At 36.2% G+C, this 144,179-nt stretch overlaps 3 protein-coding genes and 1 long non-coding RNA gene across 6 annotated transcripts; all 4 read right to left on the bottom strand.

Moving 5' to 3' along the window:
• Window positions 1-4,016: 4,016 nt before the first annotated feature.
• Window positions 4,017-6,535, bottom strand: LOC149836915 (L-type lectin-domain containing receptor kinase VII.1-like). Its single transcript, XM_090007181.1, has one exon. The coding sequence runs from the start codon at window positions 6,323-6,325 to the stop codon at window positions 4,229-4,231; it is 2,097 nt and encodes a 698-aa protein (XP_089863307.1). The 5' UTR covers window positions 6,326-6,535; the 3' UTR covers window positions 4,017-4,228.
• Window positions 6,536-24,504: 17,969 nt separating this feature from the next.
• On the bottom strand, window positions 24,505-48,569 carry LOC149836914 (putative serine/threonine-protein kinase At1g54610). 3 transcript variants are annotated; one of them, XM_090005657.1, is made up of 10 exons: window positions 48,201-48,537; window positions 47,799-47,973; window positions 47,006-47,716; window positions 44,116-44,400; window positions 43,703-44,020; window positions 35,937-36,164; window positions 35,328-35,428; window positions 26,081-26,192; window positions 25,300-25,776; window positions 24,505-24,916 (listed from the first exon to the last, which is right to left on the bottom strand). In XM_090005657.1, exons 3-10 carry the CDS (start codon window positions 47,435-47,437, stop codon window positions 24,755-24,757), a joined length of 2,115 nt encoding a protein of 704 aa, XP_089861783.1. In that variant the 5' UTR covers window positions 47,438-47,716; window positions 47,799-47,973; window positions 48,201-48,537; the 3' UTR covers window positions 24,505-24,754. The 3 variants fall into 3 exon arrangements, with proteins under 3 accessions (XP_089861783.1, XP_089861785.1, XP_089861784.1); XM_090005659.1 differs by lacking the exon at window positions 47,799-47,973 and having other exon boundaries at window positions 48,201-48,569; XM_090005658.1 differs by lacking the exon at window positions 48,201-48,537 and having other exon boundaries at window positions 47,892-47,929.
• A 24,149-nt stretch (window positions 48,570-72,718) lies between these two features.
• On the bottom strand, window positions 72,719-74,053 carry LOC149836913 (uncharacterized). The gene is made up of 3 exons (XR_016431872.1): window positions 73,940-74,053; window positions 73,277-73,324; window positions 72,719-73,088 (listed from the first exon to the last, which is right to left on the bottom strand). It is a non-coding gene; the product is annotated as an uncharacterized LOC149836913 (long non-coding RNA).
• A 17,691-nt stretch (window positions 74,054-91,744) lies between these two features.
• On the bottom strand, window positions 91,745-130,367 carry LOC149836912 (vesicle-fusing ATPase-like). Its single transcript, XM_090005660.1, has 21 exons — window positions 129,987-130,367; window positions 127,878-127,973; window positions 127,664-127,745; window positions 127,404-127,454; window positions 125,168-125,338; window positions 124,864-125,018; window positions 124,426-124,534; window positions 123,307-123,406; window positions 123,150-123,205; window positions 122,156-122,221; window positions 121,995-122,077; window positions 121,136-121,269; window positions 100,606-100,816; window positions 95,333-95,464; window positions 95,198-95,258; window positions 95,036-95,095; window positions 94,594-94,652; window positions 94,399-94,486; window positions 93,625-93,747; window positions 92,948-93,013; window positions 91,745-92,293 (listed from the first exon to the last, which is right to left on the bottom strand). Exons 1-21 carry the CDS (start codon window positions 130,175-130,177, stop codon window positions 92,141-92,143), a joined length of 2,247 nt encoding a protein of 748 aa, XP_089861786.1. The 5' UTR covers window positions 130,178-130,367; the 3' UTR covers window positions 91,745-92,140.
• Between the last annotated feature and the right edge of the window lie 13,812 nt (window positions 130,368-144,179).

Here is a 144,179-nt window from a genome sequence, read left to right as displayed (position 1 = left end):
TGGAGCTTCCGGTGACGGCTGAGACGATCTTAGATGCTTCCACAGAGTTGTGGGTGGAGCTTCCTTTCTGCAACAAAGAGAGAGAGGTGTGGGCTTCCACAGAGGGAAAAGAGAGCAGAACTCCTCAACCAGAACTTGTCGCCCGCCCTCCACCTCCGCCATCTCCTCCTCCATCGCCTCCTCCACCCCGAGCTTCAACGCCAGAAGCCCACCGCCCTCTGCCTCCTCCATCTCCTCCTCAGTCAAAACTCATCGCCGCTTCTCCGCCTCGCCCTTACCCTCATCCGAAGATGGTGATGTACTTATAACGCTGTCACACATGGATTGCCAATGTGGCAACCAATATGAATTTTCGACTACAAATTAGCGATGGATTTTGAGACAAATTTTTTTTTTGCTAATCTGTCGCTAATTAGCGACGAATGTTGAGATAAAAAATTTATGTCGCTAATTCTGTAACTAATTTCAAATTTAGCGACGACTAGTTTTCCCTAGTTAATTCATCGCAAATTTACGACGGTAATAATCTATCATAAATTTTCATCGCTAATTAACATTTTTCTTGTAGTGGTAAGAGAAGTTTGCAAGGTATCTTTGCGAAGGCCATACTATATTTGCGAAGCTTCGCAAGATTTCAGTTAAAGGAGGTCTGCATGACATACAAGCAAATTTCAAGATTGCTGAAAATGGATGGGGCAAACTCGTTGAGCTAGAACCTTTCATTTAGAGAAGGTTCACATAAGAGTTGTGAACCTCAGGAGATGTGCATGTTTTGATATGTGAATCTCCTTTGTTGTGATGAAAGTCAGTCAATTTTACAAATTTGTTTATGTGAATTCATGAGGTTCGCGAAATGATCACGTGAATCTCTTTTTTATTGAAAGGTTGTGAACTTCCTACAATGTACCTATATATCGTGTGAACCTCAACAAGTTCGTATATGTGAAGGGCAAGTTCTAAAATTCAAGAATCAGAGATTTTGGATATGCGATAGATTTTATCAAATTGGTAGGCATTTCAGGATGCACACTATTTTTGCAAGGGTAGTAAGATCATTTTTCATATATTTTATTGAACAGCTCGTAGCATGGTCCTTAATTACAATGTAGATTTGAACATCTTTACATTTGACCTTCTTAGGACAAAGGCTGATTTTAGTAGCATTGAAAAACATTGAAATTTGATTATTTTTGTCCTATTAGGGTGTATTTGATTGTTTGTCCAAGATTGGATAGAACAATAGAACAAAATAGACAGAACATGTAACAACTACACTTCATTCAAAGTTTGTTTCGACTCAAATAGGAAATCATGTTTTTTTATATAAAATTTTTAAATATAGAAAGCCCTAATCAAATCAAACCCTAAATCGAAAAGCCTTAATTAGAAAACCCTAATTCAAACCCTAAATCGAAAGGCCCTAATTCATAACCCTAAATTAAAAAACCCTAATTTGAAACCCTAATTCAAAACCTAAATGGAAAATCTCTAATTTAAACCTTAATTTGAAAATCCCAAATTCGAAACCCTAATTGAAAAAACCCTAATTCAAACACTAATGAGAGAGAGAGAGAGAAGTCGCCTTCCTCGAAGCCTTTGCTGGGAGTGGTTGGGGGTTAGGTGGAGAAGAGGTGGGGGAGAACTGAGGAGTGTCAGGTCCCCTTCCTTTTTTTTGCAGTTCTCCCTGTCCCGTTCTAATTGTAACGAGGGGGTGGAATGCTAAAACAACATTCTTGGACGCAGCAGAAGTGCAATCAAACACCTCCTTAAGGTAATAGGTTAACAGTTTACACCCCCACCTAAGAAAACCAGTTTGCTCTTGAAAAGGATGCTCAAGGGGAAGGTGCTTCCTAGTGGTGTTGGGATCCGGTGCAATCACATTGCACAAATGCAATGTTCCGCTGCACTTAATCACGATCCATCTCATGTTGGGCACCACTCTCATAGGCTGTACAGCCGAAGATGGTGGGTGATCAAATGCGCTGGCACATTGACTTTGTGCAATGTGATTGCACCTGATCCTGCCTAGGTAGGTGCCAACCCATTTGGGCAGTACCACCGCATATTTCACATAGAAATGTTTGATTCACTCTTCTTATGAAAAAGGTCTTGTTTCCTATGAAAGAGGATCTCATTAATAGGAAAAGGACATGAAACAAACCACCCCTTACCTTTTTTGTTTCACGGGAGCATGAGCTGAGTTGGCAGATTTTTTCATACCTCCCCCCAAAGAAAGCATTCTTGTGAAAAAGCTGAGCTGGCAGATTTTCTAAAAATTATTAAATGAAGAATAATGCTTGATCCATCTAGAGTTTTGATGAATGTTTTGATTCTTTCTCTCTAAAGATTCCATAATGGTTTCTCTCTCTCATGCAGTCATATTGTAGACACCCACACCTAGGTCTGGAAAATGAGACGAGCAGCTCGCCGTTTGGCTCGGCTCAGAAATTGAGCTCGACGAACTAAGCTACGAGACAACTCATTTAGGTAAACAATCCAAGCACGGTTGTATAGGCTCATTTTACATATTATATACCTATATATTTTATACATATATTATATATATTATGTGTTTTATACATTTATTATATAATTACTATATGTATTTTATATATTATCAAGCTTAAAAAACACTTAAAAATAACTTTAAAAAAAAAATGAGCCGGCTTGTGATTGGCTCACCAAGCTTGGGCTCATGACGAGCTGAGCTCAAGCTGGGGTGTTACCTTAATGAGCCCAGCCTGAACAGCCCAAGCTCGACACATTTGGCTCGTTTACCAGCCCTACCTACACCCACACCCTAGTGAAAAGCCCACAAGGTTCCTTATAGACTACATCACGAGTTTATAAATATTTAAAATAGAATATAAGGACATGATATTTTTAAATTTTTAATAAATAATTGGTTTGGTATTTTAATATATAAACCATATTTTTATTGAAATATAAAAAATATTTTTAAAATATTTAAATATTAAAATAATGTCTATGCATGTCATGGTATATCCAATTCATCTCCCTAAACACGGTCAGTGGCATGTCACTGGGAGATAGATAGGTCGTCGGACATTCCCGCATTATGTTTTTAAGGCCCGACTCGGGGTTCACCAGGCCTAAGCCTGGCCCAACATCGCTCTATCAGCTGGTCAAACTGGCCCTGACCCATTAACAACCCTGCTAACCTGGTCAAGAGTAGGTGCGGGCCAAATCGGATTAGCTTGGTCCATGTCTTTTCTTTTTAAAGATGGGTTTATGTTGGAGAGTACTGCCTGTGGCATATCCCATTTGGCTGTGCTTGATGCAGGAATTTGGCCCTCAGGCTCTATGAACGTCGTTCATCTTGAAATTGAAAGACACCCATCAGAAGGTAAGGACTGCTCTTTTTGAGCTATTCATTTCAAACCCCTTCTATGCCGTTCATCCGGAGCGTGAATAACATCGGAAAAAGGTGGGGCCCATCAAGAGATGGGCATCCTACCCATGACGATTTGGATGCCTTAATCTTGAGATTAAGGGACCCTTCATAGGTAATGAGAGTGAAGAAGAAAATGGGAGATGAGGTTGGAGTTGTCAACTACATACACCCTTGTGATGTATGATGCAGTTGAAAATAGCCCATCTTTACCCCGCTCTCACTACCATTCTCATCTCCCAAAACAGGGTTTCCAAACACTTGTCAGGATTGGTGGTATTGATTAAACTCTCATTATATATATATATATATAATCTTCCCTCCCATCTGGGGCTCTCAAAAAAATTACAGAAAGACATCGTTTTTTTCCTCTACATGTCCTCATTAGCTTAGGGAACAATTTTTTGTCTCAACTTTTCCCATTATTCATTTCACTCAAGATTTTAACTTTATTGTGCATCAGAAGTTTTTGACCTCAAGAAGCCTAAACCATCAAATCTTCAACGATATTCAAATGGGAAATCATATTGTATGGGATGTTGATGTAATATATGTTTGACATTTTCTCTTAATATAATGCAAAGATCAATAGTGACATCAAATGGCTCCAACAAATTCTTCACATTTATTAACAAAAAAATGACAATTAAATTTAATAAAAATGTCCCACAAAATTACACATCGAAATGTACATGTAGATCCACACTAAGGATGTTGGATCCTCAAAAAAAAAATGGCATCATTAAATTTTTTTTTTTTAAATGTCTTACACAAACATACACATCCTAATGTACATGCACACCCAGACTAAGGTCATCACCTACCCTCTACAATGACATCGGACTCAGATAGTTCAACTGAGATCGAAGTTGAACCTCGGACTTGGTCATATGTGGGGTGAGCATATACTTCACCTTTTGAATACTCGAACCAACTTGCAGTCGACCTAAGGTTAGGAAATAAGCTTAGTTCCTCGCTCTCTCCTCCACGCTCTTCATCACCCACATCTCCTTCTAGGACCCTCATAACTTGCCTCATTGTAGGCCGTGTTAGCGGGTTCTCGCATGTGCATAGTAAACCTAGCCGCAAGACCTTGTCAGCTTCTTCCCGGTCAATGTTCTCATGTGCACCCTCCAGCCTAGGGTCCAATGCACTTAGAATCTCCCCCTTATCCACTAGCCCCAAAAGCCACTCCACAAGGCCGGGTTTCCCCTCCTCAACGGGCCGCCTCCCGCATGCAACTTCTAGTACCAACATCCCAAACCCATAGACATCGGTCTTTACCGATGCCTTGCCAGTCTTGACCACCTCTGGTGCCATGTACCCGACCGTTCCAACAACGTGTGTGGTGTGTGCCAATTGACCATGTTCATAGAGCCTGGCCAGCCCAAAGTCCCCAAGCCTACCATTCATATCCCCATCCAACATCACATTGCTAGCCTTGATGTCCCTATGCAACACCTTGTTCTCCCAACCCTCATGTAGGTACAACACCCCATAGCCCACATCCCTCAAGATCTTCACCCTAGTCCCCCACCCCAAAACCCCATGGCTACTACCCCCTCCAAATATCCAATCATCCAAGCTCCCGTTCTTCATAAAATCATACACCAACATTAACTCCTTGTCCTTCTTACACCAGCCCCTCAACCCAACCAAACTCCTATGCTTCAACCTCCCAACACTACAAATCTCAGATAGAAAGCCCCTCGTCCCTTCATTACACTCATGATTGATGCATTTGACAACAATCTCAACTCCCACTTTGGGCAACACTCCTTTGTAGACCCTTCCATTCCCTCCATCATTCAACAAGTTCTCATCATTGAATCCCTTGGTTGCACTCTTGAGGTCATCATAAGGGACTCTATGGGGCCAAAACTCCAACTCCCATGATGCGTCCTCCCAGTCCTTCTTGGCTTTTCTTTTTAGGTACATATGTCTAGCTGTAAGGGACACAATTACAAGTATTGCGACCAATGCCGTGGCGACAGTTGCCGATATTCCCCCAATCGCTTTTGATGACAGCTTTTTTCGCATCATTTTCGGCACGAATGAGGGCAACCCACCTGTCACGATTCGGTTGCCGATCGAAAAATCTGAATTACTGAACCCCCACGCCAGAATCCGGTGGCTCTCAACCAACTTGCCGACGGAGGCCGAGAACCCCACGAACATTCTGTCTTCGAAGACGCCCGAGAGATTCAGCGGAGTCGAGATCAACGGCCGACGAGGCCTCCTCTCCCCGGCCGGAGCCATGGAGACGTTGATTCGCCCGTCTTCGCCACCGGAAAAATCGATCCAAGCTTGGTAGTTCGCGCCGCTATTGAGCTTGAGCGGCGCGAAGGCGGTCGATTTGCCCGGCCAGTAGCCGGCCGACTCAGCGGCGATGGAGGTGAGGGAGTTCACGTCGACGCCGACGTGGTTGTTGTCGGGGTCGTCGAACTCGGCGTTCATGAAGACGTCGAATTCGACGGCGAGGATGTGGTTGTCCGGCCGGCCGTTAGAGGACCAATTGAAGAGGCCGAGGTTCTGCGAGGCGCTCGCCGACCGGATCTCGGCCACCGGGGAGAAGAAGAGGGCGAGGCCGTGGCCGGGGTTGAAGCCGGGGAGGGTGGAGATGGCGAAGATGAAGGAGGTCGAGAATGGGAGGATGGACTTGTTGGAGGTCATGGTTTGGATGGGGGAAGGGTAGAGGGCGTGGCCCATGGAGAAAACCGAGTCGTTGGTGAGCTTGAGCACGCCGGATTCCAGAACAACATCTCCGGAGAAAGAGAGATCCGAAGATCTGAAGCCGTTGAAGAGGAAATCGACGGCTGAAATCGGCCGGAAGATGGTCAGCAGCACGAGCAGGGCGGCCAGAAGGGCGGGGTGTCTTACTCCCACTCCCACCACCACCATTGGATGGATCATGGATGCTTCCTGTGATGGCAAGAGTTGGATTCCGAGGAGCTTTATCTTGGACTGAGTTGTTGAAAAGCGACCTGATGTTTTTCCTAATAACAGCTATGCCACTCTATGGTTCTCTGGATAAAGGATGCTTGTGAAAATGTAGAAGCTATGCCAAAAACATGGTCCATATTTTTTAAAATGTTGTGATTTTGTGCGATATTCCAAAAGTTGATATCTAATACCACCAAAATATGATATTTTTAGAATAACGAGTATTTTTTTAAAATATCACATTTTTTAGTGTGATATTAACACGATAAAAACACTTTGTATTTATATTTTTTTTGTGTATAGTGCTGGTTTTTCAATATTTTATAAAAAAAAATCAAAATTCTGAAAAATATCGTGATTTCTTTTTCCTGCACTGAGTTTTGTGGGATGGATGGTCAAGACTTGGTTTGAACCCAATTAAGGTTTTTACCCACTTAAAGCATTCTAAGGTCTCTTGTTCACATCTACCTATGACAAGGCACAGCCTCATACCTGGCCTACATCTGCAAATTTTTCTAGTTAAAATGGGGTTGGATACGGATCAGATATGGGCAAACTGGTTCTGAACTTAATTGGGGCATGGATCGTATTTCTCCATTCACGATAAGTCTATTAGATCCTGTAAGCTAGTGAGGGTCTATATGTATTAGAATTTGTGTCATTGTTCTTGGTTCATCTACTAGGTCCCTGCTAATCTCTCTGGCGCAACTCAACCAAGTTATTGGATCTTGCTCTATAACTGATCAAAAATTAGAAAAAAATGGACCTCCACTGCACCTAGTGGATCAGATAGGTTTATTGGGTCTGGTCAGTATCCCTCCATTGCTAGGTGAATCAGACCTTATCTGGATAACATTCCCTAAATCTTACAATCAAATCGACAGACACCGAGCCACACCAAATCAAATTTTTGTGGGTTGTGTGTATGTGTGTGTTTTTGGCAAGGTCAAACAAAAACCCTCCATCAGTGACTGCACATTGGCAGGCCTCTGATTGGCAAAACCTCGAGGTTGGTGTGTGTGTTGGGATGTTGCAAGTTTGAATCCCAATGGTGTCGTTCTATAACTGGTTGGGGTCTGCCTAACCCCAGCTTGCCCTTTCAAAAAAAAAAAAACCTCGAGGTTCCCCTATCCATAGGTAGGGATGGCAGTGGACCCGGGGAAAGCCCCCCCGCCTCGCCCTGTTTGGATCGGGGATGAAGGGTATGAAACGGGGATGGAGGCAGGGATGAAGGTTAAAATCCATCGGGGATGGAGGCGGGGATGGACTTACACTTTCCCCCGCCCTGCGCCATCTCGATTAAAAAAATTACTAACTTACTAAGTTACTAACCCTAAATCGTGTGCAACAACAGACAACCCTCTCTCTCTCCACCATCGGTGACCATCATCGTCGATGTTATGGTGAGATTTTCATAATTCTCGCGATGTTTGTCACTATGCTTGTGGGTCGTAATCTTTAGTTTAAAGAAATGATAGAATCATCGCTTTTCTGTGAGTTTGAAGATAATGATGCGATTATGTCCACTCATTTGATCATTAACGAAGGTTTTAGCCATTTGATCCTTTGTTGGAAGCATTCTCTTCAAACAAAAAAAAAATCCTTGGAAACTTCCACAGGGTTGGGGCACTTTTGTAGTTTATCTATCAAGAAGGGTCAACTTGAAATTACAAAGTCAGATTCCGTGTGAACACAAAATTCATAAAAAGCGGGCGGCTGCCAAATCGTGGTCGACGAGAAAAACAGTGTTTTTCATTGTCCCACTTGACATGGGTTGGATACCTGACTGGTCCAAATTCGTTTACTTGGATTAGGTGGAGTAGGTAGCATGCTGCTCATATTCAGATTTGGATTTGGTATAATAGAGTTTTACACCTGAATCATGATCCGAGTACGATTACATACAAAAGGTATATATAATTGGCTATTTAATAGTCACATCTGGGTTGGTTAGTGGTTTTTCCCATCGGAACCAAAGTCCGGCTCCGAGTCCCATTATCCAATGTCCGATTAAGTAGGAGTCAGTAATGCCTGAATCTGACCCATTTAAACCCTAGATGCACACACACTGCATAATCATTGGTGGATACTATGACCCATTTAAACCCTAAATGCACACATCCAGTATGTATTAGCCAAATGGATCATACTTGTGTCACTGGATCATACTTCAAATTAGCATTAAGTTGGATTACCCATTATACCAAACCCAATCTAGAGCTGAGTTGGATGTGGACGTGGATGTGGACCTTGATCTGAAGCCAGTTGGATCTCAATCCATCCAAGTTACAGATTTGTCATTTATTATAGCTTTATTGTTTTTCAATTCACAAAGATACCTTCTTGAAAAAAAGGAAAAAACAATTCGTATAGTAGCAGTAAGTCAAACGGCGCAGCTTAAACCCTAAAAACAGGGTTGTTGGAAGGGTTGGTGGGTCGGGTCAGCAGGTTGGCGGGTCAGCATAGCTCAACATGAACCAGACCCGTTTATTAAACGGGTCGGCTGTGGCAAACATGAACCCGACCCATTTATTAAATGGGTAGCCTGACACAACACGGGTTAACCGTTTAATAAATGGGTCGGGTAGGGTAAATGGGTTGGCGGGCAGGTTGGGGGGTCGGGTAAACAGGTTGGCGGGCGGGTTGGCGGGTCAGGTTCGGGTAAACGGGTTGACGGGCGGGTCAAGGTCAGGTAAACGGGTTGGCGAGCGGGGTGACAGGTCAGGTTCGGGTAAACGGGTTGACCTGCCCGCCTAACCCGTTTATTAAACGGGTTGGTGGGTTGGCATACTCCTAACACGAACCCGACCTGTTTAATAAACGGGTTAGGCGGGTCAACCCATTTATGACAGGAACCCGTTTAAGCCAAACCCGAACCCGGTTAAGAAGCTGGTTAGCGGGTCGTGTCAGATTTTGCCAACCCTAGTTATTGGAAGGCAACACAAGAGCCATGCTGTTGAGTAAATCTTTTTTTTTTTTGAGGATATTTTTTTTAAGGAAGGTGCTGTTGAATAAATCCACATACTACAGCATCTTACACGGCCAAATCATCACCCCCTTATGCTATGACCCAAATAACATTCTAGAACTCTTGTTAAGGGTGTCAATGGGTCGGGTTTGGTTCGGACTCAGGTAGAACCAAACCCAAAACCTCATTTGAGATTATGGTACCAGGTCTGGACTCGGGTCCAATTGGACCCACATAACAAAACCCATACCCAGATTTTATAAGAAATTTTTTTATAGGCAAGCTGGGGTTAGGCAGACCCCTACCAGTTATACAAGGATACCATTGGGATTCGAACTTGCAACGTCCTAACACAAGGTGATGTGCACTAGCTGCTCCTACCAGACAAGCGGATCCTATAAGGATTTCATGAACCGGACCTAAACCATAATTGGTAAAATAATATTTTTTGTATTTTTACATTGAAAAATTGCAGATCTTAATCAAAACTCAGGTCGAGGGTCTGGTATGAAATTTCACAAACCATACCTGACTCCATATATTAATTGTTCCCTTTTAGTCCAACCCGGATTCTAATCCAGCCTTCTTATTTATTACCAACCTTAACCCTATAGGATTTGGTACGGGTCGGGTCTGGGTCAAACCCTATCCATAATCCATTGATACCCCTAACTCTTGGTGACCAAAAAAGGGCAAAAAAAAAAAACCATCAAGAGAGACATCGTAAAGTTGAGAACATCTGATCGTGATTAGATGTAAGTATGAGACGTTAGAGCCAAGGGGTTTGGCATAGTGGGATGGGCCTAGGCGGTTTGACGGGCAGTCTTGGTTCAAATCCCATGGGCGTCACCCCCCACGTAAGTTGAAGCTTGGCGACTCCCTAGGGTTGAGGGGGGTAAGCCAGCCCTCAGACTTTTACGCTGACAGGACAGTGAACGTAAGTACAACAGGCTGAGCCAGTGCAGCGGGATCTCTGGACCTGAAGCGGTTTCTCCAAGTAAAAAAAAGCATGCAACGTTAAATCATAAATATTTTGAAGAATAGGACAAGAGAACATTTTTTTTTTATTTCTAACTGATTATTTTTTTATTTTAATATATAGAATTTTTCTTGTTAAACTATTATTGAAAACTATTAAAGACTTATTTAAGATAATAAAATATTAATCATTCGGAATGTGTCACATGGCATGTCCAGGTGGCAATTAATCTTGTATCAAGCTATTAAACAATTTGTGATTGGCCAAGGTAAAGCAATGGCAGTTAATCCTGTATCAAGCTATTAAACATGTTTAAACAGGTTTTAATAGAATTTCAAAATCAACAATCCAAATTTCTTATAAATACATAAGCCTAAAAATTACATTTTTTGTCAGAAAAACATGATCCAAGTGTTGATTCCTAGCAAATGACCCATGTCAAGGTCAGATTTGTAAAAAAAAAAAAAGCCCTAAGTGCCATGCTAACCATGCCCTTTTTCTAAGTTTGTGTTATAAAATGCCACAAATGCTTTCCCTTGTCAACCGAAGCTATTTTCCTGTTGGCTTCAGTCTAGCAGCAGGATACTACTTCCTTTAACTTAATGCCTTAAGCCAACTCACCTGTACAAGTGTAGTCATCTTGTGGGCTATTTACTTATTATTTAAAATAGGCAATATATATATATATATATATATATATATATATATATATATATATATATATATATATATATATATATATATATATATATATATATATATATATATATGGCTTCACATAAAATGCAGCGGCGCTGCATCATGCATCGCCCACACAGCCACCCATCTTGGCATTTCTCGGGTCGCGGTCTCCATCTCGAGAAATGTTGAGATGGATGGCTGTCAGTGTCGCTGCATAAAAATGCCCTACATATATATGATCTATCCAAATTCTAACATGGTGTGAGCCATTAGAAAGTGCTCTTGTTGGGTTTGGATAAGCATAGGCCTGCCAGGACCCTTCCCAACTTTTTAAGCTTCCCCTAAGTTTATGATAACCTAAAAAAAAATGCCAACCAACAAACGCTGTGGCAAAGAGCCTAACACTCAACCTTTACTAAAATCTAAACTTGTTTGACTCTGACAACACACGTTAGTACAGTCATGCCCCCACATGCATATTTGTTAATACGCTTGTAGGGAATAGGACTTATTTAACTGAATAATTGCATCCTAACAAGCCCTCAAAAATACCAAGGTCGTGCTTTGCAGTAATGGATCTGAATGTACTAATGGGTGTTGTCAGGAACGCCAAAGCATTCTCTCTCTCTAAATATATATATATATATATATATATATATATATATATATATATATATACAAATGAACATATTAGGCCTCATTTATCATTCCACACACTAAGGGGTCTCTCTCTCTCTCTATATATATATATATATGAACATATTAGGCCGCATTTATCATTCCGCCTTATTTTGCTCTATAAATTTTAAGTGTTTTATGATAGATCTGAACTATTAGATGTGTTTAGCATGATCGATTTAGTGGGAATAACTCTTGGATCATATTGTTTTTTGATGAAAAAACATGATTTTATGCGTCAAAAAAAACTCTTAACTTCATAGCCATTGATTTTGGATCATTGAAAAAACCTAGATACTGGTTAGATAAATTAAAAGCTGATTCCCACTAAACAAAACCTATAGATCACATCTACCGTGTTGGACATGAGAAAAAAATACTTAAAACTACGATTTTTGAAAGAGCTAACGAGACTTAACGAAAAAGGAGGCCTAAGGATTGCATCCTCCCCTCTTTGATGGGAGATGAAACTCCGGGATTTTCCCATGGTGGTCAACTAAGCAACACCCAAATTAAAGCCATTGAAAAGGATGCAATTAGGAGCAGTGCTAAATGTTACTGTTTTATGAAAATTGGTCTCCTTGTGCACACAATAGTCGCATGGTTGCACGGGGTCAGTGCACGTGAGTGATACGTTGAATAGTAACTGGTGAGGATCTGCCTAACCCTAGCTTGCTTTTCTTTAAAAAAAAACAAAAAGGTAAATGGTTGCTTGGTGAACACTAGAACTTGCAAAAGTGGATGGATCTTTTGTGTTATATAGTCAAAGAGGAAGTGCTTTATCTTTTATTATTAATTATTAAAGGAAGTACAGTGGTAAGCTTAATTCACAATTGCCTTATGGAGGCTTGATAGCTATGGGGAAATCCTTTGTGAGGGGATCAGGTGTTGGCTTCGAGTATGACCGCCATTAAGAGTTGAGCATGCGTCTGCGGGCTCCGGTGGCCTACCCTATGAGGAATTCGGTCAAGTAGTCACCAACTCTGATGAGGGTGGTCATGGCAGAGGGGAGACGAGGTTTCGAAAACAGTAACAGGTAGACCACTCTGAGTTGCATTGGTCAGAGAGAGAGAGAGAGAACAACCATGATGGAGAGATTTCAACGGGTTCCTAGAAGCCTAGATCAAGTGTGTGTTTGGTGAGGGTGATGACAATAGTGGTGCAAAAGGATAGAAGCACATAACTTATAATGACATTGATGTTGAGAATGATGTTGGCAGCCTAGATCAACGATCCACAACACCAAAAAGGGAGATTGGGAGGGCCATGTTGGAGGGTACCTTCATGGCCTTATTGGAAGCACATTGGAACCACTCATACATGAGGAATGGGGTGGATGCTGAGGGAGCTCACGCCTGAGAAGGTAGTGAGGGCAACGATCGATGGCGGTGGTGTTATCCATATTCTTCAATGTTGATCATCAAATAAATTTCAACAAGTAAAATCTTGAAGAATTTTATAGCTGTGAAAAGAAGACATGCATGAAAAATTTTCAATCAAATCGCTGGAATAAAATGGACCAATTTTCAACCCTTAAATCTCAATAACAAGGAATGATGATGCAAATACATAAAAAAAGATATGAAAAAAACAAACAAAAGAACGGATCTTGTTTCTTCTATAAGGTATCATCATGTCCTTTCAAGCATCTGAATTGGGACTTATGGACTTCAGCTTTGGCCATACATGGTCTCATTAAAGGAGTATCCAATGTACATGGCAACTCCAATTCCAAAAACTGCATCACCTCATCTTATGTAATATTTGTGTTCAAACTATTGTGTCAGCTCTACTCATATAAGTTGCTTTTCTTTCAAATTGAAATATGTATGATTGAAGCCTAGGTGCGCAAAATAAACCACATGCCGGCATACATCTTAAAGCTTTTCTTCAAACAATGGCTTTTGAAAAAATATTTTAAGAATCAAATTTTAGTAACATATGGATAAACATGCAATTGCATAAAAGCTATTCAAAACATGTTTAAGCAGAACATGGGGAAGAGAACTCATTGTTATATGCATCATGTCTAAATATGCTGCAACTAAATTTTTTGAAAACACTCATGTTTGAGAACAAAAAATATAATTACTGCACCTTTCAACAGGAATTGCAGGTTCTGGATGAGATTAACTATAAATTGCAGTAATCACAGTAAAATGTATAGGTTGCTCTTACAGTGACCAAAACTGAAAGTTCTCCCTTCTGTGAAACATGATTAGAGTATGACAAAGTTCCGTACTTGGTCCCATCAAGCAAATTTTCAAAAATGTCCCACTCTCAAAATTGCATTGCGCCAGGTATCCCTGATAAGAAGAAAAATACAAGCTTTAGGCCAACTAAACCTTACCTTGATGATACCAAAATTTAATTATAAGAATAACAAATACATTTGTAAACTAAAATAAATAACCAAATATATTAAAAAAAGACGATACATCATAGAGCATTTTTGAATGGCTAAACTATAATGCATTATATTAAGTGCACAAAAGATGTACCTCAAACAAAAAGGCATTGACTTTTAGATCCTTTACAATTAGTTTGATTGTGCATCTGAAAATCTAGCCTCATCCTCGACAATCACTACCATAAAAAATGCAACAAAGTGAAAGGTCGTCTTAAGAGATAAGCAAGAACAACTAAAGCATGTAATGTTAACTCTAAGGATAAATAACATTTATACAAAAATTATTTCAGTAAATAGATTACTCATGCAGTTTATTTTAGGGTAATTTCATTTGTGATGACCAGAACCCTTGCAATTTTTGCATGCTCTTGGTGCTTTGTCGAATGCAATCTTAGATGATAAATTCCTGATATATAGAAACAAAAAGAATTAAAAATTAGTTATTAAAAATCAGTGAGACTTGTGGTGGTCGCAGAATGCTTATAAAAGAAACCCTTGCAATTTTAACGTGGTTCGGTGAACTATCACCTACATCCACAGTACTCCACTCAACAATTTGGAGTTTTCCACTATTTAAAGATATTACATGATTATCGACTAATCTTAGTCGATCCTCTAGATTCTTCTCTTTGTTATATTTGATAATATTATCTTGATCTTCTTCACATCTAACCAAATTAGCCCTTCCTCTGATATTATTGAGATTGTCGATAGTCTTGGTCACCACAATATTGGCCTCACACGTGTCTCCTTTTGTGTGATTGATATTATCGATAATCTTGGTATTATCGATAATCTTGGTATTATCAATAATCTTGAATTTCATCGTATTGGTGTCACATTGGGCTCTATCATATCCATCTATTAGAGTTAGAATTTCAATCTTATCATGATCTTCATGTGGTAACTGCTTGGTAGAGTTCGAGTTTCAATCTTAGCGTGATCTTCATGGTAACCGCCTGGTAGAGTCTAAGTTCCTTGCTCAATCTTATCATGATCTTCATGGTGACCGCCTGGTAGAGTCCGAGTCCCATTAGCATGCTCAAACTTATCATGATTTTCACAATCTCTACTGTTAACAGTTTCCCTCAAACTAGTCGTGGGCAGAGCGGAGAAACCCAGTTTGACTCAAAGATCAAGAAAATGAGTGTGCGATAAGGGCTTAGTAAAAATGTCGGCAAGTTGTTTGGATGATGGCACATAACGAGTGATGAGAGTTCTCAAGGCAACTTTTTCCCGAATAAAATGATAGTCAATTTCAACATGTTTCATGCAAAAATGAAATGTGGGTTTTATGGTAGTTTGAAGTGCCAAAATATTATCACAAAAAAGGACAGGGGGTGATGAAGAAAGATTCCCAAGTCACGTAGTAGAAACGTGAGCCACATAAGTTCAGCAGTAGTGGATGCCATTGAGCCGTATTCAACTTTTAAACTGGATTTGGCAACAATAGGTTGCTTTTTGGCACTCTAGAAAATGCAATTGTTCCTGAGGAACGTGCAAAAGCTGAAGGTAGAGCGTCGGGTAATGGGACATCCAGCTCAATCGACATTTGAGAAGGCATACAAGGACATAGATGTATTAGAAAGCAATTGGATCCCTTGATCAATAGTGTTGTGAACAAAACGAAGAAAGCATTTCACCATCTGAAAATAAGTATTGGTTGGATTTTGCATGAACTGACTGACAAAGTTAACACTGAATGAGAGATCAGGTCGAGTGATAGTGAGGTTTTAGAGACCGCCAACCAGATTGCAATAAAATATAGCATCCTGAAAAGGCAAATCACCATCTGTAGTGCCAGTAGCATAGGTCACCATGGGTGTAGAGACAGGCTTGGTGCCAACCATTTTAGCCTTATCAAGAACTTCATAGACATAGCACTTCTGATTCAGGAATAAGCCCTTGGAGGACCTATGAACTTCAATGCCAAGAGAATAATGCAAGAATCTGAGATCTTTCGTAGCAAACTCTTTACTGACAGTGTGGATAAACTGTCTATGAAACTGAGGATCATTGTCGGTTAGAATAATATCATCAACATAGAGTAGAACAATAATTATCATAGATCCATTTTTACAGATAAATAAAGATGTATCAATAATGCTGGAGAAGAAACCAAGAAAGAGAAGAAATGTTCCAAACTGATCAAACCACGCCTGAGGAGCCTGCTTGAGTCCATACAAGGCTTTCTTTAGTTTGCAAACAAAATTTGGCCTTTGTGGGTCTTGAAACCCTGAAGGTTGTTTAAGGAACACAATTTTGTTCAAATGACCATGTAAAAATGCGTTCTTGACATCTAATTGACGAATATCCCAGTTATAGGCCAAGGCAAGGGAGAGAATAATACTTATGGTGGTAGGCTTGATTATAGGAAGGAAGGTTTTCAGGAAGTCGATATCGGGGATTTGATCGAATCTCTTAGCAACATGATGAGCTTTTAGTCGTTCGACAGAGCCATCACTTTTGAGTTTGGTTTTATAAACCCATTTACACCGAATGATATGTATGTCAGGCTCCTTGGGCACAAGTTCTCATCTGTCATTGATATGAAGAGCACACATCTTCTCATGCATAGCATCACGCCACCCTTTATGGGCAAAAGCAACCTTAAGACTCTTTGGTTCAAGTGGCACAAAGAGAGCAATAAAATATTTTGGATTAGGCTTTACTATGTCGTCCCACATACGAGTGACCATATAATGGATTCGAGAATAAAAACTGACAGTGGTGCCTTTAACGATGTCCCTAATGACAGCAAACTGGCTAACGCTGGCAGGAGAAGAATTACAAGACTGTGAACCTTCAGAAGCGGCATTGACCAAGTTGTTGTGAGTGAGTTAACATTGCATAGTCGTGTCATGAGATGACTCACATGTGACGTTTCTTGGATCTTGTGGGTCATTAGACTTAATCAAGTTGGAGTTAGTTTGAGTGGACCATTCTTTCAGACTGATGAGTTCACTTTCGTGTTGGTTGGCAGAGAAGCGGAGGTCGAGTTTATGGTAAGGGAAGACATTTTCATCAAAAACAATATGTCTTGATGTATAAACATGCCCAGTGGAGGGTAAAGACATTGATAGCCTTTGTGATAATCACTATAGCCCAGAAAAATACATGATAGCATTTTTTTATCAAATTTATTTGTAGCATAGTTTCGAAGATATGAAAAATAGCAACACCCAAAGACTCTCAAGCTGGTATAATCCGGTTTCTTTCTAAACACCTTCTCATAAGGGGTTTTCATACATAAGTTGGGCGTAGCTAACTGATTTATGATCCATACTGCTATCTAAGCATGCACATGCCCAAGTCATTGATGCCAAACATCCCAACTTGAGTTTCTGAAACATGAAGAAAAGAAAACTTGCTCTTTGTCATCAACCTCGTTCCTTGAGTTGTTGAATCCATACAAGTCTCCTACTCTATTACCTATTGCCACTTGCCTACCTGTCCTCTTGCCCTTAACCACAAAACCATCGGATGATAATTCAAATAAACAGAGCATATCATAAGTTAATTGGCGTACCAAACTCCTCTTAATATCCAGAATGACCAAGACGTTGTTCAAGTGAAGTGAATGGTTGCCATTTTCAATTTTCGTGGACCCAATATGAGTGATATTTAATTTGGCACAATTTCCTACCATAATTTTTTCTAAACCATAATACTTGGAACAAGTTTCAAGGTTACCGGGATTGGCAGTAATGTGTACGGTGGCTCTCGTGTCAGGGAACCAATCTTGATATTGGCTATCAACAAGTTCATTGTTGCAAGAGCCTACAGAGTGTCTTCAGCTTGATAGGCATGATTAAAACGGTGCTAATAGTTGATGGCTTTGTGATTCATCTTGCCACATATTTGATACAAGACCCCTTTCTCTTTTCCTTGATTGCTTTTGACATTCGTTTGATTAACACCTTATTTGGTTTTATTTTGATTGAATCGACTATCGCCCTATCCAGCTTGGATAAAGCCAGGCTCTTTTGAGTTGAATTGTGGCTTTATGTTAGCATGATTTTTTTGATTGAAAAATTTTTGCCCAAAAAAGGCAAAGTGCTCATTTACACCTTTATGTACAATGTGCATAGTTTCACGCCCTTAGAGTAGGCCAACCACATCATCGTATGGTGGAATGGGCGGCTTTAGTATAGTTGTAACGAATGTATCATGCTCATGGCCAAGCCTATTAAGAAGCTAGAATACCATAGTTTCATCTTCCACAGGCTTGCCAATGGCCGCGAGTTCATCACAGATTTTTTTTAACCCATTAATATATTCATTCACCGAGTGGTTTTTTTTTTATATGACTGCAATTTTTGCATCAATAGGAATTCATGTTCCTTGGAGACGTGAGTAAAGGCCTTGATAAGGGTATTTCATAACTCGCTTGATTTTTGGTGGCCAACGACAAGACCCAGCACTTCTTCAGAGTGCTCGTGATCCATTCTCGCAGCAACCTGTCAAATTTTTTCTAGGCAATAAACTCTAGATTTGAAACACCATCTATGGTTTGAGCCAGGATAGGAGTTTCACCATCAACAAAGCCAATCATGTCTTGGCTTTCAATCAGACCAAGTAACTGTGTTTTCCACTACAGAAAATTTGAATGGTTGAGTTTGATTGTGACAAAATTTGTCACATTCAGGTTGAAGGGGTATGAGAATTTGATGGAGCATTCGGTGGATGTTGACGCCATAGAGAAGGATACTACAATCACCTAGTATGCTAGTCGCTTTGATACCATAAAAGAAAAGATGCACACCCAAATTTTAACAAGGTTTGGTGAACTATCACCTACATCCACAGTACTCCACTCAACAATTCACGTGTGGAGTTTTCCACTATTTAAAGATATTACATGGTTATCAACTAATCTTAGTCGATCATCTAGATTCTTCTCTTTGTTACATTTGATAACATCATTACATTTGATAATATTGTTTTGATCTTCATCACATCTAATTGAATTAGCCCTTCCTTTGATATTTTTGTGATTATCGATAGTCTTGGTCTCCACAATATTGGCCTTACACGTGTCTCCTTCTTTTGTGTGATTGAGATTATCGATAATCTTGGTATTATCGATAATCTTGGATTCCATTGTATTGGCATCACATTTGGCACTATCATAACCATCTACTAGAGTTAGAGTTCTAATATTATTGTGATCTTCATGGTAACCGCCTGGTAGAGTCTGAGTTACAATCTTATCGTGATCTTCATGGTAACCGCCTGGTAGAGTTCGAGTCCCATTAGCACGTTCAAGCTTATCGTGATCTTCACGATCTCTACTGATAACAGCTTAGACCAATATGCCCGAGCTTGGAGCTCACCACAAACCTGTTTTGGGAGTGCAGAGTTAAAGCCCCAATGGTATGGACCTGACTAGTTCTATAATTTTCCCTTTCATCATATATATTGCCATATCCATTTGTTGTTGAGTATGAGAACTTTGGGGTGTATTGCAAATTAAGGTTTTGAGAGTTTATCTCACATCTTGCTAGTGGATTTTTTGCTGCTCTTTCACCCGTGAACGTAGACTTGAGTGTCGATCCACGTAAATCTTGTGTCTTCTCTTGTTTTCTTCTTCTCTTTATCTTTTGGTTTGCTTCATGTTTGGTTGTGGTTTGCTTGCCATTCCAAGATCAAGGCAATTCAAAATGCTGGATCTCATATCAAGGATTTGAGATCCCTCAAACAAAGGAAGTGGAGGAGAGACATGCAGATTCTGTTTCTTCTCTTAAATCTGCAAAAGAAAAAGGAAAACACATTTCTTTGAGCAATTAAGCATGACCCACACGCTTGCTTTTAGGCTGCTCCTACCTTTCTCACCCATTACTACTAAGATAATCCATGCATTCAGCTCCATATGCAGCCAAAGTTCAACATGATTTATATATTTTCATATCGGCAATGCCTTTCGTGTAAAAAGTGGTTATATGATAAAGAGCACATCTGCCCTTCATGGACCTTGATTTTACATTATCTTCTCATACAAATTGGTCGGCCTTAATTGATCTTCGTATGCATGTTGTTGATCCTTTTCCACATTAATGATTGTTGCGTAGATAGTTTTCTTGTCCTTTATGTTAGAGAGAGAGATTTGAGAAGTCACCAAATGCAATTTTGTTTTAGGGGGCCTTTTGCCTCTCTGTCTAAGATTTTTTTTATGTTCTAAATACCATTGGGAAGGGCATGTATTGGGTTAATAAACCAGGGTATTGGTGTCCTGGTTGGGGTTAGGATACATCCGATGGAACTGAAGTGTATATGTGAGTTGTAGGGGCTTGTCCCCAGCTATTTTGTATCGAAAAAAAGTACTTAAAACTTTTTTTTGAAAGGCAAGCTGGGGTTAGACAGACCCCTACCAATTATATAACTATACCATAGGGTTTTGAGTCTTGACCCTGCAACTTCCCAACACAAGGTGACGTGCACCAGCTGCTCCTACCAGACAAGCGGAGCGCCCCCCACCCCCCCTGGCCCACATTGGTAAAAATAAACTTTATTTCAAGTAAAGAACACCAGTTTTAGCTATACTATTTTTTGTATGATGAAGGAACCTTCACCGAGAATAGGGTCACTTAATGGGCCTGCTTTTATGTGAGGTAAAACTCCGGGTTGAGGGCACGACCACCCAGCTTTACATGCCCCAACCATGTTAAAGCAACCGCGGCCTCATGTGCCAATGGGATTCGATCGTGGGTCTTCAGCATGACAAAGGACCGCGCTGACCGCATGGGTAACCACTACGGTAGTTGTTTTTGCCAAGGTTGTCAAACTAGGAAGCAGAAGCAGGAAGCGAAAGTGAGAAGTGATGCATTTTAAAATGTATAGGAGGCGAGAAACGAGAAATAAAAAAAGCAATATAAGAACTTAATGGGAATCAAAATAGAACACAAATCAAAACTAAAATAAAAGCGATTATTCTTAAATTTCATGATTTTTACTATAAAAATTAAATTTTTAACAAAATCTAAAAATGATGATTGTCAATTTAGAGAAAGCAAATGAAAGTGAGTAAAAAGCGTGAGAGAAAACACATAAAAAAGCATGAAAGGTAGATAGAAAATATATAAGAAAAATAGATGAAGCGTGTGAAAAGTATAAGAGAAGCATGAGAGAACGAGATTCCCATCAAGTTTTAGAAGTGAGTAGTATCTCGCTTTTGAAGAGAGTTTTCGAGAAGCGGGCTTCCCACTTATCTAAAAAGCTTATGGTAACTCTGGTTTTAGCTATACTTTTATATTACACTTTTTCAAAAAAATCCTAACCATTCATTTTCTACTTTGTTTTACTTGCTTCTTGTTATGCTTTCTAAAATTTCATGCGTCCAAGGATTTCATAAATGCTTCATGCTTCATGAATACTTAACTCCGGACGGTTTCACTTCAGACTTGGCAAATGCAACTTTGATTCTTGAGGTGGAGATGCCGGCAGCCGAGAGGCACTCAATAACATGCAATCCAAGATTTCCATTTCAACGTCATAAACCAGTCTTAAGGAAACCTGTCAAGAACAGAAGGTGATATAACTGCCCTATAAAACATCTAGTAGATTGCCAAACTCTTAAAAAAGTGAATAAGACCATGAATGGATTCACGAAGTCCTGATGAAACTGTGAACAATATGGTGGAAAGATCAGAATGATAACCACTTATCTAAAAAGTTTCAGAAGTGTTCTGTGTTGTGAGAAGTTTTTACCAAACAGGACAGGTGTCATGTTCATGCATTGGCGATTTATATTAATATTGTAATTTGTAAACTGTGTGATGAGGTGCTTAATGCATAAATATTTGTGCAATCATATTGCACTTTATCTTTTCACCACAAAAAGAGTAGCAATTCAGACAGTGGCCTCACAAAAAAATTGACTGTTTTTTTATTGAATTAGGGATTCAGATCCGAATCAGATCCATAACGGCCAAAAATTGCAAAACCTCCACCTTGTATCCGACCCATTTGCATCCCTAGACTGAATCAGACAGGTGTCATTCTAAGAGATGGGGTCGACAAGCAATCACATTGCACATGGATCCGTGATCCTCAAAAATAAGGGGATCCCTGATCCAGTGGACCCCTGCAACGATCTACACAAATTAACTGAGGATGTAGGTCCAATGGATGAAAAAATCAAGTCTGTCAAACTTTGATAGGGAGTTTTTTTTAAATAATGAAATTCAGTGACTTTTCTGCCATTGAAAAGCACGTTCTGTAATGGGAAACAGACATTCAGTTCACCATTTTGGACTTGATCCATGGTTTATACGGATTGGTTATATTTCAATTTACTATAGTTGTAGGATTTAACGTGTCTCCTTATCCAAGAATAATTTTGAAGGTTATCGAATTCAGGGTAGCATTATCCAACTATGAACTTCGTTCATTTGTAATACAAAACTTGATTTTATAGTTTTTTCTGTTTTTAACTAGATAGTAGAAGGATTCTAGCATAATCAGGAAAAAAAAAACTTCACCCAAAAAAAATGGGGGGCATCCACTAATCCAAAAAAAAAATCTGTATCTGAAAAAATGGATTTTGGGTTCAATGATTGATTAGATTTTTCTCTCCTGGCTTAGTAATCACTAACAAATCCCATTTAAGTGATAAGACATCATGAGAGTTTTGTTAAATTTAAGAACCATTCATGGTGCAAACTGCAAAGTATACCTGCAAAAAAAAATGCTCTAGGGGAAGATCCCAATATATTCCATGAATGAAAAAGAATTCATACTTGGAATTTCTATGGCATCGGGAAGAATTGCAGAATAAACTGAGAAGGAACAAAAGAGTGCTTAAGAAAATTTAAGATGCCAACTCAATGTTAACAAGAGTACTTGCTACAGATTTATGAATGCTTCTGCAAACATGCAGCCCTGATAAAGTGAAGCTATTTACAACAAACTAACCATCCATTGAAGGTCTCAATGACTTTGATGTTTACAACCTTTCAAAATACTGTTTTTCTCGATGACAGAGAAACCACTGGTATGGCTTAGACATGAGGTGCCATGTTGACAGTGTCCCTATTTTGGTTTTCAGTGTACAACTCCACACGTACTCTCTCCTGCCCAATGTTATCAGTATCGGTGTATATCAGCCTGTATCAGCTGATACGTGTCCCATTGGCAGAAAATCGATACGCTTCACCCCTGAATCCGCTATTTTTTAATAAATGTAAAAAAGATAGTTAAAAACATTTTTAAATATTATTTTAATGGCTTTAAAACGTGTCACGTTTTGATTGTTACGTAATATTTTTTTAATTATTTTTTGGCCCATTCAGAACGATTCACTTGAGTATCGGTATCCACCTGAAATGTTGGCCAAGCGATACAGGGCCAACAGCGATACTGACAACATTACTCCTGCCCACATATAGTTTTCCACTTGACTTCCACCTTATGGCAAGGACAGTACACCCCATGTATCAAACTCGTGACATCCTTCAACATGAACGCCTTAAGCCAATCAACCCAGTCAGGTATGCGGAGCAGTTGGAGACCACCTTTCAGAATATTGTCAATTCAGACATTTAAGAACAATCTGTTTGTTTATATACGCAAGTACTCGAACCAGCTATTTGAGGTACAAGTTTAATATATATTTTCAAACAAGCTTAAAGGGTCTCACTTATCTTGAATATGTACGGCTTATCCATTTAGATCTGAATATCCAAAATATCCACTTAATGAATTTTCATTCTCAAGCTAAAATCTTGGCCAGGATTACGTTATCAAATATTGGAAATTCATTCCCCCCTCTCGGGTATTTTAGAGAGAGAGGAGAGGGAGGTCACAACGATTTGCGTGGGGCCTGCATCGCCTTGCAGTAGGCCTCCTGCAAAATAGACATAGGCGATGTGTCATTTGAACGGCCCAACCATGTGCCTCTACTCTACGATTTTAACTCCCTTGAGAAAGACGCTTTTACGAAAGGGGTTTGGCCAAATTTATCCAAAATAACACTCACTGATACACATTGAAAAATGATGGAACCGTGCAGCCAGCTTGGCCATTACTCGTGTGTCTCTACAAATCTTTTTGAATTTGTGCCACGAAGCTCCAAGCGGGGAAATGGAGAAAACGTTACCTTGGGTAACAACTCATCTTGCTTCATGTCTACGAGTGGCGAAGTAAACGAACTTCCCCCTTCCCAGTCACACTTTTGGTCATTCCCTGGAACAGTAGCGCCATAGATTGCAAACTCCATGTTGTGGCCACCAGACGCAAACTATTCACCCGGCTTGGCATGCTTCTGCTACTCTATCAAGGGAATTTTCAGTCCAGAAAGAATAAACAAATCTCTCTCTCTCTCTCTCTCTCTCTCTCTCTCTCTCTCTCTCTCTCTCTCTCTCTCTCTCTCTCTCTCTCTTTCTCTGTGCCTATGTGGGCACATGGGCGCACACACACACACACACAAGTCGATACAAACAAATAAAAGGAAATATATTAGAAAGAACATATTCCTAGACCATTTTTAAACTTTGGCAATTGAAACTTCTGCAGTGAGCGCCTATACATCTCATTCTCACTCACTGCACTAGATTTTCAAATAGGCTGCAACTCCACAATTTTCTGCAGCTTCCTTCCGCCAAGCCAACTGCAACCTTTAGCAACACAGCAAGCTTCTTGCCTGAGGCCCATGACAATTCCAATAACAATATCTAAGAAGACCCATCAACCACCTGCAGGAATTCTTGTAATTTTGACCTTGTCAAGACGTGCGCGTCGTACAGCCTCCTGGACCTGTCGTTCATGGTCCTTGAGCACTTGATCGATGTTTCCAGATCGAACTAGTGGACCAGAGTAATGAATCTTGTTCCCCTTTGGTCCATATGCCTGAATTTCACTTCTTATTAGGATACCAGTCCAGTAAATGTGATACAAAATTTAGCATATCCGCAAAAGTAACAGCAGAAATTTCATAGACAAGGTAAATTTTGAAAATGAACCACCAACACCAGAAATGCAGTGTATACTGGCATATACTGGTCGATGTTGCCAGATTCAAGTTATGCCAGGTTGGATCTTGGATTGGCTGATTGAGCATCATACCCAATCAATATAGATCCAAGAGAGAAAGTTGGATCAGATCAGGCTTGTTCTACATCACTATATATCCAACTCCTTTTCCAGCACTAATTCATGTTACTTGAAGGATCAGCTTGAGAATTAAATAAACAAGAACTAACAATAATAAGTTTAAAGGGTAGGTCTCATACCAAGCTTTGGTCCCTTTGCACAGTCTTGGCATCTTTTCTCTGCTGAGTGCTCATTCGCCCTTGAAAATGCATTTGATCTTGATCTGCTCTTGAATGTGACGCCCTACTTCCTGCACTCAATGCCTCACCTCCTAGAAATGCATGCTCCTGAAGTGAAGCACTCGTTTCTTTATGGCCATCAGGCCTGGCAGTTCTTCCTGCAGCCACTAAGCTTGACAAGGAAGACAAATCTCTAGATATTGAATCCTTTGGAGTACCATCCTCATTCTTGTGCCTCTTTGTCCATGCAGAAGGATGTACTAGAGGACCAGAATGAGAAATTTTATCTCGAGGGTATCCCTGAAAACCAGAACTCGCTTCTGCAATGCCATGAACTTGTTGTTTGGGTGGATCAATTGGGAAACCAGAAGCAATGTCTTCCTGATGAATGTGAAACTTCTCACTTGTGCTTTTTGCATTAGACTGAACTTGTCTTTTCTGCCACAAACGAAAGCAACATGCTACTGTTAACAATGGATATAAATGTTTAGGCAGCTAAGCTCAGAGACTTTTTGCCCATCTTGGAGATTCACTAAAACCCATACAAATCAAGCTGACCCAATTGGTGTGAAGCAGGGATGAGCTATATGAATCACCAACCTAATTAGACTCCTAGGTCGAGTGTTTAACTGTGCATCCACAGCAACAGTAGCAACATCTTTTCCATAGTAAATTATTTCCAAGACTAGTAATGGACTAGGCTAAAGAAAACATAATAAAGAGTTCCTGGTTGGACTAATACCTGTAATGAAGTGGCTAATTCCGCATTTGCCTCAGGAGCTGGGATTGCTTTGGAATCCCTTGGTCCTTTTCTCGCAGAGTCATACCGCTGTCTACCACCAACCGACCTTTGTCTGTTACTCAAATTATATATCAATAATCATTAATCTGCACTGTTTTACCAATGCTTAGGTACAACAAAGCAGCTCAACCAAAACAAAAAAAGCTACAGTTCCAAATCTCTGATACCATTGCATATGCAGAGGTATTTCATAAGAACCAGAACAATTAAGTTTCAACAGTAAGTTAGGTGTCAAAAGCAACATACAGGGCACACAATTTATGTAGCAAGAAGTACGTGTAGCTTAGAAACCTTGGCACCATTACTGTGTTCAAACTTCAACCTAAACTTCATTGTTTTGTACGGTCTCAACACTTTTATAACACAAAAACACACTTTATTAGGTTAGGATGCAAAAAAAAATCCCACACAATTAATGAGATATAAGACCTCGATGCATATGGCATGTGACCTATGTCACACGGACTCGGCTAAGGAGGTGCCGCACCCGAGTCGACACGCCCCGACACGGGTGTGGACTCGGGTGTGGCTTCGGACTCGGCCCGGACTCGGTCAACGACGAGTCGGACTCGGTCAACAAGTCGAGGACGAGTCCGTCCACATTTTGGACTCGGTCAACTTTGACCGAGTCCAAAAATGTCCATTTCAATTTTTAAATTACGTTTTGGATCCGGGTCGACCCGACCCAGATCCAAATTTCTTTTGCAGTCAAACCCTAAAAGGAGTTTATCGAAAGGGGGAGGGGCGCCGGCGATCCAGACTCTGACGACGGTACGCACAGGCAGCCACCGTCTCCCCCTCCGTCAACACTCAACAGGTATGTCGATCGACCCTCCTGCACCCTCTGCTCGCAGAAGAGGGGCTCGGCTCCTCTCTGTGCCTCCTCGTTTCACTTATGTCAGGCAGGCCCCTCCCCCGTACCCTCTGCTCGCAGAAGAGGGGCTCGCCCCCCCTCCCTGCACCCTCTGCTCGCAGAAGAGGGGCTCGGCCCCTCCCTGTGCCTCTGATTCATAGCGGAGGGGCTCATCCCCTCCTCGTTTCCCTTTTATCACAGGGGTAAGAAGTAGGAGTGGGGGAAGGAGGGGGCTCGGCTGACAAGCCGAACCTTGCCACGCCGGACAGAAGGAAAACGAAGGGTCGAGCCCCTCTTCTGTGAATCGAAGGCAAAGGGAGGGGCTCAGCCCCTCTTCTGCGAGCAGAGGGTGCAGGGAGGGGGGGGCTCCCTGCACCCTCTACTCGCAGAAGAGGGGCTCAGCCCCTCCCTTTGCCTTCGATTCACAGCAGAGGGGCTCGACCCTTCGTTTTCCTTCTGTCCGGCGTGGCAAGGTTCGGCCTATCAGCCGAGGCCCCTCCTTCCCCCACTCCTTCTTACCCCTGCCAAACAAAAGGAAAATGAGGAGAGGCTCGGCCCCTCCTCGTTTCCCTTGCTGCCTTTGGCTTTTTGGCAAGGGCAAAGCCCCTGGCACGGTTAAGGTTCAACAGGGGCTTGCCCTGCCCCTCCTTTTTGCGTTAGATAGGGGGTAGGCCCCCTATCTAGAACCTGGTTTGCAGAGGAGGGCCTGGTTTGAACCTGATTTGCACAGAGAGAACGAACCTAGAGCTCCTATTACTATTATTTTGAAGTGTTTATTAACTTTATTTTATTTACTTATTTTCCTTTCAGTTTTCACTTTTCAGATATAATGGCGAGTTTTAGCGGTAGTGTCAATACATTTGGTTCAAGTTCTAACCCTGAATTAGAAGTTTCTCAACCACTTTGGAGGCTTGTGACAAAAGGGGTAAAAGCTAGTGGTGGTGGTGGGAATGTGCAGTTTCATTGTAATCTATGTAAGACTGTTTTCACAAGTTCTTATACGCGTGTGAAAGCACATCTTTTGCATATTCGTGGTCAAGGAATTAGGGCATGTTTTGGGGTTGACAAAGACATGTTAAAGCAATTAAAAAAAAAGAACAAGAGGAAGCTGAAAAGAAGAAAATTGCAGAGATGAGAAGCGATTCGATTAATTTGTTTTTTCCTACTGCTAGTGATATACAAGAAGAGCTTTTAAAGAAAAGAAAGATGGAAAGCAATAAAACAATACAAGCGTCATTCAAAAACATGGCAAGAGCAGAAATTGATAAAAAGATTGGTCGATTCTTTTACTCAAGCTCAATTCCTTTTAATGTAGCTAGAAGTCCATACTGGAAAGATATGATTACATCTTTGGCTAATTGCAATTTGAGTGGTTATATGTCTCCTAGTTCAGAAAAACTAAGAACAGTCATTCTTGCAGAGGAAAAAAATAGAATTGAAGACTTGTTAGAGACCCCAAAATTTGCATGGAAACTACATAGAGTGTTGATTGTTTCTGATGGGTGGACTGATATACAAAAGTGACCACTGATAAAATTTATTGCTTACTCACTTAATGGGTCAATCTTTTTGAAGATTGTTGATGCATCTGGAGAGTATAAAGATATTGAATATTTAAAGAGATTATTTGTCGAAGTGATAAAAGAAGTGGGTGAAGAAAGTGTGGTGCAAATCATTATTGACAATGCTCCAGTTTGCAGTCGTGCAGGAATGAATTTGGCAAGTGAAGATACATATTCACATATTTTTTGGACTCCTTGTGCAGCACACAGTTTAAATTTGGCACTTAAGAGTATATGCAATCCATCAAAAGATGATGCACATGCACATGAAATGTGCTTATGGATTGAAAAAATAGAGCATGATGTTCGAAATATTAGAAATTTTGTTGTAAATCATCATCATGCCCTTTCTATATTTAATAGACATTCTGATCTCAAGTTATTGAAAGTTGTTGAAACTCGTTTTGCTTATCTCATTGTTATGATAAAAAGAATTAAGCAACTCAAGAATGCATTGATGATGATGGTGGCTGATCAAGATTGGGATTTTTATCGTACTGAAGATGATGTCAAGGCTCAAGCTATCAAAAAATGCATCTGTGATGATTTTTTGTGGGATAAAATTACATATTTTGTTGAATTTACAGAGCCTATTTGGGAAATGTTGAGAGAAGTTGACAAAGATGTACCCATGCTTCATAGAATTTATGAAATGTGGGACAATATGATTGAAAAAGTTCAAAGTATCATTTTTAAACATGAAAAGAAAGATATTGCACTTGATGATTCAGAATTTTACAATCATGTACATTTAGTTTTAGTGAGAAGATAGGATAAAAGCAATACACCTTTGCATTGCATGGCACACTCTCTCAATCCAAAATACTATGCAAAAAATGGTTGACAGTAGGTGTTGGTCGTGTTTCTCCAAATGAAGATCCTGAGATATCAAAAAATAGAATGATATATTTGAGAAGACTTTTTAATGATCCTCACATGTTTAAGGTTGTAAATAGTGAGTTTGGCAAGTTTTCTACTGGGAGATTTGAGTTTGGCAAGGGACGAGGAAGATCCCCTTAATTGGTGGGCAACATATGGATCAGAGACACCAAATCTGCAACGTCTTGCAATGAAGTTGTTATCCCAACTTGCTACATCATCTTGTTGTGAAAGAAATCATCTTGTTGTGAAAGAAATTGGAGTAAATATGCTCAAATTCACAACATTAAAAGAAACAAACTCACTAGTAAAAGAGCAGAGGATTTGGTTTATGTTCACTCAAATCTACGATTAATTTCTCGTCGCACCAAAGAAGAGTATAGGTATTTTTTTTCTTTGTATTCAAATATATGTATTCAAAGTTTTAAGTTAGATACTAATATAGTCATTTTTTGATGCAGTTGTGGACCATCCAAGAATTGGGATGTAAAACCAGAATATTTTGACTTGGAGGGAGAACATAATTTACATACACTCAACATGGACTACCTCGATCCTGTTCTTCCCTCTAATTCAGACGATGAGGCAGATTTATGATAAGTTTTGTTGTTTATCACACTCACAAGCTTCTTTATGTGTTATATTTTGGTAAGTTTGTGTTGGTAAGAATTGCTTTTTTATTTTTGCTTTAAAATTTACAATATTTATGTGTTAATTTATTATTATATATATAATTATATATGTTTAAAATATATATATTTTTTAATATATATATATAGCCGAGTCCCCGTGTCCAAATTTTTTGAAATTGCGTCGCACCCGTGTCGCACCCGCACCCATGTGACAGAAAAACAGGGTTACCGGAAACTCCACATATATGTGGGAAACTCGTTTCCTGAGAAATCGTTTTCGAAACCGAAAACCTTGCGCTTCCGAAACCGTTTCCCATCAAATGAGAAACATGTTTCACAGCACATGGGAAACCTACTTACTTTATATAAGAAACTCATTTTCCTTATTTGGGAAACATGTTTATGTACATTTCTTACAAGTTTTCCTTAAATAAGGAATTTCCTTTTTCAATGAAAAGTTGAGATATATGTGTTATTCCAAAAATTTTATTACTTATTTTAGTTGTAATCAATGTAATCACATATTTTATAAAAAAAATATTAATTCTTACTATTTATCATAATATTAGTAAAAAGTAAAGTTTATGTAAACTTATATTCTTCATGTATATTGTCAGCATTTTCACTTTTTCTCCACACACACATCACGTTTCCCGTTTCACACGAACTTTAGAAAGCCTCTTTTCCCGTTTCCTGTTTCCGTTTCTCAACACATTTCTCGTTTTTGTTTCCCTTCCTAACAACCTTGCAGAAATAATAGGGTTAGATACACCCATGGAAGAAACAACTACGTTGCAAATTCAAATATCAAAATAGATTAAATAGGAGGAAAAGAACAGGAAAAAGAGAGACAAAACCTTGAATATACAAACATGAGGACAGTTTCCCTACTGCAACAGCAATAACACCATTAAACTGGTTTCAGATGGGATCCATTCTCCCGAACACCTTTTCTACAAACATATACACTTGCTTGGTAGGCATTGTCCATGGAGAAGTTTGAATGTACTTGTAAATGGATCATTTCTATTTATAATTGTTTTAAATATTAAAAATCATGCTTTGATTTTTTTATGCTTATATTTTAGAAATTATTATGAATAGAAATAATATGATTAGAAAAAAGAACCAGCAGTTCAAGGACCAGCAATGATCTATTATTTTTTCTGTTCTTTTAAATTTTCTGAGAGAGGGCTCCATGTTCTTGGAGATCCTCAGTGCCAAAGCTTGAACAGGTTTGGCTGAAAGGTTCAAAGAAGAGAGGGATCTCACACACACATGCATTCACACAAGAGCGCGCGCGCAAGCACGCACACACACACAAAAGAGAGAGGACATTCAAAGCTCAGTGCGAGGAATCAACAGTGAACCAGTTGAGGGTGGTTAAGGGGGCGACCAGCTAGAGGGAGAAGGGCACATTAGTGATTAATGTTTGCTGGAATATCTTGCACACGATGCAGCAGTTGAAGATCTTGCACAAAAATAGATGTAAGAAAGTTAGGTGGAAGCGGGTAAACTGGCATGGTGATCCAACTCATTGGCCCCATTAAATGTCGGAAAAATGATCGCATGGCAGGAAACCAGCACAAATAGGTCCCATAGGCCTTGTGGCAGGCAGTCAACTCCCAGCCATCTTGCACCAGGGGATGATGCAGTGCCCATACATGTAGAACGTGCATACTGAAGGCATTTGTGGCAAATGGGATCAGCAAGGATGCCAATGGATCTGGATGCACTCCCACCTATCAGTGGGTTGCCATGGTGGCCATGGTACAATGGTCAAGGATGTTGGCCTAGAGGGGTTAGGGCGGGCAGAGAAGGGGAAGGAGGGCCTGAAGGGTCATTGAAAGAGGCCATCGTAAAGGCCAGTAGGATCCCCAGGATTGAAGGAACAGGATTGTTAAGGTCGGAATGCAACAAAAGGAGGAAGCGGGAGGAGTTAAGAGGAAGAAGGGGTGACTTTCATGGACAGTAGGTGAGCAAGAGATCCCAAGCAGCAAATAATAATGAAGCTCACAATTTACATCCAAACATCGATTTTTATCTATAAATTAAAATGAAATTTTATTTACAGCATCTCTATTTCATTGTTTATAAATATTGAATAGGTATATATCCAAACAAGGCCTACATCAAGTGAATTTATATTGTATGGCATATAACAGATTACTTAAACCCTATATCACAGGGATTCGGCCAGACAGGTACCGCACCCGCGTCGACGCGACGCGATGCGGGTGCGGCACCCGGTGCGGTCAACCCGACCCTGGGTGCGGTCAACGCACCCAGGGTCATTCCGCACCCAGGGTCATTTTGATACATCTTTTTTATTTTTTATTTTTAATTTTGCCCTATGAAATGGTACAAGGGTGATTCTTTGGACAAATCAGAGGTGCCGGAAAAATGCAAAGGGTGTTTTGGAAGGGGTGTTGTTTTAGAGTTGATACCTGGGGATTTGAAGGCAATAGGAAAAGGTTGCAGAGTCCTTGTTGCAGTAGCTCCTGCTGCAACTGCACCACCGGGGACATCGTATAAATCACTCGACCTGCCCTCACTGTTATAAAAGGTGGGGCTGTTGTCACAACGGGAGAAGGGAGGCATCCTAAAGGGGAACGCATCGGTGCGAGACAGCTTTTGAGGCGCCGGACTAATACCTTCCCTCTCTTCACCGGAATCATTCACGGCCAAGGCTGCTGCTGCGCCTGCAAAGCTCCCTGCTGTGCCTGCACTACTACTGCCCCGGTCTCTGATGCGCAACCAATCTCCCCCTTTCATCCTTCGCTGCTTCCCATGCTTCCAACATTCGGCCTTTGGGACAAATTAGTAAAGCTAACGCTGCTGCCCCTTATTACTTCAAATCACATCACACTAACCCTTGACATGTCTCGAGTGTTGCACCCAACCAGGGTTGGGGACTCTAACCAAAGTTCCTTCACGTGATGCACTAACTAATTTCCCCCAACTAGTCTCACCTCCACTTCCAGAAGGAAAAAGCGCAAAACACAAAATCTCCAAATATCTTATTATATGTCATAAAGAAATCTAAAAATGTAAAGGTAGAAAAGATGGCTGGAGGCGGTACGGTCACGGAAATAGAGGTCAAAACTAATAAGATATTGACTGGTGATTTTAAAGCCCTAGTAATTACATCCTGACCAAGGAGATACAATGATATTCTACTTAAATTAAACTAATGGGGTCTTGGTTTGATCTTCTTTATAACCATTACAATAAAAAAAATGACGTGAGCACTTGATGTGGTGAAATGAGGTTTGTGGGTCAGAGGGGAAAGGGCGGGCAGCTAAGGTCAAGGCCGTGCCCGGCCAGTTAATTATTTTGCTAGAAAGTGACGTGAGCCTAGCTGGTGGTGGTATTGATTAGGCCTTGCCCGGAACAGAACGGCCTTGCCCAGGACCTGCATCGGGGGAACCCGGACCCTTTATATATATATATATATATATATATATATATTTATTTTTTTTTTTTTTTTTTTTTGCCGCACCCCCGCTTTTTGGAAGTGCCGAATCCCCGCACCCACGCCCGCTCCCGCACCCGCACCCATGTGACTTAGCTTAAACCCATTACAACAATATCATATTAGACGATACAAAAATAACACGCACTCAGGAGTTGATCATCTGATCTGAAGTTCAAAATTGTTAGGTGTTAATGTCAAATAGCAACAGTGCATCTTTGATACTAATATTCTATACCACCATCATTCAGCATACAAGGAAGAAACAACATTTTAGTATATACATTTTTGGATATAAGTTTCTATTGCAAGATGATGCTTCCCTAATAATGAACTCACTTTTATTAAGGGCATCTGTAGGATATCTCACTAGCTTTGGAAAATGTTTAGATTTTTTCGAAGTTGCAAATCATACATGAACCAAAGATCCTTGAAACCCCAACAGATGTGCAGGATCAAAGAATTGGTCATAGTTTTCCAATTACTGTTCTTGATCAATCATTATCGATTGTAAGATTGTGCATTCAAAGGAGTTCATATTTGTCTATTAGTTTGCATTCAGAATCCAGTGCCACAGTACAGCAATCGAAATATTGTCTTCTATATTATTCAAATTGCTCAATCTTTGTTTTCAAGCACTCTTTCAAGAGTCACCGCATGTGCGCACACACACATACACACACAAGCATGCATGCATGCACACGCATGCATGTGTGCCCGTGCGCACACACACAGGGGTTCTATAATTAGGGAAAATTTATGGAGATTCATGCAAAATCCATTTTGTTTCCTTACCTATGTTATACTAAGAACTGATGTTCATGGTTATACACATAAAAAGTTGTACTTTATGTATTTATAGAACTTTCCTTCATAGGAAACTCTTGAATATCGACTATATTATATAATACCCCATATTACAGTACATCACACTGACAATTTGTCCTCTGAAGGCCACATAACTAGCAAACATCCAAATCTTGCTATAAGCTAAGATAATGACAAGCAACCATATGCAACCTTGTGAACAAGACATTGAGCCACAAAGCATGTGACCTTAAGGGGTAGTAAAAGTCCAAGTGATAGCAGACAGGAGACATTTAAAGTACAAGGAGCAAGGGTACAGTGCCAGAAAAAGGAATTTACTTGTGCTACTCACATAAGAGTTCCAAATCCACATTGGAGAAAAACAATTTTATTGACATAATTCTAGCTATCGTCCTGCAATATTGTATGGGCATACAATCCTGAGGCATGATAAATCTCCAACAAAACATAAAAACTAGAGAAAGTCTGTGCCCAATAGATGGAAGACATGCATTCTCTTACAATGTAACTTAAGAGTTCATCCCACTGCTCCATTAATAGGATAGAAAATATTAAATCCAACATCTCTATAAGAAATATCATCGATAACAAATTCAAAATTCAACACTTTTTGCTAATTATTTTCATGTACATCATGTTTTTTTTTGTTTGTGCATTTCTTCTACCAACATATCTGTATGTTAACACAACTATCAACATAAAACTAAAAGGGAATCCCACTTAATTTGCATGTGATAAAAAGCTGAAGACAACATAAACAGCAGACCAAAAATATAATAAACTATAACCCTCCAGAACAGTAGTAAAGCAGAAAGGTGTCATGAATAAAGTTAAACATAATTCATATAAATCAACAGAAAATTTTAAGAACATAAGAAGTTATTTCTCATGGGGAAAAAACAAAATCAGATGCTGGTTCTTAAATGCAAATCATAAGCGGGCAAGAGGTTATATATACCGCCTAGCTTCTTCATCCCTTAATTTTGCATCAATCTCTTTGCTTGGTGGATATTTAGGTAAGCTTGAAGGATCACAAGCAAATGGCTTTGTAGTGAAGAACTGAAATGGAACACAATTATTTGAAAAGAAGTATAAGAAACATGATGTAGCAATAGATTTTAAATGCAGCCATTCTCAAACAGCAAAATAAATGAACTTTGAACCTTTGGACAAAGAAATCAAATGCTCCTAATCTGATGGCATGTGAAATTTACAAGCATCTGAAGTGCATAGACGAAGAGCTGTACAATGCAGGAATGAATATGTACCATGTAAAAATGTTTAGAAAATTTTTAGACAAGTATCACAATATGCCACATAAGTTATGCTCCATGCCACCAAACAGCTTCAGTCAATGACCAAAAAAAATCCCTCATCTAACTAAACACATATGATCTGCCTTAAAATATTTTGAAATATCTAGTAGCCAAGGTTGTGGTTTCATAACCCAAGTTGATGAAAATGTCAAAAAGGAAAGGAAGGGAAAAACATGACCCAGATAACTATTTGCAAAGGTCCAGGGGTGCAACATCTTATTTATCATAAACAAGCTTAAGGAACTTCATACCTCACTTTTCAAGGCTGAAGCTGCAGTTCCACGATCTGCAGGATCAATAGCAAGAAGGACATCCATGAGTGCAAGGGCAGAAGGGGGGAAGTCCTTAAATGTTTCCGCAACACAGCGCCTGTAAGGTTGTTGGGGCTTAAATATGGTTGCATGTGGTAGTTTTGATTTTCTCCAGTATTCTTCTGATGGTGAACCACAAAGCTTAAAAATTTTGTGCAATTGTTCCACCTAGACCAAAGAAACACTAATAATGACAATCATGGGATGTGAATGCCCAACAGGTCCATCTTAATTTTAGCAAGCAAATTAGTGTTTTCTAGTTTCAACAGAAAGGATGATACCAACTTCAACATGTACAGAACAAAAAAATATGATATATTGACATATGACAAGATAATTTAAAGTTAAATAAAAGAACAAAGCTGAAATGGCCCATCATATGCAACATAATGGATTTAAGAGAAAAACAGCATATGCTGACTATATGCCGGTTTGTTACAGACTGTATTGCCCTCACCACTATGCAAGCATGCAGCCTACACATAACCCTTAAAGATATTTTGATATCATGGGAGAAGCATAACCAAGGTTGTAAGTATTGTACCATAAACCGTATTAGTCAGGCCCAAAATAAGATACATATAGTATCATAAAAAATCATAAATTTTGAAAAAATAAAATAAAAAATCAGAAAAAAAATAGCAAGAATTCTGTAAAATCACCACAGGAAACAATGATGAAATGCACAAAATGCAACCATAAAATCACATATGAAGCATTTATGTCTCTATGAGCTGCAAAAGACATCATCAAACATCAACTATCTCACAAGAACAATGCAAAATATTAAATATCTTGCAATTAACAACATGACACAATACTCATACTTTCATATTACATAAACAAAAATATTATGGCAATAGTTGCACTCAATTTTCAATTGGTTTTCACCCATTGTCATGCTGGATTATTTGATGACATCTTTGTTGGAGGAGTGTGGAGGGTTGTCCCCCCGAGGCAGAAATTTTTTGGAGAATAGTTTTGTAATTATATTCATAATAAAGATTTTTTACCTTAACCCATTTTTTCAGTGAAAATGCACTTTTTACCTTAAACCAATTATTTTGGTGAAAAAACGGTGAAAATGCACTCTAAATTGACAAAATCAGCCCCCAAAACATTCTCATGGCTCATAGGGTGTGTGGGAAGATCTCCAGTATGTTCTATACGAATGAAGGTTTCGGCCCTTAAAAGCACTTTAAAACCCAAAAACATAAAAGCACGGTTTTGCCCATTTTTAAGTATGCAGACACCGCATTGTACAATACATGCAATACACCTACGATACACACCACATCAAGATACGGGTGTGTATTGTATCGATCTCTTGCATCGATACGATACGTGATATGGTACGATACGGACAACATTGCATACCAAATACAAATATGGCAACTGAAAGGGTCAAATCCAATAAGACAATACCATTAGAATGACAGAGATTGTAAAGAGGTGTGCCAATCCCTACACTGCTTATAAAAGCAATCAGAAAAAAATGCTGAGATTAATGTTTTAAATTCTCCAATTTATTTCCAACTCGGTTGAAATTTAAGTATAGAAAAGCAAAAGTAATGCATAAAAGCTGGTATCTCTGAAAGATTTCTCAATGTGGAGAAATATTAGATTGTAGCATAGTGGAAAAATGAAATATTAGTCACTTTCAATAAATATCTACCGGTTTTGTATATAAACTTGCATAGAAATTCACCTTCTGATCTGGTACTTATGGTTGAATCAGGATCTTGACACAAACTCAATTATGATCCATATGAACCACATCAAGTGAAGACAACATTTCATCATCCAAATGCATTAGGACTCAGGACCCAGCTGAAATTCAATATTTTCCAGCATGCTTGTATACTTCAATTTCTACTACCCATTGAAAATAGATTTTGCTTTGTTAACGTTACATACTCACTGAAACCTGAATCTTCCCAACACCCAAAATAACCCAGACCCTAACATTGCCAGATCGCTAGCGTTAGTACTAGGTGTTAAATTGTATCTTGTGTTAGTGTACACACACACACACACACACACACACACACACACACACACACACACACATATATATATATATATATATATATATATTATTTTTCCATCATGTAAACCCCCAGGGGTATTTCTGTCTTTTCTTCCTTTTACGCATATCCACACTAGTGCATATGCTTGTAACTTTCTTTTTTCCTTTTTCTTTTCCCTTGCTCTTTCCTTTCTTTTTCTATTCTTTTTTTCTTTTCTTTTTTGTTGACAAAGTCAACTTGGAGGGGGTCCAAACTAGACGTTGGACCCCTCCAACGGTTTAGATTTCTAACTGTTGGAGGGGCTCCAACGTCTAGTGGGAGCCCCTCCAAGGTTTTCTCTTCTTATAAATAGGGGTGACCCCCTTCTTAAATGGCATTCAATGCTTGGAGCATTGTTCTCCATTGTTCAATAAAATCCTTTATATTTTTGCATTTGTGTTATCTTTTTGTACCTTGAGTACATCTTGTTCTAAGTGTTCTTATGCCTTTGTGCATATTTCCCTTTGTGGTGGTTGTGCTTTCTATGCACATTATCTCTTTTGAGATATTTTCACATGGTATCAGAGCAAGGTTAAAGCTTGAAGATCGTGTTATTCCTCACATTTGCAAGTACCTCAAAAAGTGTGCCCTTGGTGTCTTGGTGAAAGGTGTGGGGGCTTCTCTTCCTTCAATATTTTGGAAGTTTTTTACGTCAATAAAGATTTGAAAGACCTTAGTGGTACGTATTTTTTCTTCACTCTTCTCTCTCTAATGGGTGAAAAAAAAGTCTCACTTTTCACTAGGGTTTAAATTAAATAGCTCTAACTACCATGTTTGAGCCGGGAATATGGAGGCCCACATTAAGGAAAAAGGTCTTTGGGGATACATCAAAGAAACTATTCCCGAACCCGAACCTAAGATCACCATTATTGAGAGGGGTGAAATCAAAGTTCTTGACAGTGAAGAGAGAGAAAAAGCCTTTGAAGAATACAACAAAAAACATGAAGAATGGGAGATGAAGAACTACAAAATTCTTTCATGGTTCTTTTCTTCCGTTGAAACAAAAATAAATGTCAATATTTTGAAGTTCAAAAAGGCCTTTCAAGTATGGGAGTATCTTGAAAGAATGTATACTTCAAGACTTGTCCCATAAATACTATCTATAAAAGAAGGCTTTAACCCTTCAACAAAGATAAATGTCCGTTAGAGAATATTTTGCCGAGTTATCCACTATTTGGGATGAACTTGCTCTCCAAGAACCTAAATGGAGTGGAGAGGCTATTGAATTGAGGGCCAAACAATTAGAAGAGGATCATTTCTTCAACTTCTTAAATGGGCTTAGACCCGAGTTCGAACAAACTAGATCCTCCCTCTTGTCTTCTTTCTCTTCTCCTCCGTTGGAAGATGTGCTTACCAAACTAAGTGGAGAAGAAACTAGATTGGGGATGAATAAAACCAATCTAAGTGTGTTGGCCGTTCCCTCTAAAGATGAGGATGAGGGTGTTTATGTCGTCTCAAGACCGGGGAATAATGTTAAAACTTATAAACCCCGTCATTTCAACAAAAAACAAAGAGGAAGAGAAAATGGTGGGCATTATGGAAGAAGAGATTATAGTAAAATCATATGTCACTTTTGCAAAGAACCGGGTCACATTAAACCGGTATGCCCTAAATGAAAAAAGGTGGTGGCTATGTCTACAACTTTTCAACCAACCAAGGAGGAATGACCATCAACTTCCAATAATGCTACTTTGTCTCTAAATCAAATCATGGAAGTTCTTCAACCTCTCCTCAAGGGATCCGTTTCCAGAGCCGCCATGACCACCTTCTCTCCTCCCGGTAAGACTCTTTGGCTCTTAGACTCAAGTGCATCCTTTCATACCCACTCCAAATGCTTTTGCACTTTCTAAATACTCAAAAAATTTGTCACCTTCTTTTGTCTCTAACGCGGATGGGGCTTATCTTGAAATAAAAGGAATTGGTGATTTTGAAAGACAAGGTTTTTTTATTCCTAAAGTTAGATTTATCCCAAAACTAAATTTAAATTTGTTTTCTGTCTCTCAACTTTCGAATCATGGGTGTAATATCAAATTCTCATCAAATAAATATTGGCTTACCTTTTGGACAAAGAACTATCTTTTCAACTAAGCCTTTTGAAATTATGCATTCGGATGTTTGGGAACCGGCACACGTAGTGTCTAAGGGAGGGTTTTCGTATTATGTCATTTATGTTGATGATTTATCAAGATATAGTTGGATATTCTTCCTCAAACATAAACATGAGGTTTTCTCTACTTTTAAGGTCTTTCATATGATGATACAAAATCAATTCAACAGTAAATTATAAATTTTTAGAACCGATTCTGGAGGAGAATATCTCTCAAATGATTTCAAAAGTTATATTGAAAATAATGAGATTGTTCATCAAAGGTCTTGCCCGAAAACACCTCAACAAAATGGGCTAGCTGAACGAAAGCATAGACACATAATAGAAACTACAAGGACTTTGCTAATTTCTCAAAAAATTCCAAAATGATTTTGGGTCGAAGTGGCTCTTGCATCGATTTACCTCATAAACCGACTTTCATCCAAAATTTTGAATCAAACATCTCCATATGAAACCTTGTATAAAAAAGAACTTGATTACAATAGATTAAGAATTTTAGGTTGTAAATGTTTTGTCCTCACTGACAAGAATGATAAACTAGCTCCTAAAGCTATTCTTTGTGTGTTTTTAGGATACTCCGAAACACAAAAAGGTTTTAGGTGTTATGATATTAAAAATGATAAACTATATGTCTCAAGAAACATAACCTTTTTAGAAAATATGAGTAATTTTGAAGAACACAAAACTCATGAAGATAATGTCGATTACTCTTTCTTGTTTGAACTATTATCTAAAAATGATGACTTTTTAACGATGATGAATTAAATAAGAATGAGAATATAAGTGAAAGTATTCCCCAACCTATCCAACATGAAGAAGAAGTGATTGTTGAACCAATTACCTATTCATGTAGAGATAAAAGTACTTTTAAAAGTGCGATAGAGAAATATAGTGACCCTAGTGAACCTTCCAACCACTCTCAAAGAACTGAAAGATCTAGGAAAAATCCCTCTAGATTTAAATCCTATGAGTCTTTTTCTCCAAAACATAGGGCATGCCTTAGTGTCATTCACTCATATCAAGAACCTAGAAATTTTGAAGAAGCTAAGGAAATGATAGAGTGGCGGGATGCCATGGACAATGAACTTAGAGCCCTCAACAAAGCCAAAACTTGGGTCTTTCAATATCTTCAAAAAGAAAAGAAAACAACAGGATGCAGATAGGTTTTTAAAGTCAAAACCAAGAGTAATGGCACTCTTGAAAGATATAAAACCCGCCTTGTTGCAAAAGGATATAGTCAAGAATACGGCATTGATTACGAAGAAACCTTTGCCCCTGTTGCACGGATGGTCACTGTAAGATGTTTGATCACCATTGCGTCTATTAAAAAATAGAATATTTACCAAATGAATGTTAAAAATGCTTTTTTAAATGGGGACCTTAATGAAGAAGTTTACATGAATGCTCCTCTTGGCATGATCGTGCCAAAAGGGAAAAGTTCTTCACTTGCAAAAAGCGCTCTATGGTTTAAAATAAGCTCCTAAGGCTTGGTATGATCGATTTAATGAAGAAATGGTTCAAGATGGTTTTACATCATGTTACACTGACACTGCTCTGTTTGTCAAAAAAGTCTGATGCAGGTATTGTGGTTTTACTGTTGTATGTTGATGATATGTTGATAACAAGTAGTGACATAAAGGACATCAAAAGTATTAAAAACACTTTAAAAGAAAGGTTTGAAATGTCAGACTTGGGATATATGACATACTTTCTTGGTATCGAGGTAGCCTACTCTCATAGAGGTTATTTTTTGTCTCAAACTAAACTTGCATGTGAGATTCTTGACAGATCAGATATTACTGATGATAAAATCTGTGAGACCCCTGAAATGGTGGGATAAAAAATAAAGATCGATGATGGATACTTTTGGAGGATCCCACTCTCTACCGGAAACTTGTGGGGTCCCTAATGTACCTTAGCAACACAAGGTCAGACATCTCACACGTCGTGCACACTGCAAGCCAATTTCAGCATGCTCCTACATCTGTCCATATGGGCGTCGTTCTACGCATTGTCAGATACATAAGGGAAACTTTAAACAAGGGAGTTTTTCTTTCCTCATCTTCTGAGTTAAATTTAATTGCATATACTGACTCTGATTGGGGAGGTGACCCAAATAATCGTCACTCCACTACAGGTTTCCGCATATTTTTAGGTGAATCCCTGATCTCATGGAGATGCAAGAAACAACAGAAGGTGTCTCTATCATCCACAAAAGCAGAATATCGAGTCATAGCCTCAATAACCATGGAAATTGTGTGGATTCATCAACTGTTACAAGACATGGGGATTCAAATCCAAGGACCCACAAAGTTATGTTGTGATAATAAGAGTACAATCTACATTGCTAAAAACCACACGTTTCATGAATGAACAAAGTATATTGAGATGGATTGCCACTACGTCAGAGAAGCATATTTGCAAAAAGTTATAGATCTTTCTTACGTCACCTCAGAATATCAGTCGGCAGACTTCTTCACCAAGAGCGCTTTGCTCACCAAGATTCAACTTTCTTCTCGGCAAACTCTCGGTTATTACGCCCTAAGTTTGAGGAAGGATGTTAAATTGTATCTTGTGTTAGTGTACACACACACACACATATATATATATATATATAAAGAGAGATAGATATACATATATGTATATGTATCTATCGTTATATATATATATATATATATTATTTTTCCATCATGTAAACCCCCCAAGGGTATTTCTGTCTTTTCTTCCTTTTACGCATATCCACACTAGTGCATATGCTTGTAACTTTCTTTTTTCCTTTTTCTTTTCCCTTTTTCTTTCCTTTCTTTTTCTATTCTTTTTTTTTCTTTTTTGTTGACTAAGTCAACTTGGAGGGGGTCCAAACTAGACATTGGACCCCTCCAACAGTTAGATTTCTAACCATTGGAGGGGCTCCAACGTCTAGTGGGAGCCCCTCCAAGGTTCTCTCTTCTTATAAATAGGGGTGACCCCCCTTCTTAAATGTCATTCAATACTTGGAGCATTGTTCTCCATTGTTCAATAAAATCCTTTGTATTTTTGCAGTTGTGTTCTCTATTTGTACCTTGAGTACATCTTGTTCTAAGTGTTCTTGTGCCTTTGTGCACATTTCCCCCCTTTGTGGTGGTTGTGCTTTCTATGCACATTATCTCTTTTGAGATATTTTCACACTAGGCCACCTGGATGACAGGGATATTTTGGTCATTTGCACCATATAGACATGACCTGACAATAATAATTATGTTTGTAAAAGTTAAGTAGGGTCATCCCTCCAAGTGGCATGTGTGAAATATTATTCAATGTAAATGGTTCATAATATCAGATAGGATAATACCACCAAAATCCAGCAGCAACACACTAGCAATCATATACATAAGTAGATTCAGAAAGTAGGGCTACAATTGAAAAAGTGGTACTGAGCTTTGTCTGCAAATTCACCAAAAAGTTCAAGACCACAAAACAATAATATGAGCCCCACCAAGACAAAACATTATATATCACAGCAAAATATTAGTCAATAGCGTGGATGATACCTCTGTCCGGCCAGGCATGATAGGTTTGCTTGCAAATAGTTCGGAAAGAATGCAACCAGTACTCCAAAGATCCACAGAAACACCATACTCTGTGGCTCCAAGCAGGAGCTCTGGAGGTCGATACCACAGAGTTACTACACGACTTGTTAATGGCTGTTTCTGACCAGGATAGAAAAAAGTTGCCAGGCCAAAATCAGCTATCTTCAAAATGCCATTATTGTCGATTAAAAGATTTGAACCTTTAATGTCTCGATGAAGAATCCCACGACTATGACAATGGTTGAGACCACGTAGCAGTTGCTGCATAAAACATTTGACCTGACAAAGCACATATATAGAACTGTTATTTTGCAATATATACAAGAAATATCATGAGGATACAAGAACCGAATTATTCTTTTTAATGTGGTTACCTGTGGTTCTGTGAATTTTACACCAGGATTGGATGCAAGGCCAGCAAGATCATGTTCCATATACTCGAACACGAGGTACAAGCTGCAGGACATTCGTGATGTTACTAGGCCCTCCAGTTTAATAACATTTGGATGGTCGAGCCTACGTAGGATGTGAATTTCCCTTGCCATAAACCGCACACTTTCAGGCTCCAAGTTATCAAATCTAACTTTCTTTAGAGCAACAATTTTTTCATTATCAAGATCACGTGCCCTGTAAACATTACTGTATGTTCCTTGGCCAATCTGCACAAGACAATAATCATTAAATAAAAGAATGTTAGAAGTGCAAATATCCATATTGATTACACTAGAAGAGGCAACTTGCCAAGTTTTTACTTGATCACAAAACCATTCAACATCTGACAAGAGACAGCAAAATAGTATGCTTCCTGAAGGGAATCAGTGCAAATCAAAACATGATTCTTCAGAGTTAGACTGCACAAATGAAGAAAGGCACAAGCATGAAAAGGACACTAAGCAAAGCAAAAAAGGAAAAACCAAGAATATGTGAATTAGTGGCTTCCAACATATTATTAAACCACAGGATAACCAATTCAGCATGTAGAAAGACATGGCCAACAACAATCTGATTCCAGAAATGAAAATGATCTGAATATAAATTTCAATATAATGTCAGAAAGGATGTGGATAAATCAGCATTTTATTAGTTCCCACCTTCCAAAAGCACATAAAGTAACTATTATCTAAAGCATCCATGATTCCAATTCCATTATCATGACCTCCTCCAGATAACAGCTATGTTACACAGACACTTCACTCACCAAGTGTATCCCGTGTCGACATGACACCCGGACACTTCACAGATACAATACCACACTTCATGGATATAATCAAACCAGTTTCACACACAGTCAACATTGTATCATTAACTTTATCTATTTTCTTTTATGACCTTATTTACTTATTTTTATCCTGTGAGTTCCGTTTCTTTTAAAATGTGTCATCAATTACATTACTTTTCAATTTCAACTTAGTTTCATTATTTGATGCTCCTAATTATAATGATTTAGAACTGTTATTTTATACACACTCACACACATAATACATCTATGTTTGTGTACAGCCACACCCCCGTGTCCTAATCTTTGAAAATTATTGTATCGTACTAAGCATATTTGCTTCCCTATCCATGTGACATAGGATAACAGAACTGTACCGAGTAGTGACTGGTGACAGACAAACACAACAAAATATCAAGATTTCCTCGAACCAAACTGATATTTACCAAGCACTGACAGAGATGAAGGTTGAATGAAAATTTTCAAGTTTGGTCGTTCAAAACCTACCAAATCAGCAAACCTAGCATAGCTTTCCGAAGACCCACACACATTTGAGATCTGTGATCAGTTTCTCTACAAAGAACTGCAAACCTCACCTTCAAAAATAGTGGGCACAAGTGGAACTGCCTACGCAATAGGATCAACCCATCCAAATGATATGACAAATACAGAAATGATAACCAACTGCTTAACATATTTGAAAAAAAAAAATATGCTGACAACTCATGTATTCTCCGTGCTTCAAAGGACTGCAAGTTTGCCAGATTCCAATTATTGGAGTTCTTTTTTGAGAGGAAGACGCTGGGAATTATTGGAGTTGAAATGTGCAATTCTTTTAAAACATAGTTTGTCAAGCTAAAACCATATTCCTGTATTGTCATCTACCCACCACTGAGTGTTTCTGTCACAGGATTTCAAAGAATTAACTTTGGGTCATTTATGCATATCCTTCATAACATCGGTACCAGAAACAAATAATCATTTGTCCTAAAGGCAAAAGTTAATCTAGCTGGCTGGCTACATCTATACTTGTACCTAAAGGAGAGAATCAATTGGCACTAAATGGTGTAGTCATAGACAATCTTGTATGTCATTTACAACACATTAATCTTGTCAATTGACATGCTCAATAAGTTAGTTGTAGTGTTTGTTATTTAAGTGTACAAAGTAAAGAGACACCCTCTTTTCCTTCCTTTTCTCATCGATCAAAAAATAATCAGTCTTTACACAGCGACAGAATTGGCAAAACCTCCCATGAGGGCATGATATGTTTGTCATAGAAAGTTGCATTTGACCTAATATGCAAGTGGTTCCCAATTTTGAGGATGACATCCCACGAAAAATCTGGGCTAAGAGGTTAGAGAGAACCTAAACCTGAAAACAACTGAGAAAAATCAGGTGTCATTTGTACAGATTAAAGAGGAAATTGTTCCAAACCAGCATAGATGAACCTTGCATAGGAACCCTTAGGTTTTCAGGTTATTAGATTATCACAATTTTGAGTTACTCAAGCCAAAGATAAAATAGGAAAACAAGACCCAACTATTGGTAATTAAATCTGATGCAAATATGGCTCATCTAAGAGTGAGGCAAATGGTGAAATAAGAAAAATCTTCTTTGAGCTCCAATAGTGAGATGATGACGATGATGATGATGACGATGTTGGTGATGCCACAGATGCTTCAAGCATTCAAAAGTACAACAGACAGTAAATTGATAATGGGACTCATATGAATCAAACATCCCTTCCATATATAATGAAAGTCATGCTGAATGAAATAAAACCATTTTTGCTCCAGATAATGATGTTGACATTGAAAACAAAGTTGATAGGAAAGCATCCAGCTTGAATCAGTAACTTATTTCCATTGTGAGCAAATAACCTGGTAAAATAATTATTGAAAGAACGATCAATCAAAGATGCAATTACAGAAATAGACATGGCAATACAAGTTGAAACTAGATAGAACAAGGTTAAATCAAAAGGATAAAGTGCTACACAGTATTCTGCAGTGATGACTAAAAAAACAGTAGAGAAAAAAACTCACTTTGTTTAGCTTCTCAAAAGAGTCAGCGCGACGTGGTATCCAACCCTTGATTGCTTCTCCAGCAACAGCTGCAAGCCAAGAAGGCCAACCAGCCGCCACCTGCTCCCCTTCTACATCCCTGGGTATACTTGTAGCCCGTGGATGAAGGTCAGTAACAGATACAGCAAGATGCGGCCCGTGCCTACCAGAATGATTAGTTCTTTCCCCTTTTCTTGTAGCATCTTCACTATTAGCTCGATGCATGCGGCCAACTTGCTTCTCTGTGAGCACAGCACCACCATTTGTTACAGTTGTACCATTGGTGACGACAGGTTCCTCTCTCCTAACAGGCACAACGGTTTGTCTGGCCAGCGACTGGCTTACTACTCTTTGTCTACGAGCCACATGATCTTCATGAATATCAGAAGACTTAAAACAGAAGCAGCCCATCATTTCTTCCAAGCCTATAAAACTAGAACAAGAACATCTGGTGTATGCACTGACATAATCAAATGTATATTATGCACTATATTCACCAACCACACTGAATACCCATTGCAGGAATAACCTCCTGGAAATGTTTACTTCCTCTCCACATTGCTACTGAGTATTTCCAGACCAACCCATTATTTATACCAAATTATCTGTCAATGCCAACACAGGGACTACAAATCGGCTACTTTTCTTCGCTTATCCTTAAGTAGATTTCCTCACTAAGCATTCATAAACCATCTGCCAAGTTGAACAGAGTTGTCAATTCCTCAATCTGATGTCTCGACTAAAACCAAATAAATCAACACAGTCACAATGTCACCTCCATATCAATTTGCCAGAAAGTAACAATAAACTGGTCTAATAGTGATATGCATGATCAAACACACAGATTACTAAAGAGACAAAACCATACAATACTGAACAAAACCAACAGCTAAACCACTCCGATCCTTCCTTCCAAACACCCCCGCCAAAACACGTCCTCACTCATTTCACTTCAAACACAACAAAAGAGAGAAGGAAACATCACGCATTAGCGAAAGAAAGAAAAATACTCACAGAGGGCCCGAACTCCCCTCAATCCAACATACATTCTCCCACAAAAACCCAAAATCCAAAGCAAAAACGCAAGAACAAAACTAGAAATGTCAGCACCCCATTCCTCCGCCGCAGATCACAAAACCACTGCACAAACCAAAAAAAAAAAGACAAAAAAGCGTACCTCCAAACTCCAGCGACCCAACTTCTCAACTCTCCGACGAACTCCTACACAGATCGAGCGAAACAACGCGAAAACTTTCAAGAAAACCGAAGCAAGAACCAGAGCACGCCGAAGCAAAACCCTAGGGACCGATTCCAAGGGCGATCGGGCTACTTCGAGCCGCTTTCCGGACACCGTCCTGCAGAATTCCGGCACGGATCTAGGTCGAAAACAAGATCTCGACTCCAAGAGAGAGATACATAGAGCAAGCGATCCGCCCTCTCTCTCCCATCGGTAAAGAAGAAGAACAGAAGCAGCAGAAGAAAATAAAAACGAGAGAAAGCGAAAGAGCGTTCTTTTTGTCTCCCCTTCTCTCTCTCTCTCTTCGGGGTTCCGCCTATTTATACGGCGCGTACTTTTATCCGATTCCTCCCGCATCATTGCCGTCGCGCTATTTCGGACGCCCGAGAAATTGACGTGACTAACCCTACGAAACTATTCTGTTGACGGTCATGCCATTGTCTTCCACGACAAGATTTCCTTTATCGATCGGTGGATTCGGGATTCGGGACTCGGGATTCGGGATGCGGGATGCGGGATGCGGGATTCGGGATTGGTTGTGTGTGTCTCTCCTCCTGGCATCCTAAATTTAGGAAAATGTACGGAGGCTGGAGAGTGATGGACAAATATGATTTTTTTTAAATAATCATATTGTACGGAGATTGATATGTTTTTTCGAAAACGCCTTTGCATTTATAAAATCCGCCTCATATTCAAAATTGTGAATGCCTAACTTTTTTAAAACCTTTTTACCTTTAGTACTAGCAAGCCTTCTAAAATTCCTACTATATATTGGTACATTGCTAGGATATCACAAACTCTTATTAAAAAGTAGATTCACACTATAATTTTGCAAACCTCACGAATTTCACGTAACAAAATTTATGAACATGACTAGTTTTTACTACATTTACATCTATAGTAAAACATTCACAAACTATCATAAGAAGCACCTTTAAGTAACTAATCTTTTCAAGGAGATTCACAAATTTGTAGTGACATTTGCATATATAATACAACATTCCTGACCAGCATGTGAAGCTCTTTTAGGTGATCGATCCTTCAAGAGTTCGGCAAATGTATGGTGACATTCACATATGCGTGTTGTGAACATCAATGATGTTCACACTATCATACGATTGTTGCAAATGTGGTACTACTTTCGCAAATGATGTATGACATTCGCATAGAATTTCTGTAAATTTTTGCTATGAATTTTTATATTCGCATGTTTGCTTATTTATATATAAGGACGTGGTTCTATTTTTTGGTTTTTTCATTTGTTTCTTGTTAAAACCCTAATCATTTTCCCTCTCCCCTTGCAGTGATTTTTGTGAAATCTTTTTGCAACATTGTGATGACTTCTCTGGTATCCTTAATAGTTGTAGTATCATTTTCATCGACTTCTCTAGTTAAGTTGAAAGGTGAGTTTCATATAAACAATATATATTTTATTTTAAAGATTTTCTTTATTTTGTAGATATGAGTATTTAATAGCCTCATAGTATTTGTGTTTGGTTATTGTTGTGGATGTTTTATGTATATTTTTATGTGTTATTTAAAATTTATCAGTAAATTTATTATGTTTAGGGTTATATATATATATATATATATATATATATATATATATATATATATGTGTGTGTGTGTGTGTGTGTGTGTGTGTATTGGTGTTATAGATGATGTATGTTTGTTTGTCCTTTATTTAATATTCAATAGTTTTGTTTTGACATAATAGGACTAGGGTTCACATAGTACAAACATTCAATTAGTGTGATGAGGTTGGGGTTGATTACGCATAAGCATTGAATAAGGGTTAGGGTTATTGTAAGTAGTTGGTTTTCAAAGTAGTTATAGGTTGTTTTATTAATTGAATAAATGAAGGATATATTGATGGGTTTTTTATCATATACTATTTTCATTAGATAAATAATATGTTGCGGTTGGTGTAGGCAGTTAACGATGGCCTTTGAAAGTATTAAAGCATGATATTGTAGCATTGATCACCTTACTTAGAGATCTATAGTGGTTTCTAAAAACAAAAGCTTTAAGGAATTTAAAGTTTTGATATCTTGTAAAACCATATATGTGAAAAAAGTTATTGGATATCTGGTATAGTTATTGTCCAAATGTAGATATCTAGAAAATATGGATAGATGTTTTGGATGATAATGTTGTAAAATTGATGTTATTTAATAGCGATGTTTACTTAATTACTCGTAAAGTCAAACAATAAGCCGGTAAACAAGAAGTTGATTATGAGAATGATGAGAATCTTATGGAGAATGTGCATCTACCTCATGCACCAAGTATTATGCTCAGTCCTTTGGCAAATAATAAACTATATAAAAAAATGGACAATATTGATGTTCTTAACATGCACACGGAGGGCATGTTGTTGTTTGAGCTAATTAGGGACATAAATGTTTGACATGCATGCAATGAAAAACTTTCACAAATAATTGATGTTATACACAATCAAAAGATCATTGCAGAAAATATGAAACTATGTCGACAAACCAATGTCAGTGATCTTCACTGCAGTAATTTGGATGACATCCGGCCTTTTAGGGTAGATGATATAACTAAGTACAAATTGTTAGATTTTATAATTTATGTTTAAGATGTAGGTGTGATAATGGATGTATTATTTTTATGGTTAATCTTGAAAATTAAAAATGCAAGAATATTAAATGCATGAAAGCAAATTAAGCAACAGATACAATAAATTTTGATTTAATTTATACATTTGAACAATCAATTAGTAGTAGCAGTGATCACATTGGCAATGAATTATTAGATGATGATGATAACTGGAGCATGTTGGCTAAGAATGACTCAAAAACAAGAAGAGATGACCAAGACATTGATGACATGCGACAAATAATGCCATACCAAAATGATACATAAATGATAATTGAGAAGTCGATCTTTTGGTATGTTATATAAGCTATACAAGCATTTTTTAGGCATTAAAAATATTTTATGTTTTTACACTAATAAGATGTAGTTGAATAAGTTCTCGTTTAATGGATACTTATACAGTGAAGAGCAATTGAAAAAGATTGAAGTGGAGGTATCTCAGTTGTATGATGAGTTGAGTAACGAAAAACTTAATGATTGGTAAGCTTTTCAGTGGTTAACAACAAGCTTATAAGTTAGAGACATTATTATCGACTAATAGTTTAATGGTCTCCAGCATTGGTTTAAATTTTTGAAAGATCATGTGATCATGAATAATTTTAAAGCAAAATTTGTGATGAGTTATAGTAACAAAGTTATTGTCATATGCATGAGAAAAAACTTGTAGACTATAGGTGATTGCCATTGAAAAATTCATTGCATAAAGGTGCACAAAAAAACATTCTTTCAAGTGAAGAAATATAAAATTGAGCATAGATGTGGTGGACCATTGGTCAACCTTTGAGTTAAAAGAGTATCTTCTAAGTAGATTTCAAATGTTATTTACAAACGCCTACACTATAACCCAAAGATGACTTCAAGAGAAATCATGAATGACATCAGTCACGAGAAAAATGTAGAGATTACTTACAAACAAGCATGACATGGATGAGAACGCATAAAGGAAGAACTATATGATTTATTTTAAGATTCCTTCAAGATGCTTCTTATCTATTTGGATCATTTGATGAAGGCAAATCAAGAAATGATCGGATACATTGACACCGATAATAAAGATTGATTTAAGTATTTGTTCTTATCCTTTCATCTATGCATTGATGGGTTTTTGAAAGGAAGTCTTCCAATTCTTATGATAGATAAAACATTCGTTAAAAAAAAATACATAGGCATATTGTTGTCGGTCCATAGTATTGATCACTATGGTAAGATATTTATGGTAGCATTTATAATTATATATAAGGAGTCAAACAATTCATGTGCATTATTTTTAAAGCATGTGAAGAAAGAATTTATACACTTTGATGACTATAAAGATAGAAGAGATTTGACAATTATCTCTAATAGACACACAGGGCTAAAGTATGGTATCCCTTATATATAGCATAAATGTCATCTTGGATATTTCACAAAACACTTGATGGATAACTTTGCTAAGAAATTTGGTTCACCACTCAGTGCATTTTGAGCTGCCACAAAACGATAGTGTAATTATTTTCTTCAAAAAAGCTGAAAGCAAGACTTAGTTTCTTACAATTATATTATCAATAATGTGAAACCGAAATATTAGGCTAACAATCACTTTTCAATAAAAAGATATGGGTGTTTAATATCTAATATAGCAGATAACTTCAATTCATGGATTCTCCTTATACGTGACAAGCTTCTAATTATTCTTTTTTAAATTCTTCAGCTCATGTTGATAAACCTTTTTAAGAAAAAAAATAATGGGCAAAAATTGTTAGGCGTTGTGATGTTTGAGGTAAAAGAAAATATAGAGACACTGAAGAGAAAAGCATAACAACTACGTGTGTAAGTAGTGCATTGCCACTGACATAAATATGAAGCTCGTGATTGATCTCATAGTTACAGTGTTGTTCTTAAGAAGCAATTAAAGAGTGGAAGATTAGTGAGATTTCATATGAACATGCAAACAAAGTCATCATATGCATTTTATATGAGGGCAAGCTACCAGAGAATTTTTGTGACAAGTTTTTCATAATTGAATTATATCAAGTTGTATATCATACATAACCATTCCTTTTAATGGTGGATAATGTTTGCCACGATGCACCACTAACACTTATTCTTGTCTATACACCAAAAGTGGCTCATAAACTAGGGTGACTTATGGTGAATAGATATAGAACAAAATACAAGAATATTAGATCATTTAAGTGCAGTGTATGTAATAAGGTTGGCCATAACATGTGAAAACATGCATAATAGTATGTTTGAGTACCTGTTTTTACAAAATATGTATTAATTTAAAGTTGTTTAATGAATTGTTTTTTTGTATTTATCTAGAATTTTTAATAAATTACTCTAATGTCTTATGTTTTCAATGTATATCTTAGGTATTTCGTAATGTATATATGTAAAGAGAAATGTTGTAGCAAAAAGGCAATCAAATCTTAATCCACATCCCCAAGTGAGGATCTAATTGTGATAAGATGTCTAATGAATAAAATAAGTTATGTGTATATACAACCAGTGGTACTTGCATGTATGTGTTTATATTCAATTTCAATTGGTCATGAAAATTGGTTGATGAGAACAAATAAGATATGCAACAACAAAAAAAACTGAAAGAGTATAATTTATGTGAAGACACTATGTTGAGAAATTACGTAAGTGTTAGGTTTGTACATTTGTTTGTATGTATACTTATTTAAATCTAAAATGAGTGCATCACATATTTTGATTATGTTGCATCTAAAAATATTCATAAAAAGACTTCAACAATACCACATTCAGGACATTCAAGCATAAACAAAATTGTTAAAGACCATTTACCTTACCTCATATTTCTCGATGAATCTCGAAAGTGATAGTCTTCATGTTTTTCTATAGACTAATAGAAACTAACTTTAATACATTAATTGTTCGTAATAAATGGTTGGCACAAAAATTATGTGAGATATGACTCTCTCTTTCTTGAAGACCTACAAATTGTTGTATCCTTTCTAGGAATGTGAAAAGGTATCCATTGGATAACTTTTGATACTTACATTTACGTTTACAATACATAAATTTTTATGTGCTTATGACCTCAACTCGATTTATATTGAAGATCTTAATTCCTATGCATTGAGGTAATCAACACTAAGTTCTTTGGGAAATGGATATGAATGCGAAAGAGTTCAGGTTGTACAATTTCACGAGGACTACAACTCATGTTATAATATCTATAATTTTTAAGGATTATTAATAAATAAAGAACTTATTTTTTATCTCTAAATTAAAAATGTGTTTCTAGTTTTTGAATTTCATTCATTGATATATTACATGTTCATTTGTTCATTTCTGGCCAATCAGGGCATAATTTGCATTTATAGAACTATTTTGAGCTATAAATTACTATTTATATATAAATATAATTTAAATATATTTTTTATGGAGTTTATAAATTATTTGAGTGTATTTGTATGTTATGTGGCTCTTAGTAATGTTTATAGGATAATTTACTATTTTTGGATAATCTTGGTATAATTGACATTTTTGGAGTTTTTGGCATCTGTGATTGCACACAAAGGGTTCATTGTATTGCTTGAGTAGCGGTCTTTGCAGACTTTGAAACCCCTCATTCTTTTAGGTTTTGATTCATTATTCTTCACATTATTAAGGTAAGATACCTTAATTGAACTTGTAGAGAGCATATTTATGCATTTATCTTGTAAGCATGATGTGTAGTGTTAAATTCTTAACTGAATTGTAAATATAAATTATGCGTACACACCACACATAGTTGTGGATATCTAGAGGTGCTATGGTTGCCTATATGTTTAACTAATTTGAGTGCAGAAAATACCAAAAATGTGATACTTACGCTAAGTATCAAAATGATTATAAATTAGTGTGTATTAAATGCAATGCAATGCAAAATGCAAAGCGAGTAAATGCTCATAGTAAGTACGTGGTGCAAATGCATCCCATAATAATTTATTTTATTGTAGGCAACACTTTCATGCTCATACATTTCACTTAGTTTTGGATATCTGGGACTCTTGTGAATACAGTTCGAAGATCATACTTGTCATGATTTTAGTTAGCGGAATATGGAATGTGTTTGTTGCATATATATCTGTATATGAGTTTGAATGCCCATGCACTTATGAATGCATAATATATACGTAATGTGCACCATCATACTTTGGATTGTGCACAATATGTTGTTTTGTGTGTTTATATGAATTTGATACATGATGTACATATAACTACTATTGATATGTATAAGTCATGTTCAATGTATACTCAGAATGTTATAAATTATTTTGAACTTGTATGTCTTATTTGCTTGATAAACATATATGTATGATGTATGCTGAGATGGTCAATAAGATTTTGATGTACTTTTCTTATAAAATTATATCTAAGGTGATATATTGATTCATGTGGTGAAAAATGTATATATATGACTTAAATCATGTATGCATAACTCAAACTATATAGAAGTTACGTATGTTGAGGTTTTGTTGCTTTGTATTATGAAATGTGCATGTTCACATATGCATGCATAGAACTCATATTTTGTTTATGCATGCTTCGTGGTTCAATCTACAAAATATAATGTTTCTTGTAGTGATGATATGATGCGTAGGATAATATGCTTCTGTATTATATGATTTAAATGCCACGTGATATGAAATTATGAATATATGCAATAAATGTTTAAGTTCAATAGTGAACTATGGTTCATGAAACATTATTGATTAAATGTATGATTTTATAATTTAAGTGTCATATGAAATGATGTATGATGTTATGCATATTGATTGTATACATGTTTGTGCCTATGTTGGTGGCTATCAACCTTGACAGTGGTCAATTGTATTTATGCATGTATCATAATAGTTTTCACTGGATATGGTACCTATTGAGAAACTATTTTCAAAGGATTCTCTATGAAGGTGTGCATGACCAGATCAAGTAATTCGGCTAGGGCGGTAAGTCTCTATGATGAAATGCATTATCTAAGAGCGGGTAACCCGCAAAGATAGTATATTCCTGTGAGGAAGTGCATTATCCAAGATCAAACAGACCATCCGTCTAGGGCTATAACTTCTTGTGAGGTTGTACATTTCCTAGATCAGGCGATTTGGCATAGATATTGTGAATATTTATATAATTAAATGAAATGTTATGATGAATTATAATGATCTTTTAAATTGATTGAGATACTCAGTTATGAATCTATAGATTTGACTTTTATATTATAGCATGATTATATACTGAACTCAAATATGAGAATCAGATCCTTATTGGTTTTAGGTCATGATATGAGGTTATGATTGTGACGCTTATGTTAACGTATAGGGGAATGACACATCATGCCTATAAACGACTAGTTTTGACTTATTAGGTAAATGATACATCATGTATATATAGTTTCATTGCAAATTATTGCATTATGATTGTCTGAGTAAATATATCACACCTATGTATCATGATTGGTGTCTATCATGAATATCTAATTAAATTACTTAGAAGGTATGCGCATGTGTTTCACGCTGGAATGATCAAATGTGATTTGACTTATTGTTTATAAGAATTATGAATGCATATGAAAATGATGCAATGATCTGAATGTATTAGATGCATATATATATATATATATATATATATATATATAAGATGACTTATATGACTTGAATGCATATAGATTATGCTTTATTATGTGAGTTAAGGTTGAATAGAATATTAGTGATGAAATGTTTTTAAATGTTTTATGTTCGAATGCTTGAAATGAATGACTCATAGGACGTTGTTCTCTTGTCTATCACTTGATGATTGATGAATAATATATCATGTCTTTACATTTAAATGCTTGATATGTTTTCTTTAAGTTTGAGTTTGGGTTGCTTTACCAGACTTTAGCGAGTTTGACCTCATTTTATGGGGGACAGGTAATGCGGGTAAAGTATAATGAGTAGTTGGAGCAAAGGATTGGTTGAGCTGCATCCTCGAGGGTCCACTCTTACCTTGCGATCCTGGTAGACATGATTTTTTCATTTTAACTACTTGATCATGTAGAGACTGAACTATTGTTCTTATACTCTGATTTGAAATTAAATTAAAATTCTTCATATTTCAGTCTTATATTATACGTGGTTTAAAATGTGTATATCCCGTACATTTTGATTTAATTGTTATATTTAGTATAACCCCGTTTAAAGTCATAACCATTTTTTAAAATCGTTTTTGCATTATAAGATCGGATTTACTTATACTTATCCAAAAAAAATTGATCTCAAATTTTTAATATTTAAACAATAATTAAGGTTAAAATTTTGGAGGCATTACACATGTAGTATGATAACATCACTTATTCAATAATATCTGTATTTTTCTCTCATACTTGGTAGGTTTAAAGTTGGGTTGCAGGTTTATTTTTTTGCAGACCGGTTTGACTGCGACACTTACACTAATTGGATGGTTTGTCCCATGGATGATATCCCCCAACAAAAAAAAAGAATAATTACTTGCATATACTTGTTAACTCAATTCATGCATGTATATATTCTTAAATTTGTATATGATTGTTACAAGTTTGATTATGGTATATTTGTCATATTGTACATGTAATACTTGGGTAGAGACACAACCATCAAAATTACTCAAATTCATATTTATATGTCATGTTTTGTTATATTTTTTGAATGTAAGTTGTAGTTAGTTATTTCTTAATAACCTTTTTTAAGATAATATAACAAACTACAAAAAGCATATGGTCAAATTTGATAACTTCGTGAGAAAGAAGAAGGAAAAAGAGGCCGCCCAAATGAAGACAAAAGAAGAGACAAAGAACAAAAAATGTACAAATGCCAAACGATAGGAGGAGATGAAAACATCAGACGATGATGTGTTGGATGACCTTGCTCAAGAAGCTAAGTTGTGAACAATTATGAGGCAACATTGTTGATTACTATTATGAATTTGACAACAATTTTACAAAATGATTCATTAATAAATATTTTGTTTTGCTTTTTGGGATGCAGATTTGACACATTGGATGTAAGTTTGATAGAATTTTAGATGTTTAATTTTAGTTCAGGTTGGATGTTCTGTAAATTACATATAGTTATGTTTTTCAAGATGATAGTAATAAGGTCATATTCCTTTTGCAAATATAGAAAATCCACATATTTACTTCGCAAACTAAGAAAATTCACAAATGCATGGGATAGTTTGCATGCGAAGCTCATAGGATAAATGGCATCCTTATATAATAGAGTACTTTCATAAATACATGATGCGAAAGTTGCAAACATGATAACCTTCACGAGTTAGGTGCATGCGGATCTCACTTAAGTATACAATAACTTCAGTTAAAAATTGATATCTAAAATAATGAAGTACATTCACATATAGATGACGTGAACATACTGACAATCACAAACCTTCATGAGGACAATGTGATGCACTTTTGCAAGTAGAAGTTGCAAACATGATGATCTTCACACATGAGGTGTCTGTAGATCTCACTTAAGTATACTGAAACTTCATTTAAAAGATGACATCTCTAAATATTAGTCTAAGTTCATAATATTTTATTATGGACTTCCCTACCCTCGCAACACAGACGTTTGCAAATAGTAACCAACTTCACAAAGATTCCCATCATGTTTGCATTTTTTTTGCAAACATCCTGAATGTCCTTATGTTCACAACTCTGGTGTGCGAATGTCCTCATGTTTACACATGATGTGATATATACATTCAAGTTGTAACATTCATACAAACAGAAAGTTTCTTATAACTTCACATAAGTTGTAACATTAATTCAAAATTTCAATTACAAAATTATAAATATTCAAATAACAAAAGTATTCACACAAGTATATACATTAAAATCTACATATATACATTCAAGCTTTTAACATTCAGACAAACAATTCGTACAAATAGAAAATATATTATAACTTCACATAAGTTGTATATTCATTCAAATTTATAAAAATATTAAAATTTACAAAAGTATTTGAAAACAAGTCATTGTTGTGGATGCGATAGGCACACTCTTAGATCATCAAGCTCATTATCCTTGTTAGTGAGTATGTCAACTTGAGTCTATATAATGGACACTTTTGCTTGAAATAAATTCTTTAGTATGCAAATTTCAACTCTTGCAAGAGCTAACATTGCATCCGCTCCACTTGCAGTTCTTTTGTGCTTTAGACTCTTTATCCCAAATTCCTTCTCCTCCTTAATGCCCTCTTTGCGGAGGGATTGCATACAAACTCTAGGTTGTCAACAACTATATTCTCATCTTTGAAGGCATAAACCATGGATAACAAGTCGATGTCCTTGTCGTCGTTGCGTTAGTCTTCAAGTTCAGTTTTGAACAATGGGGTAATCCTTGGTCTGATTATTCTCACAACCTAAGATATTTTTATTAATGGAGAGAGGGCAGTAGGGTAATAGATAAACATACTCAAACTATCAGACTACTCGGTTGGTCATTTGGCATTCAACTTCATTTATGTTGTACAACCACATCTCCTTCTTCCTTGTTTGTGTTTTCATAGGGGCACCACGTTATCTATAGAATGAACTTTCATTTATGGCTAGACATATATCGCATTAATTATAAAAATATAAAAAAATATTTCGAATATACTTACATGTGCCCTGGTCAGCTCGTTCAACTTTGCAGTGCAAATCATCCTTTCTATTTGAGGACCCAACACTTTTTTATTATTTTCCTCCTTTTCATAGTGTAACCGACTTCAACACATAAAAATTCAGGGTCACAATCATGCCTTAGAGTCCTTTAAATGAATATGTGCTCTTATATCCATACCTGTAATGATCAATATAAAGATTAATACACAATAGATTAAATTAACAATGTTAAATCATGTTTGAGTATAAATCAAAAGTTAAGGTAAAATGAATGGATAAATACTTCCAACAACACCAACATGCCAATGATGCTTTTTCTTTCATGGCACACATTATTCAAACTTGCATATAGATGTGTAAGTGAGTTGCTCCCTATGCATATTTATCAACACGAGTAAGTGAGTTGCTCCCTATGCATATTTATCAACACGATCTAGGTCTTGTACCAGTTGCATGTACTTTGCATAGATCGACTTTTCACCAGTGTCAATGAATATGCATGTGCCAAAAAAGTAGAACAAGAATGTTATCATCTCTTTGTCCATCCTAAAACTCCCCCTCCCTTCAACATATGATAACTTCTCATTCAATCACCTCGCCTTGATGAGGTCATAGTGTTTTCTCAACCAAGATAACTTCAGGCTTTTACCTTTGAACGTATTCTCCCTCACTTTCAAATAAAGATCACGCATGCGCTTAAAATCTCTCCATCGATGTGCACTCACAAGCTCTCCATGACACTTAAATTCAGTGATTCGTGTTATGTCTTCCAACATGATGGCCATCTCAATATTTTTGAACTGGAATGTATTGGTTACCGAATTCTAAAAATACACAACGAACTCTAAGAGACTGCGACCGATGTTCTATGGTGTGACTCTCAAGAATTTTAAAAAATGCAGCCGATCTAGCCAGTCCTTCATGTGCTCCGATAGTGATTTATTCACATATACTACCTATTTGGTTAAAAAAAATATCAACATCTACTTTCTTTTCTTTTTGGTTTTTTCTCTCTTTGGATTTGAAAATATTTATGACAAACCCATCCATTTATTTGAAACCAAGATTACAAAAATCCTATCAAAGGGGGCTCGATTTGTCGGATTGGAGTAGCTATTGCACGTCACCTTGTGTTGGAAAGTTGCAGGTTCAAAACCCAACGATATAGTTGTATAACTGGTAAGGGTCAGCCTAACCACAACTTGCCTTTAAAAATAAAATTTACGAAAATCCAATCAAACAAATTCAATTTTATTGGCTATATGAAACAAATCAAAACCAATTGACATCTCTAGCATGAGTTGTGTCTTTTTTAGCCTATGGCCCCGGCCTTTTACGTCTTGGATACTTTCTTTCTCTTTGACTCATTCTGCTCACAATGATGATAAGAGATAACACTCTTCTCTCTCTCTCTCTCTCTCTATATATATATATATATATATATATATATATATATATATATATTGTCAATACAAATGATTGTTACAAAGTTTAAGTGTCTTTGAGAAACTTGGTCCAATCCAATGGACACTTTAGCTTAGCAAACCCACGTCCAAAATTTAAGCTTTTGACTACTTTTGTTAACAATGGTGCCCCTAAAAAAGCAAGCTCAATTGTCAATGTAAATGATTGATGTTACAAGGTTTAGGCATCTTTGAGAAATTAGGTCCAATACCATGGACACTTTGCATTGTTCTTAGCTAAGCAAACTCACGTGTGTGACGTTTGTTGCATATGTGTGTCTTGTTATACCCCAATCTTCCACGGTCAACCCACTTAAAAAGGGCATTGCATAATAGTTCCCAAATTTATGAACTAATAAAGATGAAATCTTGGCCGTACGATCCTGCTTGGTTGTTTCCTAATTTATCCCTTACCAACCAGCTGACGCCTCTTCTTAACTAAGCAAAGAACTCCAAAAATATCTATACTTTTATAAACGAAGTTCATATCTACATTTGATAATAGTATTAATGATTGATTTTTCCTTGATCTGGCGATTGCCTTAGGAGAACAAGCATCATGTACAGCATATTGTGTGAACGTGGCCATCACAACTTTGGGAACTACAATTTTTCTAATTCTCAACCCTACTTTTGTGATATTCTTGGAAACTACCAAGCTAAGTCAAGAGGAGAAATTAAGAAATTACACCTATTAGTCTAGCAAAGGCTAACCTAAGTCAATGAGAGCATTTGTTGCCCAGCCAAAAAATCTCCCCCCTTTGAAAATATCAGGTGCAATATGATTGCACAAAACTTTGTGCATTTAAGCACTCGATCGCCGTCCATCAGATCTTGGGGATAGGGCCTATCAGGTGTAGGACCCAAGATCTGATGGGCGGCGATCGAGTGCTTAATGCACAAAGTTTTTGCACCTGATCCAGACACATGTTTGTAAGAAGGGTGGATCAGGTGCAATCACATTGCACACTTTGAGCACGTCACTTCACGTACGGCCCTCTATCTTTGAAGTAGGTGCGGCCCAACAGAAGATGGAGGGCAGATTAAGTGCAGCGAAACATAAAGTGTGCAATGTGATTGCACCTGATCTGCCATCCTTTCTTACAATCTAAAATTTCACAAATTGCCAAATTTACTAGCACCCAAAAAATCCTAGTTGCTACCAGGCACATCCTAGACATTAGGGACATTTGGCTTTATCTCACCATTGCTTGTTGTTGCCAATTGAAATCCAGGATTATCCAGGTTTTTGGTGATGCTATAGGTTTTACACTGCCATCTAAAATCACTATGACATTATTGATCTAAGTTTTTTCATTAAAACTTAGTCGAGCAGCAGCTCTATTGTCTTGGCAATAAGTTTATTTTTTATATATACAACGAGAAACCACCCCCAGGATCACAGACCTAGCCACGCTGATTCTGCCTGCCGTACTTACGATCACTATCTTGGCAGCGTTAAACTCTGTAGGCTTTACTCCTTGCCCAAAGAGAGTCGCGCTTCGGCTTGCTTGCTCAAGGATTGATGCCCATGAGATTTGAACCTAGACCGCCTGCCTAACGGCCCAGGCTGTCCTGGCAATAAGGATGTTTTAGATAATCGGGAAAACCCACCTCACAAGCTCACAGGTGTAAAAGCCTTAGGTCCCCCTCGCCCAGCAAGGAGTACAATGAGCTAGTAGTTAGGGATGTTGACAAGTTGGAAGATTACAAAACCTTTGAATGATGGTAGTTAGGGATGTTGACAAGTTGGATTTGGGTAATGGATGTAATTGGACCCTGAGCTGGATACATGTGAAAGCAACCTTTACCAAATGCAAACCCAATTAGCTACGGATATACATTTGCACTTAAACTTGTCTGGATATAGTTCCATTCAAAGTCATAATTGGAGTCTGTTTAGGATTTGAAAATAAATGTGAAAACCTTTTACTGAATCCAACTCAATTAACTAACAAGATGTGCAACATGAAATGGTTTCATCTCAATCAAGTACCTGATCCAAACCCACACCATTCACATCCCTATTGGTATATTACACTCTCTTGATCATACACATCTCCAAATTGCAAGTTCTTATCTAATACTAATAGATAAACCCTTTGAAACATGAAAGAACCCATTGACCAAGTATAAATCAAGGATACCATTTCATATCATAGTATTTATGACCATTTAAAATAAAAGTGTTGCCAAGCATGACAGTATTTGTCAAATTGATTAAAATTGTTGACTATTACATGATAATATATCATTTTGAGATCATTTTTTTTCTCTTCTTTTTTGGTAATGCATGAATTTATGATGCTGATTTGCTCTTGCTTGTGTGCCGCCTTCAATTTGCCTGTTGTTCAAGAGTACAATTTGCATGTTGTTTAATCTTGAAGATCCACGTGTACTCAATAATGTTGGTATGAGGTTTGGGTGGGACCCGACTCTAAGTATTATTTTTCAAGAGGGCATTGTCATAGCCTGACACCAATGGGATGACTTGTGGGCTTGTGTGAAGTATGTAGAAACTATCCAATACTCTCCACCCTAATCACTTTGAAGAGCTTTTATCCAAGTCTGAAATCTAGTTTCAACTTGCTTTTGAAAATTTTGAAATACAGGAAAGATAGAATTTCTTTCAATAAGAAACAACCATGTAAATCGAGAGAAAGCATCCAAAAAGTAACATAATAAAAATGTTCTCTAGTGCCAAGAATAGGGGTAGGTCACCACACGTCTGAATAAAGTAAATCAAGAGGTCCATCAACCATGTGTGTAGAAGGTTCAAAGGGTAATGTGTAACTTTTACCCATTTGACATGTTTCACACAAAGTACTAGAACTATTATACAGAAAAGGAAGACTATGCTTATTCAAAACTTGATGAATTATACGAAAAGATAGATGCTCCATCCACTTGTGCCACTGCTCAATAGATGCACGCTCTCCAACATATGCATTTGCCCTGAACCTCTTCTCCTGAGAGACATCCAACTTGTATAAGCAATGATGCTTTCTTCGTTTTGTGATCCATAACACAATATCGATCATGATCTAATTCAAAAAATGCATCATTGTCCTTAATAAATTTATGAACGTATAATAGATTGCGAGTAATAGTAGGAACATGAAGTATATCATTCAAAGCAAATTTAAAATTTATAGTACTGAGAATTATGTTACCAATATTTTTTATTTGCAGGTGAGAGCCATTACCGATTTTAACGTGATCATTGCCCTGGTAAGCTATCGGAAGAGAGAGGTTATTGAGGTCAGCGATCACATGATGTGTAGCTCATGAATTCGGAAACCATGCACCATCTTCTATGTGATTAATCATAGTTGCATTGTAGGCCTCAGGGGTGCTAGATTCTTTCTGGAATTTGAACACTTTGCATTAAAAAACATCATGTCCCTGCTTTCGACAAGCTTGGCAAGTGGTCCTACACGGGACCACTACAAGAAAATCGTGGATTAGCAACAGACTATATCCATCGCTAAGCCGTCGCTAAACTGTTTAGCAACGGATTAGCGATGGATAGAGGCCATTGCAAATTTTTTCTTGCTAATTAGCGAAAACACTTATCTGTCGTTAATTCTGTCACTAATTTACGACAGCTTAGCGACAGACATTATCCGTCGTTAATCTATTGCTAAATTTTTAAAAAAAAATTGATCCCTGTCGGGCAGTATTCCGACAGCAATAAGTCAGACTTATACCGTGCCCGACAGGCATTGCACAGAACGATCGCTCTGCCTTGTCGCCAGACTTGTATCGTCCTCCGTGAACTGGTGCTCTCCGACATCGTCGTCTTCCGTGAACCGGCATCGTCGTCCTCCGTGAACCGACGCCACCGTCCTCCGTGAACCAGTGCTCTCTGGTGTCAGCGTCCTCCGTGAACCGGTGTCGTCATCCTCCGTGAACCGGCATCGCCGTCCTTCGTGAACCGGCATGCTCTTCGGCGTCGCCGTCCTCCGTGAACTGGCATGCTCTCCGGCGTTGCCGTCCTTCATGAACCGGCGTCATCATCCTCCGTGAACCGTCATCGCCGTCCTCCGTGAACCGGCATCGTCATCCTCCGTGAACCGGCATCGCCGTCCTCCGTGAACCGGCGTCGTCATCCTCTATGAACCGGCATCGCCGTCCTCCGTGAACCGGTGTCGTCATTCTCCGTGAACCGGCATCGCCGTCCTCCGTGAACCAGCGTCGTCGTCCTCCGTGAACCGACGTCGCCGTCCTCCAGCGATCACTCTGCATCATCGCCGTCCACCATGAACTGACTTGCACAACGATCACTCTGCATCATCGAAGTCGGTTTAAATCGAGCACGGTCGATTTAAATTTCGAACGGGGAGAGAGGGAAAATTTCGCGCTCAGTTTAAATCGAAAATTAGCAAGGGATTTAGCAAGGGAATTTTTCCGTCGCTAATTAGCGATGGATTAGCGATGAAAAAATTCCCTCGCTAAAATGTTTTATTGTATTGAGAATTAGCGACGAAAAAATTATTGTCGTTAATCCGTCGCTAATTAGCGACAGATTAGCGATGAAACAACTTTCATCGCTAATCCGTCGCTACTTAGCGACATATTCATGAAGAAAGTTTTCTCTAGCTAATCTGTCGCAAATTTGTGACGGAAAAAATCCGTCACAAATTTCCGTCGCTAATTAACAGTTTTCTTGTAGTGGACGACAATGTAGCCTTGGTTGCCAGAAGCATGGTAGAGTAGAATTGGGCTGCCCAAGGTTTTTCTTATACCGGTTAGGGAAATGCCCCCCTCCTCTACCGCATGAGGGGTTAGGATGAGTCTAAGTGCCACGACCTCATTGTGGCTGACCTTGATTTGGTGGTTTGTAAGTCAAAGTAGGAGCAGATAGTTATGGCTCCTCAACTGCACGAAGTTGTGCTTTGTGAACCAGTAGCATGCACAAAAGATCTTCTAGTGTTATAGGATTGTCACTAGTGTTTAGAACGGTCCTTAAGGACCCATACTCACTCATAGGAAAACCCACTAGTATATGCATAGTAAGGTCCTCATTGAGAACATGTTTTCCAGCCATCCTAAATTGATGAGCTATGTTTTTTGCTTTATGAAAATAAGTAGTAATATTATCTTACCCTTTTTTTTAGATTGTGTAATCTGAGACTTTATTGCACTCTTGCTCTAGAATGAGTAGCATACATTTTTTTTAACATATTCCAAATACTATATGAGGTGTTTAATTCCACAAGAACATGATTCAACTAAGTAATAGTTGATCCATATATTCTCACTTAATGTATTCAGGATTTTTCTGGACCTCTTTTTCAGGCACACTCAAATATTCACCGGGGGACTAGATTTTGTTCCATCAACAAACCTCATAAGATTGTAACTTTTCAACAGGGGGTATGAATTGAGGTTCTCATAAAAGAAAATTGTCTGTAGAGAGTTTCACAGACAAAAAATGTCGTAGGAGCTGAAAGTAAGGAAAAAGGGTCACTCACACATGTTGCAATATTGTTGTTTTGTGTAGCCACACCTACACAGATGAGGTACACAAACGAACCAGGAAAAAAGCTTCAGTTGATCACGAGATCACTGGGGTTATGGAACCATGTTAAAGTAAAAATGTGCTTACACAAACACACGTGAGACATGATTAATGTGGTTAATTTGACCAGGTGTTGGTCTACGTCCACGAGAGAACCCAGTTTTCTCCCTTTATCTCTCTTCAATGTTTTTAAAAGACGAGAGGTTCCTTTAATAAACTAGAGATTACATTTGATTAAGAGACTGAGTCTCCTTAAGATAAGGATTGCAATTATCTCTAGAAGTTTTCCTGCTCCATTTGGTGTCGTCTCCATCATGTAGGAGTCTTGTAGCAGCACCAAAGTCCTTCTTTCATGGTTTTCTCAACTACTTGTTATCTATCCATTTGATGTATCTAGACTTCATTTGGAATGTCCACAACGGAGGAGATCGTGGGAGTCTTTGTGGAGGTAGGACTTGGTGTGAGTTAATTGCCTTTGGAGTCTTGGTAGCTGCCGATTCTTGATTAGAGTCTGGATTCGATGTCAGATTTGGATCTGATTTCACGTTAACATGTAGTTACCACCTCACCCTCTTGGTAACTAACTAAAATGAGTTATTGGAATTGGCAAACGTCATGCCAAATCCTACTTTTCCCTTATTTTCTAGTTTCCAAATAGTTTTGGAAATGAAGATTCCATACTTATCACTCCCGTGATCTCAGATGGTCACTTTCCAAACGGAGCCTACCACATATCTCACCAAAGACCTATGGACACGTGGACCAAGGTGAACTTGGTTTGACACCCATGCCAGATCTGACCTCCTATCGAATGGCCCATTTTAGTTCTAAAAATCCTAAACATGGGCAAAGGGGACAGTCCAACCAAAACCACCTAACGCTGAGATCCTCATATCTCAAATTGTAAGGGCCTTAAGTCCTTGGGTATGAGATCCAAGGGCTCATAAATGCACCTTTAAGGTCAAAGAATTTGCTAGGTCATTTAGGCTAAGTTTGAGAGCCTTGAATTGGAGGTTGTGATGTGGCTTCTGCCATGATCTCATAATTTCTTGCTGTTTGGGAGCAGTGTCATTGCTCAAACAATGCAATGGAACTAGTGTTATCCGACCCAACACCACATTTTAACACCTGTCACAAGATGATGATGTTGTTTTTGGCAACTCCATCTCTCAACATCAAACATTGGCAAAGTGATGGTTTGGCAACACACTGAAACCGTGTTTCCAAACATAGCATTACACTATGTTTGGGAGCCTTGAGTTGGAGGTCCATTGCTTTCAAAATTCCTCTATTGGGAGTAGTGCATTGCAGTTTTCTCAATACTCTTTCCTGTTTGAAAGCAATGTCGTTGGCCAAACACGCGGGTTGGCAACCCGCAATGCTACTCACAAGTCCCAACATGATGTTTTTGGCAACTCTATTCCCGATATCGCATTTAGCCAACACCATATTTTGGCAGCACTACGTTTTAGCAAAACTATATTTTGGCATGATCACATGGAAGCAATATTTTCATTCCAATATAAGCCTCTCAAATCCTACATCTCGCTTGGTTGCCCTTCATCGCTAAAGATGAGTGACCACCAAGCAAAAGTTCCCCCACCTAGATGGGTCCCACAGATCTTTTGGATGCCATCCGTTTTTTAGGTGAATGGCATCAGTAGTCCTGCCTCCCGGCCCATCCCAGCCCAGCCCAGATACCACATATATGAAATAGATTTTTATCCATTTTTTTAGCCCAGCCCTGACTGCAGCAAATAGTTTGATTTGTCCATATGAAATAGATTTTTATTAATAATTGTAGCCATTTTTTATTTTATCTCAAAAAAAAAACTGCTCTTGAGCACAGGTTTAAGTTCGACTTCAAAGGAGAAAATGGAGCACCTGATAATGCATCTTCACAAACCAAGAACTACAAGATGACCTTACAAAAGAGAAATTGAAACAAACAATGCATTGATTTTTATTCTATTAGATATACAGTGATACGTGAAAGTTTTTTTTTTTTTTTTGGCGACTGCAATGTAAAACTCCACAAGTATACCAACTGGGCCTCCACTTGTCGGATAGTAGCAGCTAGTGCACGTCACCTTATGTTGGGACTTTGCAAGTTCAAAACCCAATGGTACAGTTGTATAACTAGCAAGGGTCTGCCTAACCCTAGCTTGCCTTAAAAAAAAAAACCCACAAGTACTCTTCCTTTGCCCACCAGTAGTAGTTTTTCATTGGCTTCAGCCTTTTGGCAAGGGACATCCACCTTAACAACAAAATCAGACCCTCACATCAGGTTTTAAAAATACACCTACGTCCAAGATGGTTCACTCACACTCACTAAGGAGCACAGAATATATTCACTGTATAAATGAGCATACAAGATGAGATCAACCTGTATCAACAAATTGCCAAAGTAATCTGCTAAAAATCTGTTATATAACAGGAGAGATATTATCCCTTGGGATCATCCAGCTCCTCATTAGGATCTCCCAACTTATCTTGAGCCTTATTTGGATCTCTCAGCCTATCTTAACTCTTATCTTTCCAAGTACATTACCTGCCAGACCTGATTTCTTTATTTCCAATGTTTCTCTTCATTAGGATCTTCACAGCTGGATTCGGATATATGGTTCCTATTAAACCTCTGGTATTGAACTTGCAATTTCAACTTCAATGCCTTAAACCACCCACCAAACCAGATGTAGGTAGGGGTGTCATGTGGGTCGGGTTTAACACAGACCCAACCCATACCAAACCTTATAGGGTTAGGGTTTGATGATAACTGATAAATAAGAAGGCCCGTTAGAATCCAGGTCAGACCTGAAGGGACCGATTAATATATGAAACTGGGTATGGTTTGTGAAATTTCATACGAGACTCGGGCTTGACCCGAGTTCCAATTAAGATCCACAAATTTTCAATGTAAAAATAATAAAAAATATTATTTTACCACGTATGATCCCAGTCTGGTTCATGTAATCTGTATAGGATCTGGGTATGGTTTCCCTTATGATGGGTCAAATTGGATCCGAATCCAAACCCAGTACCATAATCTCAAATCAGGTTTGAGTCTAGTTCTACCTGGGTCCAAACCAAAACCGGCCTGTTAAATGTACGTAGCCCATGTGGGTTAAAGGACATTTTATTAATGGATGGTTTTAAGTCTGTATTAATCCATGAAGTGAGATAAGCCATGATTACTTGCCCACTAGTACAAGCATCCAAAACTTGCCCTCTGTCCCCTCCCCTTCTCCCTCACACTGAAAAAACAAAAAGGATCAGAAAGTATCTCTTTTCTTCAGATAATTTTTCAACATATTGGAACCTAAACAGTTTATAAGAATTTTGTAAAAGTATAAAATTTCTAAATTTGCTATATTAGGTTTAGGGGTGGCAAAATCTGACACCACCGGCCAACCCGCTTCTTAGCCGGGTTCGGGTTTGACTTAAACGGGTTCATGTCGTAAACGGGTCGACCCGCCTAACCCGTTTATTAAACGGGTCGGGTTCGTGTTAGGGGTATGCCAACCCGGCTGACCCGTTTAATAAACCGGTTAATTAGGCAGGTGCCTGTTTACCCGAACCCGACCCGCCAACCCGCACGTTTACCCGACCCCGACCTGCCCGCCAACATATGGAAACTAAACAGTTTATAAGAATTTTGTAAAAGTATAAAATTTCTAAATTTGCTATATTAGGTTCTCATTAGCTGGCTAGACTTATATAAATTGCTACTGCAGAGTTTTAATTTCGATAGCTAAAACAGATAACAAACCCAGGTGGTATCCCAAGTGGTAAGCGGAGGTCCTGTGTCAAGCTCGTGTTAGCATGCCTCCATGCCCAATCACGCTTGCACGTCTTTTGAGTAGTAAACGAAGGCACACTGCATGCTATTGTGCATCTTGAGGATCATGCCATATTTGTGGGCGAGATATCATCTATTAGGGGTTTTTGGTTTAAAACTATTTTCAAGTTCCTTTATTTTTTTCTCAATTCTCTAAGTTTGTGGGTTTTATTTAGTCTTTAGTACAAGTTTAGTCTCCTATTGAAAGTTAGAATTTTTCTTGCCCTTTTTTATAGAGATAGTGCCATAAAGGAGAATGCCCTAAAAGGTAATAGATATTTGGTTTGTGCATCTCTTGAACCTTGGATTTGGACTTAGACCAAGCCTAATGATTTTGTTGGCTTGGTCTTGGACTTTGGAGAGGGCAAGGGCAATAGATATTGGGCAATTTTGGACCCGATCTTTATTCTTTGGATTCAGTTTTTGCGTCCTTGGATTGTTGATTGTGGGCATCATGCCCATTGATTCTTAGCTGTTTGGACCTATTTAAGGCCCTTCATGGGCCTTTATGATGGTCTGGTGAGGCTTATATAAACCCCAACGTCTCTCTCTCCATGAGTTTGACTCTTTTTCTCTCTCTTTTGCTTCTCTTTTAACCTTGGATTTGGATTTTGGCCAAGCCCAATGTTTTTGCATGGAGCTTTAATGGTTCATAGCCACCCAGCCATGTTGACTTCATTTTGAACCTTCCTAACCTTGCTAGGATCATTCTGGACTTGATTCTTGTCCATTTGGTCTAGTTTTTGTGCCTTTGGATTGTTGGTTGTTTGGGCATTGACGGCTGGTTGTTTGGCCGACCATGCCCATTGATTCTTAGTTGTTTAGACCAATTTAAGGCCCTTCATGAGCTTTTATGGTGGCTTGGGGGTTGTGACCTATATAAACCTCTCATTTTTCTTGTATTTCTCTCTCTCTCTCTCCCTCTTATGAGCTTGACTCTCTTTTTCTCTCTTCTGCTCTCCTTTGTTGTAAGATTCGTGGTTATTGTTCAGATTCACATCCACCTGCTATTTAGATCTAGACTTAAGATCGATATCCACTTATAGTTTGGATTCATACTTAAGATCCATATGTGCTTACCATTTAGATCCATACTGACTTACATATAGGATTCATAATCATATTTGAACCCAAGATCCTTACCCAATTCAAGGTTGGGTCGTCTTATCCTAGTCAAGAGGCTCTTCACGGTAGTTCGTGTCAAGGTTATTGGTCTCATCCACTGCAAAGTACAAACCAATTTTTTGTGAGAAGGTGAAAACTCGGTTGTATCATAAAGAGCATAGTTGCACATGTACCCATTGTACGAAGGACTTGATTCCAAGTAGGACAAATAACGCTTGAAAGATAGTGTGTGTACACTCGTGCCTCTGAGCACACTTGGTCAAACTCAATTGTTTGACCCACTAAGTGAAGCATATTTTCCAAAACTATCTTAGCCTTATCTCAGGTGCATGTAGCAAAGATCAGCTCAAACTCATGTTGTGTATGTTTTAATTGTTTTTCTTTTTTTTACCCAAAGAAACTGAATCTAAGGTCGAAGACCTGATTATGTTGGCCCATCCTGCCATACAAAGACAAAAAGCTTTGTTGCTAAAACTCTTGTCCATAGAGCCAAAGCTGGGCATCAGCTTGCCCAATTATATATATATATATACTCAAATATGAGAACTAAAACTATGGGTATTTCCAACACTTTTTTTTTTGCAAATCCAACCATGTGGATGTGTTTGGCATGGTGAATTTGCTAGGAATGCATTTTAGATGAAAAAAATATGATTTTTGAATGCTTGAATATTTATGAAGATTATGAGCCATTGGTTTTAAAACTTAAAAAAAATCATATTTATGCATCAAAACCAGATCATTCAAGAGCGGGTTCTTATAAAAACCAAGTATGTAGATTACATCGGTAGAATTAGATTCAAGAGAAAAAAACAAAAAATTCATGAAAATGGCGGTTCACAAATTAGTTCTCATATTTTCAATTCTCATATTCTAGTAATTAGGTTAATATTTCCTATACCCGGTTGTAAATACCATTGACCTAGCAGGGCCGAATCCCTTTTTTGTTTTTGTTTTTTCTTATATCTGACACTATAGATGTGATCTACATGTTTTAATTAGTGCGAACTGGCTTTTGGATTGCCGGCATCAGACCTGTGTACATGTTTTTTTGATAATTGAAAAATTAATGATTATGAGTGTTGATCTTCTGAGACATGATTCAAGAGTTAATACTGATCCCTACTAAATGAACATGATGTATATGAGGTTAGATTATGTCAAAATAACTCGCATCATGAGATTCGTACAATTATAGCAAATATTATATACTGACATAGAGAGAGAAGCCAAGGCCCCATGGACATGGAAGCATAGACCAATCTTTTTTAATAATACCACAGATTTATTTATTGAAGAAGAAAACAGCTATAGAGCTAATAACAGAGACACACAGAGACTACCCTGCTAGCACTTGTGCAAAACACCAAGGGACCAAGTCTCCCCATCTATCATAACATATTGAGACACGTATGCAAGCATGCTCAGCACAGGTGAGTACTCAAACATGCTTGCGCGAATGCACACGTACAAACGCACATAAGTTAGTACCACACCACATGTTTCTCCTTATTTAGATATGGAGCTCTTAATGGCTTCCGCAGGAACAATTCACACATTTGCAGCCCGAACCGCACTTGCACTTGCCGTCGTTCTCGGCGGCCATCGGCGCTTCCACAACTTCATCAAAGTAGCTGCAGTGGGCAGTAATTAATAATAATAAGCTTGATCAAGATAGTTCACTCCAACATAGTGCTACCCTTGATTAAGTTCAAGACTTGATACAAACTAAGAAGTATAATCCATCGGGTGATCTTGTAGCTTCAAATAATTATGTAGTTTAGACAAACTAAGATCAAAGTTTAGAGCATGATTTGTCTACCTCTTCTCAGTCTCGACAATATCGATACCGTATGAGTTTCCCTTCTTCCTGCAAACATGTAATTAAGCTTAATAATGTTCAAGACATGGTTAAGAGAGGCAGTGCTGTCAACGGGTTGGGTATCCAAACTTGCCCAAATAACTAGTTGCCAGATTCAGATTCAGATTCAGGTTTTGTCGGTCATGAAAAATGAAATCCCAAAACTCCAAAAAAATCATATAAAGTAGGTTTTTCCCTCGAGGATACATATAAATACTCCAGTCAAGCTCGGATGAGTTGAAATTCTGACAAAAATCATAACCCAAATCCGAGTCCGGATCGGGTGCAATATATGATTGCACAAAAATTGTCCATTAAGCACCTGATCGCCCTCCATCAGGTCTTGGGACCCACACCTGATAGTCCCTATCCCCAAGATGGAGGGTGATCAGGTGCTTAATGCACAAATTTTTGTGCAATCATATTGCACCAGATCTAAATCTATCCTGCATATTAGTTGGGTCAGGTTAAGGTCAACTGGAATAATATTCAGGTTGGCTTTTTTTATGCTCATACCAGGGTATTCGACTTCGGGTCAGGCTGGGTACCCGATACAAATGAAAGAGACTCATTGACAGCAGTAAATGAAGCCAAAAACATGAAGCATGAAAGAGGAATACTTACACGCACTGGCTCTTGTCAGCGCAGTCGCAATTGCCACAGGTAGACATGGTGATGATCTTGGTGATGAAAGAGGAACAAGAATGGGCGCTGGGCTTGAGTACAAAGAAGGGTGATGGTATTTATAGATGTTTGGGGCTTGGCTTGTGTGGACCGAACATTTTCTTTCATGTGTGTGGCACACGCTCCAAGGGGAACATCCAAAGGAATCTCAATTATATGGGGGAAGTTGGAGGTTTATTAGCCTCTCATGTCATTCTCATCCTCAAAAAATCACACTTGGTGTGTAACAATTGCCTGTTTGGATTCTCTTCATCTTTGAAAATCATGCACTTTGCACTACTTTCCAATTTTGCGGCGCTCTCTATCAAAATCACACTGCGTGTGTAACAAATGCTGTTTTGGCTTCTCTTCATCTTTGAAAATTATGTAATTTGCACTAGTTTCCAAATTTGCCGCTTTCTCAAATATTTATTTATTTTATTTAGATCCCAAATTTGCCTCTCTCTCTCTCTCTCTCTCTCTCTCTCTCTCTCTCTCTCTCTCTCTCTCTCAGCACGAAAAGGCAGCTAAGCCATTGCTAGGGGCGAATGGATCAGGCCTCGAAGTTTCTTATACAAAAAAAAAACTGCCAAGGAGCTAATGATGCCGTTTATCATCGTGATAGAACAATACCCAAAGCCCTCATAATTGAAAGCCCGTTATGTGGATGGACCCAGAGGACTCTGCTTACCGTTGACTCTATGGATGAATGGCATCCATGGCTGCAAAAGGAATGGTCCGGATGCATTGAAAATAATGACATCTTTGGAGGTTCTTGGCCGGGTGCCATTCATATTGATGATGAATGACAGCCACAGATCCTTGGACGTTTTTTTTTTTTAAATTACATGAATAACTGCACCCAGGATTAGAGGCTTAAGCATGAACACTACAAGGATGACGGTCAACAATAGCGGCAACTTTTTCCAGCGATACAAAATCTCGCTGCTATTGATAAAGTAACAACGACAAGATTTTTTGTTTCCACTAATTGATAGGTAATAACACAGACACAAATATCGCACTGTTAATTGATCTCCTACGGCCACGAATCTCGCAGCTATTAGCTTATCAATAACGGCGAGATAGATATTTCCTTGAGTGCCTTGCACCTGTGCATGTCTCGCCGTTAAAGGTTTTAATTACTCTATAACAATGATAATTATATCATCGTCAGTTATGTCACCATTATAGAGTTTATAAATAATGGCAAAATTACCTAGTTGTTAGATATTATCGTTAAAACACTTTACTATTATATTTAACCATCAGAAGATCTAGTTGTTATGTATCAATAATGGCGACAATTATGTCATCGTTATAGGTTTTTAATCTACAGCGACAACAATTATGTCATTGTTATAAAATTTATAAAAGAGGTCCAACGGGTCCTTTTCATATTTTTCACTCTATTCTCTTTGCAATCTCTCTCTAATAGTCCACCCACCAAATTGTTGTCGACCATCCCCTCCCTATGATGTGCTCCCTCCCTCACTCGAATCCCTCTCTCTCTAACCCTCCACCCGTCAGACCACCTTTATAGGTATTTTTTGTGTTTCTTTCTCAATCAACATTAAACATGATTCCATGATTTCATACTTAATTTTAGTTAGAATTTTAAGGTGTTATATTACTATTAAACATGAATTCATGAATAATGAATGTTTGATTTTACTTATAATATTAATATTCAAGAGCCCAATGTTGTATCTGGCTTTCAATCATTTTTTAAAACTATTCAAGTGAATTAGCCAATTTCAATTTGAAGTTTTTTTTTTAAGTAAAGTTGGGGTTAGGCAGACCACTACCCATTCATTAATGAGAAGAGAAAACATTACAAGTCTTGAAAGGAGGGAAACCAATTATGAGGTTTGTCTTTCCAGTATCCATCATCTCCAAGAACAACCATCCAACATAAAAGTCTCTGAATTCAAAGAGTTGTATTCTTTGAGGATAAGAGATTTGAAATATCTAGACTGATACAAAGACTTGAGGAGTGTTTCATCGATGGTACCCGGATGTCCTTGCCTTTCAACATGGTTATATATTCAAAATCCAAATCACATTTTATTTGCTTTTTCTAGCATAATGTATGATAGTGTTTTTTTAGTTTATTTTTAAAAAGCATAAATGTTTAATTATAGTTTTAAGGTTTTTATATGTTTTTAATTAGCATTAGGCATGCAATGAGTGTTTGATTTTAGTTAAAAATGCAAATGTTTACTTATAATTTTTGGGTTTTTTTTAGTTAGTTTTTCTTTTTATATACCATTAAGAAAGATTCCATGAATGAACTTATGATTTTTTTGAGTTAATTTTTGAGTCTTTTGTTTTTGTTAGAATTTAAGTTGTTTATTTAGTTTCTTAAATGCCATAAATATATAATTAGGCATTTTTGTATTTTTTAATCAACATTAAACATGATTCCATGAATGCATGTTTGATGTTGGTTAAACTTTTAAAGGTTTTATAAATTTTTTTTCAAAGTATTCAGATATATGCACATTTACCATATGCAAATGAGGAAGGGCATGTAAATTAAGAAACTCTAGCTAAATAATAGTTGGTTGTTGAAACAAGGAAGGAGGATAAGCAACCTATTTGATCACTAAGGTTGGAGAGTGTCGATCTCCTCTAACTTGGACACTCCTATATGTTATCTAGAAATATGTGAACCGAAGTGTGAACTATGCATTCTGACACCTTTTTTTCAAAATTCAACCATGTTGATGTATTTGTCATGGTCCATTTGCATATGCATAAATCTATAATTTAGGGTTTATTTTATTCTTTTAATATGCATAAATCTATAAAAAAATTTAGATATGGGTTATTTATTTTGATTTTTTTAAATGACATGAATATGTAATTACGGTTTAGGGTTTTGTTGTGTTTAACATACCAATGATGTGGATGATGTTTGTGATGTGATAGATGACTGATATGATTTCAAATGATGTTTTTTGTTATGTTTTATTTTAGATTTTTTGATATCGCATTCATAAAATGATCGTGCATGACAATACTACACAAAGGTTGATAATGAACCACTATTAAGGTTAGGATTGAAATGTGTGTTATGTGGTCATATTTTTTAAGGTGGACTGCATATATTTAAGGAACACATTGCAGGCCTTCGTCAAGATGTATGTTCATGTCCTTCTCCATCTACTTCTATTACTTTTTATAATGATGTTATTGCTGAATTAGAAGTAATTAGAAGAAGAAGAATATTGTAACAATGCAAAGGACTTTCAACTATTATTCTATACTCTGAAGATGATGATGACGACCCACTTGCCAAGAGAATGACTCAAGATAAAGAGATCATTGCATGATAGTTGTATGCAATACTAAGGAAATGCGTTCTTAATATTTGGCAAATAGACTTTGGAAGATAGTTTAGTTTTAGGATCTTTATAGTTTAGAGATGAAGATTTGCATGTAAGACGTTGATTAAATATAATTTTTTAGTTATCATGAACTCTTAGTAGTTTAGTTATGACTTATGACATTTTAGTATGACTTAAATATGAATTTAATATTGTGAATGTTTTAATTGTGTTTAAATTATATAATTGCCTACTTGCCTTTTATTTGCATTGTGATCCAAGCTTAAGTTAAAACTAAAAAAAATAAACCCCGAGCAGGAGTAGTTGGAAATATTAAACTAATATAAGTTCTAAAGAACATTAAACTAATATAAGTTCTCATTTAGATTTGTTCTATTTTTAAATTATTTTTTTTATCTTTCTTTCTTTTTATTTTTTTGGTCTTTCTTGTACACGCATGTGTATATCCATATCTAAACTCTCTTTATTTACTTGTTTATGATCTAATTGTTTTGATCTTCCTATGATGAGTATATACAATTTCTAAACTCTTTTTGTTTAGTTGCTTATATAAATATTAAAAGTGTATATGTTTGTTACACGCTTGGAGAGGATATAAGGAGTGTAGGGGTTTTGTATTTGAAGTGTGTTTATTTTTTAGATTTTCTAAACTCTCTTTGTTTACTTGTTTATGTAAATATTAGAAGTATATATGTTTGTTGCAAGCTTGAAGAGGATGCAAGGGGTTTATATTTGAAGTGTGTTTATTTTTAAAAAATGTAAACTCTATTTGTTTACTTATTTATGTGAATATTAGAAGTGTATATGTTTGTTGCAAGATTAGAAAGGATGCAAGGGGTTTATATTTGAAGTGTGTTTGTTTTTAGAATTTGTAAACTCTCTTTGTTTACTTGTTTATGTGAATATTAAAAGTGTATATGTTTATTATAAGCTTGGAGAGGATGTAGGGGGTGTACGGGGTTTGTATTTAAAGTGTGTTTATTTTTAGAATTTCTAAATTCTTTTTGTTTACTTGTTTATGTCAATATTAGAATCTAAAAAAAATTAAAACTATTTTTTTATTTTTTATTTGCAGGTTTATAGCCTATAATGGTGAGATCCATGTCTCTTCGTTATAACCTATAACAAGGAGATACTCTCACTATTATAGCATATAACAACAAGAGTATCTCGCTGTTATAACTTACAAGTAGTCAATAACGGATTTCATTGTTATATCATATCTCACTGTTAAAGATTGCATACCCCTATTGGTGTTTCCAGTTTCAATTAGAATCTTCGTTGGTGTTGGTTCACTCTTTAATGGCGAGCTATGAATATCACCATTATTACTCAAAAAAAGCCAATTTTTTTGGTGACTTATCGACGAGAATTCTCCTCGTTATAAGCATATAGAAGTGAGAAATAGGACAATACAGGCGAGATATGTCATCGCTATTAACCTGCATCCTTGTAGTAGAAGAAACCTGTTGGAACCACAAGGTTACTAAACTTAATTTGGATGAGATCATCGAATCAAAAGGTGCATGTGTGTTAGGAGGGGTTAAACCTCCAACCTTGTAAAGTCACATGTGGTGTGAATTTTATGAAATATATTTTTAAAACAATATTTTCAATAAAAAACAGTGTGAAAGTCAAACATCAAATAATAAAAACCAGCTCGCACGAGTGATGGAGTCTGGGTCGATCTCAGGGAACAGGAGAAAGTACTTTGTATTCCACAAAAGCTAAACTACTCTTTATTGCCAAAACAAAATGAATTAATTAAATAACTAAACTAAGCGTATGGTCTTCTACGCAGGGCTTACAAAAAAAATAGTTTTATTACAGACCCAATGAATTAAATAAATAAAATAAAATAAATCATAATCTAAAAATAAAAAAAGGTCTTCAATGCTCGAGCTTTTAGTCCCTTCCTTGCATTTGGTTGTGCTCTTTTCTTTATTTCTTCATCATTGGTTTTCTTGAAGGGGCCTTTTGAGGAGCTCTAAGAGGGGCTCAAAAGGACCTTTTGGGGACCTCAGAGGGTTCTTTGAGGGATCACTACACTTCTGAACGCTTTTCTGCAAAACACAAACACAAACACAAACACAAACACAAAACAATGAAAAACTAGACAAAAATTCAAGTTTAGTTTTAAAAAAAATCAGAAAAACAAGAGTATGACTATTACTAACAAACTAACTTAACATGTAACAAACATGAACTAACATGTAACAACCTAAAGCATTAAATGACAAAATAGCAAAACTAACTAACTAACTATCAAGAAACTAATTTGTAACACGTTACTAAAAAGAACAACTATGACAATTAAACTAACTAGTGAAACTAACACCCTAAAGAAAACATGAATCAAGTAAATAATAAAAAATCGTAAGTCTAAATTACTTTAAGCTAACTAACTGAGCAGTGAACAAAAATAGAAATTATAATCTAATACAAGCAATATGTGAACTACGAAAACTAACTAGTTAAATCAGATTTAAAGCATACTAAACGTGAATCTAGACTAGACATAGTTTAACAATCTGATTGAATCTAACTGCTATGAACGAAGTTAAACTAATTTTTACTAAAGAAACTTATGCTGAAAAAAATTTAATCTAAAGACAAACACTAAAGCTAAAACGTGCAGCTGCTTGATAAGAAATTAATCAACCTAAATAGACCGTGCAACAATAATGAAATCACGCAGCTCTAATTAACGTCTATATAAAAAAATCATGCGATGCAATGGAAATATAAACCAGCCAGGACTGCTTGTGTGCTTGACGCTGAGTGCTCGACGTGAACAGTGTTTCATGTTGCTATAATCGATGTGCGATCTGAAGAAGCTATTAAGCTCGGTTAACACGGTGTTCAACAACTCGTGATAAACTAAGCTTGATATGGACGTGTTGGATCTGCACCGAACTGCTTGCTCAAAGACATAAATTATTGATGTGGTTCACCCGAACTGCATGATTTGATAAATCATGTTGTTCAGTGTCTTTGGCTGCAAACGCACTATCATAATCACACTGGGTCATGCTAGTGCATTTTGTGGTTGCCATTCTGTTGCGATTTCAGCCACAAAATATGCAATACATGATCACAATAGTTTGCATGATAAAAGAAGTCACGCAGATTATCTTTGATTGCATGCAACAAAAAGGAGCAATAAGAAAGACTAATTTAACTATGCAACTATTCTAAATGAAAACTGATGGAATAAAAGAATCTAACCTATAATGTAGTAAGCATCTAATCTAATATGCAACACTAAAAAAAATAAATCAAATTATTCTATATGCAATAATGATGCTGAAATGAAATATGATGCATGCAATGATTCTAAGTACTATAGTGATGGGAGAGAAGAAGCAAATCGTATGATTTACCATTAATAGATGGGTTGAGAAGAAGAAGATGGTCTTTCCCTTGAGCAGTGCACACCTCCTTCGATCAAGGCAAGAAAAATCAGAGATAGAAAAAGATCAGAAGCAAGATGAATCAAAAAGAGGGGAAAAGAAGAGAACGAGGGAGATCGGTTGGAAACGAAGAGGAGGAAGAGAAAAGAAGAGGGATAAAAGGTCTGCATTTTTTTAAGAGGAAAACGTGGGCTGCAACTCTAAAAATATTATTTATACTAATTTTTAGGTCAAAACACATTTTTCTATGGAAGTCCAAAAAAAATCAGAAATTCCAAAACATCTCTTCATCTAAAAATGTGTTTTCCATAAAAACTACTTCTTAACTAATTAAAATTAATTCACCCACTCCTAATATAATTAAACTATAAGTTAAAAAATTCTAAACGAGGTAAAACACTGAAAAACGTAGGGCAAGATATGAAATATGTGATTTTCTGATATTTTCAATTTTAATGCGAATTCTAAAAAATAACGATAAGAATGAGTTTTTAATACAATTTTTCATTGGATCATGCATAAAATAGTATGAATAAAATGCAAAATATATGCATGATCAACATGTCATATTTAGCTATTCTAGCTCTCTCCACATGGTGAGATTCTTTCACAATCCTCCATTAGAACTTATATGTTGCTTTGTTTTTTCTCTTCTCACTCTTGCCATGGCCATGAACCTTTATATAGGTAACCATGGATCATTGGGATTAACTCTACCATTAACTTGAAGATAATGCTTATTTAATCATGTAACTCTGTGTAAAGTGGGTTGTCATTAAATAATATTAAATCTTATAATTAAATTACATAAATTAATTTTAATGTGCTCACAATTTTTGTGGCTCTTGGGGTTCCATTTTTGAGACCTTATGACTACACTAGATCTGATTCCTAGATACATCTCTCACTTGGTTATATGAGGTAAATAAGCATATTATATCATAATCGATGCATCATGTATCATATATAACATTTCATAATAAATATGAATAAAATAAACTTGCACAATTCCAAAGCCAATATCTAAGTATGATATTTTCTTGCATACTATAGTTCATTTCTCTTATAGTCATGTAGATTTTTTCATTATTCATTTTAGATATGAGTTTTTTTTTGTACACATGTTATAGGTTATTTTTCACATAGTCATGTAATCTTTCTATCATGATATGAATTATGATTATTTCCACATATAGTATGAGTTTAGCTATGACATCATGAGGTTTTACATATACCAGTTGAAGTTTTCCTTCATGTTATATCCTTGTCATTTGGATATTCACAAATTAGGTTGATTTTTTATTATGATCATTTCATGTACTTATTTCACACAACTATATAGGTTGCTCATCATGTCAAAATTTCAATCATAACTCAATGTATAATACCATGTGCACAATTTTATTTTTGTTTTCACATCAACTGCATCATCGATTATGCAGCTTATAGCTCAAGAGCAAATCATGATGAATTATTTTGCACATATATCATAAGGTTGTCAATCATTCCAATACATCATAATGTGGGTCTCACTTTCTTAGCTAGTCATAGGGTTTCTTATGACTCTTTCATGACCATATCATAGGATATCATTATGTGTTAATAACCTTGTATAAAGTCTGCATGCACACTAATGAAGTATTGTGAATTTTTATTAACTCAAGGATTTATGATAAATTATGATTTGTCAAACATGACAAATGCTCAAAGTGTTCAAGATTTTACCATAGACAATACTCTTACTATCCATGCTCATCATCATTATCATATGCAACATATTTTAGCTCTCATCAGGTTAACCACCATCTGGCCATTTTGGATTGATATATTCAAATCCAAATATTCACTAAAAACATGAATACAATCATATTTTATAACATGCATAAATTTTTAAAAGTATGAAAACATTCTTTCATGCATTCATACAAGCAAACCATAGGAAGTATGATTTGTGATAATTATTTATCATCATATGCAAATAAATACTCACTTGCATGTACAAAATTATAATTCAGCTTTCACTTTATTAACATATTTCAATTAAGCAATATGTGAACGTTATGACATCATAAACTAGAAGCAATATGAATTATGAATAAAGCTTAAGTCTTCATATCCATATTCAATTTGGATATACACTAGATCCATATTCAATGAAAGTTGTCATTTTCATATCTCATTATCATTTAGATATGTCAAACATGATAAGCCTATTCATTTTTGAAGGCTTTAATATTATCAAATATCATAATAAGCGATCAAACAACAATCATGTGAATGTACAAGTTTAGATCTATTAACATATCCAAACCAAAAAATCTATACACATATCCATTGGATTTATATGAGTCAATATCCAAAACTAACTTGAGATATTATCATCAAGTCTAACATGATCCATAGTAAAAAATGGATCTACATACAAGCTTAAATTGCTGAAGCAAAACCATGGGTCACAAAGAATTTAACTGTAGTTAAAATCTATTATATATGTGGATCCAAATATATTTAGTATACAATAATTTTGACCTAACACTCAACTTTGAATCAAATGCAAATCAACTATATCAAGTTTATTTGCATGCTTATTCTTGAGTCATTAGGATTTCACTATAGTACAAATTCATATCCATACAAAATTTATTATTAGGTTCAAATATTCAACTTAATACTATCCCTAAAATCTGAGTCAAATATGGATTCATACAATCAGATGATCTAAAGAGGGACCATAAAAAGCACACATGCATTAAAATATATAGAGCAATTATGCCAATATAAATAATTATGGATCCCATCTTACCTATTTAGATCCAAACTTACGCATATTAGGTAGAGTTTCGTTCGGATTATAACTGGATCTAGTCTATACCATTAGTTTTGAGTCAACACGTTTTTTTTTAAATTGAATCTCTGTGTTTAGAATCAATATTCAGTTATTTGTCCCAATAAATAAGTTGTCTCAAAAACTCACACGCATGAGTCATTCAAACGCAATGCCAAAATAAATCCAAACTAGTTAATCGGTTAAGTTTAAGAAGGATTGACTTTGATTTTGTGTAAAATAAAAGTTCCTCAAACAAACTTGTTCAGGGTTCAATGTTAGTTTTGGTCTAATAGCCACCAAATTGTTTACTCTATTAACTGGATCCACTTAAGTCCAAATGGGTCCATTGAGTTCGATCATGTTTAACTAGATCAAATCTAGTTTTGATTGATCCAACTGGGTTTATTGAGATCACATCTTAGCTGGTTTGATCCAACTCAAGTGACCTGATCATCATGTATTGGATTTGATTTTGACATGATCCATTGAATATAAATTGTTTCATCTTCCTAACATGGATTGCATTTAGACCCCACTCTCTGTCACGTAGCTTTAGTTTTATCAAAATAAAGCACTAGAAGGTTTTCAGCAAATCAAAAACTCTTTTCTATAATAACATAAAAGTTAGAAGGTCTGGTTTTGAAAAATTGAGAGATAAAGCTCTGCTACAGAAGTGAATTTTGTTTTTGGAATTTTCTAGAAATAGAATCACTGGACAATAATGTTCATAGGATCTTAAAAGGAATTAATCAAAATATTATGTATTGAATATGCAAACAATCGTTAAATACTGATAAAATAACGTTAAAAAGGAACAAAAAATAAGGAGCTCGCTCGACCCTTCCTTTCCACGAATAACCGAAAGAAAACCCTAGACACCACTCCCTAACTCACCGCTGCTCCTTTTTTGGAGTCTATTCAGGCTGATTTCATGTGCTCAATGATGAGGATACATTTTTTCGGCAAAAGAAAAGGAAAAACCCGGCAACTTGTAATTGTCAAACTCTAACTTAGAAACCCCTATAATGAGTATTTATAAGGAAACGCGAGAAACCCTAAATCTGTTTCGGATCCAAGCAAGATCCATTACATTAAAAAGATCAAAAACTAAATAAAACCCAAATAAAAACTTTAAATCCATTACATTAAAAACATGAAAACTAAATAAAACCCAAATAAAAACTCTAGATCCATTACATTAAAAAGATCGAAAACTAAATAAAACCCAAATAAAAACTCTAAACTTGAACTATATCCAAATGAATCTCTTAGACCCAGATTGTAAGTTGCTCTGGTCCTGCACCAAAATGTCAATGATAAGGAAAATGAAGCACTATGAAATTAAAGGTATTATATTTCAAGAAAATATCGGCTATACTCGTGGGTTCCAAACCTATGAGAGAAACTCACTACTGTTTTATTATTACTTTCTATTTTTTTTAGATCAGACTCGCCAAATGTGATGTACATGCTTGATTGACTTGGGAGCGACGAGGGATAGAAAAATTAACAGCCTCTATTGTGCCAAAATTTTCACCTCTCAAAAAATCATATTTTTACGTCAAAAAACGCGATCCAAGGATCGATCCCCGCTAAATTCTCCATGTTGAACACGTGGGGACGGATTTATGTTTAACCACCTTAAGTTTTGAAAGTTTAAAAAAAATGACCTTGTTTTCTTGGAAAATGAGTGTTCCAACTGACCTTGTTTTCTTGGAAAATATTTGAGGTTTTCTTGTTCCGGACAAGTCGACAGGAGACTTGATAGCATACCTACTGATCATGTGAAGGAATCCTCTGAAAACATGCCGCTCGAACAAGAGCCTCTCATCCTGTGCATGCACAGACATTTTTTTTCTGTCCATAAATTTTTTTAGACGGAGAAAGCTGGGGTTAGACAGACTCCTACCAGTTATACAACTATACCATTGGGATTCGAACTTGCAGCGTGACAACACAAGGTGCCATGCACCAACTGCTCCTGCCAGATAAGCTGAGCCCCGTTGGTTTTTTTCAGTCCATAATTGGGTCTATAACAAGTTCATACTGGGTTTACCCAACCCACTACACATGCATTTCTTCAAGATCTTGAATTGTCCAAATGAATTTTGGTTTGATCTTTTCTTTTTATTTAAAATTATTGCATGAATTTTGTATTCCCCTGTTTGATGACAAGCCAACATGGTGGCAGAGCCGGCTGGCCTCTATGACATTTGAGGCCACCTCCTAGCGCCTCAAATGAAAAAAAATATAACGCTTATATTTCACATGTTGAGGGCTTCCAATGAAACATTGCACATGCATGCTGAGGGCCTCCAATAAAAAAAATATATAATGAAATATGGGCCTCCAATAAAATATGACTAGGGCCTCAACTTCTCTTGCCTGCATGGTGGCAGCTGCTGCATACAAGGGAAAAAATATTGGCTGCAATCTGAGTGTACCATACCCTCTAGTAGAACTACTCATTTTCTCTTTCTTTCTTTCTTTCTTTCTTTCTTTTTAACGCAAGCCCTATGATCTACATGGTTTGTTTAGTAAAAAAAATCTGCTTTGGATTTTGGAATTGTAATGTACAAGTAGATCCTTTAGGAGATTAAAAAAATCAATGATTCATGACATTAAAATTTCACCATTGAAGAATCATGTTTTTGTAACAGAATCACTTAGATTCAAGATGCACTTCCTATTAAATTAACCATGCTAAACAAATTTATAGGGTCAGATTGATTGAATGAAGCTTGCACTTGTGAGTGTCTGCATGAGTACAGTACTCAATCAAGAGAGTAGTCAATATATTTTGTCCTTTTTCTTTTCCAAAAGACTTTATATCAACACTATTATAACAATGTCTTTCTCTCAACAAACACTATAACAATGTCTTGCTTCTCTTGTAGATTTAATTGGCAATTATATCTCTCATGTTGGCCATTAAACCATTAAATGGTTGTTACATCTAGTGCCCTTTATTTGAATTGAGAGCTTCCTTTTTTCTTTTTTTTTTCTGTAACCCTTTTTGGTTAAAGAGACCCTTTTTTCTGTTTCAAAACAATCGATGTCAGTTTCAGTGCTGTAACTTTCAAAGAATCATCTTTGCAAGGTAAGGGTAAAATGCTTCAAAGAAAATTTGAAGAAAGAAAAATAAGACACTGCACCATATCGTGATTAGGATTGATAGCACCAAGACTACTTTATTAATTGCAGTCTTTTTCTATAAGAAAAGCCACCGCACTCATTTCTGCTCTCATTGTCAATGAAGATGGCCTTGTATTTCTCCACTCTTTTATTCAAACATTTGTGTCCCAAAAAGATCATAGCTATCTTCCAAAAGGCTCCCATTCACCAATAAGTTTTTTGTTTCTTGAATCTTCTCCTTTCTTTATTTTGATGACATATACCCCATATAGCTTAGGCGCTTGAACATTAGGTGCTTGAAATACGTGCTTGATGGGTTTTTCAAGTTTTTTTTATTTTATTTTTAAATTCTGACCATACAGATGTGATAATTTTATAGGGATCAACTACTGAAGTGTTCGATTCCGATACATGGGTGGGTTTTTATGAGGTTCAAAAAATCAATGGTCCAAAATCTTGGTAAAATTTTTATGCTCCAAATATCATTTTTTCATCGAAAACACATGATCCAGGTGTGGATTCCTCGTAAATAAACCATGCCCAACACATTTATGGGGTCTAAATTATCAAAAAGACACCGAAAGAGCAGAAAACCCCATCAAGCACGTGTCGCAAACACCTAATGTTCAAGCACCTAGGCTCTACTATATATATATATATATATATATATATGTGTGTGTGTGGGGGGGGGGGGGGGGGGGGGTTAAACTAACATCATCATCATCACTAAGCTAGGACTCTAGGGATGGCAGTGGACCAAGGGGGGGGACAAGCTCTTCACCCCCGCCCCGTCTCAAAATTTTGCCCTCTATACCTGCATAGGTTTTGATTTTCACCTCCATCCCTGGTTAATTCTCCATTTCATGTCCTCCATCCCCCACCCCAAATGGCTCAGGTTTGGATGGATTTTAGTTTCTCCCTGGTCCATTGCCATCCCTATGCCACTGAGAGAAAAGAGAAAAGGGTCGTGGAACTTAGGTTTAGGAAATAAATATATATAAGAGATTTAAATATTATTTTGTAAAATATTAAGGGTTTAATAGTAATTTTAATAACAGGGATCGGGACGAGGCGTATTGGAGGAACGTAAGTCTACCTCCGCCTCCATCCCCGCACGGGTTTTGATTTTCACCTTCATCTCCCATCCATTCCCCGTTTCATGTCCTCTATCCCCACCCCAAATAGGCAGGTTCGAATGGATTCCGGTTTTTCCCCGGTTTACTGTACAGCTTTGAATCCTCTCTTCCAAGAAACATCTATACTGCATGGGGCTTAAGGGGGTTCCACAATGAGTTGCTGAAATAGCACAAACCAACCACCCTCCCCTGTAGGGCCTGACCCAACCAAACCCACTGAAAGTCCAACCTAGCTCTTGCTTGGTTCACAGAGCCTGGGACTTATCGGGCTAGGTTTCAGGTGGGCCAAATCAAGGTCCTTAGACTCAACAAGTAAATGGCTCGCACCAGGCTGGCTGGGCTCCATTGAGATGCCATCTTATCCCCACCCCGACTCACCATGTTTACTAGTTGGGCTGGGTCGGACCCATCATTTATCAAACTTGGGCTGAATAAGGCAGACCAAACCCGGCCCTCAGATTGGGTACCTAACTATCTATTGGGTACCCTACATGATGTCCACCACTACTGCCTTTCAGCTTGCCTTAACCAGCACTGATACAGTCAAAGGACGCAATGACCTTGTCCAAAAGTATGAACCAGTGGTCCTTCTACCGTATGTAGCATGTATCAGTTTGGTCCCTTTGGCTCACAACAAAGATGTCATAGTTCTTTCTTGTCATTGTTAACTTATGTAAAATAAAATCATAAATAAGAGCGCACATATTTATCGTTGTAGAAATTTGTAAAATTGCCCCAAGGGGGGTTGGACTAGTGGGGTGGGGCCTTGACTGCTGCAGTCAAAGTTTGATTCCCATGGGTGTCACTCCTCTATGCAAGCCAACACCCAGCATAAGCCCCAAGGAAGGGGTCCAAGCCTCCCAGTACTATACGGCAAAATTGACATATTTTATGTAGACTTCTTTAAGTTCGTATATATTTTTATGTGGACTTCCTCAAGTTTGCATAAAATTTAAACATTGAGGAAGTACGCACATATTTTAGGTGGACTTCCTAAAGTTGGAATATATTTTATGTATACTTTTTCAAGTTTTAAGAATGTTATTGGGGTTATATTTCAGCGTTCTTTTATTATTTTTTAGCAAATCAAGTGTCATTAAAAATATACTTTTGTCTAGTTTTTTTTGCTATTTTTTATATTTTTTTGAAATTCTTTATTTTGGGTCGAAACATCCTCTTAAATTACCTATTCTTCGGTTGTTTCAATATACAGAGTATATTTTTATTCTGGTTTTGGAGCTTAAAAACGAAAACCCTAGAGGAGTTTTTGATTCTAACTCAAAACATGAAAGTTATTGGGTTGTGTCTCAACTTTTCAATGTTTATAAAAACACAAGTTTTTTTACATCATAGATACAAATATGATAACAGAGACTGTTTTTTTTTTAAAAATCACATATATAGGACGAAAGTTAAAAAAGTTATTTAAAATTTAGATATTTTCAATTTTGGATATGAGAAAAATATCAAAAATTATAGGATATTTAAAGAAATACATTAAATTAGCTGTACAGTATAATCATTTTTTGTTAATTAATTATATATCGCAACATTAGAACCCATATCCATTTTACTTCATATGTCAGTCCAACCATGTAATTTGGAATCGTATAATTTCAAATCACAATAAATGAAAGCACGTGATTTCGAATAACATGAGATGCAACGGGCCCTTCATAAGGCAGAAAGCACCTCCAAAGGTCCTAGGGACTAAATGATAGCTTTCTCACACCAACTCAAGTTGGGTTAGTAGCAACCCAATTATATCTTCCTAGAATTTCCTTGTTGATTGATAGAGAAAAAATTTAAGAGCATTTATGTGAAACACCTAGGGATGTCAATGTGTCCGAGTTTATCCAATATCCAATCGAAACCGAGTCCATTTAGCTGGATTTGGTAAGACAAAACCATATCCGATTAATACCAGATACAGTTTTGAGCTTTTTCCTGTCCCAATACGAATCTATTTAGCCAACATACCACCAAAATGCTAACCGTTCACATCCCTAGAAACACTAAAAATAAAGTTACATTTTGAAAGTTATCAGAAACTTTAGAGCGCTATTTGAGGAAGAAAAAGTGCTTCACGATTGACAACTTATTGGTTTCTCACGATCAGTGGGCATGATGCTTGTCAAGCTCAATCGCCAAGAAAGTTGTGATGTTAAATGTCCCGTGATGCCTACTGATAGACACCCAATTGAGTGCCTTTATATAATTTGTCGAGACTTGTCATTAGATTGAGAATTCGTGTGCAACCAATTCTCAATAAGAGAATTCGCTTTCTTTTGTTTGGTTTTCTCGGAAAGTCTAATGAGAATTCCTAGTAGAGAGAGTGAGTTTTGAAAGGTGGAAGCCTATGGAATGGGTCCTCTCAAAATCGTGGAACTCGATTTCCCATCTGGGAAGGTGAGAACTCAAAACCAGGATCTCGAATTCCCAATCTATTACCCACTTGGTAATTCAATTACAAAAATGCTGATATAATGGTGGTAGGCGTGAATGGAGAATTCTCAGTCAGCAATGAATTGTTGCTCCTAAAGTATGCCTACAAATTACAATGTCCTTAATTAGCCTAGCTCCTTGTGTCTCATAGGCATATACATAATAAAAAACAGTCAAGGAAAAAGGTCTCTTGAGAATGCAAGGAATAGTATTAGTGCATCTCTTTTGGTGCTTGGATGCAATAACTTCAAAATTTTGCAGTGAAAATCATTGCCACTTTCATGTGGGAAGAGCTAATTTAATGATTAGGCATCTTTTTCTTGCAGGTCACAAATAGCTCGCCAATGGTCTAGGAAATTCAACCAGCTCTAGATGGGACTAGGAAATTCCACCAGCTCTAGAAATTGGTAAAAAGTTCCTTGTGAATCTCTGATCCAAAAGACTATTTCTGACACCATCCAACAACATTAGACAGGTTATTCTCTTAATTTTTATAGCACCTTGTTTTTTGAGATATGCACCCTTTGGGACAAAGAATCGCTGGACATTGTTATAAACACTAGAGTCACAATCAGCTTTTTCTCTCTTTTTACCCCAGTGAACAGGTCTGAAGAATCAGATATTTTCACGAGAAAGGTATAGAGTCATGTCATAATCACTGTTTTTTATCCTTCAAATTATGTGAAAAACCTTAATAACCCCTTGCATTTCAAGTGTTCTGAGAAATGGATTTGATCCGAGTGGTCTTTAAACACGATTGTAATAAACAAAAAGGTCACTTTTCCAAATGATAAGAAATAGGAATATTCACTTTTTTTTATGATCAAGCTGGGGGATTAACTAGGAATATTCACTTAAAATGTGAAAATTAGATTCTTCCTATGCAATTCCAAGTAAGAAACCTTTTTTATATGAAAACATTTCTCATAAGATTTACCCACCCATACATGAGAAAAACTTGTCCATGGAGGTGGAAATTTTTTTGGACAAGTTTTTGCACCTTTATAATTTTCAGCTGCACATCTCATGCTTTGCGCATGAAAACTTCCATACAAAATTTTCACTTTTCTTTTGGAGTTTTTCATACTTTCAAATGCTGCATGTGACTGAACCTTGAAAAAATTATATTCAATCAAGGAACTAATTGAAGCCTGAGAACTTACCACAGTAGCGACACAAACGGGTTGGAGTTCTGACCTGAGTCTGAACTGGATCTAGACTATATTGCCGGATACAGATCCAAACTTGGGTTGGATCCAAGTATATATCTTCAGGCCTTGTTGGACTTGGCCGCAGATCCAAGCAAGTATATGAAGTTGGATTCATGTCTAAACTAGCCTGTTTCAGTTTTTCCCACATAAACTACAATTGGCAAACTGAATGTAACTCAAATATTCGGCAGATTTTTGTAAATAGGTGACAAGAATAAATAAAGCATCACAGTTGTACAATGGACATGATTTGAGAGGTGGTTTCGGATAAATCACTCGCCAAAAGCAATCAAATCTTGATTCACTGTCAGAAGAAGCCAAGACAAATCACTATGCACAACAAATACAACAAACCGCTTCTCAAAGCAAACATGAGGAAGGAACATCCAATCCTCCAAGGGGAAAAAACAAAACAAAAAGAAAGAAGGCTGACCTCAAAGGGGGACCATAAACATTAGTACAAGTGCAACCACAACTCCCCATTCTTGATCAGGAAAATTTGTGCAGGCAAGAAAGCAAATTCTGGGGTTAGCCTAAATCTGGAGCCTATATAAAGTATAAAGCAAAGTTACAATATCCACATTCAATTTCTCTGTCTGAAAGAGGCTTGCAGGTGCTCCAAATTCCTTCTCACAAGAGCCCCTATAGGTCCCTTGAAGAAATAACGTCCCCAAGGCAATCAAAGAAATGCATGATGTTAATCTTTGCCTTGCCCGAGTAAATAGCTTCAGAATCTCCACCTTTTTCCCCTTGGGCTGCCATCTCCACTAGCATGTACAATCTCTTTATCGGAATCTGAAGACAGAAGGCACACTTTATTTAACAAACGAAATGTAACTATTGTTTCCTTCTTTTCTTTTCTTTTTCAGTGTTTTTTAAAAGTGAAAATACTGTTCAAAAGAGATTCAGTTTCAAAATCTCATGAGATTTCAAATTTCATGAGACCTAGTGAGAAAGTGAATCTCACACAAATAAGATTCACCTTCTAAATCTTACTTTTGGGTTCTGGGACAACTCACTTTTTATTAGGCTACTTTTGGGGTTTCGTGCCAAAAAAAAGTTGTATGTTTGGTTGCTTTTGGGGTACTGTTCAAATGAGATTCACTTTCTAAATCTCAATGCAACCAAGCGTACCCTTAACTTCTATGGGTACAAGAAATAGTAACAGTAATTGTACTGCATAATTGTAAATAAGCAACCCTGCCAGCTACTCGTGATCACCCACTACTTCAAAATGATTGCCACATCTCCAAGACTAAATACGTCCAAGTAGAAAATCAGTCACCATAAAAAACAAACATCAGTGTGAAAACAAGTGACCTTTGTGCCCTTAAGCTAGGGAGTATTGTCTGGATAAATTGCAAACCCCAAAATATTGACACGTAAAATGCCTGTCCCTTATTATAACTAACTTTTAGGGAGAGAGAGAGAGAGAGAGAAAGAGCATACATTGTCCAATGCTTCAGCTGCTGCATCAATATCATGTTCAGCAAATACATTAAGCCCTTCCAGAACCTGCAGCACATGAATAGAAAATCAAATTTGTAGGTGCTCGTAGAAAATGAGACTTGTAGGTGTTCTTTTTTATTCTAAAAATGATTAACACTGACAACATATTCAGCTCAAACCCCAAACCAAAAAAATACCATTAGTTATGAAGACTGCATCTTTATCGTACTTGAGACAAGATCAGCCTATGGAAGGGTTGTTGGAATCATAATCACAAATCTTGACAACAGGATTTTCTCAGGAAGGGAAAATCATGTGAATAAAAAATACGTCCGGGTACATCTAAAAATAGCGAAAATTATAAAAATTATAAAAAAAAACCATTAAAACATGATAAAACTCATTTTATAAAAAAACAAATTTCCTTTTTCTTTTGATGTAACTCACATTTTATTGTTTTTGAGAAATTATCACTAAAAACACAATAAACCAAAAGTACCAATGTTAATTTGTGACATAGGAACTCGGTAATTTGTGACTGAGTCAATGAAGCCCAAGTTGTCCGTATGACTGATGTCTTTGAATCACACGTTTGGGGCCCAGTCTCTAAGAAATTATTCAAAATATTTGCAATGGATCTATTCTTTTTTTTTCATCCACCCTTTTACCCATTATACCTTTCTAGCATCTGCAGTTCGTAACTTCGGCACATGATAAGTCACAGAGAAAGCATCACAAATACCAACTGATTCCAGGAAGTGCATCTCACTTGAGGTTCCAATCACCAACAGGTTCTTGCCCTAGAAAAGAATGTAGAAAACACCAATCAAGCTCTAGTAAATTATTAGCACGGACATCCAGCCAATACAAAGCAATAGTTTTAACCAGAAGCACCCAGACGCCCAAATTAGTGGGCTCAAGACTCTCTTGATCTAGTAAGACCCAAGAAACCACTATCTTTTCATTTGCAAATATTGAATTCCCTTTTCTGCTAAAACTTTCAGTAAAGCTAAGTAAAACTGTCTATGACAAGCAGTCAAAAAACGTCATTTACGCCCATTCAACTGCATCATGCAACTGCTATATACTACACGAAAACGGGATCAAATCCCTTATGGGTCCACAAAGTATCATGCTTGGCTCTAACTTTCAAGTACTTGCAGGCCTCCGAATACAGACTCAACCCAATTCATACGGAGTTAACGTGACTTTTTAACATGAAAGTTCAAGAGTAAAGACTGTAAGCCATTAAGTTATTTTTACCAGGTCAGCAAGATTATGCTGGCAAAATAACTTTTTTCTTGGTATATAACCTTATCCAAAGCGTGCAGAAAACCATATTTGTACATACAGTTAAACTGTTTTTCAAAAATCATGAACCAGGGAAAGAAGTACAGACTCACATGGGTGCGCACACACACACACACACACACACACACACAAGAACTGACCTTTGGTGGAACTCTTTTGAGAAGAACCAATAATGTCTGTGCTATCACATTAGAAAATCGAGGGCCAATCGCTACAAATTCCAATAGCCTGAGGGAGAGGTTCAAGTCAACAGTAAATACAAAATCAATGCAATAGTGCAGCTTAATTATGGCAAAGAAAAGCAATCATACAGCACATCTGACAAGATATCCTACCTTTCAATGTCGTCGAGAATAATTATACTCAATGGAGATTTGTATGCATCCTCAAAAACCTATAATTTCAGGAGAAACCATTATGAGGGTCCCTGCTGGTTTTGACTAAAAGTAAAATAAAATAAGCACCTTGGATATGGATACCATTCCTAACCAAGAAATAATTAAATGAATAGCTCTTTTAACAATATAAGTAGATGTTCATTGACATTTTATAGCATCAAAGGCCACTCTTGCAAATGCCCGCAGAAACAAATTCCCCCAATGGAAAACATGGATTCAAAGGTTCTTCAGTAACTTTGCATACATTCTTGTGTCATTTGCAAAAAACATAAGGGTGTTCAGCACTTTTACAGAGATTCCAATGAAATCATTTTTTTTTTGAAACATTTAGAATTCCCCAAGCCAAAACTGAATGACTGAAAACATTGCTACAACAAACCTTCGCAATCCGTGCACATTTGGTGCCCTCACTAAGGCCAACCATTGACTCAGCAGATATCTGTAGCACAATATAAAAATATAATAAGTACATATTAAATTTAGTAATGAGTACAAGCAGAATAGACAGAAAAGAAAATATCACAACTGTGAAAGCACTTACTATCTTGACGAATGGGTAATCACTGTCAATACCAACTGATGCTGCCAGCGTAGTCTTACCACTACCATGGAAGAAAAAAAAGATGGGGATTAAATGGAAATTTAAACGTTGCAATTGTGAACAGAGAATGCATACCTGCCAATTGGACCTCCTAAAAGGCAAGTAACCAATGGACTTCCCTTGCTCACTCTCACTTGTTCTACCAGTAACATAGCCCTCTCGTATATGTGCTTATGTCTCTCACCACAGTCAACTATCCCATGAAGTCTGCAGAAGAGATACAATGTAATGGGAACAAATATAATTACGATATTTCAAGTTAGGAACAACTTGAAAAAGTTTGGAGCCTTACAATATAGTATTTAAATAAATAAGTATGTGATTCAATACATCAAAATATTACACTAATTTGCAATACTGCTTAACAGTAACATATTTTGCTATCAACCCACTATTTGCCATGTTTCAAAATAAAGTCATGTGTTAAATATATCACTAATGGGAGAATCCCGAGGTGGAAGATTTAGATGAAACAAAAACACTCAGATTAAAATGCATCAAATCAAATTTACAACAGCACACTATTGTCTATTACAATTTACAAGAAGGAAATAACCACCTCCTTAAAAATAGGAACTCCCACTCTTTTTCTCTCTCATTTACAATCAGATCGTTCCTTGTAAACAAGCAAGTTACTCTTTCAAACTCACTGCTATTCCCTCCTTATTTATGTCATTGCAACAAATCTTAAATACTAGTGTTTTGTTGATAAGCCCTAAACTTTATAATATAAAAATTTTCTAATAGTACAGAACCAACAATATTACAATCTATAAATATTGACATATTCTAGAATAAAATCCTTCAACTGTAATACATAAATCTATGTCACAGGGACTCGGCTAGCAGGGTGCCGCACCCGCGTCGACGCGACTCGACGCGGGTGCGGTCAACCCGACCCTAGGTGCGTTGACCGCACCTAGGGTCATTTTGGTCCATTTTTTTGTTTTTTTGCTTTTTTTTATATTTTGCCCTATGAAATGGGCGGCGGATGGTCCATTTTTTTTTGTTTTTTTAAAAAAAAAAATTGCCCTATGAAATGGGCTGTGGAATTTAAAAAAAAAGTTCCGGGGAGGGTGGGGGAGCTGCCCCCCTATAACCCCCCGCCAGGGGCGGTCCCCCCCTGGACCCCCCGCCTGCTGACTGCGCAGTGGGACCCGCGCCGGGGGGAACCCCGGACCCCCCTTATATATATATACATACATATATATATATATATATTTACATTTTTGCCCCTGCCGCACCCGGGTTTTTTGGAAGTGCCGAATCCCCGCACTCGCACCCATGTGACATAGACATAAATGTACTTGTATCCCACTATTCATTGTCATACCAATATCATGTGTTTATAACTATGTCTACATGTCATAGGTCATGAGGTGCATTAGTATTTGCAAATCGGTATTTTGCTTGGAAAATGATTTATGTGAGTAATTATCAAGGTTTTAAAACCCGTGACTCGGAACTCGACTCGTTCTTTATTGACTCGTGACTCGGCGGGTCAACTCGGTGACTCGGACCGGGTTTTGTTAACTTTTGATTTTAAAAGAAAAACAATATATAATTTGTCTGAAACCATGTTTTTTAGTAAACATAGTCTCCAAATGTCTGTAAGAATATAAAAACAACTGCAAAGAGCTATAGAGGTTTGCTTGAATAATTGAATTTGATATCTACAGTCAATTTGTCATGTGCCACAGAAATCTGGGAGTTTAAAGATTAAAATTTAAAAGTTTATTAGATGTAGAACAGTTGGTCACGACAAGCGAAAATTCATTAATTTTGCTAGTTTAAGTCCCGACTCCCAAACCATTTCATCAGCTTGCAGAAAGTACTAGACTCTTTTAGCCTTACTCAAGACCTGGTTCTCCATTTCAACAGTTTATCTGATTTTTCATATCAATCACAATTTTGAGGTAAACAAGGTCTGAAACTGCAAAATAGACCATTTTTTATTTGACAAAAGCAAATGCATACAAAAATCTCTTGGTTTTGCCAATAGAGTACGGTTTTCAATGTATGTTTTTACCCAGTCAATTGTACATACAATTTATTAGAACACAATTTTTTTTTTCAAATAGTTTGTCAACATGTAAGCAAGTTTCTCAAGGGCTTCACAAATCAATGGCCTACAATATGCCAAAATTTCATGACTCAAAAAAACATATTTTTACATAAAAAAATATGATAAAGGTGTGATTCCTAGCAAATAAACCATGTTGAACACATATATGAGGTCAGATTGCTTAGATACAACTTGCACCTATGATTTTTCAACTAGATTGTACAGACCGTAAACAGTAGACTGCATATATGTATATATATCATTACCATTTGAAACTCAAAAAACAAATTTCAAAGATCCCAGAACTCGCCCGAGTCAGGCCGAGTCAAGCCGAGTCAGGCCGAGTCAAGCCCGAGTTTTGGCAAACCGAGTTTGCCTTACCGGGTTGACTCGCTGGAGGGCCGAGCCGAGCCGAGTCAGCCGAGTCAACGAGTTGACTCGGCGAGTTTTAAAACACTGGTAATTATTGTCTTCTTATGGCATTTGGGTTGTCCATCACAGACTTTTATATAATGCATCTATCTTCTTGGCCTTATTATTATTGAATGAGAGATGTTTGTTGGGGTGAGTTATGTGCACCTCATGTTATGTCATTTTAGATTGTCAAATTGTAGTTTGACCCTAACTGACAGTTATGTGATCTTTGAGTATACTGAATCACTCATTTGTTCTTTGGTCATTGATTTTATTATGGATGCTTTTAATTACGTGTATCTGTGATGGCTATCTATTTTTTTGAAACCATCGTGTTTCGAAATGTGGCTAAAATTGATAATGATTGCATTAATGTGTTTTCATTACAAGCTTTCTTACCTCGGTTTTCTTTTTCTCTTTATGCCTATTATCTAAGTGTCATTATATGTAGACAAGAGATGTTTATTCACACCTTCGTGTGTGGTTTTTAGCCTATTGTTGGCTTTGTCCTCTTGCTCTAGTAGCTGATACACTTGTTTTAAATGTCATTATTATGTAGACAAGAAATGTTTATTCACACCTCCGTGTGTGATTTTTAGCCCATTATTGGCTTTGTATTCTTGCTCTAGTAGCTAATATACTTGTTTTAAGTGTCATTATATGTAGACAAAAAATGTTGATTCACACATTCGTGTGTGATTTTTAGTTCATTGTTGGCTTTGTTCTCTTGTTTTAGTCGCTGATACACTTGATTTTGAGTGTCACTATATGTAAACAAGAGATGTTTATTCACACTTTCGTGTGTAATTTTTAACCGATTATTGGCTTTGTGCTCTTATTCTAGTCGTTGATACACTCGTTTCAAGTGTCATTATATTTAGACAAGCGGCTTTTTTACACACCTTCGTGTGTGTGTTTGACCCTTTAGTGGCATGTTGTTTATGCTCATGGTCTAATCATTGATACACTTGATATTTGAGGTTTGAAGGACTAGGAGGTGATTGCTTATGATGGTTAAACTGATGCTCTAATTTACTCGTTCAAATGTTTGAGAATTTTTAATCTTTTTCAAAAGTTGCCTAAATGATTGATTAAAATAATTTCATTCATCTTGCGTCGCATTGTTGAGGTTTGCAAAATATCACTTCTTGATATTTGTGAGTAATTTTTTAAAAAAAATTGTGTTGATTTGCAAATTTCATTTCTCCTTATATAAGTCTTTTTAAATCTCTCTTGTATATTGTTATGATAAAGACGATTAGTTCATAACTAAAGGAACTGGATTCGTTATATTAAATTTATGTTTGTTATATGCATTCTCATTGATACAAATAGTTATCATTTTATTGTTGTTTCATGTACATTAAAATTGCTTTAATTGTATGATGCATATATGGTTTCACATAATTGTATGCATGAAGTTAATTAACTCTTTCTAAATCTTTTGTAATGTTTACTCTCTTTCAATAAAGAATTTTTTTTTATACCTGTGTGCATGTTTTCTCCTTTGTGAGTAATTTTTTGTGCCTTTGTGCACATATCTTTCTTTAAGAATATAGTGAGTTTATCAAGTTGTCTTTGAGCTTGATCCTCTTAACGATATTTTCTCATGGTGCTTGATTGAAATACGTAGAATATTTTTTATGCATCATTGTTTTATTTCTTTTGATGAATCATATGTTCTTTAATAATCAAATTTTCTCTTGATCAATGTTATAGTTTCTTGAAAAATGAGTTGATTCAATATACCTTGTTTGAAATATTCTATTCTTGTTTTTAAATTATATTCGACAAATATATTTTTCTTGCATACTTCGGGCTCTCTGGTTTGTTCCACAGGTTCTTAAAGATGAGATGGAAGAGTACATTTGATACCTCATGGAGATAGTCAACGAAGGTGCTTGGAGATGATCACCATTAAAGATAATTGAAGGCTAACATTTGCAAAGTCCTCCGATATGTTAAAAAAATGGTGATTTCAATTGAAGACTCTTAAAGATTTGGAGTTCTCCCTTTCGTATTTTCAAACTTTCTGTCATTTCCCCGTAAAGTTTGAGGAGGTGTGTTAAAAATATATATAAATGCATTATATATAAATTATTTTTTTGTTTTATCCAAAATATCTGACAAGGGTATTTTGGTCTTTTCACATGTAATCTAAGTTGGTTTAACACAACTTATTTTTAGGTTTTCTTTTCTTTATTTTTAATTTTTCTTTTCTTTTATTTTTCCTTTTGGATCATTGGGGACCCCACAAAGGGAGTCGTTCGGGTCCCCAACGATCATATTTATGACCGTTGGGGCTCCCCAACGACTCCTTTGTAGGGAGCCCCAAATGCTCCCTCTCTCTCCCTTTTTACTTTGTATATTAAGGGATGAACCCCTCATATTAGGTAGTTGTTCTCTTACATTCTATCAATAAAATCATTTATTTTTGCCTTTTGGCATTATCCCTTTGTGGGTTTATATATTTGCACTTTATGTGCATGTAATTTCCCATTTGTGGGTTTGTCTATTTGCACTTTATGTGCTTGTGTTTTCTTGTCCATTATTGAACCTTCAAGTGTTATCACTTGTTATTTGTATTTTCGCCTATTTCCTTACAATACTATCATATATTGAAACAACTTACATCTGAATTATAACTTAGCAAAATAAGTCCAAATTCAAGCACCTAATAAAATGAAAATACAGAAATTTAAACTGCAATGGTAATTTACTTTCAGTAAACATGAACTTGTAGTTAACATTCATATAAGCAATCAAATGAGATAGCTGGATGGTAAGATATCACTATCATAACTGAGGGTGGTTTGAATCTTATGGGGGTTATCCCAGAGATTGCTTAAAAAAGTAACATTCAAATAACCTGCATCTATCAAGATCATCTGTGGAGGCTCCAAATGCGGGCCTGACTTCTTGAAGTGCATACCGAAAATCACCCATGGTGACCTTTATGTTTTCCTCATCCAAGGGTTTAGTAAGGTCGTCTAAGCTTATTTGTCTGTTCAAGGCAAAGGATACTGCACTTTTGACAACACCTTCAAGCTCAGCACCACTGTAGTTCTTCGTTCGAGCAGCTGCACCAAGCATGGTCCAAGTTAGTCTTGGTCCTCTCCAAAAAGTTCAGATTCTACAATCATTTTTGAAATGAAATGAATATCAAACACAAGAGAATGCCACTAAGGGCGACAAGGAATTGCAAATACACAAAAGACCACTATTGGGTCAAATACGATCTCACTAAGGAGATAAATACAAGATCACAAATCTCACGAGAAACACAATCTGAAGAATAGAATTTTATATAATCACACTTATGCTTGAGACAAAGCATATAACATAATACAAATGAAAGCTCTATTTATAGAGCCACACAAGGAATGAAGGGAGGCAGTCCAACAGTCATAATTATGACAGTTGGGAGCAGTCCAACGGCTAGTTGGACTGTTCCCAACAGTCATGTTGACTGAAAACATAAAAAACAGAAAAAGAAAAGGCAGAAAATTAAAGAACTAAAAAGACTATACAGCCCCTACTAGGCTGTATTTATTACATTGAGTGAAAGAACCAAAATATCCTTGATATACATATATATAAATATATATATATATATATATCATATTTTAACAATCTTTGATATAAAGAACAAAAAATTGCAAACAAAATCCATGTATGTATGTATGTATGTATCATTAGCATGCAGCATACAACTGATTGAAATGATTAAAACATCCTCAAAAGCAATGACAATTTTCAAACTCTTGTAGTGGAGTGTAGATGATCACTTTGCTCGTTGCCTACTCTCGACCCAAGAACGCAAAAGGAAAAAGCCCATATCTTGTTCTCTAGGATAGTGAGAGGAACGAACGCTTCCCTTAAACAAAGTATGAGGCAGTGGGGGTGGAAACAAGAAAAATAAAAGAACCTTCAGGCTTCTGCCTTCCTAGCTATGTCACACGAACTCTTCTAGCAGGGCACCGCACCCATGTTGCACCCGCACCGAGGTGGGTGCGACACTTGGACACAGCTTCCTTTGTGTTAGATGAAGTCAACCACACTGAGGTCCATTTCTATCCAAAAGTATATTCAGTTAACCCTAATCAAGTTCATTTTTATCTATATTATATACATAAATCATAAATGCACACACATACACGTAGTGTTAACTTAAAACTGTTAAAAATTATATATATATATATATATACCCTCCCCACACCCCCGCACCCAAGTTTTTTAAAATGCCGCATCGCCGCATCCACACCCGCACCTATGTGACATAGCTTCCTAGCCTTAAGACTTAAAGTTGTATCTCCCTTTCCTGATAGCTAACAACAAGCCGTACCTTTAAGAGTCCAAAGGTATTCTAAAAAAATGGTTGCATTTTTAGGCCAAAAAGATCACTTTCCCTTTCCAAATAAAATTTAAAAAGTACCTTAGTTTTTTAAAATGTGTTTGCCTTTTGTTTTCCTCCAAAATAAAAGACCCATTCTACCCCTAAAAGCAACTTCATATTTTTTAATTTGTCTATGCTTTAGTCATTTCATTCATTTCAATGTTGCTAATGACAATATAAAGGGTTTAAAGTTAGATTACCCAGATATATGTATGTATGTTATATATGTGTGTATGTTGATGGATGTATTCTTTTGAACATATATATATTATATATTGTATATTGTATGTATATATATTATATTTATATGTTTAGTAAACATATGTTGATTAAAGTCAACATAAGGTTGACTTCTAGCCATTGGAACCTCTCCAACAAATAGAAAGGGCTCTCTCTCTTCCTTTTATTATCTTCTATGATGAATATGTATTCAAATACATTGTATTTGTTGATTCTTGATCCATTCCAGAGTGCATCGGGACTCCCATCATTCTCATGACATGGTATCAGAGCTTGGCATATTGGTTCATATATATAGATATTTTTGGTAGTTCTTGTTGTGAATCATTACAAGTCATATATAGTCTTTTTTAAGGAGCAATTACTTAGAAGTACATTTTGTGCAACAACCCTTCCTATCTTATAGAAAAGGGAGCAAACGGCTAGGAAGCAGAACATAAGTGGTGCAGGTGCAAGAACAGGTGTGATGAACAAGATTCTCCATTCCATTCCTTTTTCGAGGCACCTTTCATTTCTACCGAATGGGGTTTTTGCCCGAACTTCTATAACCGAAAAAAGACTACCAATGAATGCTGCCTCTCACCGACCTGTGAAGATCTACGAAGGAATGAAACCTATTGACCCTGGACAACCGAGAGGAAGATCAGTGGAAGGCGCATAGTGAGGAGGGCTCAATTCAATCAATTCAAGGCTTTAGGTAATTCAATGCAATCCATTCTTTTCTCGGGCGGTATATGATGACAGAAACTGCATATTGAGTTGAACTGAGTGAGCGCTTTAGCTCGGTGCACTAGGTTGCTCGTTGGGACTAAAACAGTCTTAACAACAATGAGTGTAAAACCACGAGGGATGATGCTTTCATCTCAGGGCTACTGGCAGTGCTCAGTTTGGGATGTAGACAAGACGACTGTCATTGAGGAGGAAAAAGTAAGAACACGAGCCTATAAGGAAGTACTCCTCGTATGTACCTATCTTGGATGTGTTTGTTCCTCTAAAGAAAACTCTTAATTGATGAATGACTTGGACTCGATGATCTCTCATTCTGATATGTGTTTTATATTTGGTAAAGTGTATGATAAAATTTCAAAAGTTGTTTTTGGTATGTTACGTGAAAAAATTGGACGTGTTTTTTAAATTAATTGAAATTTAAGCTTTCTTTTAAATCGCCTTTTAAATATATTATTGTTTTGTTGGCTCTTGCATGAGCATGTTGATTCATAGTATATTTTGAGTATGCTAGTACTTTTGTTTTAACAAAACATGTTAAAAAATATGTACTAAGTAAATATGTGATTTCTTAAAGATTTTAAAATTATGATTACATGTTCTTCATGTTTCTTACTTTGGTGTGTCCTTAGACACTTGTGTTTATCCATTTAAAGTTTTAGTGGATACTTTTTTTATAACCTATCATCAATAAAATATTATTTTATTATGTTAACCACCTTGGGTGAATTTAGTGTGCGAGTCCATCTTGTGGCTTGTGTATGTTCCCTTGATGCATTGGTGGAACTCTTTGATTACCCACTTTGTTGATTTGATGAACATCTTCGGGAAACCTTATTTTTTATGTTAAAACTTATTTAAAAAAAACTTTGTTGTTGAGTCTTAAGTAACTTATGTGTTTTGCCCATTGATAGTTTATTAACTTGGGTACTTATGCCCTCTTGCAACACTTAGTAGTTTCTTTCTTGATATTTTATATCATAATTCTTAGAGATTTTACACTTGTTGCAAAATTTCTTGTATGACATATGTGAGTTTGTGATTAGAGAAAATTATGCATTAAACATTTATATGAAAGATCTTCATGAATCTCTACATATGTGCCTTCATTGTCTCATAGTAGACTTATGATTTAGATTAAGCTTCTTAAAACTATTATTTTGTTTCCTTTCATTGGATCTTTGTGCCTTGGTGCACGTGTCCCTTGATTGGCGAATTTATGAGGTAATCTAAAAATTTCATCTTCTCTGTGTTGATTGCTTGCTTATTCAAATTTGTGAAAAATGGTCAACATGTATTGCATATAATTGCATCAATTGATATATTGTTGTGCATATAATTGCACTATATTTATGCTAAGGTTTTTCATCTACCTTTATTGAATTTGATTTGAAACTTATTTTTTCAAATCGGTTATTTGATATGAACTCATCCTATTTGGAAATTGATTTCCGTAAGTATTTATTGCCTTCTTATGTCATTGATTTTTGTCCATCAAAGAATTTTATATGATGTATCATCTCTCTTGGCTTTGTTGTTGGATCAAGCTTAGTCGTTGAGGTGAATTATGTGTGCACCTCAAATCATCTTATCAATCTGCAATTATCAAAGTTTATAAGTGTCATGTTGACACCAGTCTTCGATCTGATTGATAGTTGATTGGCCTCTGAATCCATATATGTTCTTGTTAATTCAAAGATGTTGGGGTGAGTTATGTGCACCTCGTTTTATATCAGTTTAGATTGTCAACTTATGGTTTGGCTCTAACTGACAGGTGTTCGATCTTTGGAATTGAGTGTAGTATTTCACTCATTTGTTGTATGGCCATTATTATTATAGAACCTTATAACTTTGTTTATCTGTAATGGCTATCTATTTTTGAAACCATGGTGTTTCGAAAGATGGTTAAAATTGATATTTTTATTGATAACATTAGTATGTTTTCATTACAAGCTTTCTTACTTCGAGTGTCTTCGCCTTTTTATGCCACTTATCTAAGTGTCATTATATGTAGACAAGAGATCTTTGTTCACACCTTCGTGTGTGTTTTTAGCCTTTTGTTGGAATTGAGATTATACTCTTGATCTAGTCGCTCATACACTTGATTTTTTAGTGTCATTATATGTAGACAATAGATATTTATTTACACATTTGTGTGTGATTTTAGCCTATTATTGACATTATACTCTTAATTTAGTCGTTGATACACTTGATTTTTTAGTGTCATTATACGTAGACAAGAGATGTTTATTCACACATTCGTATGTAATTTTAGCCTTTCGTTAGCACTATGTTCTTGTTTTAGTCGTTGATACATTTGTTTTTAAGTGTCATTATATGTAGATAAGAGATGTTTATACACACCTTCGTGTGTGTCTTTGGCCTTTTAGTAGCATAATGATTATGCTCTTGTTCTAGTTGCTGAAACACTTTATGTTTGAGGTTTGAAGGCCTAGGAGGTGATTGCTTGTATTAGTTAAACTAGTGTTTCAATTTGCAAAATTCATTCATTATGATGTATGAAATTTTTTAAAATCTCTTCAGATTTTTTTCAAACTCATTTGCTCTTTTATGAGAACTAGTTGTTGAAACATTTTCATGCATTTTGCATTGTATAAGCTTTAGTTGCATGAGTTATTCCATGATTAATTGTTTTACAAAATTCGCATAAGGTTATATTTTTTTAATCATATATTCAATAAACAAATAATTTTTTTTTTACTTTTGTTGCCCTTTGTTGGCTATTTGTATTGTCCCATAGTGGACTTGTGCTTATGCACTTTTTGTGCTTGTATGGTGCCTTCGTGTGTTTGTGTTGTCCATGCTTAGACTTGTATATGTTTTTGCACTTTGATTTTGTAATTCTGCATATTTCATTACATGCTTTTCTAAGCATTTCATTAGTAAAAATCTATTATGTGTGCAAAATTGTCTTATAATTTTAACTCTTTTGTGAGTTTTTTCTTTAATAATCATGTTCCTTTTGTGATAGATATATGCGTGCATGATTTTCGTAAAATAACTTTATCACTGTTTGCATCTGGTTGCTTTTGAGATTATCCTCACTTTGAATTCCTTTTTGGTAAATTGGTGCTTGTGCACTCCTATTGTATTTGTGTGGATCTTTGTTGGCATGTTCCCTTGAAATTTTGTTTATTGTTATTACTTATAATTGGTTCATAAGTAACTTTTTTAGTTGCATGATTGATATTGCTTTAAAAATGTAATTGATCTTTAAAGTTAATGACGGTTCAAAATCAATTCTTCAAATTATTTTGAAAATGTAAAATTGAATTATTAAATATTTTCTACATATTGTATGTTTGTGTGCTTGGCCATCCTCTCACCAGAATTTATATAAGTTATTTCGTGTTAGATTGTTCTTGTTAGATTTTCTTGCAGGTTTCTTTTAAAGCATTGGTGGTATTGAAAATCCTCTGAGTAATGGAGTGTATAATTGAACACCCTTTAAAAAACACCAAACATATGAACTTTATGAAGTCTATGTCTCTACAAAGACATTTTATGTAATGGGGTTCTTCTTTGTAATTTCAAGCTTACAAGAAGTCTATGTAAGTTTAAGGGGGATGTTTATATAATATATATTTATATATATTATATATTGTATGTATATATATAAATATATATTATATTTATATATTTAGTCAACATATGGTTGACTTTTAGCCGTTGGAGGTGTCCAACGACTAGATTTCTAGCTATTGGAACCTCTCCAACGACTAGAAGGGGCTCTCTTTCCTTTTATTTTCTTCTCCCTCTATAAATAAGTGGGTGTATAATGAAACAAAGAGTGCACAATTTCAATGCCAACGAAGGGCTCCGCAAGTGCACAAATATACTATGGTCTCTAATGGACCGATGACAATCTCACTAAAGAGACACAAAAGCATGAATTCCACGAGAGCACAAAGGTACAAAACCCACAAGAGCACAATAGAAAAAATAGATTTTGTATTAGCACATGAAAGTCATGCTCAGGATCTTGGAGACTTCTCTATTCCTTTTCATGAGATGAATCGTGACTTCATGCGCAAGATTCAAAAGAAAGAAATTGCAGAGGCTTTGAAGAAAATGAAATCAAGAAGGGCAGTTGGCCCATATGGTATTCCTATCGAGGCTTGAAAATGCTTGGGAGAGAAAGGTTTAAAATGGTTGACAAATCTTTTTAACAAGATTTAGAGGACAAATAAGATGCCTAATGAGTGGAGGAAGAGTACTTTGGTGCCTCTATATAAAAATAAGGGTGATATACAAGATTGCACAAACTATCGTGGTATAAAACTCATGAGTCATACTATGAAACTTTGGGAGAGTGTGATTGAGTCTAGGTTGAGGAAGGTTGTCATGATATCGGAGAATCAATTTGGTTTTATGCCTGGAAGATCAACTATGGAAGCTATACATCTTCTTAGACAACTTATCGAGAGAAATAGAGAGAGGAATAAAGTTTTGCATATGGTTTTTATTGATTTAGAGAAGGCATACGATAGAGTACCTAGGGACGTTCTCTGGTGGACAATGATGAAGAAAGGTGTTTCTCTCAAGTACATTAAAATAATTAAAGATATGTATAAAGGAGTAGTAACCAATGTCTGCACTTGTGGAGGGGTGACAACCAATTTTCCTATAACGGTTGGGTTACATCAAGGATCTGCTTTAAGCCCTTTCCTATTTGCTATAGTGATGGATGAGCTTACGAGATCAATTCAAGAAAATGTGTCGTGGTGTATGTTGTTTGTTGATGATATTGTTTTGATTGATGACTCTAGAGCTGGGGTTAATGCTAAGTTAGAATTATGGAGACAGACATTGGAAGCAAGAGGTTTTAAGTTGAGTAAGAGTAAGACAGAATACATGGAATGTCGGTTTAGTAAGCAACGAAGTAATGATGAGAGTGTAGTGAAGCTTGGTGAGCAAGAAATATTGGTGGATGATTGTTTCAAATATTTAGGATCTATCATTCAAAAGTATGGAGAAATTGATGGAGATGTAAATCATAGGATAAAGGTTGGGTGGATGAAATGGAAAAGTGCAACTGGAGTGTTGTGCGATCGTAGAATGCCATTGCGGTTGAAGGGAAAGTTTTATAGGACGACTATTAGGCCTGCTTTACTATATGGTACGGAATGTTGGGCTGCCAAGAGACATCATATTCAAAAAATGAGTGTAGCTGAGATGCGTATGCTGAGATGGATGTGTGGAAATACAATAAAAGATAAGATTCGAAACGAGGAGATACGTAAGAAGGTAGGCGTTGCACCCATTGAAAATAAGATGAGAGAGAACTGTTTACGGTGGTTTGGACATATTCAGCGAAGGCCTAATGATGCTCCAGTTAGAAGGATGGAGAAATGGAAAAATATATTAGTTAAAAGAGGTCGGGGTAGGCCTAGGAAGACATGGATGGAGGTGATAGGAAAGGATATGAATGCTTTGAACCTCACCAAGGATATGGCATTGGATAGAAATGATTGGAGGAGAAGGATTCATGTGGAAGACCCATAATGATTTTCTTTTTTGGTTCATATCGCCAACCCCAATTATTTTGGGATGAAGGCGTAGTTGTTGTTGTTGTTGATGTTGTTTGTATTAGCACATGAAATGCTTTAGAAAAAACATTAAAATACATAGTGAGGTGAGGCTCTATACGCAATAGAAAAAATGGATTTTGTATTAGCACATGAAATGCTTTAGAAAAAGCATTAAAATACATAGTGAGGTGAGGCTCGACATGCCCTTAAGGGATTGGACTGTCACCCCATCAGTCCTCTTGAGTATACAATAAAAAAATAAAAAAGATAAAGAAAATAAAAAAGACCTTAAAGTCCTCAATGGACTGTACTAAATTACATATTATTAAATGACCCACCCCAAGAGTCCTTTTGAGTTTACAATAAAAAAATAAAGAAAATAAAAAAGACCTTACAGTCCCTAATGGACTGCACTAAATTATATATTATTAAATGACTAAAATACCCTTAATATATGTATATTGTATAAATATACGTATATCAATTAGGTATAAATATATACACAATATTTTAACACTCCTCGTCAAACTTACGATGAAATCACTGAAAGTTGGTTAAGAAGATAAAAAAATCTTGGTAAAGGAAGAGCTTTGGTGAAGTCCACAATCTAAAACTCGGACTGAACATATGGTAAAATAATTATCCCCTTTAAGTATTCTTCTCGAACATAGTGGCAATCCATATCAATATGTTTCGTTCGCTCGTGAAATGTGTGATTGTTGACTATATATATGGAACTTTTGTTATCACAGAATAATTTTGAAGGTTCTAAAACATCAACACTCATAACTGAAAGTAATGATCTCATCCACACGACCTCGGTTGTTGTAATCATCGCCTTATACTCAGCTTCCGTAGAAGATAAAGACACTTTCTGTTGTTTTTTGCATCGCCAAGAAATGAGAAAATCACCTATAAACACACAAAAACCTATAGTTGAGTGACGATTACTGGGATCTCCAAACCAGTCAGAATCAATATAAGCAATAAGATTTAAAGATAATGAAGAGGATAAAAAATAACCTTTTAGATGTAGTTTTCTTGATTTATCGAACTATTCTTAACACGACGCTCATGTAAACCGATGTGAGTGCATGTTGAAACTGACTTGCAGTATGTACTGCATAAGCAATGTTTGGCCTGGTAATAGATAGGTACATTAATGATCTGATAAGTTGTCAATAAGGAGTTGGATCATCTAATAAAACTCCATCTTCATCTCTCATTTTAGCATTTATCACTTTAGGAGTATCGGCATATTTTGTGTCTATGATTCCTGAACGCGCAACAATATCAGTTGCAAACTTGATTTGAGACAAAATGTACCATCGTAGCGAGCTACTTGAACTCCTAAAAAATATCTCAAAACACCAAGGTCAATCATATCAAAAGATTTTTTAAGCATAATTTTAATTTTTTCAATTTCCTTCTGATCATTCTCAGTGATGATCATATCATCAACATACAAAAGCAGAGTGATAAGTGACGTATCTATAGATCTTACAAAAAGAGCAGTGTCAGTGTAACAAGATTTAAATCCAAGATTCAACACAGTTTCACTAAAATAATCTTACTATGCTTTAAGAGCTTGTTTAAGCCCATATAAAGCTTTTTGAAGACGATGAATCATTTCATTTTCAATAGTCAGACCAGGAGAGAGGATCCATATACACTTCTTCATTTAAATTTTTATTTAAGAAAGCATTCTTAACGTCTAACTGATATATAGGCTATTTTCTAATAGATGCTACTACAACTAGAGCCCTAATTGTGGTCATGCAAGCTACTGAGGCAAATATTTCATCATAATCTATTACATATTCTTGAGAGTATCCTTTTGCAACCAATTTTGCTTTATATTTTTCTAGAAACTTGTCACTCTTTGTTTGGAATTTAAATACCCATCTACATCCTTTTGTCTTGTTTCCCTTGAAAAAAGGTTGAACTGCCCAAGTATGGGCCTTGTGTAATGCATTTAATTCTACTTTCATAGCTTCTACCCATTCTTTTATGTTTTTAACTTCTTTATAGTTAGATGGTTCATGATATAAATGAATTGCTAGAAGGCAAGCCTTATAGTTTGGAGAAAAGGATTCATAAGAAACAAACATATTTGGCTATGTATCCGTTCAAATCTTCTAGCACTAGATTCTTCAACATTTGTTGACTAATTATACCTTTCAAAAGCACACGGATGCTCCTCATTATCTCGTCTAGAGTATTGTAAGAGATTATGAATTGATTATCTCTCTTCACTTAGTCCATTAATAGACTCAAAATTATCAATATCATTATTATCAATAATTTTATTATTTGATTTAGGTAACAAATCAAATAAAAAGACATACTCGGATTCTTCCTTAGGTTTTTCAAAATCAAATCCATTTTCATTTTCAAGAAATGTCACATTTCTAAAGACAAAGTTTATCATTTGTTGGATCATAACATTGATAGCTTTTCTTATTTTCAGCATATCCAAGAAAAACACATTTTATAGTTTTAGAAGAGAGTTTGTTATATTTTTCAAGAAGCACAAAACATTTACATCCAAATACCCTTAGCCTTTTCAATTCAAGAGAGATTTTAAAAAGTTTTTCAATAGGGAAATTGTTTTTCAAAGTTTGAGAAGGCATTCTATTTATTAGATATACTGCGGTGAGAGTAGCTTCGGCCAAAAAAAAATTGGAATTTCTTTTGCAATGAGTAGGTTTCTAGTAGTTTCAATAATGTGACGATGATTTCTTTCGAAAATACCATTTTATTGGGGGGTCCTAGGACAAGATCTTTGGTGTAAAATACCATGAGTTTTAGATAAAATTAAAATTCATTCGAAAGAAACTCTCCCCCTAAGTCGAAGCAGAAGACTTTAATATTTGTTTTAAATTGATTTTTAACTAGATTATGAAAATTTTTAAAACATGAAAAAAAAAACTTCATATTTGAGTTTAAGTATATTCAAGTATGTCTATTAAAATCATTTATGAATGTAACATAATATGAATAACCACCTTTTGAGCTAACGGGAGCGGGAGCGGGACCCTATATATCTGAATGCACTAATTCAAAGATTTCATTAGCCAAGGAAGTTCTAGATCCAAAAGGCATCATTTGCATTTTTAAAAGTAAAAAAACTTCACATACAAATTCTTTAACCTTACAAAATTTTTCCAAAAATAGAAAATGAGATAATTTGGATATACTTGGGTGTCCTAATCTTTTATACCAAAAATCTAAATTAATGTCTCTGACATGATTACAAAAAGAGTTTTGGGGTAAACATAAGAAATCCATATAGTAAAGTTGGTCTTGCCTAATTAGCTTCTCTAACCGGAGATCCTGCACCCAACAAGCCTTAAATGAAAAAAATACTTTACACCCATAATCGAAAATTTGAGATACCGAAAAAAGGTTTAAATCTAATTTTTGAATAACCCTCACACTTGAAACAAAAAAGTTTTTTTGAGATATTGTTGAGGTTTTCTATACTTTTAACTTTTAAAGAAGTACCATTGGCGGTTGATACACATGAAAAATATGAATTAAGGCAATCAGATAGTAGATATTCATTATGAATCATGTGAAAAAAAGCTCCTGAATCCAAAATCCAAAAAGACTTATCCGAAGGAGAAGAGGAGGAGATGGCGGCGTCGGATGTATAAGAAGTGACTTTAAGAATTTCTAAAACAACATCTGCTATTTGGGCAATTGTCAAATCATTGAAGTTGCCACATTTCTTTGATTCTTGAGATTCTTCACTTACGACGGCCACTTTCTTAAGCTTGGGACAATCCGGTCTTATATGCCCCGATTCTTTACAATGATGCCAAATAATTTTACCCTTGTATCATCCTTTATATCATTTCCCATTATGTCCTTTTCCATTGAATTTCTTTCAAAGTGGGGTGATTTATAAGTTTTTACAAAAATTTTGGGTCATGATACTGCAAGAACCTCATCATTAGACTTGTGCATTCCAAGTCTTGTTTCTTCTTGGCAAATTTGAGTAAGAGCCTCACTCATAGAAGGAGTCGAAGTCCTATGAAGCAAGGAGGACCTAACTTGCTCAAATTCCGATCAGAGACCATAAAGAAAAGAGAAAAGGTTTTCTCTTTCAACTTGTAATTTCCTCATTTCAATAGCCAAACCTTTCCATTTTGATTCTAACATAGCTAGTTCATCCCAAATAGAAGATAAAATACCATAAAAGTCTCTTACACTTTTATCTCCTTGTTTGGTATTAAGTACCTTGTTTTAAATATAATATATCCTAGCCATATCCTTTTGAATGAAGGTATTATTTAAGAAAATTCATGCCCTTTTAAATTTGATGATGTTGGTGGCGATCTTGAACTCCATGGTATTCATGAACCATGAAAGAATTTGAGCATTGCTAGCTTTCCAATCCTCCAACTTGTTTTGATATTTTTTCAAAGCTTTCTCTTTTTCTTCTTCGGATAGGGCTTTGACTCTCTCTCTCTCTCTCTCTCTCTCTCTCTCTCTCTCTCTCTCTCTCTCTCTTCTTGCCAATTTAAGTTGAGGTTCATTAGTGGTTCCACTAACAAAACCCCAAAGCTTTTTACCTTTAATGTGATCTTTCATAGCAGTTGCCCACATCAAATAGTTGTTTTCGTTGAGCTTGTAGGAGATGACAGAGGCAAAATCTCTCTCCCATAATAAAGAAGACTGGTGTTTGAGGACTAAAAGTTGAAGAGCACCACCACAAAGAGAGCAATCCTAAGATAGATTTCACTACTTCAAAAGCCTAGCTTTGATACCATGTAATGAAACAAGAGTGCACAATTACAATGCCAACGAAGGGCTAAACGAGTGCACAAATATACTATGGTCTCTAATGGACCGATGACAATCTCATAAAAGATACACAAAACACACGAATTCCACAAGTGCACAAAGGCACAAAACCCACAAGAGCACAATAGAAAAAATAAATTTTTTATTAGCACATGAAATGCTTTAGAAAAAGCATTAAACACATAGTGAGGTATAGATAAAGCCTCACATGACTGCCTCCAACGGCCATATTTATGACCGTTGGGGGCAATCCAACGACTAGTTGGATTGTACCCAAACAGTCCTTTTGAGTTTACAATAAAAAAAACAAAAAAAATAAAGAAAAAAAAGACTTTACAGTCCCTAATGGATTGTACTAAATTACATATTATTAAATGATCAAAATACCCCTGATATATGTATATTGTATAAATATACATATAGCAGCTAGGTATAAATATATACACAATATTTTAATAGTGTGCATATGCGAGTTTTGAGAGTGTATGGATAGTTTTTAGTGTATTGAGTGATTGTAATGAGGCGCTTCATAATTTTGCATTTCTTTTGTATTATTTGAATTTCATTCTTAATGAAATTGTTTGTTTTTTAAGTCTTGTATTCCACTGTCATTTTTATGATGAATATGTATTTAAATACATTGTATTTGTTGGTTCTTGATCCAGTCTGGAGCACATCGAGATTTAGGTCGTTCTCATGACATATGTATGTATCATAATCAAAAGTATTGATCTTTGCCATATCTCGTGATAATATAGGTTTAGTTGATAAATCTTGGAAAAAACTTGGCACCTCAAAAAAATTTAAAAATATAAAATAGCAGAAATAAGTAAAAAAAATATGTTTAGATAATAAAATCTACAAAAATAAGTAAAAATTATAAAAAGAAGAAACACATAGTTAAGATATAGAAAAGAAGTAAACAAGGTCAAAGTAACTGATAAGATTGTAATATTATCATGATAATATCGCGATGTATAAATTTCTGATATTTTTAAAATATTGCAATTTCTAACACTGGCGTGGAAATAAACAATTTTCATATGTAATGGACATCAAATGGATTACTTGATTCATAGTTGAACAATTAATCAACTGAGAGAATGTTCTGTGTCATTTAAAAAGATTACTCCCATAAGACAACTGGCAGATTCTCTCTTTCTTTCTTCTCTTATCGTCTGTTGTTCGTGCAGGAATCATATTCCACAGGGCGTCTTCACATGGTATCACAGCCCACAAAAGGTATATTTCATTAAGTCTTGGCTGCACTTCCTTCTTCTAAATCTTTCTCAATATCCGAATGCCTAAAATCGTTTTTCATTCAAATCAGATCAGTCACCTTCTAAATATTCTCCATCTTCCTCTCACGTCTTTTTCTAATCTTTTCCAAAAAAAACTCAAACCCAGATATGATTTTAATCAGATCTGAATCTTTCCTGTCCAGATCTGGTGCATCTTTTCATCGGATTTATTCATCTACTTCATTCATCGACAGATCTGATGGTTGTTTTATCAGACCTGGTTTTTCTTTTGCTATTGTGCTTTCCCTTTTCTACCGTGATTTTTCTTTGTGTCAAATCTGATCTGACGTTCAAGATAATCAGATCTAACATTCAAAAGGACGCCATCCTTGTTCAGATCAGATCTGATATTGACACTCTCTTCCTTAAATCTACTTTTCATTCTCCTTATTGTTTCTCGTGAATCTACACATTGTTTTTCTTTAAATCTGCTTATTTTCTGCTACATTTCAGTCCGGGTTCTACTTTTCTTGGCAACATCTATTTCACATCAGATTTAGCTCATCATCCCTCTTTAAAAAAAAGGGGGATCCTGTTATCTGGAGATCATTTCAAAAAAAAAAACAAGAAAAGGAGACATCTGTGATAACAGATATTCTGCGTTATCTGTGATTTAATTCACGTCTAAAAAACGATAAAGTTTTACGGCATTACATTACTCCTTATTCCATGTTCTTTGTTTGGTTTTATTCATCTAGTTCTTTCCTTTCTTCCAATGGCCACCTTTAATGCCTCAATTCTTAGCCACCTTGTTACTCAGAAACTTGATTCTTCCAATTTCATCACCTAGAAGAAACAAATCATTCCTTTCTTGCGTAGCGATGATTTAATGGGATACCTTGATGGGTAAATCTTTGTACCTTTGGAGTTTGTTTCCCAATCATCTTCAGTGATGGAAGAAAGTATGAAGAAGATCGTGAAAACTCAGGTCAAAATCTAGATTTTATTGCTTGACAGAAAAACGACAAGACAGTTATTGCCTTCATTACAGCTACCCTTTCCCATGAAGTTTTATTACATATTCCCTTTAGAGTTTCCGCAAAAGATTTGTGGGATGTTTCACACCATTGGTACGAAGAGATCTCCACCCCAAAGGTAAATAAGTTGAATGCCGAGTTTGTTGAGTTAAAAAGACGTGATTCTTCAATGGTTGATTATCTCAATAAGATAAAAATGACTGTAGATCAGTTCGCTACCATCGATTCTCCTTTGTCGGGTGAAGACTTTTGCACGAAGATTGTTCGAAGAGTTGGAGCAGAATACAATATGTTCATTACCGTATATACTAGAACGGTGTCGCATCCGCCTTTTGATCACCTGTGTACTATGTTGTTGAGGTGAGTCATGAGGTTATGGTTGTCGCCCAAGGATATACCGACTTCTCCCCTTCTAAAGAAAGAGGTCGAGGGCATGGACGCAATTTTGGTAGTCGAGGCACAAGCATTTTACCCACCCCTCCTTCCCAGAATACTTTGAATATTATATGTCAAATGTGTGCAAAAAAGGGTCATACTGCTTCTGATTATTATTGGCGCTATGTTCCCACGTACAGACTATCCACAATACCAATTCCACCTCATTTTCGAGCATTGGCAACAGTTGTTGCACCTATGGCTGGTCCCCAACCGCGGATCCTAGCTAACTTTATTGAGAGTCCTACTCACGCAACATCCCCTCTAGTTATGACTCCTCATGATTTGGAAGCTCTTAATGCAAGTTTTGGGCAGATAAACCTACAACCAACTCATACTTCATAAACCTACAAGAAATCCTTAGGTTGCACACATTGGAGTGTCTCACTCATCAGGGGACTCATCCAGGTTGGTTCATCGACTTCAGGTCAACAAATCACGTCACTAGGGATTCAAGTAAACTCTCTTATTTTGCACCTTATCATAGAAATGGACATGTGATTACTGATGATGGAAAACACCACAATATCACTCGTGTAGATACTGCTATTATTCCTACTAGTAAAGGTCTCTTTTCTTTATTCAATATTTTTCTGGTCCTTAATCTTTAGAAGAATCTCATTTTTGTTTCTCAACTTTGTCGAGATACTAATTCATGTGTCTAATTTTTTGTCTTCTATTTATGTGGATATTCATACGAATTAGACACTCGTTGAGGGAAGTAGATGAAGGAATCTGTACCGACTCAATGAAGCCCTAGAGTCATCCGCTCATTTAGCTAGTCCTGCATTGATTACATCATCAAGTTCAGTCATCAGCCAAAATATCAATATTTGGCACTATAGATTAGGACATTGCAATTTCAGTTTTCTTGATAGTCTATATAATAAAGGTTTAATTAATGTCAAAAGAAGAAATTCTTCTTCTTGTGTCAGTTGTCAAGTTTGTAAGTCATGAACTTCCTTTCTCAAGATTCAATAAAAGGCCTTCATTTTCCTTTAAACTCATTCATTCTAATGTATGGAGTCCTTCCGTTGTTATGTCCTTAACAAAATCCAAATATTATTTAATTTTTGTGGATGATTATAGTCGATCCACTTGGGCATTCTTTTTAAAATCCAAGGATCAAGTTTTCTCTATTTTTCGTAGATTTAAATCATATGTTGAAAATCAATTCTCAAGAAAAAATTTTGCCCTACGAAGTAATGGTAGTGAAAAATATATCTCAAATGAATTCACATGTTATTTATATGATAATGGCATTCAATGTGAGTTAAGTTATTCTAAAACTTCTCAACAAAACATAGTCGTAAGCATCGGCATGTAGTTGAGACAGCCTTGACGATGATGTATTATGTAAATTTAAAGGTTGGGTTATGGTCAGAAGCTTTCCACAAAACAGTTTGTTTGATAAATAGAATGCCCTTGTCCACTCTTGGAGGAGACCACTTATTTTTTATTGTATGGAACACATCCGGACTATTTTTCATTGAAAACACATGGTTGTCAATGTTTTGTCCATGTTGACAGTTCCTTGAGAAATAACTTATCTCTCAAGGCTATTGTTTGCCAGTTTATTGAATATAATGACGAATTCATGGGTTATCGTTGTTTTGATCACGCTTCAAACAAAGTCATCATCTCACGGTATGTCGTTTTTCATGAGCATGTATGTGGCAGCATGAAACAGCTGACTGATAACAGCCTTTTGCAAACATTTTGGCCTTCATCTCATAGTGTGTCCGGTGCAGGAAATAGCACAGCTGTTGTACTTCCTTCTCCCAACATAAAGGCAGCCCACTCCACACGGTTTCCTTTATTTGGACATGTTTATACCACGAGAAAACCTGTGCAGCAACCACCTGTTACTCATCTAACAATAACAGATAAGTTGACACCATCTTAGCCTACAAATGCTATGACCACGCAGCAGAGTCAATTCTTTATTGTTCCTAATTTGTGCCAGTATCATAATGCAGATACTTCTCGATGTTGTTCAAGATGCAATCTAGCCACGAATTCATAATATTGCTGATAATCTTCTTCCATCAAGCAGGTCCTTCTATTTGTATGTCCAGTCGTACGAGAAACCCCCCAACAAGATGGGTAAGCTACGAGTCCTTCTTTCTGGATTTTTAAATATATGTTGCCACTCTTGAACATGTTCAAGAACCCATCTTTTACTGAGGCCAGTCAAAATTTTTGTTGGATAGAAGCAATGAATGATGAAATCATTGCACTTCATAAGTGTCACACATGAGAAATCGTCCCAGGCCTACTGACAAAAATACGGTTGGATGTCGATGGGTATATAAAATTAAGCATAAATCTGAAGGCAACATCGAACGCTTTAAAGCAAGACTAGTAGCTAAGGGCTATGCTCAGGAGCATGGGCTGGATTTCGATGACAGTCTCATAGTTCAGATGGAAGCAATAAGAATCAACTTATCTTTGGTTGTTTCACATTGATGGGATTTGTTTCAGTTAGACGTTAAAAATGTCTTTTTACATGGAGATTTGTGTGAGAAAGTGTATATGGAGCATCCTCCTGGATATCCAGAAGGAGACAAAAACTTCATCGTGTTGAAGTTGAAAAAGGCTATTTATGGCCTTAAGCAGGCCTCTCGGGCATGGTCTGACACCTTCAATACTACCGTGAGATCACTTAATTTTAAGCGAAGCCATTGTGACTATTCTTCGTTTGTGCATAGAGTGAGGTCTGACATTACAATTATTTCAGTCTATGTCGACGACATTATTATTACAGAAACAGTGTTGACAAGATTAATCAGTTGAAGTCGTTATTACATGGTAAATTTCACATGAAAGACTTAGGACCTCTCCGATTTTTTCTTGAAGTACAGGTGGACCAACAGTTAGATCGTTTAGTTCTCTCATCAAAAAAAATATGTCAACGATATTTTGCAGCGGAATGGGATGCTACAATGTAAACCCATGGATACTCCTATGGCTCTTCACACGCAATTGAGTGTCGATTCAGCAGATGATCATTATTTGGCAAATCCCGAAAAGTATCGAAGTATCGTTGGATCTCTCCAGTAACTTACTTTCACTCACCCTGATTTGATTTCATTTTGTAAATCAAGTGTCTAAGTACATGCATAAGCATCGGACAAGACACATGGAAGCAGTGAAATGCATTCTTCAATATATCAATGGCACTCTTTTAGATAAACTCGTTTACACAGTTAATGTGAATGCTTAATATTTTATTAAGGTGATTGCATATTCGGATGCTAATTGGGCTCATGATCCCTCTACAAGACGATTTGTTACTGGTTATGGTGCTTACTTAGGTTCCCATCTCGTCTCTTGGGCAAGAAGAAAACAAAAAATCGCTGCCCGATCAAGTACAAAAGTTGAATATCGGTCCATGACAGCTGCCACAGCTGAAGTTGTGTGGATTAAGCATATTTTATGCAGTTTACATGAGCATATTTTCAGCTCCTTGTTGTATTGTGATAATAGCATTGAAGTTGTTATATCCATAATCTGCTTCAACATGGAAAAGTAAAACACGTGGAGATAGATCAGCATTTGATAAGAGAAAAGGTTGAGTCGAAAGAGAAAAATCCTATATTTATTCAAGAAGAAAATCAAGTGGCAGATTTGTTCCCAAAGGCACTTCCTGTGCATCACCATTGGCAATTAAAATCCAAATTGTCTATAGTTCTTCACCATGTTCTGTTTGAGGGGGCAAGTTAAGAATATAGTTTTGGATCTGGATCATATCCGATCCAGAATATTTTTTGTATCATAATGATTAATTGTAACATATTGTAAATACCCAATCAGTTAAAGGGTATTCTTGAAATCTCTCATAATTTCATATAAAGCTGGACGTCACCCTAGAGGAGGATAGACGCCACATTGAGATTTCAGATTCTCTCTTTTTTCTTCCTTCTCCTGTCAGTTGTTTGTGTAGGAATCACATTCTGGAGGGCGTCTTCCAACGGAGAGTGTTGGTGTCTTCTCCATTTACATCTTTTAGGAAATAGATGAACCACAATGGAGAATGACCCCAATCCCGTGTTCATCCTCCACTTCATCTTCAAGGAGAGACTTGATAAGTCCATGGATCTGGACTTCTTGTGAAGATCCATCTCTTGACAAAGGTTTTGCATAAAATCTCAAGACCATAGCATGCAATAGGATCATCAGTGTATCCTTTGGTAACGCAAGCAAATATTTGATGTGTGCACCTTTATGCATCTGCATGTGTGCATGTCAACGAGTTTTTGCACATATGAGAGGGAGAGAGCATAGTTGAGCAAATCAGAATCAATTTTTATTTATCTACCCTAGAAAGCTACATGAATTACAAACACAAACTATCTAAACGTTCTTCTGAAAGTTTGACCCAGTTCCAGAACAGGTTAGACCGCGACTGCAGAACAGGATAAACTGGGCTCCATTCAACTTGTTACACACAGAGTAATTGAACTGAAACACCTTTGAGTTTTCGACCCTTATCATGTCAAAGTGACACAAATCACACAAGCAATCCATCTAAACATAGTTCTGAAAGTAGACCAGGTTAGGCCTAAACTCCAGAACAGGATACACCATCTATTCCACTTGTTACACACTCAGAATAATTGATCTGAAACCCTTTGATCCCTATTCGGTCACAATGAGCAATAGGTTAGAAACTTGAAATGCTCACATATCTATTTGCACATCTGACCACTGATCTAATAAAGTCCCTTGGGTCTATGTCAAATAATGGTTATAACCTCTCCAAGAGATTCTAGGACAAATCCAACAAAGTTTTAGTAATCCTACATTATGTCTCCAAGTCTTCAAATTAGTATTTTAACAACAAAAAGACCCCCAAGAAACCAGTTATTTTAACCTGCATTGTCTTAAGATGATTGATCTTTTATGTTTGCTAAATTCAAGGCAATTAGTTATTCCAGAGAGAGAGAGAGAGGGATACCAAGCTCCTGCAGGCTCACATCTGCAGCAAGGAAAGAATTTTCTTTCATTTTAATAGTATGAATTTGAAGAATTTGTAGACGACCATTTTCATCAGGAAGGCTGATCTCAACTTGGACTTCCAAACGCCCAGGTCTGCAAATTGCAATGAACAAATAGAAGGATTGACAAAGCTCTGAAGAAAATGAACCATCAAGAAGTACTCCTTCGAGAGGCCACAAATAGGTAAAAACATCTAGTAGAGACAGGAACATAAATTGGAAATAAAGTCAGTCTAGAAGATATGGATCCTGTTCACCTCAGCAGATATTTCTCTTCTACAAGTTTTTCAATTTTTCATATATTACATGCAATATAAAGGAAAGAAATAAATATATATTTGAAGCATCACAAAAAGTAACATTTAGAAAGAGGTTTTCTGAATTGTTTAAAAAAAAATGTGAAAGTAAAAAACTTTAAAACAATACTCTATGACAATCATGTTGACATTTAACGCACTTGATAGGATGATGGTATTAAGGTGTAGGAGACTAATACAAACGCATTTTATAAGTTACAGAGTCCTGCCTAATTTCAACATAATTTGTTCATGGCTGACAGTCGTATAAGTAGGGTCAGCAAACACACATAAAATGTGTAACAGATTAAATGAACCTAAACCATAAAGAAGCAGCCTACAAGTTGGCAGCCTTAGTAACCATTATAAAACCTGTCAAGGGTGTATAACTGTTTACACTAATTAGAACCCACATAAATAAAACTTATGTTATGGAATTCTTTTTCTCTTAATAGAAGGTTGCCTGATTCTCTGACAAAATAGACATTTAGACAATGATCAGCCCATTTCTTTAGAAATTTACCTCAGAAGAGCTTCATCAAGTAAATCTTTTCTGTTGGTCATCCCAATCAGCAACACATTGTTCAAGGACTCAACACCATCTATCTAAATCGCAAGATGACTCGTTTAGTTGCCTCAACTGATTAACCAGAAAGCATATGCATGTACCAAAACCAAACTCACCTTTGTGAGGAGCTGATTAACAATGCTATCGTGTACACCAGTTCCATCTCTAGTAGATCCTCTTGACTATGTAATCAAGGGAAACAAATCAATCATCCTCCAGGATTAAGACATCAAAATCAACGGATACAAGAAAAATAGAAGGGGAAGAAACAAAAAGGTTCATAATGATTTGCGTGAGGCAACAAAATGCTGCAAAAAGAAGTCGTACAACTATCATAACTGTATAAAATCAGTCAAACAAATTTTGAGATCAATCTGCATTAGCAAAGGTTCATTAAGGAATGAAAAAAGGAACATGTATAAAATGAGTCACCAAATTTTGACATCAATCTTCATTAGTGAAGAATCATTAATGAATGACCACAGAAACATTAAATGATTCCACATTCATGTTATCAATACAAAAACCTTTTACAACAAGGCAATCATACAGAATATGTATGTTGTACAAAGCAGAGTTTTGCAGAAAATATGCAATTTAGCATTCATAACTTCCAAACTTCTAGAGGAACCAACCCTCTCACTAAGGCACTGCTGTCACATGTTTGAGTTACCATTCAAGAGTTTTAGAATTTTGCATCTTACTAAATCAAGCCCTTAGCATGAGAAACAATAACTTCCTCTACTTTAATTATATGACAAGGATTAGATTAGCAAATCCTAGAATTTACCTGTCTCCACAATATTAAAGTACAAGGGGATTGTGTGTTGAGCATATTGTTGTTACTAGCTGATAAATTACATCCACGCCATAAGGGCTTTTTTAGTGGATATCCATTGCCAATTTTTTGAGGAATAAACCACTTGAACCAACACCAAGACATTCTATTTCGGTGTATGTACCAAGGGAAAGACGACATAACTTTCTATCTTAGCTGCTTGATTTGTAATTTATCTATTTTTTTTTCAGCATCATCTATATAATTAATTTTGTCTTCTATGTAATTTATTAATAAAATTAAAAGTCACCATTTTTAGATTCATAACATACCTTGCAGATAGCATCAATTTCGTCAAAAATAATAACATGCAAGTCACTCTGATCTCCTGTAACATGAAAGAAGCTGTTAGGCCATAAAAATTTATTGTTTGACAGATAAAACCACAAGGTATCCATAAGACATGAATGTTCAGACTAAAGTAAGCACCTCGTGTTCTTTGATCATTTTCTGCATCAGCAAACAGATCTCTAACATTCTTTTCAGTTTCTCCAACGAATTTGCTCAGTACTTCAGGGCCATTAACAATCTGAAGTTGATAGAAATGGTTGGAAAACAGATGAGAATAAGCACACACAGACCAAAAAAAGTGGAAAGGAAACATGTCAACAAGCTCAACAATTGGTATCAGAATTTTAATTCCAAGATCTTCAAATGTTGACAAGATGCAGCAATTTCCAAGGCTCTTGCATAGATAAATTCATGTTACAAGTTATACAAAGCTTCCCCGTGTGAAAAGAAAATTCTCACAGGAAGCTGGGACACATAATTTGTCTTGATGAACAGCAAAATATGTGTTCATCAAAGACAAAAGATTAAAAAGAAATGAACATAAGTTTGCCTGAATATAACATCAGATCAGAGAGAGCAATGAATCCATAACAAGGTTAGCGACTGATAATTGGGCAATGAATCCTGGCTCTCTAGTGCAGTCTATACTGTCTCTTGATAGCATGTCTTTGTAAAAATGCTTTTTGGGATCTTATATTATTATTCAGTGAATTCTTTTCTTGCTTTTGAAAAAAAAAATAGACACTGAACACTCAAAATTAGATCCCAACATGCTTGAACTCCAAATGAAGAAATGGAGCAAACTGCAAGAAATTAGCACTGTGAACATTCATTGATTTTAGCAAAGGAATTATTAACTAGCCAAAAAAATCATCACATGGTGCGAGAAATGAAGAACTTCAATATATGTGATGAGATAGGTCACTATCACTGGAAGATGCTTTTGACAGACCACAGATTAAAATAGTGAACAAACTTAAGGAAATATGAAATAATGGTTCTCTTTATCTGAAGATGTCAAATGGCTATGTCTCTACCACTGGAAGCATCTGGGACAAGCAAAGACTCCAAGCATTGTGAACAATTCCCCATATCACAACCTAACCATAACTAGTTCTAGACTATAAACAAACACCATATGCAATATTTTAGTCTCACTGCATAAATTAAGATAACAAAATGTCCACTAAACCTATTCAATCAGCCTTTGTGTTTTAAGCTTGTGTAACATTCATGCAATGAAATAAAAAGAGATACCTTTGGTTCTCTTCCATTCAATATTTTACCAATCTGGCGAGCCATAAGAGTTTTCCCTGTTCCAGGAGGGCCATAAAGCAACATACCCTTGACATGCTTGATGCCCAACCTGCAATGTAGAGACAAGAACATATTCAATAGGCCAACTAATTGCTAATTTTCGAAGCTGGTACACTTCAAGGGAGAAATCTCAGGAACCCAGATTTACAACTAGTAATTGACTAGATCTCAGGTCAATATACAGCAATTGAAAGATGCTACAGTATCAAGTATATCAAACTAACAAAGATAGCCACCACTAAAATCTGCCTGGTAGCCTGAGTGAGTGATATTTAAACCTTTTTATTGACTCAGAGAACATCTGACCTAGTACAGAGCATAATGTAAAAGTTTGGAGTAATCAAACACATATTTCTTAGATTTGGAAGAATAATTTACTTGTTTGTTACATGTGGTGGGAAAACACGAGAAGCAAATGCTCTTCGGAATATATCTGTAAATTCAGCACTCAAGCCTCCTATTCCAAGCTTCAGAAGATCAAATTCCTTATGTTTGAATATGTTGCTGCAAGCAGCTTCACGCTGATTGACAATCTGCATAAGGCAGTCAAATTTTAACATAGGAAACTTCATGATTTGATGCTGCTGCTGACTAGATGATAATTAGAAATACAAAAGCTATACGAAAGAGGAAACTCTTAAAGCATATGCTAGCCTAAATAACTATTAAAATAATAGGGTACCGTAATTCCCGAGTTCGGAGAAGTTTCGAATACAAAATAGGTCTCTGAAGATAGGATTCCTCTTTCTGTTCCCTCAGAATCTTCTTTGCCTTCTACTACAGCCTGATTGACTGTAAATATATAGTTTGTTCCGCAATACTCAAAGGAGACCTTCTGCCCCATTGTCATTACCTGCATTGAATGCAAATGAGAAAGGAGAAAAGGAAAACCTGAATTATGAAAACAATGTCATTACTAAGCTTCAAAGCATGGTCACCAGTATTGTTCTCCGCAATTTCTCAGTGAGGTTTTTCTAGGGATTTTTTTTTTCAAAAAAGTAGTTTTTCACAAAAAAAATCCCAAGAAAATCTCGAAAGTCGAAATTTTTAAAAAATGAAAAAAAAGAATAAAAGAAAGATAAGATAATAACAGGTTTCATATTATTTTCTTGCAAAAATATAAAGAAGCAAGATTGAAAAAGTTTTTAAATTACAAAAGAAACAAAAAATAGAAAAAAATAGGCTTACAATATACAAAAAAATAAGATTCTTTTCAAACATATTGTGAAATTGTCATGATAATATCGCGACAGTATGTATCCTGGCGATATTTTGAAGATAATTTCAGCTTACCTTGAAATACTAATAATATCGTGATATTTTTTAAATATCTGTGACTATGCTTCAAAGGTTCTAAGTCTTCTGACAAGAAATAATCATAAGATTTAACTTCCAAAAGAGTTTGCAAATCTGTTGAAAGCAAACCCAACAGTTGCAGACTCAATCTTCTTCCAGAACTTGAATACTATGGGACAAAATTAACCTCTTTATTCCATTCCAAAGAAATTCTGCTTCACAAGTTGGAAAAGTAAAATTTCCAGGTCGTCAGTAACTTTTGAGCCTGAATCCCCAAAGTATCCTACAATATCAACAAAATGATTATTTGCTCTACAAGCAAACCCCTCCTCCCTTGCACCCTCCACCCTCCCTCCTTCCCAAGCCCCAATCCAGCCCCACCTTGGAGGGGTAAATGAGGGTCTTCATGAGAGAATGACATATTTTATTTGTTCCATTTTTAATTTCTATGAAGCTGTATTCTAAAAAACCTAAGGTGAAGAGAAACTCTGGTGAATCGTTACTTGGTTGCAATTTTGTGTGCATAAAGACCAACACTTGTATATTTAATGTTCTGTCGCTATTAAATGAACTTATGGTTATAAGGAGCACTCACAACCATTTTGTGTGCACGAAATAAAATATGTGATGAAATGGGAAATTCTTTTACTTTTCGGATAGGCAGGTTTGCCAGCACCCATGGGATTTGAAACCAAGACCCCTTACAGTCATGATAGTATGACAGCAAACCATCTAACTATCGAATTTAACCTCAATTTTTTATACTTCTCTCCTATATTCAGTGTGAAGTGTGAACTACCTCAGTTACATACTAAAGAGAGAGAATAGAGGACTGTTCTGGCAAAGGACCCATTTTGTACATAAGAAGTGAGCTCTCGTGAATATACAGCATGAGAACTGGCCTGGATAGTGTCATCAAACTCATGCTATTGCCTTAGTTGATCTTCACTACAGCAAGCCAAATTAACATCTTTATCTTTTTCTCCTTGCATGTCATTCTCCCCATTTAATGCAAGAAGCATAAGACATCTAAGAGGATGCAGCATATGTTAGAACTTGGGTACTATTATTGTAAGCAGAGGCCCATGGTATATATTTTTGCAACTTTGAATATTTCTTAACTGATCATCAAAAGCTTGCCGTTGGTTGTTGCCAAGAATAAAAAAACTTATTGCTATCAATCATGATTCCAAGATTACTGTTCCTACGGGGTACCTTGTCAACACCATATGGAGGCTCGTTAGAAGGCGATCTTAGCAATTTGTTCCACTAAAGGCATCCCCACTCTGGAACTCAGAATTGCACAGCAATTCGACTTTCATGGAGCAAACTTTAAATATGCTCCCCAACAATGACGAAGTACTCTTCTATTTATTTGTTGAAAAATCAGTTGTTTTGAACTCATAAAGAAGGCGAGAGGAATCAAAATGACAGAAATTGGAAATATAAACATCGCTATTTAACAAATGATAGGTAGACAAAGGGAAGCACCAGAACTACTCAAGCAAAGAAAACATTAACTGAACCCCAAAAAAATTGTGCAAACTCAAACATAGATGGCAAAACGTTCACAACACAAAGAATAACTACAAAAGTGATAATGAAACAGAAAAGGTGTTCACCTGATCCAGAAATCTTTTTCGAAGCTGCTGAGACAACAGGACAGCATCAATCTGAAAAAATATAAATGTATAATTTTTTTAAGGGAATCATACTTATGAAATAATCATAAAACATAATGAACCAATAAGAATGCTTTTTAGAACAATTAAGTACGTAAGCAAGGAAAGAGGAAAAAGGTAGCATGAAACAGAAAAGCACATATTCCATGACTCAGACTGATCTCACTAACAAAACAGAGAGCTAACCATGAAGGAAGTACCTGTTCGTTTCTACCCTTGGCTTTGACAAATTCCAAATCAAGTGTAAGCAACGCCAGCTTGAAATTATCAGGAGGCACAAACCTAAATATAATTCCAATTGAAAAGCTTAAAATATCAACACAATCTATGATTCTATGGATATAATGCATGTGCAGGATCACATGACAATGAATTCTTGTCTAAATAAATGTCAAGGAGGTGAAATAATCAAACCTACAAACAGATATAGTGTCTCCAGTGGAAACTTTTGTATGTCTTCGTTGAATAGCATTTAGAGCAACATGACCTTCACGTATGCTCTCATGAGCTGTACAGCTTCATTAAGGAAAAGTGAATGTAGAGCTAAATGCTTAATGTTACTGAATATTCAATTCAAATGCTCAAAATCAAAAGCAATAGATTGCCAGAGTATTTATTGCAGGACTTATAATAACTGTAGTGGCTCAAGATGTATCCAACAGTAGAACTATAATAGGCCTGCAAATGAATAGTTAGGAAGCAAGAAAGTGCCACCAACTGCTTGGAAAGAAAAATGATAACTCATAGAAAAATAATATATAATAATGACTCACAGATGCGTTATAACATAAATGTACAACTTTCGCATGCTTGAGACTAACAATTGCTAAATGGTAGCCAATCAGGGATAGGATGGGCAAGCAGGGTTTTGGATCTCTTAATCAATTGAGATACTAACACATCATCAATTAAAATACCAACAGAATCTGTTGAACTGATAATGGCAGGAATCATGTAACCTACGGATATTTCATGACTGGTTCTCCCACGCTTCTCCTTTGATTTCTACATGCTTCATTTATTCTTCTTATATGTTCTCTCACTCTACTTTTCATGTTTTTTATGTATTTTCTCTCATGCTTCTCACTCACTTCCATGTGTTTTCTCTAAATTGGCAGTCAGCATTTTTAGATTTTGTTAAAAAATTAATTCTTACACTAAATAATCATGAAATTTAAGGATAGTCACTTTTATTTTATTTTTTATTTGTGTTCCATTTTTATTCACATTCAATTCTTATATTGCTTTTTTTTAATTCCTGGCATCTCGCTTCCTATACATTTTAAAATGCATCGCTTCTTGCTTTTGCTTCCCGTATTGTTTCCCGTTTCTGCTTGTCTGACAACCTTGGTACCTCCACAAGTGTGTCTCACTCTACAAAGATACAATCATATTTTCAAATATGTAAAGCTGATAGATAAATCAATTACTACGTGGATCAAACATGTGATTCAAGCAAGCACTTATAGCAAACCAGTTATGGAACTCCACAACATGGAGGAATTGTGGTCAAAAATTCCATTAAGAAAGTACACGTTAACTCTTGAGAGATGATCTCTAGGCAATGAACAGTTTCATGAATCTATGCACATGTAACGCAGACACCCTATCAAGTTATCCACACATCTCAATTTGGAAACAAGAATATCCTCATCATTAGAGGAATGAATAGCGACATTACTGACATAAAGAACAATTTTATTGAGAAACGATTAATCCTTCATTCATAAGGCCTTTCTACCGCCAGAGGAAAGTTGATAACTTGGCGAATGAACAAGCAAAAGGCACTCCAATATACAACTTCGGCACCATGGAACAGGAAACAGGAATTAAGTATACCATCCAACCAAGAAACAATCAAAACAAGCCACTTTTTCCATAAAGATTATTTTACAGAAAGAAGAACCCTTGACCCTGGTTTTAAAAAAAAAACACTTTACTAGCTTCGAACTCACCTATCGCAATCATAAAGAGGTACCAATCTAAAGCCTAGACCCAAAACCCATCCCAATCGTCCCATCAAGAATTTCTACAAACAGATCACTCTCATTGACGTCAAAAAAAGCTAACGTATAAAATCACAATGCGGTCGTGCTTCAAAACCAATCAGAACGAAAACTTCTCTTCAAAAGGAAACAGTTTAACAATTGATCAGATTCACGCTAGTATTCAACAAACGCTAACATCATCAATTCCAAGAGATCCCATCTCTCCCAAAAAGGGAAACCGGAAACCCCAACGCCACGTATCCACGCCGAAATTCATCCCGAACACAAACCAATAACTCAGAAACAAAACTCAATTATGCAAGAAACCTGTAATCATCTTCCAATACTCCTTTCTTGAACAATAACCCTTACACTTTTTTCGACAGAGAATAACCCTTACACCTTACTAATATACACACACGAATCAGACAATACAATGCTACATCACAAAATCAAAGACCCTACGCATAAAAATTACCGACAAAAAAACCAAAAAAAAGCAAGAATAAGAATAAAATCATGATCGAAAGGATATTGAAGAGTAAGAACGACCGAATCGCCGACGAGAGCGAGCGCCGAGCTCGCGGCGTGGACGGAGAACTTCCGGAGATCGAAGGAGGAGCAGTAGGCGAGGTTCGTGAGGGCGAGATCGGCAGCGGGAGTGCTGGTGACGACCATGTTGGCCGAATTGATAGACGATGAATTGAATCCCGATCTCGTCGCCATTCCGGAGAGAGAGAGAGAGAGAGACGAGGATCGATCCGTAGCTTCTTCGCGCCTAGGGTTTTTCGTCTCCTTCTTCTTCTTCTTCCTCACAGGGAGGGAAATGCGAGATCGGGAGCTTCCGGAAAAGGGATCGGGAGAATCGCGAGAGAACGTTTCGTCAATGGAGGAAAATGAACTCTTCTTGTGTGAAGTCGGTTTCGCGGGATGGGGAAAGGAAAAATATCACTAGAGCCCCTGGTCTTCAAAGTTTTCGTTTTTACACCCTCTGCGCTTTCCAATATCGTTAGGGTGCCTCCTCCATGAGGGACGCAAACGGGTACGAGTTCCAAACCTGATCCGACCCACAATATTCGATCTGGATTAGTATGTGTCTCCATAATGATCGAGAATATCTGGAGCTGGATTGAAATTGAATGAGCGTGTATTGTCAGTTCTGGGTCGGAATTAAGTCAACCTCGACCTGCTGTCTATCGTTTTTACTTAAAAGTCAATGGATTTTATCCATTTTCATCTGATCCATTTTTAAAGGTCTCATTAAGAAAAACCTGGTCCAAGGCTTCACTGTAAGATCGGAGTCAAATCCATACCCATAACTGAACTCGCTCTTCAAGAGTTGAATCCAATGTCAAGTGTAACGTGAAAACTCGTATCTAGTGATGTCAATGGACCGGATTGCATCCGATATCCAACCAAATCCGACTCCGTTTAGTCAGAATTGGTGAGCCAAAAAAACTATATCCGATTATAATGGGATGCAGCTATTGTTTTGATTTTTTGATACCCAATCCAATGGATATCGAGATTTGACGGATATCTGAATCTGATTGCATGAAGAAAAAAAACGTGGATTTGGTTTGAGATCTTTATCATCTATATCCCAATCTGAATCCATATTCGTCTTAGCCAACAACAGATTAGTTGGATCTGGTATTTTCTACATCTGACCCCGAACCGTTTGCATCTCTACTCATATCATATCCAACCATTTGCAACCCTGTCTCCATGTCATGAAGCACGACCAATAGCATGAAAATAATTTGGCTTTCTGGTTTTTGGCTAATAATTTGGAGTGCCCAAATACTTGAAATGTAGTTTTTTTTTTTGAAAGACAAGCTAAGGTTAGGCGGACCCCTACCAGAACAATACCCGCCCCATGTGGCAGAGGGATTCGATCCTGGGCCTTCAACGTGACACAGAGCTTTACTCTTTTAAAATTTTTATGTTTTAATCACTAGTTATTGGAAGTCTGTTAAATTCAAAAGCTCGTTTCAAGAAAAAACTCTTTTCCAATAAGGCTGTGTTTGGAAGGATGGAATCGGAGGGAATGAGAGGCATTCACAACATTTTCTTTTTAAGGCAAGCCCAGGTTAGGCAGACCCCTACCAGTTATACAATGGTGCCATTGGGATTTGAACTTGCAACGTCCCAACACAAGGTGACGTGTACTAGCTGCTCTTAACAGACAAGTGGAGCCACCATTCATTCATTCACAACATATTTGCCTACTGTTTGGGAGAATGGATTTGACAAAACCTTAAGAATCAGCTAGGAATTAGGAGCTCCCAAATCCCTTGATTTCATTAGTCAAGAATCACCTTTCGCACCATAAGCTTGACTTAAGGCACCGCCTCTGCGTAGGCCATCATGCGTGATGCTCTACGGGTCCACCACTATAATGTAGTCGATCAGGGATGCCCTTATGTATCGACCCACATGTAGGGATGGCAATGGGGCGGGGCGGGGGACAAGGTCTCCACCCCCGCCCCGCCTCAAGATTAGAACCTCCATCCCCGGCGGGGATGGATTTGAACCTTCATCCCAGTTTCAAGTCCTCCATCCCCGGTTTAAACGGGGATGAGGCCGGGCGGGGCGAGGCTATTGCAGGGAAAAGTGGCGGGGATGGGGTCGGGGTGGGGGTCGTGGCGGGGAAAAGTGTACGTCCATCCCTGGACGGGGATGGATTTTAACCTTCGTCCCCGCCTCCATCCCCGTTTCATACCCTTCATCCCAGGTCTAAACAGGGCGAGGCGGGGCGGGGCACCACTTTCCCCCGGTCCACTGCCATCCCTACCCATATGTCATGTTTTGTGAATATGTACCTGGATGTCTAATGTGAAATTTTATGTTGCATTAAATAAGATGGTCCATGCTAGCTGGTGTTACATGTTTATGTTGGATAATGAAATCTATGCATTTTCTGTCAATATATAGGAGCCTCCAGTTGACTTGTAAGACACTGTATCGCAAAGAATGGTGGACACGATACGTGATGCGAATCCTACAAGCAAGTTCAAAAGTTTTTATGAAAATAAGACACGCGAACATGAAACTTCTACATTTTTTAATCAATAAAAGCTTTTTTTGATATTTTAATAGTTTGTACCTTCCATAGCAGCAAACACTAACCATATATATATATATATGAGTAGGTGCCTAATGAAATATGCTGCTTAATGAGTTTTTCATATTTTTTTTTCTTTTATGTTTAAATGCTGACAATGAGGATGTGATCTAAGTACTTGATTTTATAGGGATCAGCTCAAGTTTTTGTTTACAACACACGAGTGAAATTTTATAAGGTTAGAAAAACCAATGGTCCAAAATCTTTGTAAATTTTTGAAGCTCTAAATATCATTTTTTTCATCCAAAACACATGATCCAAGTGTGAATTTCTGGTAAATCAATTATGCCCAACACATTTAGGGGGTAGGAACTGCGAAAAAAAGCAACGAAAGAGCACAAAAAACCATTAAGCACCTTCCCATTTCTCTCTCTCTCTGTATATATATATATGGATGCTTATATGGCGATAACGTACCGCACCGCCATAGCTTATGATGGTACACACAAAGCAAAATCTAATCATTGGATCATGTTTAGCATATTTTATTTATTATTTTCATGCATTAAATATGACCTTTTATACCATTTTTATACCACCTTATTTTCGAGAAGTGAGCTGTTGATTTTCACCATCCGTACAGAACCATCATATATTTTCCTTATTTATATATATATATATATATATATATATACGAGTTTATAGATCCAACCATACGCACGTTAACAATCAGGTTTAAAAAGTGAACGATTAAAAAAGGAAGCCCTAAATCCAAAGGACATACACCAACAGCATCCTCGGCATTGGTTTTACAAGTTATAACCACAGGTAATTGATATGCAGTTGAGATTACAAAAGCTACCAACGACTTTGATAAAAAAGTTTCGAACCCACATGAAACAGCACCAACATGCAATGCCTCCATGACTCGTCTCCATTTTATCCAACGAAAAAGAGAACAAATGCCACCTCAAATGAGCTCAATTCTCTTTTTCTGCAATAAGGAAAAAAAAACATGTGCAACATCAGGAAAAGTTCTTCACATCACAAATTATAGATCTGAAAGTTTCAGTAACTTGACATAAAACAAGGAAAAATGAGATGAACAATCAGCAACAAATTCTTAATGCTTTCTGGACTTTACTATTGACTAACTTGAATACACATTTAAAATGCAAACACTATAAGCTCTTGACATAAAAGTAATTAAATTTGAACCAAATAAAATTTTAAAGACTTTTGGCACCTCGTAAGTTAATATTCAGCTAAGTAATAAAATTAAAACAGGTACCCTGTTTCACAAGCATATAAACGCACAGAAGACTATAGTTAATGACAGTAGCCATCAATTCCATCTGGATATGAACCTGATGGCAACATGGAACAGTAGCCGTTGAGTACGCTTATAGAGAATCTGTAATACAAGGAAAATAAGGATCTTTTCATAACTGATCCACACATCACCAAACATCCAGCCCACATACATCAGGGAGCAATCCATAAATCCTGATTTGATTCAAAACCAAATACTAACGCAACTATACACCATTTCTTACAACCAATAGGATCTTCTCAAATATAACCAATATTCACCTCACAACAACACAATGAACCACAAATTGACACTCCAATTTTGCTTCCAGTTCTGCACCATTCCACATTTTCTTGTCATAATACCCTGTAGGATATAGTGAAGTATTTACCAAAACCTAAAGGTTATCCCATCAAGCATCAGTACATTTTTATGAGGTTCGAAAAATCAACGGTCCAAAATCTATGTAAATTTTTGAGGCTCCAAACATCATTTTTTTTATCTAAAACACATGATCAAGGTATGGATTATTAGTAAATCAACCATGCCCAACACATTTATAGGGCCAGAACTGCATAAGAAACACCAAAAAAACTGAAAAACCCACTTAGCACGCTGTTTATCAAATGAGTTTAGCACGGACCTCTCTCTCTCTCTCTCTCTCTCTCTCTCTCTATATATATATATATATATATATATATATATATATATATATATATATATAAAAGTGATTCTAGGGTGCTCAGGGATTACCTATACACACCTACCGGAAGTTATAACCATATAGTACGCACGGAGTAACCTACAGCCACCTAAATCATAGGTGCAAGTTACATTTTGTTAATCATAGATGTATTAAACATAGTTTATTTGATAGGAATCATGCTTTGGATCAAGTTTCTTTGAGATTTTCATACATTGTGAGCCATTGATTTTTTTAAGATCTAGAAAAACCTACATGTATGTCATAATCACATGATCCAAAACTTGTTCTCAACAACAAAATGCATGTAGGGTCATATAAAAAAAAACTCAAGAATTATGAAAATGTTAAGCTTCTATTATGTGGGAGTAGTGCTTATGAAGCACTTTATTACTTATATATATATATATATAAAAGGAAAGAGAGAGTGTGTGGCAGCTACCTACCACTTTTCTATCCTAACGGTAGCTTACAAGGCTTTTTCTTATATCTGATTATAAAGATGTGTTTTGCACGTTTGATTTTATATGAATGGATTCTTAGGTCATCCGATTCTAGTACACATGTAGGATCAGATTTGAGAAAAACAACTCTAAATCATCAATATATATATATATATATATATATATATATATATATATAAAAGGAAAGAGAGAGAGTGTGTGGCAGCTACCTACCACTTTTCTATCCTAACGGTAGCTTACAAGGCTTTTTCTTATATCTGATTATAAAGATGTGTTTTGCACGTTTGATTTTATATGAATGGATTCTTAGGTCATCCGATTCTAGTACACATGTAGGATCAGATTTGAGAAAAACAACTCTAAAACATCAATATATATATATATATATATATATATATATATATATATATATATATATATATATATATATATGTGTGTGTGTGTGTGAGTAAAGAGTAGCTGCCTATACCTATTTGTGCCTACCACTGTGGATGAGGCTTTTGAAGGGTTCTTTTTGGTGTTTTTCTTGAATCATGTGTTTGATTTTATACGAATGGATTCTTGCATCATTTGATTATGACACAAAGGTAAGCTTTTATAAGGTTTGAAAAATGATGTACAATTTTTTTATAAATATCATAAATATATATATATATATATATATATATATATATATATATATATATATTGGTAGGTGTGCAACTCTTAGGTGCGCAGTTACCAATGCAATCATATTGGCCATCCATCGTGTCTTTGATGGACGATTAGCGTAAAAGCTCATAAAAAAGTGAGTTTTTTGCTTTTTAGGATTTAGTGGTGCTTGTTCCAGTTTCACTAGACTTATAGTGACACTCAAAAGCATCGTTAAAACACCTTTTAAAAAACAACGTCCATGTCCTTTAAGTGTTTTACTAATGCCTTTGAGCCTTGAACTAGGATCTTTAGCGGCACTCTAAAAGCATTGTTAAAGCCTAAAAAGGTGAAAAACATTGTTTTCAGCATTTTTTGCGTTGGCCATCCATCAAGGCTGCAATGGACGACTAGTATAATTTCCCTAGTAGTTTTGCACCTAAGGGTTGTGCAGCTACACATCACTATATAAATAGTGATGTGTAACGTCTTTTTTGTTCAAAAAGACTTTTATTGACACTAAAATTGTGCAAGAAAAAGTCTAAAAGTGTTCACTTAGATTTTTACTGGCACTATTTTAGTGTCAGTAAAAGTCTTTTTTGCGCAAAAAATACATTGAATGTCTATCATGTCGCGTGATGGATGCTTAATGTCAGTGACCTTCGTTTGAGCACTTAACGAGTGAGCAGCTATGCATCTCTCTCTCTCTCTCTCTCTCTCTCTCTCTCTCTCTCTCTATATATATATATATATATATATATATATATATATATATATATATATATATGTCTCTGTGTGGGTGTGTGTATTGGGCATAATCGATTTATGATGAATACACCCTTGGATCATGTGTTTTCGATGAAAAAATATTATTTGGAGCCTAAAAATTTTAGGAATATTTTTTACCAATGATTATTCAAACATCATAAAACCACTATGTGTCAAAATTTTAGAAATATATATATATATAGGAAAACCCATATCTTTGAATAAGTTTTTCCTTCGAATGCAAGGCACTACGCGACACATTCTTTTTTTTTTTCAAAAAAATGACTTTTAGGAGTGGTTTTGTACCAGCACTAAATGTTCTGCACAAACATTTAGCAACGATCAAGACCACCGCTAAATGTCTAGAGCATGCAAAAAAAATGTCTACCCATCACTGTTTGATCGCATGCGATCAATGGCGATGGTTCGTCCAACCCATCTTCATACACTTTAATAGTTTAAAGATACAGGTTATTCTCTCTCTCTCTCTCTCTCTCTCTCTCTCTCTATATATATATATATATATATATATATATATATATATATATATATGCACATTTATTGAACACTCGATTTTTTGTATATCACTTCTGACATCAATTCTCACACCTGCTTCAAACCATAGTTACCAAAAACTTTGTTTAAAGCATGGACCTTTTAGTATGACTTTGAAAATAAAGTAAAAAGGGTACTGTCATTTTCTTCGACAAAATGGCAAAAAAACTTTTATTCTAGATAAATGTTTAAAATATAAGTGATTGCATTTGGAAAAAAAAATGTTTTTAAAAGGAAACTCAAATGCGGACCTAATATTATTGGATTTTAAGTTTGGATCACGTTGATCCTTGAATTTGAATATCATAGTTCCTTTATCCTACATAACTTTCAAGTAAAAAATCTCGTCTATAATTTTGTTTCTTTGATAATGCTTTATAAAATTAGAACCAAACTAAATATGTCTATACTGTTTGCAGGGATTTTTTATATGCATTTTTTATGCGTCTTTTGAATACAATACATTTTAAAGGGTTTATATTTGGTACTAATGAAGGTATCAAACTATTGAGTTGAAAATTATAAGTTTAAGTTGTATTGGCTTATTCTAACCACATAAATGTTTTTAGCATGGTTTGTTTCTTAGGGATCAAACCTTGTATGATGTGATTTATATGCAAATATATGAGTTTTTTTAGTCATAAATTTTTAATATAGGCCATTAATTTTTTAAGCCCTTAAGAAACATACTTACATATTACAATCACATAATTTAAATTTTATGTTTTACTCTAGGCTCCGTGAAACCAAGTTTTTTAGTACGAAAGGTTGCTTCTCCTCAACCACGAAAATAGGAGAAGCCGTCATATTAGCAGCATAATAACAAGTTAAGGAACTCATGAGTGAAATTGGATGCATCATGTTGAAGGTGTTGGAAGCTTTATCTTGAGTAGGTTGTCCATCACTCGAGATTGGTGAAAGATGTTCAGTTAGGGTTACGACATAACTTGTTTGAATATACCTCTCATGTGTCATGGTCTTAATCCAGGTTAAACTTGTACAGTATTCATAAGGTTAAGAAGTGAAACCTTAAATGTTTATATATTTATATAGTCATGACATGCATCACATAAAAAAACTTTAAATAAATACAATTAAAGTTACTCAAGCATGAAAGATCTCATGTTTTGTAATGGTAAGTGCATGCATTATCTATCTGCTCATGTATAAAGTTGGTATTTGCCTATGAATTCATTGGTGTTATGTAACTGTGATCATACATCAATTTAGTATTCATTTTTTAATCAATTTGTGTTATGAAAGCATGGGTAAAATGATTGTCACCCTAAATGATTGATTGTAAAGTGAATAAAGCATATTCATATATATTGACTTGGTTTAGCTGTTTCAGCATTCTCTACCAGGCTTTCACGAGTCTGACCCATTTTATGAGTTTTTAAGTGAAGTATGATGTATAGCTACGAAGCAAATGCAGCATGCTCAGACGACATCAAGAGCTAGTTTTTTTCTTTCTTATAGATAATTTTGAAAAAATATTTATTGTTATTTTGGATTGAAAATATTTTAATATGAATTTTAAATTATTGAGATTGAATTAAATTTTAATAGTGAATGTTGTTTGCATTTTAATTAAGTTATGATAATTATTTGTTTTGTAACCCATCCAGAATGTTTAACCTAAAGAAAAAATTATTTTTGATGATTTTAAAAGGAAAAAAATTATGTTTTTTTTTTGTTAAAATTTTAGAGTGTTACAATTGGTATCAAAGCGAAATGAAAATCTTGGTTCATAAAAACTTGTGAATTTTGAGTTTTAATTTAGTTCAGATTTGAATTGAAGGTATATTTGAAATTGGAGTCTTGCTAAATTTGGATTTCAAACTCTAGAATTTAAATTCAGATTTAATAAATGGATCTCAAATATTATAGAATTTAATGGAATGTCAATTCAAATTCAAATTACTTATTAATTTGAATTTGAATATAATTAAGAGTGAATTTATATTTAGTATTTAATTTTAATTTTAATATAATTTAATATATATTTAGAACTGGATTTTTAATTTGGTATAATTAAGAATATGAGTTCAAGTTTGAAATACAAATGAAATTGAACATTTGTTGAATTTAAAATTGGAATCAAATTTGAAATTTTTTATCATTAATAAATAATAATAAATTATTTTTTATATTTGGGTAAAATATAGAATCTTAATTAAGGCTGAATTGAGATTTAATTTTTGTTTTGGAGAATCAAAATTTAATCAATGAATGAAATCAGATTTAAATTCAATTGAATTCATATTATATTTAGAATTTAATTCATTCCAAGCAAATTTGCATTAAGAATTTAATTTAACATAAATTGAATTTAAGGTGAGTTTGGATTGTTATTTCGATACGGATCTAATTTGGAATTTCTTAAATAGATTTGGATCTTGATTGGAATTGAAATCCAAAATAAAAAATCCATAGGAAATTTTAAATAATAAATTTGGTGGAATGAAAATTTGTAATTAACCATGTTTTATAAATTGTAGGAGTCCATAGGGTGGGACGTACCCCTATGTGGATCCATCCTATGTGGCATTTCACAGTTGGTAAACTTCTGCAAAAAATAAAATATCTAAGTGAAGGTTATGGACTTAGTCATGCCTATAAGTTGCCTAAGATAGACATAGGCTAAAAAGAAAAGAAATGAAAGAAAATAAAGATTTTCTAAACTAACAAGATTGAAAAGTTTGTTAACCCATTTCGAGACTCCCTAAGGTGGGACATCCCACCTTAATGGACCCTCCTTATGTGGCTGGAATGCTACCTTTAAAAAAAATGAATGATAAAATTCAAAAGTTGCAAAAAAAAAACAATATAGGATAAAGTGTTAGAAATCTAAGGTTTCTAAATATTTTTTAGAAATTATTGAAACAAGAGAGGATGTGTCATGCTAGTGGACACTCCTGTGCTTGGTTGAAACCTTTAAGAGGTAAGCCAAAGTATATTGGTATATATGCTATATAGTTATATTATATAGTTTACATAATATAAGTTTTAAAACTTAGAAAAAAAATATACCTAGTTGATACATGAGATTAACAAGGGATTAAATTTTGGAGTTTATAAAATTACTTTTAGAAACATTGTGCTGGAGTTGGGAGTGAGTTTGAAATGTTTAAGAGGTTGAGAAAAAATAAACAAAAGCATCTAAGGGAGGAGCTCACGCACCTTGTTCTACTCTTCTCTCTTTTCTCTCTTGTTTTGATTCTTCCTCCATTGGTGTTGAGGAGTTCTGAAACTCTATTAGAGGGAATTTAACCAAAGAGTTTCAACCACACTTCGAAGGAGGTGTGCACTTCTAGCCTACAAACTAGTTGTTTGGTTTTTGCATATACCAATTTTGGTAAATCGAGGTAGGGGTTCTAAACCGATGCATGCAGGCTAGGATCAGTATGCATGTGCATACTTCAGGGCTCAAACAGTGATATTAGATCCTTATATCAGTCCTAAAGTTGTTACGACTTATATGGGTTTTGATGTTGCAAATATTCCAAGATATAGTGCGAACTTCCTATGATCCTCAAGAAATCCACAATTTGGTAATAACTTCACAAATAATGGCATTACGAATATGCTTGTTTATGGATTTTTATATGTGCATTAAATGCAAATTTTATTTATTTATATAAAAATAGATTGTTACACTCCATGACCATTTTTGCAAAAAACTATAGGTTTTGTGATCCATAACCAGTGGTCCCCAACCTGCTTCCCCCGACAAATATTTTTGATGACTATTTTTGGTGAATCATTAGTGAAAATAAAAAATCAGGGCATTTTTCGGTATGCATATCTTTAACGACTAAACCTGTTATCTTTTTTGAAACAATGGTTTGAATAAGTTATCTTTTTTTGAAACATTGGCATGAGTTGGTTATGTTGTGAAAGAATTGCATGGTTTTAGTTATCTTTGCATGCTCAATAGCTTTATTTTTTTCTTTGATTAAACCATTTGTGTGTGAGTGTTCGCGTGATTATATGTTTTGTATCTTATATTATAAACATGAATGGAGAACACCTTTTGTTTTTCTAGAATTTAAGTTTTTTTATAGGTTATCATTTTTTTTTTTGCAATAATTTTTCAATAGCCTATGTCATATCTCTGTTGGCCGTCTGTTTATCTATATTCCTTGTATTGTTATTGTAGAAAATTTTTATTTTGTTTAATATAGTGGCCAAGAATACTAACTCAAAGGGGTCCACACCTATAACATTGGATATTATTAGAACACTTAGGCAAAAGAAGAAAAAATAATCATTAGGTTATAGTTGGTATTATAAAGTACAAAGTAGGCTTGACATATGGGTAGAAAGGGAGCCTGGCCCATGGCCAAAAGTTTGGTTGTATGATATTTTTCAATAAAATGCAACATCAGTAAATTGAGACTTAGACTTCTACGCTTAAACTCATAACAATTAACACCTTTAATACAAGCCAAACAACAACAAATAATTGAAGTGTGACCCAAATCTAAGGGTGAATGTAAAAGAAATTGTTGATGAGTTTGTAGCTGGATTCATGTCTTCCATCCCCTAAGCATCTGAGAATGGAGAGGGGACTCAGCAATGAAGAAGTTTTACCCATTGACTAACTCTGAGGCTATTGCTAACCTCAATCTTCAGATAGTGAAAGTTGAAGATGTGACCACCTACAGTGGCAGTAGCGAGATGGAGACAATACTTCGGCAAGGAAAAAATGTGAACCCTAAGGTAAAGGTTAATGTGGAGGGTCTTCAGGAAATTAGGGTGTTAAGAGTCTTCTGAAAGTGGAGGTGTGTGACGGTTCTTTGGGTGGATCAAATGCTCAGCCAAAGGTTGAGGTTGTGGTGGAGAGTGCATAGGATCATATGTAGCATAGAATAAGGTCTCGTGCTCCGAGAAGATGGTCATAGCGGGGAACAAGTTTTGATGCTCATAGATATATACTGTCTTCATTTGTTATTTTGTATATACATGTTTGTAAGATGTTTGCAATCATTCTCAATTTTACATTCAATCAATGATTAAATTGTTATATATATTACATTTCAATCTTTAAAATATTATATTTGTATGTATAATTAAATGATTAATTTAATCGATTCTATCAAAATTAATTGTGACTGTAAGATTCATAGTCTCAAGATTCAATGGATCCAAGATGCAACATGCGCTGGTTCTACTGATTTCAAACACACGAGTGATTCATAATACTAATAGAGGATGCGAATGACTGGTTAGATCGAATGCATTTTAAAAAATTCTTGAAAATCACACCATGAAATATTAATTACAATCTCTTAGAGGCCATTATGCAATTTTGGAATCTGGTAACCAACATGTTCCAATTAGAAGATATTGAGATAACCATCATGTTAGAAGATATGACACAAATCACTAGATTTAAGTGCCATATAGGTAGTTAGTGAGTGCACATCGGTGGAGAAATTTTAACTGTATTTGTGATGTTTATTTATAAACAATTGATAATGTATTTAAAGGTAAAATGTTAAAGTTATCATGGTTGATGAACCACTATATCCTCAACAGGGTGAAGAGAACGAAGAGAAATCTACTATGTGTTGAAGGGAAGGGCAATACTAGGTTGGACATGGAGGTGAGAGCATTCTTGCTCTACTTGTTTGGCACATATATATTCATTGATATTGGGGGGGGAAATTCGCAACTCATACATTCAACTATAGCAAGGCTTGGATTGTGTCGATGAATATGCACAGAGAATAACCTTACTTGTACATCTATATGAAAGTTTGAGTAGCGTGAAGCGTGGAAGAAGAAGCATAGTCAGAATGTTGGTTTTGATGAGGATATTTATTCTTTTATTATAATAAAATAATATTTAACATTATTGACCCCTAAGACATGATAGTTTCTTTAAATTTTTACGTGTTGCAATGTAGAATAGATCACACAACAAATAAAAGGGTTATGATCGCAGCGTGTTGGGTCCTCCCGTGAGAAGAGACCGTTGTATTGTATCATTGCATGGGCTGATCAAGACACATTTAAGTATTCTTTAAACAATTTTTTATGTTATTTATAAATAATATGAAATAGGACTAACCATTAGGGGTGTCAACAGGTCGGGTTTACTCAAACATGACCATGACAAACCCTATAGGGTTCGAGTATGGTGATAAATAAGAAGAGTCAGGTCTGAACTTGAAAGTTTGATTAATACATGGATTCATGTATAGTTTGTGAAATTTTATACCAAACTCGAACCATACCCAAATTTTGATTAAGATCCAGGTCCAAACTTGAAAGTTTGATTAATACATAAATTCAAGTACAATTTGTGAAATTTTATACCAAACCTGGACCCAGCCCGAGTTTCAATTAAGACCCATAAATTTTAATATAAAAATGCTAAAAAACAGCATTTTATCAGGTATGGCCTGGGTCTGGTTTATGTAGTTCTTATCGGGTCTGAGTATGATTTCTCTTGTAGTGGGTCTGAACCAAACATGACTCGTTGACACCCTTACTAACCATGAATTAAACTTTGGCTTGTAGGCAATATGGTGCCCCTACGAAGACACAGAGGAGGACCACTCTGATGTGGTTGTGCAAGTGAAAGACATTGTGTGATGGGACATTTGGTTGCCTAACATGAATGTAGTTGTATGTCAAATGGCCATTAGAGTAGTCTAGCAATTTGGTTTTATTTAGCAACTACCCAATCACCTTGTGCAGTTAATATAACAATCTTGTAGGCAATGAATGACCAGACAAAGGATTACCCAATGATCTTTAAGACCAGTGCGAAGGTAATGATAACCTCAGCTTATCATCCATGGTATGTGCCTATGATGATAAGGATATAGCTATTGCTAACCCCTACTTTGCAAGTAGTTCATCCACGAAGAGGGTCATTAAGAAGGAGAAACTTGAGGAAAGAAGTCTAAAGCACGTAAGGACAAAAAGTGGAGCAGATAACCAATTGGATCTTACACTGGCTGAAAATTGTATAAAGTAGTTGTTTCAAGCAAAGGAGTCCACTATACAGACTCAAGCTAACCTTATTGCTAGCAAAGATCAGGTCATCGAGGACCTACGAGCGCTCCTAATGCATTCATAACAATGACTTCCATCTTTGATTGAATATATAAATAAATATATATATAACAATTATTCATTATAAATTTGATTACTATTATAAATCCTTGGATGCAAATTTAATAGATTATTGAATGTAAATTTAACATATTTTT

This window comes from Nuphar pumila, chromosome 5 (assembly GCF_984573655.1).
Source record: "Nuphar pumila chromosome 5, dmNupPumi1.hap1.1, whole genome shotgun sequence".
Classification (NCBI taxonomy): Eukaryota; Viridiplantae; Streptophyta; class Magnoliopsida; order Nymphaeales; family Nymphaeaceae; genus Nuphar; species Nuphar pumila.
Note: the sequence above shows the minus strand (reverse complement) of the source record. Positions and strands in the feature narration are given on the sequence as shown.

Coding starts and splice junctions, on each gene's coding strand:
- LOC149836914 (XM_090005659.1), bottom strand. CDS start 47,437: ATGATGGGCTGCTTCTGTTTTAAGTCTTCTGATATTCATGAAGATCAT. Junction 26,193..35,327: donor AGGGATGAAGAAGCTAGGCG/GTATATATAACC, acceptor TTTGAGTAACAG/ACAAAGGTCGGTTGGTGGTA. Junction 25,777..26,080: donor AATTAGCCACTTCATTACAG/GTATTAGTCCAA, acceptor CGTTTGTGGCAG/AAAAGACAAGTTCAGTCTAA.
- LOC149836915 (XM_090007181.1), bottom strand. CDS start 6,325: ATGATCCATCCAATGGTGGTGGTGGGAGTGGGAGTAAGACACCCCGCC.
- LOC149836912 (XM_090005660.1), bottom strand. CDS start 130,177: ATGGCGACGAGATCGGGATTCAATTCATCGTCTATCAATTCGGCCAAC. Junction 122,078..122,155: donor TTAATCAGCTCCTCACAAAG/GTGAGTTTGGTT, acceptor CTTGCGATTTAG/ATAGATGGTGTTGAGTCCTT. Junction 100,817..121,135: donor TGTGAGCCTGCAGGAGCTTG/GTATCCCTCTCT, acceptor TGCTTGGTGCAG/CTGCTCGAACGAAGAACTAC.